At 39.6% G+C, this 144,179-nt stretch overlaps 4 protein-coding genes across 16 annotated transcripts; 2 read left to right on the forward strand and 2 right to left on the reverse strand.

Annotated features, from left to right (window-relative positions):
• Nucleotides 1-5,651: 5,651 nt before the first annotated feature.
• Nucleotides 5,652-17,420, forward strand: TSEN2 (tRNA splicing endonuclease subunit 2). 3 transcript variants are annotated; one of them, XM_042807024.1, is made up of 12 exons: nt 5,652-5,715; nt 6,633-6,828; nt 7,625-7,706; nt 8,371-8,407; nt 10,283-10,799; nt 10,915-10,992; nt 11,576-11,626; nt 12,290-12,428; nt 13,380-13,416; nt 14,069-14,180; nt 14,779-14,868; nt 15,324-17,420. In XM_042807024.1, the coding sequence occupies exons 2-12, from the start codon at nt 6,655-6,657 to the stop codon at nt 15,381-15,383; spliced, it is 1,377 nt and encodes a 458-aa protein (XP_042662958.1). In that variant the 5' UTR covers nt 5,652-5,715; nt 6,633-6,654; the 3' UTR covers nt 15,384-17,420. The 3 variants fall into 3 exon arrangements, with proteins under 3 accessions (XP_042662958.1, XP_042662959.1, XP_032851722.2); XM_042807025.1 differs by lacking the exon at nt 5,652-5,715 and adding an exon at nt 5,765-5,880; XM_032995831.2 differs by lacking the exon at nt 5,652-5,715 and adding an exon at nt 5,924-6,228.
• A 761-nt stretch (nt 17,421-18,181) lies between these two features.
• Nucleotides 18,182-23,493, reverse strand: MKRN2OS (MKRN2 opposite strand). 5 transcript variants are annotated; one of them, XM_042807027.1, is made up of 4 exons: nt 23,244-23,493; nt 22,959-23,008; nt 21,825-21,987; nt 18,182-18,936 (listed from the first exon to the last, which is right to left on the reverse strand). In XM_042807027.1, exons 1-4 carry the CDS (start codon nt 23,447-23,449, stop codon nt 18,717-18,719), a joined length of 639 nt encoding a protein of 212 aa, XP_042662961.1. In that variant the 5' UTR covers nt 23,450-23,493; the 3' UTR covers nt 18,182-18,716. The 5 variants fall into 5 exon arrangements, with proteins under 5 accessions (XP_042662961.1, XP_032851724.1, XP_032851723.1 ...); XM_032995833.2 differs by having other exon boundaries at nt 23,160-23,254; XM_032995832.2 differs by having other exon boundaries at nt 22,875-23,008; nt 23,160-23,254.
• Nucleotides 23,494-23,565: 72 nt separating this feature from the next.
• Nucleotides 23,566-33,499, forward strand: MKRN2 (makorin ring finger protein 2). Its single transcript, XM_042807026.1, has 8 exons — nt 23,566-23,685; nt 24,017-24,145; nt 25,743-25,921; nt 26,667-26,971; nt 28,463-28,677; nt 30,268-30,378; nt 32,603-32,747; nt 33,329-33,499. Exons 1-8 carry the CDS (start codon nt 23,660-23,662, stop codon nt 33,470-33,472), a joined length of 1,254 nt encoding a protein of 417 aa, XP_042662960.1. The 5' UTR covers nt 23,566-23,659; the 3' UTR covers nt 33,473-33,499.
• Nucleotides 33,500-35,773: 2,274 nt separating this feature from the next.
• On the reverse strand, nt 35,774-118,153 carry RAF1 (Raf-1 proto-oncogene, serine/threonine kinase). Of its 7 annotated transcripts, none has more exons than XM_032995847.2 (18): nt 118,065-118,153; nt 71,456-71,511; nt 62,690-62,905; nt 61,660-61,772; nt 60,504-60,606; nt 58,888-59,045; nt 57,823-57,921; nt 56,204-56,357; nt 52,744-52,771; nt 52,516-52,652; nt 51,356-51,473; nt 47,311-47,395; nt 46,230-46,406; nt 45,177-45,223; nt 43,569-43,687; nt 41,133-41,264; nt 39,174-39,308; nt 35,774-38,208 (listed from the first exon to the last, which is right to left on the reverse strand). In XM_032995847.2, the coding sequence occupies exons 3-18, from the start codon at nt 62,894-62,896 to the stop codon at nt 38,068-38,070; spliced, it is 1,953 nt and encodes a 650-aa protein (XP_032851738.1). In that variant the 5' UTR covers nt 62,897-62,905; nt 71,456-71,511; nt 118,065-118,153; the 3' UTR covers nt 35,774-38,067. The 7 variants fall into 7 exon arrangements, with proteins under 7 accessions (XP_032851738.1, XP_032851739.1, XP_042662955.1 ...); XM_032995848.2 differs by lacking the exon at nt 118,065-118,153 and adding an exon at nt 82,916-82,949; XM_042807021.1 differs by lacking the exon at nt 118,065-118,153 and adding an exon at nt 82,269-82,427 and having other exon boundaries at nt 52,525-52,652.
• Nucleotides 118,154-144,179: the final 26,026 nt, after the last annotated feature.

The following is a 144,179-nucleotide window of genomic DNA, read 5'->3' on the forward strand; positions in this document are numbered from 1 at the left end:
TCTGTTAGAAGTATTACAGGTAATGAAGAAAGTGAGTGAGGATGTCACCGATGTGGCAATATAAAGGTGACTCTCTAGATTTGCTGAGGCAAATGAGCAGTGACGACAGAGATCCTCTTCTGCCAGTGCATGCAAATAGATGTTCGGAGTTGTAGCCTGGCACCTTCCATGCCTCAACACTCACCACTTTGGCAGAAGATGAGCACACACTTAAAATGGAGTGCAAACCTTCATCTTCGCAGTTGTCATAAGGTTCCCTTGCCCAGCCAAAGCAGTGAAAAGCATCTTTAGTAAGTGAATACCGAGGTCAAAAGGCTGTCTACATACAGTTTGTTTAAAACTGTGAGCATAAAAAGGAACATGTGCTCAGTTATTGTACTTGCATGCACGTGAGCATAACTATGCTTCCCATCACCCATTAGATACCCAGAAAAAGTAGGCAAATATTAGACATCAATATTTGAACAGAAATGTAATGAGTACAGCAATGATTTTACAATTATGCAAGCATATCTAAAAATCTGAGCCAATGGTTTTGGAATCTGTATACATCTGAACACAAAAAAGAACTCTGTGTGGAAAAACTAGAAGCCAAAATGAAAGAAACCCAAACCCCTAAAATTCTTGAAATCTTTTTCCAAATACTTATTCCTACAAATTAATACAAAGCACATAATAATCTGAAAAATAATGAGACAGGCAAGGTTGTAAACAACCAGAGAGATAATATCCAATATCAGAAAAGTCTGACAGACTTGAAGGACCTTTTTCTGAGAGTATAAGATGTACGAAGTGAAAGGTGGTTTTGAGAGTTTTGCACTAGATTTGGTGCCTTTTTAGACAAAGATCAGGTGCATAACTTCACTGATATGAAAATCTATCTTGTATTTACATCTTTCAGTGGAGCGTAGCAATTTTATGAGTTTTGCACAAAGCAGCTACCTTCATTGAATTTATAATTGAAAATTGCCGAAATATGGACATCTAGTGGAGACATCTATTTATTACAGTTTTCTTTCCAATGGAAATACAAAAAAAAAAAAAAAAAGAAATGGGCTTTTACCGGCTATGTTGCTGGCGCCTGGAGTTTTGTCCTTGCTTTTCACTGCCCAGCCCATTGCTTAGTTGCAGGAGGTGAAGGTGATAGAGTCAGAATTTGGCAAAACAGAAGCTGTGCATCATTTAACAGCTTACCTAGGTGATTGATGAAGCAGAAAAACTAATGACCCAAGAAACATTTGTTCCTTCATCAAAAGGTAAATAAAGCTGATATGGGAGCTCAAGGAATTGGCAAAAATCAGAGGCTGCAAGTGCCCCTAATTTCCCCTGAAACTGCAAGCTCAGAACTTTTGCATTCGTTTCCATGGGGAGAAGTAAAGTGATAATTTCAGGGGTGTTGAAAGCCTCAATGCAGTGAAAATTAAGGTTTATGTTTTCAAGCACATATAGTTTGTAATACAAATTGAAAGCCAGCTATGAGGACAAAAAAAGTGACACTGTGCACTGCGATGTCTGCAGAGAGACCCTGATAAGATGGGATGTCAGCTGGATCACATGGTTCTGTAAGAATTCCTCATCAAAGTATGTTTAATCTCCAAGAACACAAAAAAATTTTCCATATCTGAAGTATGGTAACTACATACTCATTTTTAATGTTCGCTTTTCTCATGCTATTCCCTTTATTGCCATCCACCTCGGGATTTCTGCTATTATGGGATTTCTTACTGGGTTGATGCTTGGCCAATATTTGTCTGACTTCTCTTTTTTTGTCTCCTGTGAAAACCATCTGAAACTAAGCAGAAACTAACCTTGATTTATTTCTTTAATAAACAAAATGAAGATACTGCATATTAATAAAAATGAAAACTATTCCCCAGTTGTTTTGTTGTTTTTTTTTTTTTTTTTAAAGTTTCCAAAAACAGTCCTGTATCTCTGTCAAAGTTAATGTAACCAGAATTTCCATGGGAATTTCGGTCAGTCTGGGGAAACTAGAACTGGCTAATGTAAATAACTACAGCCCATCCTCCAATTACTGTTCAAAACACCTTGTGAGAAAGGAACGAGCTTTATTGAAAAGATAGTGTCATAGTGTTTCTTTTGAGGATGATAACTAGTATGGGATAACTTTACAGACACATTCTCTGGAAACAAGAGGCAGAAATAAACCTAGTGAAAAATCATGCCTTGAATTTCATGGGATTCTATGCAAAAAAAAAAAAATCTTTTTTTTTGGTATGCAATCCAAAATTACCTAAAGACACTACAAGAATAGGTCATTCTTTTATGATTTTATGACTATTTCCTTGAGAGTGCTACATAGGCAAATAGTTTTATAGGTTGACATTTCTGTTGCTTTTAATAAGCCTAAGAATGTAAAATATGTATTTAAAGAGTACCTGGCCTGTATGTTTTGTCTGAGATAGGACTGGGAATTAACTTCCCAACTCCCTGTAAAAATCCCCAAACATCCAGAAAACAACCACCTTGGATAACAAAGCTCCTTAGCAATTTCCTGCGTGTGGCAACTTAATTTTACTGGCAGTAGAATCTTCTCAGCATGAAAATTAGTTATTATTAGCTGTTAAATATTAATTAATATAATATTAAATGAGATCTTATTGTATAAAGGGAATGTTTCATGTAAATGATTCCAGATGAACTTTGTAATACAACAGCTGTAGTGGAAGGACACAATAAACCGCAGAAAGGGTGAGAGTACGTGATTGCAAATGCTTATGCAGATTTTAAAGTATATTACCATGTATGTGGCCACAGAAAGAGTTGAATAAGCCTGATGGTGAGAGCATCTTTCCACTGGAACTATTTTTCAGCTCTACTCCTCTACCACTGACTGAGAAACCCTGTAACAACACTGAGCAGAAGCTAGCAACTTCCCCCCTGGAAAGACACACTGCTAGTTCAGAGGGTCTACTGTGCCTGCACTGGTGTCCCCAAACGGGACAGTGCTATAGGAAATCCTGGGTATGGCAATGTAAACACCGGGACATCGAGAGTCCGGCAACGGACAGCTGAAAATTATGCAGCAAAGGCAACTGTGACAAAGTTTAAGGCAATGCATTTCTAGAACTGAAGGGTTACAACCAAGCTGTTCTCATCATGATTTGGAAAAGAGGGTCATACGAGTCTTTTCAGAAAGCTGACATTGGTTTGGACCTTAATTTAATAAAGAACAATGGAATAATCCGGCTGAGTATCAAGAAATAGTAAGAGATCAAGTACTCTGCATTAGAAGCAGTGAATCAGCCAGAGACAACATGAAGTAGTCTGTTCTCATAGTGACATTCCTGAACCAAAAGACAGTAAAACAGAAACGGAAAGCTGAAAGATGATTTAACAAAAGCTGCAGGCTTTCGGCCTCTGTAGGGCAGTACGGAGTATTGCATTTTCTGCCGCACTGCAGAGAGATCAGAAAAGCCTCTGGAAGGATAAATCCAGGGAAGTCCCATGAAAGGGATCTTCAGTGCTTTTAGTGCAGTCCCTTGTCTGAAGACACGATTAACTTTATTTGAACTGTTCCTGGAAGGTGTTTGTCTAACCTGCTCTTAAAACTTCCAGTGATGGACATAATACAACTCCCCTAGATAATGACAGTGTGGCCCCACCTCACAGGTATCATATTATTTTGCAATATAATCTCCTTGATCCTCCTATTATTTTCCAGTGGTCATGAAGAACAGTGTATGTCTCCCTCTTTGCAATGGTCTACTTTGCCCATTTTACATATTCTAGATTGAGTTATTTCAGTTTTTTCTCATAGGTCACTCGTCACTCTCTTCCTGACTCTTGGAAGCAGTATGACATTTCTGATTCATCCCCCGTGTGTGATTCACTATAATCTTGAGGGTTTGCTTTTCAGAGCTGCAGCCTAGTCATTTAGCTGCCGCCTTGTCATTTGCTGTCTCATCATAAAATGGGAGATCCAGATATCTGTGAAAGTGTCTGTACAGTTATTGATATTCTAAAAAAAAATGGGCATGACTCATCTTAAAGACAGCTTGTCCTTCAGATAGCAAAACTTCTGGCTGAAGCAGAATCTGGGTCTATAATCAGAAATTGGATCAGATATTTGGTTGAAGAAATATGAGTGTAATTCGGTTAATGGACTGAATGGCGTAGGCTGCGGTTTCCCTCTCAAGGCTGTACAAAGATAATGAGATGTGAAGGAAAGCAACTGATCTATAGCTTTTTTATGTTTTGTCTGCTTCTCCCTGTACTGTACGTCTCATAGTAATGCGTCTGCACAATGAGAAAATACAGATATATCAAACACAGATAAACTCCACTTACATTTAACTGAGACTTGATCTGACTAATTTAGAAGAAATTTTGAAATGAAGTGATATCTTTGATACTGGTTTACTTTCACGTTGTTACCTGAATACTTTAACTCACGGGTGCTTTAATGGTAGAGCTCCAAGAATGAACCTGAAGTTATCAGAACATTGCTGTGTACACTGGTGACAGGAATACCACAGGGTTCTCTGTGGTTTACCTTCAACACTGTGTGTGTGAATCAACATTAAAAATAAATTAACACTCATAAGCCGGTATATAAAGTAGACCTCAGTAGGAAATAACTGTAAGAACACTAGCTTAGTATTCTAATGTTTGCGCTAGATTTCCTGTGTGGCCTTATAAGCATTACTGCCCCCCTGTGCCTCTTGAGTCTGTCTGGAAAATCAGAGTAAGAGATAAAATACCTCATAATTATGATGTATTTTTACAGCTTTTCATCAGGGAACTCACTGATCTCTCTACTGAAAATCAGACACACTTCTCTACTGTCTGTCTGTCCCCCTGGAGCTAAAACATCTTGATCCTCTTTGACAGTGGCACCTCACAATATAATTTCAAAAGAAGAAAAGATAGTTGCGTCGTAGTTGCATGTATGATTATGAATTTGATGAGCAAGGCTCAAACTGGTAACAAGCTCACTGTTCATCAAAACAGAAGAGGTGTTTGCTCCTCGTTAACTAGTGAAAATGCTTCGCATTTTATTCGGGTACTTTTTTTTAAGTTGCACCGCCACATCCTCCTGAATTCAGCTCTGGTAAGAAGCTGCACAATCACAACTACCTCTGTTAACAAGCTGTGGAAGTAGCACTGCATTATCCCAGGCAGTTTTATGAGTCAAGGCCATGTCAAGCGTTTGTCACAGAGCCAAAACGAATTGCTTCAAGCTGAAAATTTTATCTCTGCTTCACCTCCCACAGCTATAAATTTCCATCCACCCATATATCTTAAATGCCCCTCATTATGAAACTCATCATTCATTTCAGGATGGGTGTTCCACACAAAATGTCATTTTCCTCGCACTTTATTATTTTTAAATCGCCAGCAGAGGCAGGCTCACCACCGGCGGACGCGACTGAAGTATCAAGCCCGGCAGCGCGGAGCCGTGCCGCCGGGCTCCGCCTCGCTCACTCGCGGCCCGTCCCGCAGCCGGGGCCCGGGGCGGCGCGGCCCCCCCTCCTCCCCACCCTGCCTGCTGCCCCGGCGGGACCAGACCCGAAGCGCGGCGGGACGCCCAGCCCCGCCATGGCCGCCATGGCCGCGCGCCTCCCTCAGGGGCCGCCGGGGGGGCGGGGCCACCCGCCAGGCGCTCCCGCCCCGTGCGCACGCGCGGCTGGCGGCGGGGGCGGGGTCTCGCGGCGCTGCCTGCAGGCGCGCGGCCTCCTCGTGCGGCGGTGACGGGTGCGTGGCGGTGGAGGGGGAATGGGGCGTGCGGTTGCTATGGCGACGGGCGAGCGGTGGTTCCCGGCCTGGGGCCGCCCGGTAGCCGCGGTGCCGGGGCGGGGGCTCCGCGCCGCTCCGCTCCCCGCCCGGCTCCTCAGCGCCTCGCCCCAGGCGGGGCTGCCGGTGCGTGGGTGGCTGCCCGGGCGTGCGGCGCCGCGCTGCCGGCCCCGGCCTCAGCCCCGGCGGCGGGCGTCCTGCCGGGGGCCCGGGGGCCGGGCGGGCGGAGCTGCGGGTTTCGGTGATCCCGCCGGGGACAGGCCCGGCCCTGTGTGAGGGCGGTTCCTGTGCCAGGGCACCGGCAGGGCTCATGCCCCGCTCTGCGGCCCGGCTGAAGCCTGCGGGCAGGGCCCTTCCTCGCTGGTGCTGCCTGGCCGGGAGGGTGGCCTGTCCCCGCCGCCTCATCTCTCCGGTTTCCCTGTTTAAAAGAGAGAAACCTGCCAAGCCACGGCTCTTTCTTCAAAACTTATTCCCGTAATTATTCAAAATAGTTTATATTTGGACACTTGTCTGCTGTGGTTTCTGCTTATTCTAATTATTCGTCTGTTTTATTCTTGAAACATTTTCAGTAGCTTATGTACTTGCCTTTCATCTTAAGTTTATTTTATAAACTCTTGACCGAGAACAATCCCTACCTGGTCTGCAGGGGAAACTGCAGTGCCCCAGAGAAAAAGATTAACAGATAACACCAGCAGATTGCTGCTTACGTTTGTCTGGCATAATAGGTACAGAATTGGCATAATAGTTACAGAATTAAACTTGGGTTATACTGTAGGATTTGTTGCTAATTTGCTGTTGGGAAGGGAATATTGCTGAAGCATGTAAAAATGGGTGAACTTTAACTCCTGAATGTTAAATGTTTTGTTTCTACTTTTTAGGAGGAGACATTCATATTAGGAAATGGCAGAAGCAGTTTTTCATCCCCCAAGAAGGAAAAGAAGAGTTTTTGAGTCATATCAGGCTCCCTTTCCTGTGGATGTAGGTGGAAAGGATTTCAGAATATGCCAGGCTGAAATCATTAACAACAATGTTATTGTGACGAACCCTGAAGATATTGAACAGCTTTATAACAAGGTGCTGTACCCTGTCTGCACAGTATTTTTAGTGCTTTAGACATAGGTTGAGCATAATACTTGTTAAAATCTGCCTGCCTTTATGTTTTCCTTCCCCTTTAGCCTCCAGTGATTCTCCATATCTCCTCCTTCCCCTGAAATCAGTACAAGACATATATTCTGTATCAAATGTGAAAAGTATTTCATCCTTATACCAGCAAATAAATTTTGGAATTAAGTGATGTTGTGCGCTAAAAAAACAGCTTCGAGACTTTGTTTGTTATGTTTATTTCACCTTTCAACATTTTATGCAACCTTGCAAAAGCATTTTCTTGATTTTAAAGTTCAGGAGGTTGGACTATTAACATTTTATAAATGCTTGTGTAATGCTTTTAACTTCAGAGCAATTTCTTCCTGAGTAAAATAAGCTACATTAAGCCTCTTATGTCCAAGTATCATTTCACCACCATTCTTATGCAGTACTTTATCCTTTTCTTTGTTTTCTATTATGCATTGTGACAGCATTGATACACAGGTGTTTTCTTCTGCATCTGCTTTCAGAAGTTTACTTGGAGAAGCTGACTGACGTGGAATTGAGGAAAAAGCCCCAATACTCTCCCCTGGTTAAGTCTTTGAGTGCAGGTGTTTAACGCTGAACTAGTTATCAGAAGCTAAGCAACAGGATTTAAGCGAAGCTCAAATGCTGCAGAATTTCAGTTATCTTTTTTTCAGCTGGTCTTGGCAGTAAATATTTTATAGTTGGAAAGAAGTTATTTTTTGTCCGATGATATAATAAGGATTTTTCCTTTTCTTTGAAGGGCTATTTTGGAAAAGGTATCCTTTCAAGAAGTCGACCGGTGTACAGCATTTCAGATCCTTTACTGGTTACTAAGTGGCAAGGTAAATAGTGCACATGTGTACTTTCATCACTATTGGTACTTTTCACTTTGCTTCACTCATTGAAGATACATGTTTATAAATCACACGCAGAAAAATGATCTCTCTACTGGGTCACATCAAGGATCTCTCTCTCTCTGCAGTAACATTGCCTTTAATGATGGGCAGTACAAGATCCCTAGGAAAAATAAAAGAACAGGAAACACACATCAATAGCTCCTTAGTGTTTCCTCCTGACCTTAATTGATTTGTTGCCTAGGAAGTCTGGAAGTAAGGGTATCGTCCTTGAACTTTCCGTTCAGTTTTTCTTGGTTTTAATCTGTAGATTTTTAGTGTCCATGAAATCATGAGGCAAGGATATGTGAAATTTTAAATTTGTTTATAGCCAATTACACTTGATTTGCTCTTGGTTGTTTATACAAAGACTGTCCTCTTACAGGCTGGAGAAAAATAGCATGTTTAGTTCTGCTTGTACAGGGTGTTCAATCTTTTTATCTCTGTACCTTTTCTAGTTCTGCTATTGTCCTTCTTGAATAAAAGTTGGACCAAAATGGCAGAGGGGATTGAAAATGTGAGTAAACCTTAGGCCACAGATTACCTCAAGGCTCAAAATAATGTGAAAACATCTTTGTATCGATGAAACAACGTATGATTTTTCTTTATACAGGTGCTAACATAAACATGCCTATAATTGGATCAAAAAAGTAAGTTAATTTACGTTACTTTATTCTTGCTTTTTTTTAGAAAGATGATTCTATGTTATGTTTTATCTTACTGCTTTTCAGGTAGTTGGCTGCAAACATGCTGATGACTTGCTTCTATTTCTTTTCTTTATATTTCATTTATAAATCACATTAGAAAACAGAAATAGAGTAGGTGATATTCAGCATGATTTTTCGTATAAGCTTGCATGTATTAATTGCTGACTAGAAGCCAAGATTGAGTGCATGCATAGTATATGGGTAATTAATTCATAATATTATCAACCATAATAAACTTGTTCTTCAGCTGAGGAGGAAAAAGAGAAGTTTCTGAGGCAGGCTATTTGAAATAATTTTCCCAATTCCTTACTGAATTAATATAGTGTGGGTTGAAGCAGCTCTTGAACTTTTATAATATATAAACGTTTTACTTTTTTTTTTTTTTTTTTACGTCTCTATTAACACTGCTAGTTTGTACATTTAAGAAAACGGTGTTGGACCACATATTTATTTTGTTCTGCTGAAGCAGTATATGAGCTAACTGTAAGAGTGTGCAAGATAGTTACTCTGTTTGCTTTAATCCTATGATAACTCTAAAAAACTTTACTTAAATTTAAAAGTTATACTCCTTCAGTCCTCAACTTTAGGTAAGGCAAACAGTAGGAATATTACTACTACTACTACCACAGTTATTACTGCTTGCAGAGACACTTGTCATTCGTGTTCGACTTTGGCTGCTTTATGTGTCAGCAAATACAGCTGAACATCAATGAAAGTGTCATTACATTGGTGCAGAAGGTGCATCGTTATCTGTCTCAGCAGAGATCTGTAAGTGCAAATTACATGGTAATTAAATCATAGGACAAACAGGAGTCTATTTTTTAATAGCAAAAAGTACAGCACTGAATTATATAGCTTTATTATGAGATGTCAGAGGGACTTACGTTTTGTGTCAACACATGCAATTTGCATTTAATTGTCTTTGCAGTTCTTCATTGCCTGGTCTGTAATTGTGTGTTAGGTTTTTGTTTGGGGAAATAAAGAATATTGTACTAGAGTTGTCCAGGTTTTTATAAGGACAGCTGCACTCAGCTACCTGTAACTTTCACAGAATGAAGATTAACATCTTCAACTGGACATTAATGTTATCTTCCAAGGAGAAAGAATTAAAGGGGCCCTAAAAACTCTTATGGTAATTGAAAAATATTATAAATATTTACAGCTTTCCTATCAGTGAGATAGCAGCTGATTATTGTTATTTCTCAGGGATGTGGGGTTTTTGGTTAAAACCAAAGGTAGTTTCTACTTAAGATTTTTATGCTGGTGTTTTTGCTATGCCATTGCTTCTTCAGAGACAGCTAAAACAGAGTCTGAAGATACTGTCCTCAGTAGTTAGCTGTATACAGCTGAAGTGTGTGAGAGATCTGTATGCAAAGTCTTGCTGAATATTTTAATCATGCAAGCCCCGATACCAAGATGTTTTTGCAGGGAATTCGGTCTTAAGGCTTCCATGGGAGAAGGGATCTTTTGGCTGGTGAACTCCTTGCTGCTTGAAACTATATAGCAGTAGTCCTCAATGCATGGTTCTTGTGCAACATTAGGTAACGGTGCTTGTTGCCACAGAAATTTAGAAGGCAAAAAAAAACCAAAGAAGGTAGCAGAACCTTGATGTTCAGTAATGTCCTGAAGACTGGAGTCCTATTACTTTGTGTATGTTGTATTTTGTATAGCAGTTATTCAGGTGTGTGTTCAGATTTGTTTTGTGAACGGTGATGAGTCTTCTTTTTTTTAAGATGCTCGTTTTTAAGATTAATTAAACTAAGACTAATTAAAGGATGCAATGCCCTAGAACTTCTCTTTATTTTACTTGTTTGCTAGGTACCAGTGTCATGTTCAGTGGGCTAAAAGTGTTTTGCAACAGCAAGGATTGGATGACTGCTCAATTACCAAAATTATTGAAAATTACACTAAGCCTCTTGAGCTGCCATTTTTGGAAGAGGATGAAGCTGAGCAAACCAGAACAGGCCCAAATACCGAAAATACAGAAGTTTCCAGACAGTGTTCTACAGCTACTGGAAATGTAGTAGCCCTAAGTCCTGAGAACCAGAATGAAGGCTACAAGAAAGCCTGTTTGGAAGCAGATGCAGCATTTGAACCTGCGGCCGCACGTAGCTCTGAAGAACAGGAACAGGGTGACTTGAAAGAGATAGCTGAAGCGTCTTGCCAGAAGCATGGCTTTCTCGTGCATTGCGGCTGCAAGGCTAAGGAGAGCACTGAGCACAGATCTTGTGAGATGATCAAGTCAAAAGAATGTGCTCCAGAGTATGTATTGGTGCAAGAGGAAGAGGAAGGTAGCTTATGTCCTGCAGATGACTCTGCTCATGCGCAAGAAGATGTAAGGATAAAAAGTATCCTTATCTTTTAGAAAAATTATATCGTTAGTGCTGTTTTCAGAATTCAGTATATTTTCCAGTTTAAAGTTTTTGTAATATAGTAAATTTGTCTTATAGCTTTTCAAGAAGGAAAAACTAGTATGCAGAAGAAATCCATTTAGGATTTTTGAATATTTACAACTCAGCTTGGAAGAGGTATGTTTCAAGTGCAGTACAAGTTGTTTTAATCTGAAAAGCAAATATTAGTCTATGTTACAACATAATTTAATTCATTTTTGAAGTACGTGGTTCTCCGGTGTCTCCTAAGTATTTGGATTGGTTTAGTCATTAAACTTATTTTTAATAACCTGTAATACTTATATGATATGGTGAAAAAAAATATGTAGGGTCCAATCCCATTCACTTTGGATGAGTAATCCCACTGATAAAAAGACCAGTGATAGGATTTAAGTATAGAAATACCAGAAATAAACATTTATATAAATCCTGCTTTGATTGTGCTGCTTCTAAACATATTCACGTGTGTTAGTTTTAACACTGTGCCTTCAGGAACCTATAGCACGTGCATAGATTTTTATTTTTTTTTTTGGTAGTGTTGTGTCTGTTGAAGTGTAACGGTCATGAAGACAAATCTCAAAGGAAACTTTCAGGCAAATTGTTTGTCTTGATGATGCTAGGATTCTTGTATAAAATTAATTTGAACCTTTTTTCTCGCATGGAATATAAACCACCGGAAGAGTCTAGCTATCAGTTAAATTTATTCTGTTTATTTTTTCAGGCTTTTTTCTTGGTGTATGCTCTGGGATGTTTAAGTATTTATTATGGTGAGGTAAGTGTTTGGATTAATTTTGGATTACTGAGGATGCCATTAGTTTGGATATGTTTTGGTCTGAAATTTTTACCTTCTGTGGCAGTATTTTTATGCTGAAGGAGGGAATACCAAACAGAATAATTAGGAAGTTTTTCATATAAGTAATGGTATTTCTGTTTATAAAATACTGGTCTGAAAATTTTATGTGTACCAAGGCAAATGCAGTTAAGCACAGCCTTTCTCTAGAGAAAGGTTTTTCTTGTAACTTCAGCAGGAAATAATGGGGAAAGCAAGTATGGGATATATAATATGATGAATAGTCTCTCTCTCTTCAAACAGGAAAATTCCTTGGAGTTTTAAGCGTCAATCTATAAGTATATCAAGCTACTGTTAATGTAACGACAAAGTAATTGAAACTTAGGCTTCTAGTTTAAGACTTATCAGATTTTCATTTAGACAAGGGCATTATGGGACTGATTGCAAAATGCTAAAAATAACACCCTGCTAAATGGAGCAACAGGTTTCCGCCTGATATTTAGAGATTCCATATTTTATTGCCCTTTGCAATTTGCCCTTCATGCTCTTTGCAGTAGACTCTGATAGTTGATATTTGGCTGTTATAGCATACTGTGTATAGTATCTGCTTCATATAGTCACATTAATGCCTTTGGTGATTTTTAGGAGCCCCTAACTATTCTGAAGCTCTGGGAAGTTTTCAGCGAAGTGAAGCCCAATTTTAAAACTACCTACATGGCGTATCACTACTTCCGCAGTAAGGGTTGGGTTCCCAAAGTTGGACTGAAGTACGGAACTGATCTCTGTGAGTAGCTTCCTTAAAAAAATGGAATAATTTGCATCTGACTTCTTTTTAAGCAATGCAAGACTCCAGTGCCAAAGATGAACTCAACAATGAGATGCTGTGTGACTGGAGCAGGCTTTGCTCCTTGCAGTTTTGGCTAGACTGTGGGTTTGCAGTAGGGTTAGGATGTGAGTGGTGAATAACATCACATATCCAGTAGCTGAAGAGATAGTTCAAAAGGCCTGTTGTTTTACTTCATGATGTTGTTAGTAAATACAGGATTGCACTGAAATTCCCTTCCCAAGTTTACACCCTTCTAAACACATCTTCTGCAGTGTTACGTGACGGTCTCTGAAATAGCAGGTTTGCATCTAGATCCCAATTCACATCAAAGTCCATATGGCTCATTATTCATCTCATTTGATGGAAGCTGGACTTCTGCTGAACTTACTGCTAAGGCTATTTCTCTGGGGTTTTTTGAGGGGAGGATATGCAAGGTGAAAGGACTTGCTTGTTAATCATAGCAGTTTTAATCTTACAGAAATCATTAGTAGTGTTAAGTAACTCAAGAACTACATTCAGCTGAGATCAACATAAACAGTACAGTAATGCCTGTTGTTACAGGAAAATGTGCATAAAGGGGGGTATTTTTTAACATGTGCATGCAAACCAGCAAGTGTTTTAATACTGTTGATGCAGTTATAGAATTAGGCAGTTTGTACATTTGAGCATGTCGAGGATGTGCTGAGTTAGTCCTTTAGATCAGTGTGTAGGTTTGGCTGCTGCTCCCATGGCTTTTTTGTCTCTTTCCTCTCTTTTCATTTGTTGGGACAACTTAGTGCTAAGCAGAATTCAAAAGTGTTGCATTTTTGTCTTTTTTAGTAAAACAAAACATTTGAAAATAGTTATGGACCGAAGTATTAAACTCGGATGGAAACTGTGATTATCTAAGGTGTTTCTCTTTCATTTCAGTGCTGTATCGAAAAGGTCCCCCCTTCTATCATGCAAGGTTTGAAGCTCTTCTTTCTGTCTAATTCCTTAGTTTCAAATTAGTAAATTTCTCTTGCACAAATTTAGTATCTTCACTGATTAAGCACATATTCTTTTCTCAAAATACTTTGCCAGATGCAGTCATACTGAGAATGCAAAAGTCCTTTTAGTAGAGGTACTAAATAAAACAGTTTAATTTAAATAACAGTAGTAAGACATTAAAAATTAAAAGTTGCAATGAGCATATTTAGAACTCGTATGATTAATGCACTCAGGAAAGTAACTTAATTTAGTAATACTGACTTTAAAATATATATGATATGGATAATTTATGTAACTTGGGAGAAAAAACTTTGAAGGTATTACAACTGTCTTTATTCGTTAGCTAGTCAGGTTGAACTCCTAGATAATAAATTGGTTATAAATGTCAGATTGGCATTCATAAGAGAATGCTACAAACATCAGCAGAAGGGCAGGGAGGGAAAGTGCCACTAAGCATATTCACAACTTCATCTTTTTTCCTAGTAGAAAAAGAGTTAAGTTTCACAACTTGCTTACTGCATGCTGGCATGTTGTTTAATGCCAGTTTTTAGGCACTAATTCTTGTTTCATGGTCTTCCTAAAATGGTAATTTTCCTTCTGTGAATTGCCCTATCTGCTTTGTTTTCCAGTTACTCTGTCATTGCCGAATTAGTTGATGATAATTTTGAAGGTTCTCTTCGCAGACCACTCAGCTGGAAGTCCTTGTCTGGGTTGAACAGAACAACTGTTAATGCTTCTAAGGTAAGTGTAAGATGCTAGTTTTAAAATGATACAGGTGCCGTTTAGTTCCAAAGAACAGGGAGTTGGAGTGAGGCTGGAAAGAGAGTCTTTCTGTTTCTGGTCTGCTGAAGAACATGTTGAGTTGCCAGTAGGCAAATAAGTCTCCTTTGTTGATATCCAGATGAATTCTGGAAGAAGCTTATTAAAGTTCTGTTGCCTGTAGGAACATTAAAAGTTGTGTGAGGAACAGAAGAAAGACCCGACTTCTTTCCTGCTTGCTACTTCTGTTTTTAAAACCCTCTCCATCTACCAGGATTTTCTTTTGAACAGTGAAATGGCAAGTTTCCAAAACATTTTCTCTGTGATAGAGCCTCAAACATAGTGCTTCCATACTCGTAGCCATGGTGCTCAGGTGTTGTGTTATAATTCTAGTTTATCTTATAGTAGTGTTATGCTTTGATATGGAAAATGGGATAGGCCTGTTACACAGCTCTCCCCAACTTGATTTGCAGAAGACATCTTGTAGGAAACTCGGTATCTGCATTTCTAATTAATCTAAAACTTGTATAGAAAGAAATCAGTTGAAAATCTTGTATTCATGTGTTTTGTTTACCAACAGGAACTTATGTTATGCTATTTGATTAGACCATCTGACATGACTGAAGAAGAGATGTCAACACCCGAATGTATGAAAAGAATTAAGGTTCAGGTGAGTAATTACTTCTCTCCTTCACCTGCGTAGCGTTGCCTTGGGGCAGCTGGCCAGCTAACTGTAAGAGCCCCCTTGAACTGTTCCCTGCTCTTTAGCATGCTTTGGTTTTTGCACTCATAACTGCAATAAAATAACTAGATTCCTTTGTGCCCCAAGGCATGAGAAGTGCATTGCAGGCTCTTTAAAGACTTAAGATCTCTTAAATTTTAATGTTGCTGCTACTGTGAATGTAAACATTTGCATGGGGAAACAGGGATGCCTATGGAGAACATAAGGTTGATGTATGTTTAAAAAGGGAGAAAAATGTGAGAAACCAGCTCACATTCATAGTCATCTACTAAAGTTTCTCAATGGTCACATAATATACGTAAATTTGCTAAAGGCTTAATCCCCGTCCCTCACTGATTATCTGTAGCTCCCCCCACCCCTAATAATTGCTGTTTTTATTTCAGGAACTGATTGTATCTCGTTGGGTTTCTTCCCGTGAGCGCAATGAGCAAGATGAACTTTAACTGACTGTATAGGAAAAAAACTTACTTTTTTTATTACTAGTTCTTCCTGGTTTTTCACCTGATCCTTCTCATGGTGAACCATTGTCTCCGAACAGTTTCTATCGACATACTCAGTTGGTATTTAAAATGAGGTATATATCCCGTTTACTGGAGAGAATATTGTATTGAAAAACGTAACTGAACTATAGTAATGCATATGAAGAGGAAAAAAAAAAATGAAAGCTGTGTCCCAACTCAAAATACTTGTTTCCTTAAAAGCTTACAAGCCTGTATGTTTGAATGGTGGCTAGTCTGCAGTGACGTGATGGTATTTTTAATGTTCTGACAGATCCAGGCATTAGTGCTGAACAGACAGTACAGCCTGCAGGCCACTGAAGTCCCAAAAACCTGAATGTCTGCCTGAAATCCCAAGCGATGAGGGATCTAACAGTTTTCTGGGAATACCTCACAGATTCTTCAGAGTTGAACTTGGGAATTGTAAGGCTAATTTCGTTTTGTACCTCAGCACAGGGTCCTACATTTCTTCAGAAGTGAGGACTTAAACTTGACAGTCCTCAAGTTTATTACAGTGAGTCAGATAACCTTTTGGCATACCTATGGCACCGTTCTTCTACAGACAAAACCTGACTTTATAACCTTAATGAAGTTGCAGGAGCTTAGATTTGGGGAGAGATTTGGTTGTTGCAATACTGAGCATTGCTGTTGGGTGCCTAGACCATCGGATTCAGTAGCTTATTTTCACAAGCACTGCTCAGAAATGAGGAACTCTTCCCAGAACGTGCAAGGATTTAAATTAATTCTGGGGTCTAAGCACATAGCAGCCAAGTTAGGTGTTAGGCACCTTTCCCCAGTTGAGTAAGATGTCTTTATTCCTTTGGGATTTGCAGCATAGGATTCCTCCTTGACAGTAAGGACCTCATCTTGCCCCCTGACAGCAAGATGCCCCGGCCACAGGTTGATGACCTTTACTTTTGTTGAAGATGAGTTACTGTGAAGAAAATAATGAAGATTTGCTGAACTAGCGAGAGGAAATCATCCTCTCTAGCTTGGCAAGTGTAAGTCTATTTCATCACTGCTTTTTTCGCTTTTATCCAGCAACTACAACAGTCTATATTTTTTTTTTTTTCATACTGCACTCTTAGCTCTCTTTGCCCTGGCCTATCACGGGTTGCAAAACAGACTGGGAGACACCGCTGCATTTTGTATAGAGGTATGGGACAGTGCTGAGCAGTTTTGTCTTGGTACACTAGGTGCCTGCAATTTTTAATTTTTTGATAAGATTTAATCATCTAGATTGCAGTTTCTTAAATAGGATGTTTACTATTGCTAAACCGCATTTGGAAAACAAACCAACCCACCCAGCAGGTATTCAGCTGTCTTTCAGGTAGAGCCAGGATGTTTAAGTATCAGCTACTCTGCATCTTAAGTATCACTACTTCAGATTCAGGTTTGAATTCCATCTTAGTGTTTGAACAACAGGCTTCCTTGCCTCACTGCGCTGCTAAGATTTTTATTTTTCTTTTCCCCTGTGTTGTGAGAGAACACATTTGCTACAGCAGTAAGGATACATTATAGCTGGGGACAGTTACACTGCTCTGGACTTTCTTCCTGCTGTTTTCATTCACGAGAAAAGGGGGCTTGCCTCCTGGGCACAGGAAATTTTTCAGAGCTGGTAAAATTGTGTCAACACAGATTATTCCCACCAAACACAAACCCACACTCTTGTTTACTTAGTTTAGATTGTAAAGCCACGTCATGAATGTAAGAAACTACATACAACTCAAAGTGGAAGATCTTCTAGCGTTTGCTTTCATTTAATACAACTTCTACCGGAAAGATGTAAAATGATAATGTTGATTGCATCATAGCTTTTTCAAGCTGAACAGGCATGATTGTGTTGACTGTATGGGGCAAGGTGTCCTGGCTGCAGATGACTGTACTTCATGTTTCAGTACCGTTGTATCAAATAACTTACACTAGAGCACTGATACTTGCCATTGTATTATTTTCCCAATTAAAATACGGTACTTACAAGAAGTATGTATTTTGATTCACTCCAAAACAGCATACCATGATTTCTTTTTGTAAGCCAAATCCTAGCTGAAGAATTCTGCCTTGCACTAGGAGTGGGTGGATAGGAGGTCTCCGACAGCAGCCGAATTGAGCATTTCAAGCTGGTTGTCTTTATTGCGTTGTGATTCTTGAACACACTTTTAAAGGAGCTGCTATAATTTAGAATTTAGCAAGAAGTGGAAGAAGGTGGGGGTGGGAGAGGAGTGTGGAAAGTGTGGCGCGTGCAGCTGGAGAGTGTTGGGGGGAAGCAGGGCTCATGCCGTTTGTATATACAAAAGTATAAAATAGATGTGGACATAACCCTCATCGTTTCCGATTACTTCTCCATCTTTGAGAAAATGGGACTTACAGCTAGACTAAAACCTGTTTACTTTGCAGAAAGTAGGAGGAAAAAGAGCTGAAATTGTTTTTTTTAAACTAGATTGTAAGTAAAAAAAAATTGAAATTGCACAAAATTATGGATTGCACAATTTTGACCCCAGCATAGACTTCCATGTAATTTACAATAGGTAAAAGTGCTGTTGGAGGATCTTTATTTAACTTAAATTTCATTAAGTTTTCAAGTTTTAACTCAGAGAAATGCTGAGGAGTCTGCTTATTACCAATACAAACAGATACAGACACTAAATTATTATCTTTTAGTACTAAGCATTGGTCTTGGTTTGAAGAATAAATGTGCAAAGTGCAAAGAAGAATTAGAAAATAAATATATCTGACAAAAAGGGTGGATTTATTTGTTTTTATATTTATTAGTAATTAAAATAAAGGAAAATAATTTTGCATGTAGTGAATCCGCATTGTCATGGACTTTGAACTTCAGCATCATGGAAGCACAAATTCCCCTTTTTTCACCCAAGCGTAAACAAATGTGACAGGAAAAAAAACATTTTGGTTTGCTACATCTTAAGTTACCCCAGTTCATTTGTTAAAAAAGGGTTAATTACACAGCATTTACAATTTCTGGTATTAAGTGTCTCGGCAGAACAGAGCATATAGTGAATGCAAACAGGAAAACATTTTTCCATGTGAACTGTTCCCACAGAAATTTTACATAGAAATGTAGTGTATGTTTGCTATTTCACTCCAATGCACAACTTCCATTTCCCAATCCTTCCATGATGTGCAGGTTAACATATAGCATGAATTGTGTTTTTCAAGACCCGAAGTAGATCGTGCATCTTAAACCCTGAGATTTGAAGTCTTAAGCCTTCCTTCTCCTCTTGCATTTTGTAGACGTTTTAATACAGCAACTTGTCATTTTCAGCACTGTTTTTCTTGATCGGACAGGGGTACAATGTAGAAATCATTAGCTGTTAGCTCCTGATGCAGAGTGATGTATTTGGAAGCCTTCTTTGTCTGTGGGATCACAAACTTCTCTGTAAATTCACTTTTACTCATTTGCCGTTTTCCTTGTGCGGTCAGTACACTGTTAATGAACGCCAGTGCGTATGTGTAGCAGTTGTGGTCATGTTCTTCATACCTAGGAGAACCATCTCGTTAATAAGAGTTAGCACCAATCCATTACTGTGCATGGAGGAATATTTTACTGAGTGAAATAAGGAAGCGAATGCTCTCCAAGAATTATTGCCACCTTCCTTTAATGCTGGTGCTATAGAACATGAATATATTCTAGAATATGAATATTCTATTCATTGTAAGTTGGACTTTACAGCCAGGGATACTAGAAACCATTAGCATGGAAAAAAAAAAAAAAAGGCGGCTGCAGACTTCACAATAATGAGTTCTTTTTTTTATATTCTTATTTGGCTTTTACCTTCTTAACCTTTGGTCTTCCATGTATTATTAATCTGTAATGTTAATTGCGTGCTGTCATATGCACTTCTTTCAGTATGGCATTAACTTGGAAGCTTGAAATCAAGTGAATTCTATCGCTAACGGGTTGCTATACCGTGTGCCAGTCAAACTCCTATTGGCAGTAATTTGTTGCAGTTCTGCAAGGATGGAAATATTAACTGAATAGGAGGCACAGACATTTAAAATATTCTTGCCTTTTATTCCCCCTCCTCTACCCTGACCTAGGAGCATAGGGCACCCACCCATTCTTTTCTCTGTCAGAATGTTTCTCAGATTCTCCCAAATGCTTCATGCTGACCACTAACAACTTCAGTAATTTACACCATTCCCTCACCACACCATGCTGCTTTTTCCACTGGCCCTGTACAACCACGTGTGGTGCAGACCTGCTCAGACTCCTGTTTGCCATCTGCCTAATTCTCAAGTTTCTTCTGCAGTTGCCTCATCCTCTGCCGTTTTTCCCTTGTTCTTCCTGGCCCGGTGACTCATTCCTTGCCTTGTACTGTCAGTGGCTCCATGGTCTGTGTTGCCACAGGGGATCTTCTCTGTGGCTTGCCTGTCAGCCCCGGGGAATTTACAGGGTGTTTTTGCAAGATCTGAGGACTCTGGCTGTCAAAAGCAACCCTGCGACCCTGAGCCCTGTTCACTGTTTTTTTCAAAGCAGTGCTTTGTTTGTTAAGGGTATCTGAAGGGACCTACAAGCTCCCATTTAGGAAGCAAGTGAATTGCTATGGTGTACTTACTTTACCAAAACAATTGTTAAATAATTATGAGTAACTTTCAAGAGTGGCCATTATCACTGTACAGTGCAAAACATCTGGAAATGACTCTGGGGAAAAAAAAAAAAAAATGTTGGGTTCACTAGCTCAGGGCTGCGTCTGCGGAGTGCTGCAGCATGTCTGGAAAACTTATGAGTATACAAGTGCTTTCCTGAATGAGCTCCATGATGAAGAGGAGCACGTAGCTTCTCGGTTTTGTTTCCAGACTATCTTTGTATTTACAATGTAAGAGTCTGTAATACGCTTCTCATTACCATTTGTGTTTTCCACTTAGCTTCTCCTTTTTGGGAAGCACGTCTTTATATCGTGACAAGCAAACCCAGTATCTCTCGGCAATTTAAGGTACTGTTGGGCATGGCTGTAGCTGCTGTTATATACCATCCTTCCAGCAAGTGAAAAGCAATCAAAAAAAAATTAGCATCAGGCTTGGCCTGAACCCAAAGGAGTTACAGGATTAGTTTAGCGCAGTTCCTGTCCATTGGGAAAATAAACCGAGTTAAATTAACATTGTTTTTCAAAAAAAAAAAAAAAGAAAAAAAAAAAAGTTCAGTTTTCAGCAGTTTAGTGATCACTGTTCTATTTGTGGAAAAAGTAGGTCATTCTGTCAGGAGGTGGCAGATGGAGGAAAAACAAACAAAAGCTTGTAGAAGAGATGTACACATCTATCTACCTCCTACCAGTGCTTTTTTGACATCAAGTTAATTGTAGTAATAATGTTAAGGTACTAGGAACTGTAGAATTATCAGACACCCACAAATTCTGTTGGCTTTACTAGTTCCGTAAACATTTAAACATTCTATTCTAGGTCAAGTTCTTTCATCTGGTACCGGGGAGATAATACATTCTCTGAAACTTTATAGTTGAGCACATACAGAATTGCTAAAAAATGCTTCTGACTTGATGGTGGGGTTTCTTTTATTTATATAAGATGATGTCTATGTTCATTAACTTGGACAGCTCACAGAACTATGCTCAGACAGGCTGTTTGCTACACATACTGTTAGTGACGGCCAGTTCAAGGACTGGTATTTTCTTGGAGAGCAGGCTGCTTCGTCATCAGCCGGCTTGATGACGTGGCAGTGCATGTGTTAGCTGGGCTGCGTGCCCTGTAACACTGTCATCAGGCATTCACTTCAAGGAGAGCTATGAACTGAATGTTCTCATTGGAACATACTGGTTTAATTCAAAAGATATAGAGGTCTTCCTCTATTTAACTATCCAAAGCAATGTTACCAACCAGCTGGAAGAGCTGGAAATTAACCTGACTGTATTTCCCATTTCTGATCATTGACAACACAGAAATCATCTGGATGCAAGATCTGGGCAAGAATCCCATCGGTGCGGTCAGCCTTTAAACACAAATAAACCTACAGCTGTTGAAACTTAGGAGAAATAATTGTAGAATTGAGCCTGGACTTTTCTACTTTTGTACTCAGCAGCATACCCTTAAAAGATGTTTCACTGAGCTGGTTTTTTTTTTTCATGCAAAATTATTTTGTTGCTGAAGAAAACTTCCCTAAAATGATCTCTTATTGTAGAGCTTTTACATTCCAGCAGATGAGTTTGTTACTTACAGCTTTAAAACTGTGTTTAGCAAGGCCAGTAAGTCTCAAGACAACCCGACAGTAGTGTTTAGACTGGTTTGTTAGTAACGTCTGTCCTAAAGGAGCAAGGTCTGAATGAACCACAACCCTTGCAGGGTCTAAAAAGGAACAGCCCAATTTATCATCCCAGACTAAAAACTCTTATTGCATCTAGCTTTTCAACTACATACCTGTGAGGAAGCCAGGCCTCTCCCACAGAAAAGTCCTCTAGGAGCTTATCCCACTGCTGAAGCAGCCCAAACATGTCTGGCTGTACTAGTGGGATACTAAGGCACTGTTCCCATCCACTTTCAGATCTGTGAATGCCCTCTTCATTGTAATTATACACCACACCTGAAAATAAAGAGCAACAGATTGTCAGGTGGCACTGGAGGATCAGATCCATAACTTTTTTTTTTAAACTCCTACTACTAGTTCTCCCTGCTGCCATCCTTTCTTAGACTAGCTATACCCCAGCTTCCAATCAGTGGCCTTCTGTGGCTATTGAGTAGAAAATGCAGTCCCTCCTATCAAAAACCTGTTCTCACTTTTACAATATAATTTCAGCTGTCTGTTAATAATGAAAGCAACTTAAGGACAACCAGGCTTCTTTTTTAAACCCCCAGATTTGACAATCTTTATACTAAATAAACATCTGAAGTGAAATTTTGAACGGTAGGCTGACTCTGGAGAACCTGATATGATTTTTTAATGTGGCTTTTTAAAATTTTGTTTGCTTTTTAATTAGGGGTAGCAAATTAGCAAAAACTGTGTTTAGGTCAAAATTTCCTGTAACTTCTTAAAAGAAGAAGGAGGCTGCCTAGCTTTTTATTTCTGTGTGTCGGGAACAGAAGTCACCTGTTAATTCTGTTCTGTGCAATGTGAAGAGTGGAGTATGGCTTTGATTTGAAGCTCTGTGTGCTCACTGCTGCAAGGTGAGATAAATTCTTGGACTTGAGACTTTTTTTTGTTTGGTTTGGGTTTTTTGTTTTTTTTTTTTGTTTGGTTTTTTTTTGTTTGTTTGTTTGTTTGTTTTTTGTTTTTTTTTCCGATCTTTACACGATACTCTTTTTGTAGTGAACAGCTAAGCTCCCGGTTCTGATACCTGCAGCAGAGAGAGGAAGCACGCATTCTTCAACAGCAAAGCATCAGACGTTTGGATGTTGCAGCCTGCATTTTTTAACAGGTAGCAGACATTACCACAACAGTAGAGGTGGCTCTGAAGTAACACTCTGGGTTACCTTAGGTGGAGGAGGCAAAGCTGAACCGGGCATGGGAGAGGGGCGGTAGTTTGTAAAGCAAAGCAACCACGAAGTACTTTTTACCATTCGTATTGGTTATTCCAACGTGAAGGTCGGATTTCCCGTCGTATCCTCTGAAAGAGAAAGAGGGGTGTCGGGGATGGACGGGAGCGCTGCCTGTCCCCTCCCGGGGTCGGTGCCACTTTTCAGGGCACGAACTGCGAGGCAAAGCTCTACTGCCAAGGGGGAAAAAAGGGACTTTCACTTCCAGGAAAGGGGACTGACCGGGGCTTACACAGCGGCCGCTGCCGCCCCTGTGGGGAGCGGGACGGCGGGGCCTACAGGGGCCGCTCCCCCGCGGGCTCCTACCCGAGGAAGGTGCCGGCGGAGGGCCGGAGGAGGAAGGCGCAGGGCTGACGGTGTCCCCGGCGGAAGGGGCTGGGGACGCGGACGGGGGCGGCGGGCAGCCCGGCGCCGCGCAGAGGGCAGCCGCAGGCGGGGCAGCGCGGCGGCGCCCGGCGGCAGAAGATGGCGGCGCCGCAGTGCCGCACCCGCAGGATGGCGGCCTCCGCCATGACGCCGCTCCGTTCCGTCCCGCCCCGCCGCTCTGTGGCCCGGGCCGAGCGGCGCTCTAGCCCGCCCCGCCGCCGCCGCCTCTATGGCGTGGCGCGCCGCTGAACAGCGCCGGGGGGGGCGGGGCGGGGCGGCCCCGCCTGGCTCCGCCCCTTCCTGCCCGCGAGCTCCGCGCTCCCCGGCGCGCGGGGCCGGGCGGGCGCGCGGCGACCATGAGCACGAAGCAGGTGACCTGCAGGTGAGCCCGGGCCCCGCATCGCCCAGCGCCTCCCGGGGCCGCCGCGGCCTGCTCACGCCGCGGGCAAGGTCGCGGAGGCCGCCCCCGGCCCGGCCCGCGGCGCGTCCCCCCCTCGCCGGGGAGGGCCGGGCCCGGCCGCCCGGTGAGGCCGGAGGTGCCTCAGACGGGGCGCGGCGGGCTGTCGCACACACCCCCCACGCCCCCCCCCACGGCGGGTCCTCGGTCCGCGAAAGACGGGAATGCTTTTCCAAGTTTCCTCTGGGCGGTAAACCCCTTCTTAGGCTCGTCTTTACAAAATCGACTACTCTGACCAGAACTGCTTCTCCCCCAGGTACTACATGCAAGGAGTGTGTCGGGAGGGAAGTAAGTGTCTGTTCTCACACGATTTATCTACAAGCAAGTCCTCTACTATCTGCAAGTACTACCAGAAGGGACAGTGTGCCTATGGAGCTCGCTGCAGGTAAAGACCTGGGTCTTTCGAGAACAGTGAGTTCAGCAGAACTGGGCATAATAACCTGCAGTCAGCTTTAAACTCCAGGGAATCAAAGATCAAGAAATGATAAGATGACAAGGGAAATATTGCATTAAATATGAGCTTTCTCTCCCAGTACCAAAACCAGCTTATGGATCCATTATCACTGTTTTACACTGTCTTGGCTTCTGCAATTATTTTCCTCTGTAGAAATTAAACTTTAGGTTTCACGTATGTTTTTCGTCAGGTTCTTACTGCAGTGGGACCTTTTAAACGCAAAAACCAGCCTGCAGCTTCACATGAAGTAGCATTTGGCGGCACGGTGTGCTTTCCATATGACTGAAGTGGCTGGAAGCGGGCAGCATGCTGGCAGCACTTCGCGCAGCTCTCCTGGTGCAGCTCGTAGCCTCCATGCAGTCTAATGCACAATTTTGAGGACTTTCAGTTCTGTCTTAGGGTGAAATGGTTTCCAGGAAAAGCACCACAGCTTTTCCTGAAGTCTTCTGGTCAAAACGCCTTGAGAAACACTCTGATAAATACTACGTGTTAGTTAATGTTACGTTTCACCAGGGATGTGCCACAGGGCAGCCTGCGGCTCCTTGGTGGAAAAATTGTGGTCATGGACGAGAAGCCTGAGTCTGTACCTTCGCCTGACAGCAACGGGGGGCGTCTCACGGCGTTGCTGTGGTTGCAACAGCTGAGTTGTATTTCCTTTCCTTTGCTTAGTTCATAGTACCAAACTCTGATCGGGAGATGGAACATTAGTGATTCCTGCAGCTCCCATTAGCTGCTGACATTGAATTAGTCATGTGTAACGTTGCTGACGGGTGTGTTATTCATGGGGGCCGTGTCATATGCTGGCTGGACCATAATGATGGCTGCAAAGTGCATTGCTGGTTTGCTCCAGCTCTTCTGCTGGAGTTCAGGGTGCTTGATGCACCTATTCCATGCCTGTGGGCATGTACAGGTCCTAAGTACAGGACCAGAAACAGGTATGGAGAATATTTTTGTCACATCAAAAATGTTCTAGCGTTCAGGTGTGTCCATGGCTTTACAGGACCAGCCTCTTTACTGCACTGTTGCTTCTGCTCTGCTGCTGGAGCATGTCTCCATAGTATTTGCTGGACGTCACCTCTCCTTTCCTGTATGCAAATACTGCATCTTCTCCTGCAGTGTGAGAGCTAAAGTCTAAGTTTTGCTGCTTGCAGGGGGAAACCAAGATTATGAAATGCCACTCCTTCCTGCACAGCGTTCTGATGTTGCTTCTCTGAGAAATGCCAGCAAACCTGTTTGTGTGAGGGGATGACGAAGATCTAATTTAATAAGCACATGAATAATGTTCTTTCGGCTATGCTGGGCATCTCTGGAGAAGAAAATATAGGCGTGTTTTCAGAGGCATCTTTTTGAGACTGAGAAACCTTTTTGCCTGGCTTTGAAAGAGACGGAGCAGTTCAACTTGTCAGAACGATCCTTAAAAAAAAAAACAAACCAAGGCAGCTATTCAGTTTTATTTTGTTTAAATATTCCTTGCTGCCGTGCCAAGTTTAGGCTTTGTAACACTTGTTGTGTCTCTTTCCTTCCGCAGGTATGATCACACCAGGCTCCCTGCGCCGGGGGGTGCAGCGGCCCCTGTGCCACCCCCCCTCTCCTCGGCAGCGCTGCACAACCCTCGGCACCCCCCCGAGCACAGCGCTGGTGTTATCAGGAGCAAACCGCCCGAGGCTGCCAAGCGGGAGAAGAAAACACTGGTGCTCAGGGACAGAAGTGAGTGGGAGTGGTGCTGTGCTCGTCCTCCTCGATGCTTGCTGGGAGTTGGTAGTTTTCCTCCTTTTTTCACTTGAGTTTTGTGGAGAGCTGGAGAGGCACGGTCAGATTTCTGACCAGCTGAGGCTTCTAATACCGCTTAATGGCCCTGCCAAGCTGGCTGGCTTTCAGCCAAATGTTCCCTGAAGGATGGGTTTTGTTTGGGGGGTGGGTTTGAGGGTGTTTTTTTTAATTTTGATTTGTGTTTTGGGGTTAAAATAGCTCTGCCCCTCAGATCTTTTTGTGCCCGATGCGAGGGCATTTGAAACATAAGCGGCTGCTTTGTGCCAGGGTATCTGGCATGTGCTCTGAGGAGGATTGTGCCAGCCCTTAGGGACACGAGGACGGAGATGTCTGACCACGCCTGACAGGCAGAGCCCTGCTGCCTCCTGCACACCCTTCCCACCTGCACCCGCTGGCACACTGAATGGGCCCGTTGCCCTAATCTGAAATTAGATGGGTTTTTTAGCTTATTTGTATATAGAAAACAGCTGGAGACATCTTGAAATCAAACTTTTCAGTAAGTAGGTTGTGAAAATTCTTGTGATTTGTGAGCAAAAGGGGCTTAGAGATGAGATTTCCTTGAGAAGAAAACTTTTTTTAAATTAAAAAAAACGGGAATCATTGGAAATAAAGCATACGGAGCTTCTTGTGTGGGTTTTGTGCAGTGTCTTGGATGGCTCATGTTATGTTTCTGTTTCCTAAGATCTGTGTGGCTTGAATGAAGAAAAGCAGAAACCCAGCGCCGCGAGCGACGTGGTGTGTTGCAGCGACCAAAACGATAACCTGGAAGTGAAGCCCCATTCGTACCTGGAAGCTATTTGCAGCGGACTGGAAGATCCGGTCGCTGGCAGCTCCTGTGCCAGTGGGGAGCAGCTGTGTCCCTACGCCGCGGCGGGAGCGTGCCACTTTGGAGATCGCTGCCTTTACCTCCACGGGGATGTGTGTGAGATATGTGGGCTGCAAGTACTTCACCCTCTCGACCAAGAACAGAGGAAGGCTCACGAGATGGTAATGCTAGCATGAAATCGGCGTGAGATTTGCTTTGCTCAGGGCAAGATTCGGTTGGTTTGCTCTAAAATCCAGAGATGCGTTTTGTAGAAGAGCCCGTTGTCCCAAAGAGCTTTTGTTTTGTTGTTTACTTAGCTACAAAATGACTGCAGGAGTGGTCTGTTCAAGCATCTGGGGCTTAACTGGTAATGATGAGGCAGATAGCCTTTTACAGCAACTTCTTTCTGTCCCGTTTTATCCTTATCGGAAACTTGCCTGCAGTCTTCTCCCAGAACATTCTCAAACTCTAGCAGGAAAATGTCTTTGATGGCTTGCACGGTGTCTCAGTGGTACGTTATGTACAGTGGGGGAGAGGAGTTGTGGGCTGCTGGTGAGCTCCTCGGACGTCTCCTCTTGGTTGTGGCTGATTTCAGGGCAGGGTCAAGTAGGGACAGACTGAACGGAGTACAAAGGTTTTGGAGCTGAACCTGAGGTGGGGCGGCTGGAGGGAGTGGATGAGGAATTGGTTGGGTAAAGATGGGCTTAAGGGGCTGCTCTTTTCTCTGCCTGGCTACCAGATTGAGATCGGGGCTGGGGAAGAACAGGAGTTCTCGATGCTGAAGAGGGGAGGAAAGACCAGCAGCATTAGTGGTCACTGAACCGCTGCGGTCTGGAGTAGAATCCAAGGGGTTAAAAACCTGGGGGTTTGTGCAGTCAGCAGGTACTTGCAAAGTGAGCTGGTGTACGAGTTCTTGCTTCTCCCGGGAGCTTGCTGATGGCTGGCACAGGGTCCGTCACCGCCGCTCTCAGGTGCTCAGCTCCGGAAGCAGGAGCGGGTGTTGGATGAGAGGGCGACTAGGCAAAATGCTGCTACCAACGTGGAATTATTTTGTGTCCTTTTAAAGTGATTATTGTAATTTAAAGTCTTTAAGGTTTCTTTTACTTGTCAAGTCTTGAGAACTTTGAAAAGAGGTAAAATTATGCGGGTATAACCACCAGCTCACCGTGTAGTGCTGTGAGAGCCTAAACTGGTTATTGATTGTCACTGCTGGGATGCTGTGATGGGAGGTGCTGTAGGAAAGCCTGTGGTAAGAGACTGATTCCATAGCTAGGGTAAAGCTTAGTATCTGATGAATGAATGCGGCCTTAATGATAAGCAGAGTAACATCTTGAGTGTGGCACCCATTCTGGACCCTGAATTAGATGGTTTTTTAGGGGTGTTTACAGCATCTCCTCGTGCAATACCTCTTCTGTGACAGAGATACAGAAAGGTGTAAAATAAGTGTTGGGGCAGCCTTACCCCTGAAGCTGCAGAGAACACTGACGGGCTGAAATATGCGATTGAATTTAATGTTCTTAAAATTAAATTATGGTGACAAAGGGTAGGAATGATGCTCTTGATCAGCGTAGCTTGTTTCTCCTGTAGTAGGTCCCTTCCATAAACACTTTTGTTTTACAAGGAACAGGCTGATACATGGCCTGCAATAACCGATGACGTCTCTCCTGTGACAGATGTGCATGGCAACATTTGAGCACGACATGGAGAAGGCCTTTGCCTTTCAGGCCAGTCAGGACAAAGTGTGCAGTATCTGCATGGAAGTGGTGTACGAGAAACCATCAGCCTCCGAGAGGAGGTTTGGGATCCTTTCCAACTGCAATCACACGTACTGCTTGTCTTGCATCCGGCAGTGGAGGTGTGCCAAGCAGTTCGAGAATCCAATCATAAAGTAAGTTGATGTTAAGCAGAGTCTCTTCTCTGTGGCCTGCCTCACCTGTGAGGTGGGCGCTCTGGTGTGACTGGATACAGAAATAAAAAAAAAAAAAAAAAACACCCAAAAAAAACCAGAAACACAAAAAAAAAGGCATTCCGAAGCTGTAAATATTAACACAGCCGTCAGCAAGATCTGAGCTCAGAAACTCCTGGTCCAAGTGCTGGCAAATTCCAGGACGTTGGAGCGTGGCTGTGGGAGCCACCTTCAAGACCAGCAGGACGCCGTGTGTGTCCTTTGGGAACAGTTTACTTCCGTGCCGCGGTCCCGCGTGGGAAGAGCCTGGCCCTTTGTAACTCACCCCTCTCATCGCGTTGATGGTGGGGCAGAGTGCGCACGTGGGGACTTTGGGAACAGCTGAGACCTTGTTAACCTGTGCCCTTCACAGTAACCTGTGTGCAAAAACAGTTAGCTCTTTTTTTTTTTTAATGTATGTACTCAATTATTGGATTTTTCTCTAAATCGCAGTTTACTCAAGCTAAATTTCCCACTAATCACACATTTATCTGTGAGTAAATGCCTTAATCTTCTAGCTCTATAAAAATGTATTCCAAACGTGCTCCTCCTCAGACAAATTTAAAACACTCAATTAGAGCAATTTCCTTTTTTTGAGCGTATCTTTGAAAAAACTCTCTCAAGTTACAAGCATGCTGAAGAAAATGCGGTTCAATATTTTTAGTCTTCTGCGGCAATAGAATTTTCTGCAGAACTTTCATTATAAATGTCACTGAAGTGAACATTAGCTCCTTGGGATGTAACGTGTATTGGAGCTGGTATTGAGACATTCTGCCTACAGTAGGGACTTTGAGGTGTTTTTCAGAAACAGTGCCCTGGCATTAATTTTGAGTATGGATTAAATACTAACGCAGATTCTTCAAGCATGTTTTTTACATCTCTCTGTAACGGTGAACATAGCGGTCGTTGCAAAGTTAATCTGAAGCAGGGGCTTGGCTTAGTTCTAAAAGCTGTGCCTGGGGGGAGACGAGGTGTTTTATGGGACTCATGGGGAGGGGGTAATAAAGCCTCCCCTGGGCTTGTTGAGGTACCTGAAGTCACGTATTTGATTCTTGATCTTAGTTTTTCCCATAGAAACCTATCTCATAAACCCACTAAGTAAACAACTCGCCACTGCTGGTAGAAGTCGGATCCCACTTCAGAAGGCTTCGAGACCTTCCTTTGCCTTTTCTCAGCTGCTCTGGCTCTCTGCTGCGTGGTGGCTGCAGTACTCGCGTGACAGTTACGGTTTCCTTCTGCGTATTGAGATTAGCCAGCGCAGTTTATTTCTGCATATTGAGGAGGTACCTGTTACGTTGGTTCCAGTCTAGAAATGGACACAAGGCAGCGCGAGCCCTGAGTGTGCTGAATTGGGTTATTTCAATTGAAACTAAACCTGAATGTGCTGGACTGACGTGTGAGGAGGTGTCCGCTGCTTCAGCGTGAACAACCCTCTCCCTCCCCCTCCGGAGACCGCTGCTTCTGGCAAATTCATTGAGGGGGATCACTCTTGGAAAGTAACAGAGCGTTGCTGTTTTGTCTTGCTCCATTAAGGTCTTGCCCGGAGTGCCGCGTGATATCAGAGTTTGTCATTCCCAGTGCGTACTGGGTAGAAGACCAGGAGAAGAAAAACGAGCTGATTGAAGCTTTTAAGCAGGGAGTGGGGTAAGTTCAGTAACCACAAATGCTGTTTGCATTGTCCTTAAAATAGATACACTAAGACTCGGTCCATCAAAGTGCCTCTATTTTTAAACTTTATGTAATTAAGCCGTTCTGCAGGGAACTCTTAATCTCTGTTAATGCTTTTATTTAACTTTGTGACTGCCATGAAAGGGTCTGTTGTGTAATTATGGATTGGAAATTATTCAAACTCACTGTGCTCTGAAATGTTGAAGCTGTTTCAGTTCACTTGCCAGAATTGGCTTCATGCATTTTCCTGTTGATCCCTTAGACCTAATTGCCTGGATGGCTGTCAGCTACTGAGGAAAACAAATAGGGAAGGAAAACGTAATAGCCTCTTGAAATATAGGATAAAAATCCACAGGGCTTTTGTAATGTCTCCTGGAAATGGAAAATACTACATGACTGCATTCCTTTTATTGTCTAGTAACAGTGTGCCCAGTGCTTGGAGGGATCTGCTGACAGGTAGCTCTACAGTGGCTTTGCAAAGCTGTGCTGGCCTGGAACGCGCAAGGGTTCTGCGCTTCGCAGAGCAGTGAGACACCAGCACTCATCTCCTTCCTCGCTCTTGTTAAGCTAAACGAGCAGCCCTGCGCTCGACCCGCGTGAGCGATGCCGGTTTTGCTGCAGGTGGCGCAGCTTTATGCTGTGATGTGCACCAACTTTTAAATGTGCCCTCTGGCGTACAGGCAACAAACAGGCCTGACTTAAACCTGTGTACGGCTGTAGCTACCAGCTTTTCAGCTGCTTGGGAAGCTTTAGCTCTCCAAAGTCTCGTTGTGACACAACAGAGGAATTGTTGAAAGCAGTACTGCTCTGACCGCTGTTTGATCCAGCACCTTGTCTTGTTTTATCTTATTGTCAGGCAAAATATTTGAATAAAATGAATCCCTTGAAACCGAGGTTCTTCAGATACGGTTTGTTTTCAGTAACCTCTTGCTGTTTTGGTTTTTCATTTAATTCATAAGGACTTTGAACTGAGGGTAGTTAAGCTGCACTTGAAAACCTCAGTTTAGTGCAGTTTCTGAACAGCCGCGCTCTCTGTAAGGTGAGCTCTTGTGCTGCTGGCAGTGAGCTGTCAGGGAGTGTTGGAAGTTGGGTTCGGCTCTTGTCAACCCCTTGTGTAGAAGACAATACAAAAAGGGGGTTTGCTTAAGCGCTCAGCTAAGACTGATACACTGTGTTGTAGATAAAAACATCTTTGGTACAGAAATTCTGTGGATCTCTTGGCTGTCGGTTTAACTCGAGGAGTTAATATTGCATGGAATGAAAAAATGCTAATAAAATGCTAATAAGGTGGAGACTAAGCTGAGAGCAGGTGTCATGCCAGCACAAATCATTCTGATTTATATGCCAGCGCAGGACAAAAAAAGTCAGACCTAGAAACCTGAAGTGACAGACCACTGGAGTTCCAAACCAAGACGAAGTTATTCTGCTTTTAATGCCCTGCCTGGTTTGGGGAGCTTTGGTTGTTTGACTATATATACTTATTTTTTATTTTTCTTTTTTGGTCATCACTGAGCTTTCGTCTCCATTTAGTTGTTATGTGATAGACTGTATCTGTGTCTTGGGAACAATTTTCATCACTTATCTGCATATAAAGTTTACAAGTTCAATTGCATTTTCACTGTAGTTTCCTCTTCAGCTGTTTTTCACTGTAGAACAATCCACCCATCCCACCCCGCCCAGTACTGTTGTACACCTTTATAAAAGCTTGCTACACAGCTAGAACAGCTTGGCTGAACACCTAAACTGATGGAAACTTAAATTAACCAAGTATTGTCATAGAACTTCCAGGGGAAATGATGAGAGGAACTGGTTGATAAAAATGCAGGGGTAGAAAATACAGGAGAGGAATGTTGCTAGAAAAACAGGAACAGATTTGTGCATTATGATGAAAATGAATCTGCGCAGGATCAAGGACGTTCTCTGAACATCCTTCACTTTCCCTGTATTAAGGTAGTTTAATTTTTTTGGTGACTTATGATGCTGTTCTTTTATGTATTTCTTGGTCTGCTTTTAATAACCTTTCCCATCTATTTTGACTGCTATCTCTTAGGGAGGGGGAGATCAAAGCTCTGGGTGTGTTAACAGGAGCTGCACTTTGCAGCACTGGCTAAGGGTGCGATAAGCAGACGTGGAGGGGGAGTGAACCCTGTCTAAGTCCTTACTAGCTGAAGGCAGTAACTCTCTCTTCTCATTACATCAGGAAAAAACCCTGCAAGTACTTTGAACAAGGGAAAGGAACTTGCCCGTTTGGAGGGAAGTGTCTTTACCTTCACGCTTATCCAGATGGGACGAGAGCTGAACCTGAAAAACCAAGGAAACAGCTCAGCTCTGAGGGGACTGTGCGGGTAAGGGAATGTTCCAGTCAAGTGTAGCCAAAACCACATTTTGAATGTAACGTGCACTACTAAAATATGGGTCATACTGTGCAGGGCCTTGAAAAAGTGAAGCAAGCCCCCCTCAGTTTTCCTCAAGACAAAAGTTAAATGAAAGGTGCCTTCTCCTCTCCCTAGTCATTAAGAGGAAAAATTTTTTTTTTTTCAACCAATCCTTACCATGGCAAACCTTTCATGTACAGTATTAAAAACTCATCTCCTCATCTCATGCACCTGCAGGGAGGTGGCAGTAGGACCAGCTCAGAAGGGTAAAGCCTTCTCAAAAACTGGTTAGGGCTTGGCCACCCCCGGCAGCCCCACCACCCTTGGGTGGAGCGAGCTCACCCTGGTGGTGCTCTAACGCTGAAGGGAGGGGCGGGCGCTGGGAATTCAACAGCAAACCGGGCTGACCATCTTAGTACAAACCCAGCGTTTGGATTTCTGCCTTTTTTTTTTTTTTTTTTCCAATGAAGATGACCGATAAGGGAAAATATTTTGATGGAACTGTGTGACAAGTACTGGTTCGTGCTCAGTCAGATTTTCTTCTGTTCCAGTTCTTCAATTCTGTTCGTCTGTGGGACTTTATTGAAGACAGAGAAAGCAGGACTGTGACCAGCACGGACGATGACGTAACAGAACTTGGAGATCTTTTCATGCACCTCTCCGGGGCTGAGGAGGATTCTGCTACTTCTCAATAAAGAGAACCGAAGGTGTTTTTGTCTGTAGCAATCTAGCTATTTATTTAGCAATGCTTTTACTTTCTACAGCACAGTTAGAATGAATGTGCCCTGTGGTTTACTTGTGCAGTCCTGGTAAAGTTTTCAGATTGTTTTTGTATGGCAACAGCAATGCTCAAATATATTTTAGAAGTTAAATTGATTGCATGGAAAAAACCCCTTCATCCCAAGAGGGTTTTCTCCCTCTTTGGCCTAACATCTGCTGACTTGTGAGCTGAGTGGTAGTGTAAATACAGCTCCTCTCTTACCATTTAAAGCTTAAGCCGTTAAAAACTGTTGCTAGATCTATTTTGGGTGGGGGGTTTTGTTTGTTTTTTTTTTCTCCACTAAATCAACTACATGTACATCTACAAAAGCCCCCTGGGAATAATGGTCAGTGTAGCTGCTTCTCCCTTAAAAAGGAGATTTAAGAACTAATCCGTTATACCTCAAAGTAGTACCCCGAGTTCAGAATAAAGTTTACTGTGTTCTTACAGTGAGTGTTTCAGTAGTGGGGCCTGCACAGTACCTGGCTCTCAGACTGTGCAAGTTCCTACCTTTGTTTTAAAATAATTAAAGTGTAGAGTGGCAGAAGTGTCTCTTACAGCAAGCGCTCTAAAGCAAATGCAACTGCATTGATTCATATATTCAGGCAGAGCAACACTGGAGTCACAGCATCCAGCTAAATTCAACTTGCAGCACAAATTGAATTTTGGATACTGTATGAAAGTAAGTAGTTACTTTCAGTAGTCTCTGCGGTAGTCGTAGTTACATTATGGTTCAATTTAATTAGTTCCTATGTAGTTAACCAGAAGGGAAACCTTGATTCAGTTCAATGAAGGAGCCAAAATTAAATGAAGTAACTACATAATTTTCTCATCTCACGTCAGTGATCTTACAGCTTGCACCTATACAACAAATAATTTGAGTTACTTACAAAACAAACTCATGGTTTCAGCTGCTGCTTTTCTTAACCCAACTGGGTGGCCAGTAGCTCCTGGGGCTTTTTCCAGCTCCGTGTACCTCTCCCATAGCGAGAGCTCCCTTTCTGAAGCCAGCCCTGCCCCTGTACTGGCACCCCCACTCCAGGGGCCTGGTCGCTGCCTCCAGATGAAGGCCAGCAGTGTTCAAAGGCCCAGGAGGTGTGAGGTAGTAAGGCACACCTCCCAGTTAACGGGATTGCTACAGAAGTTTTTGTTAAAAATTTAATACGCGTTTGCCTTGCAAAAGCATTTTGCAATTTGTGAAATCTGATACAGGAAGTTAATTCTGTGAAGTCATTTGTATTAACTTGGCAGTTAAACTAAAAATTCAGTCTGGACACAACTGAAATGGCTACGCAGTAATACAGCATTAAACCACTTGAGTACAAGCAGAGTTTTCTCAAGCACATTCATCACACGATCTTAAAATAAGCAGAGGGCCCATTTAAGCGACGGCTTGAGGGTAAGACCGCATACCCTTGAAAGGTGCTTGTCTGCTTAAAGCCTCGAGTATTTCAGAAAGCTTCATTGTTGAGAAGACAAATTATTTGTATTGTGAAGCAAAGTATATTTAGAGACACTCGTGCAAAACCCCTTCTGTCAGCACAGCAAGTAGGGCGCTCCTTTGACAATTAAAAACTAGGAGCTGGGTCACTGTCGTAAAACGAACAGCAGGAACCTTAATCTGGGATTCAGGCATTTTCAAGTGGCACTTTCAAATCAGCAACTCCAGGATGAACTGCTTCAACTGTTGCGTGGCATTTCTGGGTCAAAACTGAAGCCCAGAACTATTCCGGATGGAAATCCTGCATTTCTGGCAGGGTTCCACCAGGAGAAGGAGAACTCCTCCCCTCGCTGCTGGCCAACAGTTCCCTCCAACTGAACATGCCAATTTTGTTCTCTGTTCTGACCGAGGAAACGTAACTTTTCCACAATTATTCCCCACCCCACCCCCCAAAGTTATTTTTTAACCATGCTTACTGCGAAGTCAGGCCTTAGGCTGTCAGCTTCTGACAACTGGCAGATGAAGGCAACAGGGAAGGTCCTAAGTCATGTGAGCGTAATTCTTCATCACTAATCACAAAGGTAAAGGAAAATAAAGTATCACTAAGAGAGGTGTAGTGCTCTAAGGTAAATGTTCCAGAGCACATGCCCAGGCATACTTTCTACCCCAAAATACTTACACAGCCCACAGCCTCTCCCCTGAAACTTGGTTCCAGCTGGTCTTACACATAGTTTTGTTGATTTTTTTTTTTTCCAGAGAGAAATATTTTCAGTAGTAAAATACACCAAAACAGTGTCAATGGAGAAGATGTTCTTTACCTTAAACAAGACATTCCTGATTTACTTTGCCCCAAGATGACATAAACCAGGTAACAGTAGTCTGAAATTAAAAAGATAACTTGTTTTTTAAAGCTGCCTAGGGACAACATAAACAGAAGTTTTCATTTAAGAGCAGTAAGAAACTCAGGCCTTTTAAATTCTTCACTTAGTAGATTTCATCTAATTTGAAATCAAGTGCTGGTCAAAATAAGCCAATTAAAGTTATTTTAATTTTTCAAGAGACACATAACCCGTTTTAAAGATTAGGACTCAATGGTTTCTTTTTGGAAATCAGAGCTAAAGTAAAAACAGCTTACCTTTCTTCCCCCCCCTCCCTTTCTTACGAGGTAAAATGATAAATGATGTTTAGAGAAGGTTGCAGTTAAAATACCAAGAATATTATTAAAAATCATACAGAACTACATGGAAGTGTCCTTCAACCCTGACTTTTCAGCAAGCAGATTTTATGGTCACACTCTAGTATCACCCAAGGATTAATATTCTACCCTTCTTGTATGATATTCTGAGGAAAACCAGTCCAGATATTTTTCAAGTATGTGTCTGGCTTACGTACTTCAAGTTCTTCTCTTCCCTTCCATAAGCACTTTTTGTGGGGTTCTTGCTTGCTGCAAATCAGAAGCCGAAATGGCTATTTGGACATGACAGGCAGCATATTTAAGCTGTCAAAATTCACAGCAACAGTATTCTGCCTAACAAATTTTAGGCAGCTGTTTAGATTGAGGTAACAGTGGTTACAGACACCTTGCCTGCTCACTCACTAGACAGGAGCCCTCCACTTATCTGTTTGCACAGAGAAAGACACAAAATCCCAAGCTTCCGTTCAAGAATGGAAACTTGGCTTCCATTCTTTTCCTGATAGACACATTTAAACAGAATTTAAAAAATTTAAAAAATAAATTTTTAGATTACACCACCTCTTTCTTGTCGTCTGTGGAGTTCAGCCAAGACAAAACACTTCTACCTAAGTAAACAACAGATTCACAGGAGATAAAACGTAGAGCAAAAATGGTGCAGTTAAAGAGCTTGATAGTACCTCAGTGTAGGTATCTTAATAAGTAAATGCTGCTGAAAGATTATTACAGGAGAATAAAGACCATCGTAATATCAAGTGTGTTTTTACTTGACTAGGAACTTTTAAAATGTTATTCCAAATGTCGTTTTCTGCATTTTTCAAATCGAGACGTACATGTCAGAACTACGGATTACTACATTAAATGATGACATCGAATCTTAAACCTAAAATTTAATTTATTTTATTAAAATAAGATAATCAGAGGAACCTTGGCTTACAATAAATGCATTTTCTCAGGAGCAATAAAAACAAAATTAAAACCCAAATCAGCAAGATAAAACTGTATATGCTCAGTTTCCTCTTGATAGTGCATCTCTTGGACGACAGCTTCAGATGGGATGAAGACTATGCTCATTCTGCAGAAGTATACGGATAATGTTAAGTAGCCTTTTCTCAGCCACAAAAGCCTGTCTTTCTGCACTTACCACCTCATTGGGCTGCAAGAAACAAGTCAATAGTACCAGAGTAAGCTGCTTAAGTTACTGAAGATGACCGTAGCAAGACTGGCTAGCTTCCTTCTCTGAGCAGTACAATTCAGAATATATTCCATTCTTTTGCAAGAGTTTTTCTTCTATGTGCAAAACTATTGCAAAACTATTCCGTGTTGAATTAGCATTTTAACTTATTTCATTGGCTTGATGAAAGCTCTTAGGCAGGAGCTGATTTCCAGAAAGTTTTTTCCTCTTCCCTCAGTCTTGTTTGCAGATACCCATTTCAGGCAAAACTCCCCCAGCCTGAGGTGGCATATGGCATGGGGCAATCAAGGAGCACCATAATGCATCATCTTTCCTCAAACGCCGAGGCAAGCCATCCTTGCTGTAAAAAATACCAATTTAGCAACAGATTCAAATCAATCCAGAAACACTGCCAAAGAAACATCCATCGCTTCCGTGTATGGGAAAAATAAGGCTCAAGTGCATCTATTAAAAAAATAGTAATAGATCTCTTGATTTACAGTCTGTTAACTATCCCAGTAAAAGAAACTGTAGAAAAAGGCAAGGTGGAGCTGTGTCCCTGCAGGATAAAACTGCAGAAATCCTTAGCAGCTTGTTCTTAAAACTGGGATGCAGATAATCCTGCTGGCACTGATCCTGTACACTGAGGCATTAAAAGCACAACTTCTGTTACTTCTGTTCCTTTCCCATCACTGGAGAGAACAAGGGAAGGGGAGCATGATCCTAGAACACGGGCAGTCTCGTGGATGTTAATGTGCATGAATTTATGTCCTCTGTGTGGGCAGCACGATGCAGAGATGGTTCAGAAGCGCTCCGGTTGATTTTGGGTAGAGAATGTTGCAACAATTCAATGGATGACAGTATCTGAAGAAAACACATAAAATTAAAAGAAGGCCTGTTAGACAAGCAGCTCTTTCTATTTAAGTCTTAAACTTTCATTTATTATGGCTTTAAGCCTATCTTTAAGAGCAACAATACACTATGTGGAGGCACTGAAAACAACTCTTTAGGAATACCCCCATTTGAATCATCAAATTCTGCGTTACAGTTTCATCGCAGTGAGGAGTCTCACTGCCTTTCAGAGGATGGGACCCTAATTTTCATTAGTTCCCAGACAGTGATCAATTAACAAGCAGCTACGCAATCCTCCAGAGGGGAAAGAATCGCATCTTCTGCCTAACAGTCTGTTTACAAATCAACATTTAGAGAGAACTTTTTAAACCACAAAAGTTATACTTCATTGTAACAGCAAACAGTTATTTTTCCAAAATCTGCTGATATTTAATGCCAGCTATTTAATAAGAACGTACCTTCATCATCCTCACAGTGATAGGAAAAGGTAAAGTATCCTTTGAAAAAATACCAAAAATTGCTACATGAATTTACATCCCCCAGTGGATTTTGTTTGCTTATTCATAGTGGTGGGGGAGGAAAGGAGGAATGGTCTCCCATTTCCCTTAGACCTACACTAAAATAAAACGTAAATACAAAGATAGATTTGATTTTTGTTAGGGTTGGTTGGGGGTTTTTTTTGCTTATCTCTAAAATGGGCCAGCTGTTGAAAGCTAATTGCTCTACTGTTAGTCTAACACTGCTTCAATCTGCATGCATAATATTCTTTAATGACCTTTACAAGAACTGTGTACAATCAGAAGTACAAACTGCCTAAAGGAGCTGGGTTATGAAAAACGCACATATGAATAAAGAAAAAAATAGGAAGCAGGCTACATGTTATATAAACCAAAACTTGTATCCATGTAGAATATTTTGTGTGCTAATGGCTCTTTATAAAATACTCTCAAACACTCTGATGCAGAAAGCACACTTACTTGTGGAAACAGAGGTCGTTCTTCCCTAACTTTCTTCAGACAGTCTGCTACAAGCCTCTTCATTGCTTTGGGGCAGTTCTTGTACAGTTTACTGAGGTCTGGAGAAGCATACCCTCGGCCAACCATGAAAATAATCTGAAAAAGAACAAGCAAGTAGCAGAAAACCAAAGTTGTCGAAATTGTTTCGCTGGTTGATAGCTTTAGTGTCCCAGAATGATTCAACACGAGTACCAACGGCACACACACCGGCAGAGCCTTGCAGATTTGTCCAATGGTCCTGCTTTTGTGTAGTGTAGGACGTGATTAAATCAGAGCAGCACTGGGGTCTGCAATGCTCAACAAGTGAAGGGATTACTGTATTCCCAACGACACTATATGACATGGACATGGCACAGCAGTCTTCTTCAACTGAAGGCTACGGTGACAAATGATCCTCAATCTGAGCAGTTATAAGTGGCCAGCCAATCTGGCACAACAGCTTAATCTGTCATAAAACTGTATTTGCAGGTATCTCTGTAAAACATGTTGCAAAAAGAGATGTACAGCTAGCAAGCTGAAAGAGATCATCGGAACTAATCATAACTAATGCTGCAAAAAAGGAAATGGGGTTGGTTTTGTTTCGAGACAAACAATAAAAGATGGTATCAGTGTTGGGAAATATGTTTTCTGTTTTAGTCCAAGTTAATCTGATCATCGTTTACGATTTTCATGAGACTTACAGTAACCTTAATAGTTGACTATAGAGTATTGATAAGACTTGTCTGGTAAAATGGTGGTAGGGTGGGTTGGTTGGTTGGCTGGAGTGAGTCTGAGTGTTTTATTGGGGGGAGGAAGAGGGGTAAACAGAACTAACTGTGCTCTTGTTTCTTTTTCAACTAATGTTGTCTCAGGAAGAAAAAAAAAAAAAAGGTCAATATAAACGTTGCTAAAATAAGGTTTCAGTGTTGTTCTCCACAAAATATTTGATCCCTCCCCAGAAAACTTAACTTGAAGGTCAAGTGTCACACGCTTTGTGGCAGTAATGATTATTAAAACTTGCATAGAATTTCAATATTATGAATTAAAACACATTCAAATATCCCAATTTGTAGACAACCTTAAAAATAGGAAAAGTCTTCCTTAACTTAAAACAACTGGCCATTTCTACTTGGAATATAGACTATATAACACAGTAGGGACTAAAATCTAGTAGTTCGCCCCTATATGCACATACTACTTATTACAAGATCTTAATTGGAAAAAAAAAACCAAACCAAAAAAAAACAAACACCAAACAAAAAAAACACAAAACACAACCAACCAAAGAAACCCACACTGCAAAAAACACAAACCACAACTGAGGATCAGCAAAACAGAAATCAAAAAGATCTAAGAGTCCTAAATTCATGCCCTACAGAATGAGTTAGCTCTACACTTGCTAAGCCAGAAAAAGTGTTCATGTAAAGAGAACAGTTGAGGTTTCTGTCTTTAATGTGCTTCTTTATAATTACTGGTTAACTGCCTAGTAAGAGGACCGTTTATTGAGGACTAAATCATACAAACTAACATTCAATACTAAAAGGTTCAACAACAGCTACTATTTTTTTTTTTTTTTTACTTAGCAAAAAGCACAGAATGCAATCTTGCTGATATAAGAACAGCATATTTAACATCTAAAGGGAACTTTCACATAACCACAAATACATAAACCAAGATTTTACTGATGTAGCCAAAGCTTTATTCCATGAATAAATTAACAGGGCACTTAACATATTTATAGAAAAGAGTATTTTTTTCCCTTTGAGTAACTGTCAGTGCCAATATTTAAGCAAACATTCAATTACACAGATTTACTGCCGAAACAAATCGTGTTGTAAACAACATTTCAAGTCTTGTTTTGCATTTTTCTTCATCTTACATTTCTCAACCAAATGTATTATGCCCAGAAATAAAACGCAGTGGTCAAAGAATGTTTCTTACCTGATCTCGGTTGTTTATGTGGGAGTATGGCAACTCTCCGGTCATTAGTTCGTATAATACTATTCCATAGGAGTAGACATCTGACTGAAAACTAAACGGGTTACTATCCTGCATCCGTATCACTTCTGGTGCCTGTAGGAAGAGGAAAAAAGAAACATGTTACGAGCGATATTAACAGAATTTAGAAATGGGAAGGACAAGAGAAGGGGAAAATATCTGGAAAGCAGAGAGAGTGAGCTTGATCAACAATTAGTGAATAAAGGATACCTCAAAACCTGTGATGAGTCTTATCCAAGACTCTTGAAAAGTTCAAACAGTGCTCCTACACCTTATTAAAACAATCACTACAACTGAGAATAAACAAAAAAGCAACGCTTTAATTCAATGAGCATTTTACCATTAGAAAAGTTATTGTTGTATTTGTTGAATTCTGTTGCATCTCACATACAACTGAGTCTGAGTCTCACCATCAGTTCTTAAACAGGAATCAATGTTAAAAGGGGAAAAATGTAAGATTCTAATACAGACTTAATCTCTTGTAAAATTGATACCAAAACATATATATGAGATGTGAAAGCCAAATAGGAAATAGCATATATTGAAGATCAGGGAAGAAATGCAAGAGCATTCTCACATCTTTGCAAAACAAAGCAAAATTATGAACCTAAAGTACTTAAAAGAAACAGCACTGAGTAAGTCAAAGAACAAGATAGAAACCATAAAAACATCTTTCCTGTTGACTAAGACTGTTTTCCCCTAAAGTCCCTCAGAACTGCTGAGCAAAGTACTAGTTAAAGTACAACAGCAAAAACCCAGTAAGAGATTATATCAACTTTCAAGAAAACAGAATTATCCTCCCCTTCTATGCAATGACAACTCAGCAAAGATGGTCTATAAATGATTAACATGAAAAAAGCCCTGCAAACAGCAAAAATGCTGGTGTTTTTTTCCAAGATCTGGTTCATGTATACAGTCATACCATTAGGTGTATTAGTTTTAAAACCTTTTACGGAAAGCGATAAAAAGTGTTGGCTTTTTGTGGTTCTGTTTTGTTTTGGTTTATTTTCAAGAAAAAAACCTGTTTCTGCTTTTGTAACTGTGTTTCAGGTGATTTGTGCATTTTATAGGTTGCAGACAAATCTCGGCCAAGCATCCTGATGTTCCTAATGAACACTTCCTGGCTTTTCTCACTGAACGATGAAGGCTGCAAGCCTAGTAACAAAGAATAATTTTTAAAAAGGAAAACCTGTTTCAAGTCAGCTCATTCAGTGTTAAATATCAAAAGATTTAAAGTGTACTAATATGCAGCATTCAGCAAGTCATTTTTATTTGGTTACACTTCCCTGAAACACAGGCCACAAATGTTGCTGCATGCCCTATCCTGGGAGCTAGAAAATATTGCCAACCAGTCTACATGCTGAATTTAAGTAAACTGCATAGTATTAATAAAAATGGGTCAACAAAATAGAAGACATTCTTGCATAATTTTAATCATGCTTTTTAACCTGCTAACAGGCACTGTTTCACTTTTTCCACTTAGTTTACCCAAGTCCCACATTTGAAAAGTTACTAAATAGATTTTCTCCAGGTGATTGTTGGAAGGAAAATTGCAGAACTGCCTTTTAAACTCCAGCAGAAGTTTAACATAAAGACAATTGTTGGGAATGTCCTCTCAGACAAGGACTTTGCACTACCAAAGAAACTCTGCAAGCTTTCCTGTGGAACTTGAGAACCTGAACTGATATTCATCTGCTACGGCTCTGAGCTGCCTCCAGGCCTACAGCAACCCTCTGGTGCAGGGTACGGCGCAGGAGTGGGGCAGTATCTTGGTTTATATGAAACATCTCACCACTGTCCCAAAGATGAATTGGGCTCACTCCCATACTTCAAGAAGCACTCCCTACCCCCTCCCCAGTCCCCCGCCAGAGCTGCCCAGTGGGTGATCAGCAAGTGTGAGAAGAGATGTTGCCAAGTCCCGAGCAGGGGAAGAAGAGGCCACGATGAGAAACAGAGAAAGAGACAGGGTCTCACCGATCCCCCAAAGCCACCACTAAGCAGATTAAAGCCGACTCTCCCATGAGACAAGCCCATCTGGGGAAGGGCAGGATGGCAGCAGGAGAGAGACTCTCCTCTCCCCGCAGAACAGCTCCCTGCAGCTCCACAGACAGCCCCGTCCCTGCCCTAAGTGTCTGAACTCACTCCAAAAACCAAAGGGAGAATCCTTAGGTCAGTGGTGTCTACTTTGGAGGATTAAGCACTCCAGCACTGCATTCTCCAATTTTAACTTGTCCTACAACTACAACAGAAGTCTACACAGTACTAACAGCGTATGTCGATTCATTTAGATCGAAAGCTTTAAAATAGCGTTCAACTGGCAAAACATGTATTAACAGAATGAAAGCCAGCTATTTAAAAGCAACAAAATGTTTTGCTCACCATCCACAAGATTGAACCAGTAGGCTGTTCCACCTGTTGAGATCCACTCCACCTGGATTTTACAGTTGCCAGACCAAAGTCTCCTATTTTCACTGTGAGGCCTTCATGAAGAAATATATCTAAACATTTGTTAAAGAAATTCCTTAGAAAACACGAGTAAGCAATTCTGAATTTTCTGACATGATTACAAAGTGTCTGGTTAGGTTATCACAAATGCAAGCTAACTATCCAAGAATATTGCTGATTATGTTTTTAAACCTGCTACAAGTCCTATCTTAAACAGAGAAAAAGTAATTTTATGACATCCATATCTACGGAGTTAACATTTAAGATTAAACAAGACCAGATGTTTCAGAATTATTTGTACATGTATCTTTACAGTGAGTTAGGATAGAAATCAACTGTGCTAATTAACATCAATGACTGCAGGTACTTAAATAACCGGTGTCAAGAGACACACAGGGAAACAACACAGAAGTCATCGCAACTCAAAAAAAGAAAACTAAGAAAAAACAATTACAAGTAGAAATAAATATCAAAATAAAACTCTATTTACATAAAGTTCTCTGGCAGATCTCCTGAGATTTAATTAAGATTTAACCATTTCAACTGGAAATACACACATCTGTACTATCTGTAACCTATCAATGTAAAGGATTTGTCTATTAAGATTGATAGCTAGTCCCTTCTTTGTTGGGGCTATTTTAGGAAGATATCATTTTACAATTTCATTTAAGAATGTTTTAAAGTTCAAAAAGATGATTTAGAAATATAAACACGACAGACTCCTAGTTCTCATTGCCATATCAGGAGAAAAGTTAATTTATTTCACAAAAAGGTCATTGTTATCAGGAATCACAAACCCCTGATCTCCTATGTATGAAGATGATTTCTGGCTTAACTGAAAATGGGAATCCCCTTACATTATGGAACTACTGAATGCAGCATATCTTTTTATGATGACATCTGTAAAACGTTCTGTTCCATTTTATGAAAGAAAGTTACAGTATATGCTGCTAGCTCAATGGATGCTGCTCTTGGCCATTTCAAAAGCAGGCATTTTCAAAGGCAAAAGACATCATCACATTTTTACTCCATACACATTACTAAATCTGCATTTATGCAAGAAATATAGTGGTAAAAGGTTGCCTTTTCTTAAGTTTCAAGTAAGGTTTTTGGCTTCGTTTCTGCTAGTCATGTGAAGGTGTTTTAAATTTGTTAAAAATATGTGAGAAACAGTAACAAAACTGACATCTGCACACGTATTTCAGCATGCACACACACACATATCTCCTGTCAAGTCAAGCACGCAGCTTCCCTCCAATACGGCACGTGGATAACATTGCATAAACACCATTTAAGTAAAATAAGACATTTCTGAAGCACAACCTTTGTGCATCTTTTCTCATCTTTATCACAAGTTTGGTAAGTAAGCACGTATGTCCTATGAAAGTCCTTGCTAGAAAGCAACTTCTTAGTCATCAATAGGAATCACTCAGTAGTAGTTATATACATTTGAAACAGCTATTTCAACCCCTCAGAAAGCTCCGTATTAACAACAGATCACTATCACATTAAAGGAAATATGATTAAGTTAGGAAAGGATACTATTGGATTTCATGTCTCTGTGGATAATATTCTTTGCATGTAAATAGCTGTGAAAGAAAAAGCATAAAAATACCATTATGAGGGCTGTTGACATAAACTTAGCCTTTCCATTTACTGATAGACACTGTGACAGTTTATTACATACTCAACCATTTCACAGACCTCTCGCCTTAGTCAATTTACAGGATGCATCTACATTAGAAAAAGAGAAATAGAGCAAGCGCTAGCTGACGACAGCTGCCTTATGCATTACAGAAAGCAATGCAGCAAGTAAATCCCAGGAAGAGAAAGAGTGGCACCATTGTTATGGAACTATATAATGCACTAGAAAACCAGGTGCTGTCCTCATCTGTATGAAATTTGTATGCAATCCTAAGGTTTACTTGTTACAAACTGTTTTAATTTGCAGTCACAATACACTGGGTGTCTGACTGGAAACCTGGGTCCTGACCTACAAAATGGATGAGCACTGACAGGGTCAGCCAGGATCAGCATCTTCTACACTACAAACATTAACATGTCCCGGGAGCAGTGAGGTGCTCACTGCATCCACCCAGGCATCTGCAGAATGCTTCCAAAATGTATTTGCATGTGTGAGTCCTGTAGCTGTGGAATTGGAACAGCCATTCCCTTGTCTCACAGACGTACCATGAGTATAAATCAGTGTTTGCCAAACACTGCAATATCATATTAAGTAACAAGGGGAAGGAAAAAAAAAAAAACAAACAACAACTAGTTCATTCTATGTTTAAAATAGGATCTTATCTAGTGCATTACAGTAATACCTCAAGCTACAAAGGAAGAAAAAAATACAGAAAAGCTGACTGTTAAGTGACTGGTGGTCTAACATGAACTAAAGCAAGAATCCACGGGTTAAAAAAAAAAGTACCAAATGAAAGTAAGAAAGCATACAACAGTGCTGAATTCAGGCTGCACAAAATCTTTACTTGGTATGCTATTTTAGCACAATAACTCCACATATTAGGGTTTGGGGAAGAGAAGGGAAACACCATTCCAAGAACAAAAATAACCAGCATTGTTTATCCTACTCACTCCATTCCCTGTGCTGTCTGCCGAGCAATATCAATGAGCTGGAACATTTGGAACTTGGTCTCTTGAACGTGCAGGTGTTTATACAGACTGCTTCCTTCACACCACTGTGTAACAATGGCCAGATTATCTTTAGTCATGTAGCCCATAAAGAGCAAAATATTAACATGCCGAGTCTTCCTAATAGAAAGTAGCAGAAAGAGAAATTAGTATCTTTCCAAAAAATGCTTTCAAATTCTTTTAAAAACGCACTGCTGGCTGAGGGAACGTATTTCAGCTTTTGAGTCTAAAAACACAAGTTTCCTGCAAAATTTTTGCTAGGTGGTTTTGTAAAGTTCATTTTTAAAGATAATACAAATATGCCACAGTTGCCAAGTCTTAATTTTTGAATAAAATCAGATGATTTTCTGCTTTTAGTTAAAATACCTCCTTTAGTTCCAAGGCAGTTATTTAAAATAATCCTTTAGGAAAAAGATGTCATGAAAATTCAAAGGGTTTGAATTTAGTAACCAACATGCATACTTGCAAAGTGGTATTAGAAAAAGTTAATGGAACAACAGTGACAACTTTAGATAGAAGACTGAATCCCAATAGGAAACTAAAGGGTCATTATAAACTGTGAAGGAATTAAAAGATGAGAAGATAGTTCTTAGGTACTCTAACTGGTTCACTTTCAGGATTAACATTACAGATAGGTAACTGGACACCACAAAACAGTTACGGAGATCAGAGTATACATTTAAAAAAAGGGGGGTATGTGTGGAATTATGCTGCAATTCAAGTATTCTGTCAGGTGATGAGAATTACGGCAACATTTATTAATCTTCAGATTTTACTACATGCCAAATGTGACCTGAACAGTTATGGATGTTTGTATTATTTACTCGAAAATATGACTTTCAGAAACAGTGAAGAACCACTGAAATACTCTGAATTATGACTGCTGTCTCACAGCTCCACAACAATATTCAGAAGTATCACTACACGCTCTCTTTTTTATTCTTCTCAGGAGATGTGCTTTTGTGCATCAAATGTAGAATATGGGGCAAAATGGCAGAATTTAGCAATGAAACTCTCAACTCACCTTAATACAGCCACTTCATTTCTGAAAGCCTGGAACTGTTCTGGGGTTGGATCTACAACCTTTAGTATCTTCACTGCTACATCCCCTGAAAATACATTTACCATAAATATTACTAAAAATGCACCTTTTTTTTGGGGCCAAAATAACATTAATATACAGTATACTTAAAACTCTTAATTTGTGCACAGTATACCTATGCTAATTTGTCCATAGGTCAAGATTTTCCTGCAGACATATAAACTTCCACAGTTTCAAGCAACTCATTTACCTGAATTTCAGTCTAATGGAAAAAGTCATTAACTGGTCACGTGCTTCCCTTCTGTTTTTTAACAGCTATGGCTGGCTAGAACTGCACACATGCTTTTTGCAGGGTATGAAGCTACTGAAGTCTCAAATAGTTGTTGAAAAGGGAAGTATTCTAGTATAGATGCATTCTCAGCACATTATTTCAAGCACAGTCACATCAGAGTCTCTCAGCTTCCACACAGTATGCAGTTTCATCACTTTCCCTTTTCTACCCAGCTTTAGCACGCATAAATATACACCTCTGTATTTTTATATAATTAAGCTTATATATTAAAGTTTATATATATATATAAACTATATATACGTATATAGACACACATCCTTTTTTTTATACAAACTTTATTTAAAAAACAAACTTTCTAGATTTAAATATTGCTAAATTTCAGGAATGGGAGGGATAAATCTTCTATCTAGGAATAGCAGAAATATCATGAATGATACAACTGATTTTACTATTTCAGTAACATATTTGGGGACTACAGAAAGCAAAATATCTTGCTGTTCTTTAAACGGATACATTATAAAATTTTACTTAAAAGTTTCAATTGAATTGCTTTCAGTGTCAGTGCTTGCTTTAAATTTCAGTATCTGTCACAGGGCAATACAGAGAGGAATATAGAAGATCCAGGGCTATCTGTTTAGAGACTGTTTCCAGAGAATGAAGTTGTAAAAACCTTTACACAGCGTACATCCAGAAAACAGCAGAATTGAACTGATTCCAAAAAGGTACCAAAGTGGAACGAAGCTGAGTGTTCTACCAAAAGTAAAAGCACTAACAGCAAGACCCAACGACTCCTCAGTGATAGAAGCAAGCAAGCATCACGTTCATTTTAGCTGTGGATGGACAGCATTTTAGAATTCAAGAGGGGGATAAACTTGCCTTGACACTGTCACAGGAAGGTGAAAGCAGCTTGGGAGAACTGAAACTTCAATCTTAGTCCCTATGCAGTACAACAATCTGAGAGGTGTTATACTTCAACATTGGCTTATCCCAGAGTTTAAAGGCTGCTGCCACATTGCAGAATCATCACCTACATTCAAAAACTCCCTAGAGGAACAGATTTCTCTGCTACACGGTAACTAATTTTCTTCTTCTTAATATGGTCTCTCTTCAAAGATATATATGAAAAATATGTTAGTATGTCTCTAGAATATAATGATCAACTGTATAATTAAGAATACTAACTGCTCAGTTAAAAAAAAAAGTCAACAAAGTATAAGAAGGATATGCAAACTGGCACTTGAAAGTTTCAGAGGAGCCTGAGTGAACTGCAGTATCTTCCCCTATAGTTACCAGTTGCGTAATCCGCTGTAGAATTTGAAGTCAAGGATGCACAAATACTGAACACATTATTATTATTACGTATTTCTATCTTCTTGCTTTAACTTCAGCAAATGCAATATACTTCCCATTTCATCCTCTAGCATCTCGCAGTTGCAGTCTGCATCATGTTTTATAACTTACAGATCTCTCTGCTTACAGAGCAGACCCGGTGAATGTAACTGGTAGAAAGACTGCACTTTCCTGTGACTACCAAAATCACAGCCTTCCAAGTAGCCAGTTCCTACTGCAACTCCTCTTGACACACCATGCGAGACCAACAGATGGCCTACCAATACTTGAAGTATATTGCTATGAGCTATGCCCAGACAAGGTGAGGATGCAGCATCCACTGATCACCGGCCAAATGTTTTCAGATCAATTTTCAATATATCCTCCATTATGATCCTTGCTCCACAGATGAAAAGTTTGTAACCTTACACTGTTCTTACTGAATCAGGGGCCACACTTTTTTTAGGCTTGATGGCATTTCCCAAGCAGTTTTCTCTAAAGAAATAAATACACAATAGAACTTGTTTTGTTTAGCAACAATCTGAAGACAAATCAGCTTCCGCCACCCCCCAACCACCAAAACCCTAGAACTGATTACCAGGGTCAAAGGGGAAATGTGAGTGTTTATGATAGGTAGTCTTCCAACCCATTTAAACTGCCTTGGTTCTCTTTCCGCCTTTTTAATTTAGAAGCATGCTACAGGACACTACAGGATCCAAATGGGGTCTGTAACAGAAGTGGTGCAAATAGGAAAAATTAGTACTTAACCATCAGAACAATCTGGAAAAATATGGAAGTGCAAGATACCTGTTCACCAAGACACGCACTCCAGAGAAAGACTGTCCTTGACACTTCATTTTTGGTTTGGAAGACTAAGTCAGGGAAGGTTACTGGAAACCTAATATGGTTTGCACACAGTGGTACACAACCCTCCACTCGTGCTCTCCAAAGGTTCGCTGCCAACAGCCCTTCGTAGTTGGGCACGTTAGGAAACACAACACCTCTAACAATCTAGAATTTCTACTTAAGTTTGCAGCAGTCTGCTCACTTCAGTTAATTTCATTTAGCTTCACCAAGACGTTTTTATTGCTGCATTTGTACTATTAGAATAGATTTCTACAAAAAAAGTCTCCCTAATTTGCACAGTGAACTCCCAGTTTCTTCAATTCAAGACAGAAAAGACTCACAAGAAATATAAACTTTTAAACCTTTTAAGACCACATCGCAAACGATGGTTACCAAAAAAACATTTTAGTAATTTAACTTCAAATTTCCTGAGAAATCAGGCAAACTATAAACAGTTACCAAAAGGAAGATATTGAATCTTATCGATGCCAAACTAGGAGACAGCTATACAGCCATCTTGTGCACACAACAGAGTTGTGTTTAACACAAAGTTCTTGCTATGGCAAATTTTTCATTAAAATAAATATTAACAGTATTTTATACTAAAATATAAATTTAAAATATCTTTTATAAATTTTATTTTTAAATTTATGTTTAATTAAAATAAATACAAAAAATAAAATAAATGAGAATTCTCATTTATCGCCCCGTTTAGTGAAATCTTACTTAACCTAGTTTTCCTCTTGATTTCTGTGTTCCATTTCACTTACATAATGAAAATCAATTTAACTGTTCACAAATATTACTTTTAGCATAAGAATAAGCCATCCATTGATGTTGACAATATTTGGGCTTTAAGACATGCAAATATTTACTCTTTAAAAATAGAAGGTTGAAGATAAGCTTCCAGAATTTTTTGGTCAGCTTATGTTATCACAGTAATTTTATTTAAATTAGCGCCTGGAGGGGCTTGCGTGTTAGTTCTTTTTAAATCACAAGCCTGACTTTGGAAACTAATTCTGTAGTTCTACAGTGTGCCTCTTTTCAAAGTATTCCAAATAACTTTATATCATAAACTCTCACATCAACCATTTTTTCCTAAGAAAAACTCCACAGTAAAAGCAATTTATGCTTATTTCCTTTCCCTGTTACCTTGAGTATAAGTATGCTAATTAAACCACAGTGGTATTGCAAAGAAGAAGGAAAAAAAAAAAAAAAGGTAAATATGATTTAACATCAGGCTGTGAAATTTCCCAGCTAATTCTGCTAAAGGAAAGCAAAATCTTTTCAGAAAACAAGCTATTGTAGAACATGGTAATAAAGAAAACTGTTGGCTCCAATAGAGAGAACACGTAGATGGCAGCTGTGAGATTCAGGTTTTGATGTCTGTTCTTTGCCTTAACTTCCCCACTTCTAATATTAGGAAATTAGTATTTCTCAACTAGTACCTTTGGTGGTAGATAAGCACACATCACCATTAAAACAATTTTACCTTTTTCAGGATTGCTGTCCTACCATATCAACATTCTGAGAAGACAGTAACATTTGTCAAGAACTTACCATGCCATTTGCCTTTGTAAACTGTTCCAAAAGAACCTGACCCTATTCTGGTAGAAAGCATGACTTCACTTGCTTCTATTTCCCAGTAGTAACTGGAATCTCTCTGTCCACGAGGCCTCTGTAACAGAAGTTGACATGGTTTTTACTCTAAGTATTTAATCAAATATATTATATACACACACACACACCAAGAATGAAATTATTTCCTTCGTACAAGTTTAAGATGCACTGAAACCTTGAGGTTTGGACTTTCATTGTTCTCCTGAATTTGTGAAGGGTGGTGGGTTTGTTTACAACTGAAAAAAAAAACCAAAAATATTTTCTTGGATGGCTTCAACTGATTAAGAAGCTCTCATTAAGTTCTGCACTAGAAACTTAAACCCTGACCTTAGATCTTCAGAGAGTTTATAATCAACTATTTAAAGACTTCCGAAATTCTTAATAAACTTACTGACTTTTTCAAATTTACAATACTAAAATTCAGGAATCATTTACACTTTTAAAAGGAATAAACCAAAGAGATAAGAGCAGAATTCTCAAGCGTCTAAGTGATTAGCAACTGTGAGTCCCACTAACCAACTGTACTTCCATATTTGAATTTTTTAAGCCTTCAAAAAAATTTGAGACATTATTCATTATTATTCTAACTTTTCTTTCTTTTTCCCCCACGCCTAAGCTTAAATCAGGCCTCTGAGGGAAAACTTGTTTTTTGTTAAATCTATTTTTCCCTGAGACACTTCGACTAACTTTACTATGAAAATGATGGCCTTATCAATATCCAACTTCTATGGAAGCTATAGCAATCCAGTTCAAATAGAGACAATAAAGCTAACTTTAAGCATATAAAAAAGAATAAAAAAGACGCAGCCTCCAAAGATTTAGAAAGGTAATCCTTGAATCTGTACTGAAAAATAATTTCACAATACTGTCAGAAATTAATTTTCAATTCAGAACACTTTGTTCTGGGTATTTATAACCCAAGGCAGCAGTGCCGTCTTTCCCAAATTAGTTAAAACTATATTGCTACTATATACACACAGTGCAGAGCAATCCAGGATTGCCAGCAGTTTTCATTGCCTTTTAAGTACAGAAGTTTATCCCAACACATCACTACTCCCAGCCTAGTTTGACATATTAAAAACAACAACAAAATAACCTACCGTACTTACAATTTTGTTTTTTTCTTGGGTATTAGATCCAGGGGCTCTCTCTCTTTGGGCTGGGACTGGGGTTTTGGGCTGAGACCAGCCAGTTGGGCTCATATTGTTAGGACTTCCAGACAGAGCAGAAGGTGAGGCTGAAATATAAAAATAGAAGAAAAACTATTTATGAAGCAGAAAATAAACAAAAAATAATATTATAAATTATTGTATTTTTTTAAATCATACCTGATTCACTATGGCTTCGAATTGCATCCTAAAACAGAGAAGACAGATAATAAGCTTAATAAATATATGACAGCATACAAAGGAACAAACAGGAATAGTGTCGAAATCACTCCTGACATTTTTGGTCAAGTGCGATACAGTACTGACCAACACCCTCCAAAAGATGACAGCTTGGTTATTTTCTAGTTACAAGAATCCTATATGCTAAAAAACATGCAATTTGTGAATTCTTACAAAACATTAAAAATATTCACAGCATATTAAAAGGTATTACTACCAAAACAAGTTTAAAAAAAAAAAGAAAAGAAAAGATGACACAGAACAAAAAAAAACCACCAGAAATACTGTCTGCATTCCCACCACTGGATTTTTGTACATGCTTCTATTTCAGATCTGAACATAGCTCCTGTGATGGTCCTGTATCTCTAGGGGACAAGTTCTCAAGGAGATTTTGGGTTACAAGTGGGAAAACTTCTAAAAGCCCATAAAATATTCCAAGTCAATATACAGTTTGAAATATCTCTACCGTACTATTTCAACCCAAAAAAGACTACCTCTAGTTCCCTAATACAAAACATCTAGTTTCCAAAACATTTTCCCACAGATTAAAATTTGATGATATTTGAAAAGCATGTTCTGACACAGTTCACTAGTTGGTACAGTACAACAACTCTCATCTCATGCCACAGGCACTTTACAACACAATTCTACAGCCATGCACAAGATAAACTAAGCTCTGACAAACATGACTTTACAACTTTTCTCACCTGCTATGTATTATCCCAAAGTACATACAGGAAAGGTAAAATATCCAGGTACTGTATAAGTACAAAGCAAGAACATGCACTACAGAAATGTTAAATACTGTCAAGGTTAATAGAAGTCAATTCAAACTTTCTAACTAATTAGTAGAATAATAAATGTAAAATTTCATAGGACGACAGAACGAGCCTACATACCACCACACAGTTTTCAAATTAACTCAGATTATCCTTAGTAAAGATTCATTCATGAAAAACATCATTTTTGTTAGTTGCATTCTCCCAGGCTTGACTCGATATACAGTATTCTTGCAGGGTACCTCTACTCTACACCCGAGTGGACTAAGATCTGCATAAACTATCAATTAAGAACTCTTGCGAGTTACTGCTTTTGTCCATTTTGAGGACAACAGAAATCTTTAAGAACCTGAATTAATAACAAGTGATGGTTTTTGTATATCGGCATGAGAATGTAACTGCTTTCAAGTAAGCTGGCAAAGGATAACTAATTTAAAATTCTTCTCATACTTATGTGTATGCAATTCTTATTTAAGAAAAAAGTATTTTTGAACTTCAATCCTGATGTGTTTTCTTCTTATGAATCCTGCAGCAAGTGAACCATACAACACGAATACCACACACAGTGCTGTCGTCTGTCAACTTTACTTTGATGTGCAATAAAAATAGTACATCATGTTCTTAATCTAAGGGGCTTATACAGTTATATTCTACAAAATAGCTTCCAGAAGGAAAAAGTCACACCACAGATGTGTTTGAGAAGGTTTCGCTTTAAAAACTGTGTGACCAAATGCATCTCTAACTCAAGCCTATTCAAATTCACACCAAATTTCATAGCAGTATGGATTCATCCAGCTAAACTACAAATGAAGCTCTCCTATCAATTTGCCTCTTCCAGTTAGCGTCCTCAATATTTCAGTATAAACATGCTATAAAGATTTATACCAAATCAACTTGAGATTAAACATTTCATTTGGACACTGCCATGGCTTACAAGTTATAGCAATTCTGTTAATCACAAGAAAGCAAAAGGCACCAAGAAAATACCTACTCTTCCCCTCAAACAAAATCGTCTGCACCAGGAACTGGGAGAAGCATTCAGGCTGTTATTCTAGGCCAACACGGTAAGAGATAAAAGAAAAGAACAGAGGAAGTATAAAAAAAAAATTAAAAAATTAAATGTTAGGATAAATGAAAGAAAAAGCAAACCTGATTTGTTTGATAGATGATAATTAAGTGCAGTAAAACTTTAAAGTAAGTATTCCTGTCCAAACCCAGAAGTTCACTAGTATCTGTCCTTTGGTAAAGCCCTTTATTAAGGTGGCCTTTCTCATGTCATACTAGAAGGTCTCTACTACCTTTTTTTGTGGTGTGGGTTTTGGGGTTTTTTTTTAAGACTTCTGCAAAAGCAGATATTGCCTTTAAGACATGACAGCTATTTTTATTCAGTCCCTATGATATTACAAAGAGCCAGAATAGAAAGCATTTCTGTCTTTACTGCTATGCGTAAAGGATAAAGAAAGCAGTGTCTCCTTAAAGGCTCATCACATTATGAAGTTTGATAATTTGTATTCTGAGTGCTTCATTATTTTTCGTGCCATAAAAGATGGTCAGCCAGGCTTCTGAAGTAGAAATAAAAGCTGTAAGCTTAAGAAAACCAAGAGAAAGGGAGGGTACCTTTCCCCATAAAACCCAGCTGACACAAAGCTTCTAACCCAAAGGGCTTCACGGGGCTGCAGTGCACTCTTCTTCAGTTCCAAAGGTCCAGAGAACTTCTCTAGCACCTTTCAGAGAGTGTTCACGTTTCATAGAAGCCTGCAAACTACAAGCTGACAATGGAAGTTAACTCGGCCATCAAAGGCTTTTGCTTGGCCTAAAGGGTTTTAAACTATTCCAGCGCAAAAACACAAACAGCGCTCTCTGCAAAGTCCTACAGTTCAGCACTTTCTTTCTGCAAGCCTTTCCTGCACACCACTCCCTTTGTTAAGGTTACCACAAAACAAAACAAAACAACCCAACCTAACACTTCAGGCCTGAGTTCAACAAGCTGTCTCTCACTACTGTCAGTCTAAGGTAGGTGGGGGGGGGGGGGGCAGGGGAAACAAACAAACAAACAAAAAAAAAAAACAAAAAAAACAAAACAGTGCTTGAAAGTAACAGTAGAAATATTCTCAGATACAGATAGCTCTACCACACAAGCCTACAATTGCTGTTAAATCCATACTGGTATAACACAAAACATACTGCCATTAAGCTTTGACTTAAGTATTCCAACTTGGAGAAGTACCTCCAGACTTACAGTACCTGTAGTCTGATTTAAAATAAACACCAGCCACCCCCCCCCCAAACCCAGATCTTTAGACACGTCTAACAATTACTTACTTCTTCAGCAAAACAGCTTATTTTCTTTACAGATCTGTGAAACTTGATTGTTAAGCTTCCCCACATCTTTACAGACACCAAAAATCTACCTAGAACTTCAGCATAGTTGATAAAGACTGCAAGAATGAACTATTAACTTTCTATGAAAATGTGTCACCTATATTCTTCATCTCTCAGCCAGCTAAGGCAAACAGTAAGCAAGTGACAGAAGGCAAAGAACCACCACCAACCAGTGACTATTAGATGGCCAGTCATGATTTTAGTTTAAATTTATGCTATTCCCTCCCTACCAATATTACCTCAATTATCCGGCTGTCTACAGGCATTGTAGTGCTAACCATATGGACATTTGGTGTGGATGTAGATCGCTGTCTTTGGGAAAGAGAGCCCTCAGAGGAAGGGTTTGATGTGTTGAATGTGAAGGCATGAGGTGTAGAATACCTGTGCTGGGAACTGAGAAGGAAAGAGAGAGAAAAAGAAAGTTGTGGTTATTTTTTCCCCTCTAGCGATTGAAAAACACTGTTTAATGTAACCTGTCCAAAAGCAATATACACAGAATTCCAAACAGAGAAAAACTTGGGACTTACATGCTAGCTAAATTATTTGGTCAGATGAATCATTCCCAGTTTAACTCAGGAAATAAATTTAAAAACTTGACAGCTCGCTCACTTATCTAGTGTGTTTAAAGGAAGCCTGGTTTTGCCATTATAAATTTTGCCACAGTTCACCTCACTCCCCATCAAATCACATTTAATATACTGATAAAATACTGGCTCTGCTGGATTAATTCAGGTCTGTGAAATTTAAACAAACTGTTCATTTTAAGCCTGTTAAATGCATAGCTTAAGGGCTGCTTTTACTGTTACGCCTTGAATTTGTAAAGGTTTGCAAGACTGTTCAATGGTTCGCACAGAACAGCCAGCAAGAAAGTCATGAAATCCAATACCAGTTAAAAGGAGGCCAACAATAAAATCCAGTTCAACAAAGAGTTGTAAATCACAGCTAAGGTCATTCTAACCTTATTTATCCCAAATCACACAAGTATCTTAACTGAAATTATCCAGCCTTCACAAAAAGCTTAAAAAAAGCTATCAAGTTAATGAGTCATTGTTCAGCAACACTAGAAATAGAATAAGATGGCAAAGAGAATGTAAGATCAATTCCTGATGCAGTTCCCACTAAAGAAAATAAATAAATACATAGAACCATTTGCAAGTCAGCTACGTGATCTGTGCCTCATTCCTGAATAGGCCAAGATTTTTCAAAGGGATGTAGAAAAAACAAAAGATGGCCTGCCCTCTTCAGCCTCTAGAATTTCAAGGAAAAAAACACAGGCACAAATTAGGATCAGAAGACAGGCCCCTTTGAAAGGAAAGCAATTTTTATTTTAGCATTTAAAACTACAGGACCATTCTCTTTAGGTCCCAGAATTTTCTTTTAAGAGTAGTGTATTTTCAGTTTCCACTGTCCTCTCTTTAAACTTATCTGTCATCATAACATTATAAAGTCATTGCTGTTTATGTATGCGAGTAATGAAAAACAAGTCACAAACCCTTACGTGTATGCTACCTGGTCAGATAAAATAAAATTTATTCATGAAAATACCAAAGGGAGCCCTGAATCTTCTTAGGCAGAAAAACAAAGGTCTCCAGAAAAACCTTTAATACCCTCCCTTAAAATTCCTTCACTTAAGACTGAAAATTAAAAATGTAAAATCCCAAATCAATGTTTTGCTTGAATCTAAGATCAAGAAAGAACACTACATATTATCTATGATGAAGTGGTGTTGCCTTCTTGCACATTTACCCCAACCTTCTGTAAGATTGTTCTATTTCTGAGGAGTTGGGGGTGTTTTGGTTTTTCTGTTTTTAAACAACTGTATTTCCCAAAACAGAAATGACAGGAAATACTAGCTTACCTAACAGGTATCCGGGAGACAGACTCCCGCATCCGTCTCATTGTCAAGGGAGGTAGTGCAGGGACACCACTGTCACTGATATTTGAATTTGGGAACAATCTGAAATATCAACAAAAACAATTACAATTTCAACTGCTACACTACCTCCTGTACAATGCTCTTTAAAGCTGAAAATTTCAAGGGCTGTTTCTTTCCAGCATAATTAACTTCATGAACACATTCCTACCTCTACATAGTATTTTTCCTCTATGTATGGTATGACTAAAAACTACGTCTTCACACCCCCGAAGAAAATTTCCATGTGTTCTTTCTAAACCTAAGAAACCAATCTTTTCACATGAGACTTCAGATTTTCCTCAAAGGCTATTCAACACCAATTTTTTTAAGTTCTATTAAACCCAGGTGACACCAAATGGCACAAGTCATCCTACAATCTAACGACTAGTCGGTGTAAGAAAATGCATAGCTGTATGACCAAGATTAGTTATAAAAAAGACAATCACTAAGTAAGACATAAAATCAATTACAGGTTTTAATACTTTTGCATAAAAGGACTACTTCTAACATAATGATTTTCAACTTTTTCTAATCAATATTAGGAAAGTATTATCCTTCATCATTTTTCTGACTATTCCATGCATTTTAAACAGGGTGTCTAAAGTTGTGGGTGTTCTAAACACTCCTGCTTCCAACAGCTAAAAAACAACTGAACCATGACCTTTTTGTCTTCTAGCGAAAGTGTTATGTGAGAGGAATTACTATTACTCTGTTGAAACAGAGGGCGTTACAGCAACTGCCTAGTCCCTCAAGATCTTTGTTTGCTTCTTCCAGAATATTAAAATTCACAGCAAGAACAAAACGCATTTAATGTAAACGGCCTTCTTCACCTGGCAACAGACAATCATTGCTGGCTGTTTTATGAAATCAATACACAAGTTCTGTATATTGATGAAAGGGACTACACTTCCCAACAATCCAAATTTAGCTCTATGATAAGAGATTGGAAAAAAACGATGCTTGTCTGTCAGAGAACTACCATTGCTATTAAAAAGGAACTGTCCTTACAAGAGTTGCCTGATATTGCTCCAGTCAACACACATGGTTGGAACTTTAGTGCTGCAGTGTTCGTGGAATTTATAACCACATGTCTGACACCGAAAGCCATTGAGCAGGAACTTCTGGCAGATGTCACAGAAAGCAAGCTTTAGAAACGTCTTCCGAGCCTAGAAAACACATTAAATGATTAATCCAAGCTACCAGCTTCTCTTCATTAGCTTTGATGAACATCTTCAGAGCTTAACATAAATAAATATCATGTTAAAATGTTATCAGTGACCCCAAAGTGCTAACGAATTTAAAACCACACTTGAGTATTCTTGCATATATTTCCACTTTGGTTGAAAACCTGGAAGGTTTACAAACGTTTAGGGCTTTGTTTACCCAATTATTTATAAAAGTGTTCTCTCAAATTCAAAAGCACTGTTTTGTGCTCCATAAGGTGACAGAGTTGCGTGGGCCAAGAATTGTGGGTTCTGTTTGTTTCTAGCATCACCAAGGAGGTGAAGGAAGATCAGATTGTAAGAACCGCCTCATTATTTTATTAGTCAAAATGTTTGTTGTGTGTTTATGACTAACCTATACCCCTTGCATAAGAAATACATCCATTAGTAAATAAAACAGACTAAGGAAATTCTACATTTTTTTAAAGCTTCTGAAAGACAAGAAAAAAAGATTAAAATGAACCAAAAGGTTTCTTCCTCTGGAGCATACTGTGGAAGAAGGCTCAAAGTTTGAGCTTCTTCCAGATCCGGAAAAAATATTAGTTTTCTGGTGAGCAACTGAAGACAACTTTGTTTCTAGTTTTCTAAAAATGTAAAGTAGAAGCAAAGCTACTTTCAGTTTCTGTAAATCAATCCTAACCCTTCTAATGGATGAAAATGATAATCCTTTAGTTTTGCCACTTTGCTCAACATATTTCTGGGACAAAACAACAAAAGGGCTAGAATATAGGAATCGAGTTCCTTCCCAGGGAGAACAAAATAATACAAGGTAAAACTGTTAGAGGTAGGCATTATCTCTTTGTACAAAAAAAAAAAAAAAAAAAAAAAAAAAAAAGCAGCTCTGTATTTGCTCTCTACTGAGCAAATAATCCATTTTTGAGAAGAAACTACAAATCTTAAGTCTTTCATCCCCCCTGCCAAAAACACTGTCAAATTACAAAGCAGTATTAACAGCACTCCTGTACATTCAGTACAATTACCAACAGTCCAATAAAGCTGCCAAACTTATCCGGTCTTTTTTGACTGATGAGCCAGAGACTGAAACACAAGTTATCTCCCAGTTCTGGATTTTGAATACAACAGTTACAGAAATATATATTTATATAAAATAAAAATGGCAATCATTGGGCTGTTGAAGAATATGTAGAATGTGAACTTTTAAAGCCTCTGACACCTAGGAATCACTAAATGTAACTAGAATTCTGACATTTTATTACAAAATTGATATTTAGCCAATCTAATTTGTGGGGAGTAGGGGTGAAGGACTCGAATCATCACTTCTGAAATGCCCCCCCGGTGTTTAGAAAGCCAAAAGGTACCTAATGCCTAAAACATTCTTTGACTGAATATGTGGTTCAATTGATACAATTTACATCAAAATACAGATGACAAAAAGCTTACAAAATTGTGTGTAGTGAGTGGAACATGATCAAGAAAGTCCACTTGCAGTTCCTCTCCAATCAAGGAGGCAGCATCTGTATTCCAATCCAAACGCACTTTTTTTCTGAAAGAAAGAAAATGGGGACAACAAAATTACTTAGGAGATAAGAAGCCTGGCCTAATCAATGATCTATGTTTTGTGAGTTTTCTTGAGTAAACTGAAAACAAATACAAAAATGCGTGGCTAACCTTATTGTGAGCTATATTTCAGTGTCTTTCACTTAAAAAATTAGAAGCAACTTTAAAAACAGAGCAATTCACCTCTTCTTCTGTTTATTTTTTAAAGTGTAAGTCATTTAGATATACAGATTATTTTAAATAAGACACCTAGAAGCTGTAATAGAGTCACAGAAATACTCTTATAAACAAAACATAAGAAATTATGAATGGCACTTAGTGACATGAAAGCCGTATTATATGCTTCAGCACTAAAGTTACTGGTGACCCCAGAATGGACTCAGTTACAGAGAGATGTAAACCCACAAATGACTGCCTCATAATTGAGGCTTAAAAGAGCATTAAGCCCAAGCCTTACGAGGTGTGAAGTTAAATGTATTAACTCCATGAGATACCTTCACTCCCTCAGCTTGTAAAAGAATCATTTGGTATTTAATAGCAGCATCCCCGGTCCTACAAAAAATAAGGAATATCTGAAGTGAGATTTAAATCCAAACATTGAAAAGTTGTAGAGGAATGTAGAGCCTTAAAACTGAGCACACAGAGGAGACGTTCATTTAAGTTGGCTAAGAACCACTAGCACTGAGGTTTACCAAGTACAAATGCAGAGGAGAAATGCACCTCAAACATGAAGGCATCATTTCATCTAAGTATGACAAAAGCCTCTGGAAGATGCTACAAGCACCTGAGTGTACCCGTCGACTTTTAACATTTTTAATATTTAGCTTTAAAACAAAAATAAAATTTTTAATACCCAGGAAGCTGAAGGAGCTGCCCCAGAGGAGGGTAAAGAAAGCAACATGGAAGTGTTCACAACCAGATTGGGCTTTTAAAAGAAACTAGCAAGAGAGAGGAAGCAAGCATCATTGCTGCTATTCTAAAAACAAGATTTTTACATTCTCTAGTTGAAAGTTTCACATATAACATTCCAGACTCTTACCCTTTTGGTTCAGTAAGAAGTCGAAAAACTGCACAGCATTCTGGCTGCAGACCTCTGACTTTAAGTGCCTTCATAAGACAGTCATGTAAGGTCATTCCATTTCGCACATTTACCTGTGACCAAATGAAAAAAAAAAAAAAAAAAAAATGTAGGCAGTGATTGCAGACTTTCTTTTAGCTTTTTTTGGGGGGGTGAGGGGGTGTTGATGGTGGTGGTGGTAGGAAGTAATTTTTTTCCCTTTTGCTTAGAAGTTCCAATAAAACTGCACAGCTGTTCACTTTTGAAGTTAATAGAAAGATAAATAAAAATTACTCGTATGATGTAACACCAGTCTGCTATGCTTTCCGATTTAACTCGCTGCACGTTAAACCAACCCATCAGGCAGACATGTTTCCTGCCATATGCATAACTATTGTGTACTTATGCAAAGGAAGTTTTGAAGCTATACTTTTATAACTTTTTGATTTCTTACAACTACTAAGTTTGTGTGAAACAGGATTTTATACATCCCTCATACAAGTAAGTAGCCTATAAAAGTAACAGAAATGCAGACAAATGGAGTTACCTCAAGTATAGAAAAAGGCTTAATTTAGATTTCAGGGGACTTTGAGTAAGACTATTATTAGTACACTCAGCTCCAAGAAATCTAATAGAAAAGTTCCCCCAAGAAGTTTCACTTCAGCTTTAACTACCATACTTCACTGTGGGCACCCAAGTGAAGAAAATGGTGACAGAGATGACTACATGTTTTACTTCATACAGGCATCGTTGTTTAGGGCAACCAACTACTGCCTTTGAATGTTAAACATGTGAGCGAAGTATCTTGCTCACATATACTGGAAAAATACAGGTTCTCAAAATACAGATACACTGCTTTCAAAACACGTCCTCTAGAATTAACAAACTGACGACAACACATTTAATTAGAGTAAGACCTTTTGTGAAGCCTGGCATTTCCCTTGCCAGAGATACGTCATAGTGTTAGCAATGGGAACAGTACATTTCTAACATAAAGGTAATGTAGACTTACCACTGTGCGCTGCTTGTTGGGCAAGAAAACACGAATAGTATTACTCGTTTTGGATGTATCTGATATTTTGCCATCATCAGATGCTCGGCGTTGATAACCAAACTGCTGGACGATAGTAGGTGAAATACAGTTTGGGCCATCAAAGACAGAATCCTTGAGTCCAAAGCCGTTACTGATAGTCTTCCAAGCTCCCTGAATGTGCTCCATTGATACGGTCTAAAAAACAAAAATGGACAGTCAGGGAAAATTATTATATCCTTCGCTATGAAGTGGTGCGCTCTCTTCCTGAGACAACAAACCTCACAGCATCTTTTGAAAGCATTTGAAAACTGCACTGCCTTCTCCCTTGTGACATGATCAACCTACACATATAGCATACAGTTCATCCACACATGCAAAATTAGCCTCAGTCTTGAAAGCACTTGACTTCCTGACATACAGATCATCAGTAATATATGTGTAACTCCTCTCACTGCACCTCTGGTGTCACAGGAACAGTTTACCATCATGTTAATTTACATAGTCAATGCCCGAAGGGCCTTCAGAAAGGTGGCTAGATGCTAGCTGCAGGCCAAAAGAATAGTCCTGTAAGCTAGATATGGCATGCAAGCATTAGCACAGACTGCACTGTTAACAAAAAGGCCCAACCAGAATACAATAAAAGACATTCATTGAAGAAATTCCATTTTTATCACTGATTTTGAGGCTTTTGTTTGGGGTTTGTGGGGGGTTGGTTGTTGGTTTCTTTTTGTTTCTTAGAAAAGGGTAGCAAGTTTAATACTGTTAGTGTGCAACAAAACACATAACATTTTAATAGTATCACAATTCACATAGTGTGAAACAGCAAAAAAAAAAAAAATTCAGAAACCCCATACACACTGTGCTCAGTTACATTTCACCATAAACCTCTCACAGTGCAGGGATGTGACCAACCCTCTGCATACTTCCAAATCAACACACAGTACTATTTTTGCACACTCGGGGACAAAGATAAAGGTATCAGTGTATTTTTTTCCCCAGCTATCACAACTTCAATGCAGCTTGAACTCCAAATTATACTCCAAATGCATTTTATACAAAAATAAGCAAAAACAAAGTCTGAAACACTTCTGAACAGTGAAATGTACTCCTTGCTAAATTTCCAAGTAGCCAGATTAATTACCAAGCTTTCAAAAAGAATAATAAAAAAGTGAAAATAAGCAAATAAGAAAATAGTTCTAATTTCCTAACTAATTTCCTTCATAAAACATCTGAGAAACTGCTGTGAAGAACTACACAGTGCAAGTGCTTATCTTTTGCCATGTTAGGAGATTGTTTCCAAATTAATCTTCAGGGGTTGTGCACACCACATATATCCCTGATCACCTCTATGAAAGGTAAAGAAAGTCATATTAAAGCTGCAAAGTCAAAAAGCAAAACAGTTGGGAAATGCCAAAATCAAGGTCTTCCAGGCAATCCTTATTCCACTCCTTTATGATACAGGAAAGACTTGCACTGAAAGACCTACACTGTTTCCCTGAAATCACTAATAATTTAATTCAGTACATAATACAAAACACTCTCTTACTGAACACGTATCGCTATCTAATAAAGTCTCGTTTCATGTGTGGTCCTGCATCTCCTTTGCTGCAAATTATTTGAACCTTTCAATTCATTTCCTCATGTCCCTTTGTGTAGCACCCATGCCAAATTAAAACAAAAACCAAAAAACAAAACACAAAAAAATCAACAACAAAAAACCCACAACCCAAGGAGCTCCTCTTATCTCACACTTTCATATGCTTATGTCAGAGAAAAGACAACAGTGTTTGTTACAGCTGAAGAGCTAAAGTATTGGAATTCATCAAAAAAAAAAAATCTCTACTAGTACTAAGAGGCCATTTTGGGATGCCTTGAAAGATAAACTTTGAATGTCAGACCATTTTCACTCACAGCACAACTCCAAGAAGCCTTTGCTAGATTCCTAAGTACTGAACATTGTTACAGACCAAAACCTAGATATGCCTGGTAACTAGAAAGGAAATATGTAACACCAAACTTAAAGAAGGTTTGGCTTATATGAAGCATCTACCATCGCATGCAAACTCTGCAGCAGAAGAACTCTAAGCCTCTTATATTCTCTGCTACAAAGCGATCTTTTCGTCCTTTCATGAACATTTCTTTCACTGACAACATATACAGTGAGAACACACATATCCTCTCCTCCCCTCCTGCCAATCGCTGTCATTCCTGCACCAATGCTGTCAGTTGTGCAGGTCTAGTTGTTCAAATGTTAAAGTTTAAAAGTTTAACATTTATTTAAACGTCAGAAGATTTAAAACTCAACACCCAATCAAAATCTATTAGGATTTAGATACTTGGATCTTATTATTATTTTTTTAAAAATCTATTGCACATAAATGACAACGGTCTTGCATTTGATGTAGAAAGGGAACAAGGAATGAGAAGACAGAGACATTCTGAAAAAAGGAGGGAGGAGAGGAGATGAAATTGAGGAATACAACTGAGTTCAGCATGCAAAAGCAACTACAACAATCTCACAATTCACTTATTGCTCTACTGTCACAAATCAGAAAGGTGAAAAAAGTTACTACAGTTCTAACAACCATATTATGCATATGAACAGCTAAGAGAGTAACTTGCTAAACAGTAACAATAAAAACAGAGTGGAGATAAACTGTTAGATAAGAGGGGTAGAACGAAACCCAGACAGCTTGTTCTCTTTCCTCTTAACTTACCCACTATGGGGAACCCTACTTTATTTCTCCCTTCTTGGTAACACATGAGACAAAACAAGAAGAGGCGCTCAACTAGATTGCTCTACTGTGTAAGCTGAGACAAGGAATAGTGGGGCAACCATCAAAACCTCCTTGCTGTCTCTCTGCTCACGTAAGTTGACAACACCCTAATGTTACAGCCTTTAAATTTAATACTTTGACATGCTGCCAACATTTCCTGAAAAATTCAAGAGAAAACAGGAAATGACAAAAAAATTCAAACTTGCACCTTGAGGAAAGCAAAGTTTCATACCAAAAAAGGTACTTCCCTGCTCTAATGGTGTTCTCTCGTCTGAATATGAAAGGCCTATCGCATGCTGTAGAACAGCCTTCTAGGAAAGATCACAGAAACACACTCTGAAGTTGTTGTACACAGTCAGAAAAACAGAGAGAGCAACTGTGATCAGCCCTCCGTACAATACAAATGTCAATTGTATCTTTGATTACACACTTGCATCCTTCTCCTTCCTAGGATCTTTGTCTCATGCTGGATATTCTCAGGACTTTGTATGTTTGGTACAATCCTCTCCTCCAGCAATGCCCTCTCTCTCTTACCACCGTGCTTCAGCAGTGCACTTTTGCCATCTTTTTGGCTGCTTGGGTTCGCTCACAGATGTTAAATATTCTTTCTCTAGAAAATGAAATCACCTCCTCAACTCAGCAGGCAAATTTAAACCATGCCATCCTTAGCTCTCCATAATGCTTAAACTGAAGGCTATGGGTTCTACTGACACACTTCAAGAAGGAGCCACCACTGATGGGAGAAGATGAGAACTGGGCTCAGACCTGGCCTGGAGTGGACAAAATACTGCAGGCGGCTTGAGGGAAGAGGGGTAAGAGAGAAGAAAGGGAAGTTTAAAAGATATTAGCAGTGTTCTGGGAAGAGACGGGAGAGCCGTGATGAAAAGTTGCTAACGCTGCTCTTGGCATCCATGGTACAAGGGCATGCAGTTGGTGGGATGGAGCTTGTGGAAGAAACAGCAGTAATCAATTGTCTTGCTGCTGACTTTTGCAACTATTCAGAGGCAACTCTCATGTGGGATGAGAGGAGGCTCCAGGTCCTCAGAAATACCTCTTCACTCAGACCAAGAGGAGTCTAGTCAATTCTGAAACCGCATGGGCAGCCACTGGACATGTCCACTTCTCAAACCTAGTCACTGCTCTCATTCCTAATTATTATCATGGAAGAACAGAGACAGTCATAAAAGCTGCTTCTTAAGAAGTAATTTACAAATTAATTCCATCTTTCCCCTGCCCTCTAGTGTAAAGAAAGCTAGCTTAAAAAAATTATATGAATATATCAAAAAACATCCACTTTGAAGTCAAACAGGTCACTACATACATGAGACAAGAGAATTAGCATGGCAACTACTTGACCAGCTTTGAACTGACAAAAAAAACCCAAAACAAATATAAAATCACGTATTTTCTCCAACTCTCTCGAGATCCACACCAATTCACTCCAGTGAAAAGATATTTGATGTATTCTAAAGAGAAATTTAATTTAAAATAAAGGAGGAAAGATTTTACAATGATACCTTCATAAATACATAATTCTTAGTTCGTCTATTCCAGAAGAACTAGCTTTTCTATGTTTAAATGAGCTACAAGCATGTTTCTGAAAAATTATCATTACCAGATACAAGATTTATGTTTATGCAATGCTCAAATAATCCACAGACAGCTGAATGTTTTCATGTACCTTTCTGACATTTTTCTTCCTTCAACTCTTCACTTTCATGAATATGACTTCAAGCAGCCTGTCTACAATTGAAAAACTGCAACAGCAGCATTCGAATAATATTTTAAGATTGATATTAAAGTACCGCAGTCCCCCTGTAGACCAAGTACTGCTAGAAAACTGATACTGATTCATTTAATATTAAAGATTAAATCTAAGCAGAAGAAAAATCTCACACTATTCCCCCACCTCCCACAGGTACACTGCACACTGTGACCAGGACTGCACTTTTCAATAGTACTTTTTGCATAGGTTACACATTTCAAGAATTAGTCATTTGAACAAGCATTAAAATCAAATGCACAAACCAGCTATGCCATGGGCACATCTGACAAGAACAAATTCCTAGAGACCATTCACTTGTACCTTTTGGATATGAACGAATGATACTTTAAGTTACTTTAACTTTTTCCATGACCAGCAAAAGTGTTTAGTCTGTTAAAAATTTCTGTCTGTGTCCCTAACGAATGATGAAACTGTTAATGAAGAAGCTGGAAAGTTCACAGGATACAAAACTACACTCCTCTCACTATAGAGCTTAGGTGCCTTGCCCTTCCTTTATTTCTGAAACAAACACCAAAAACTTTTAAAGAAAATGTAAATGTAGTTCCACTTCCCAACACACACACATTCTGTCATTTTTATCCACACAACCAATTAATAGTCATACTTACGTCTAAGGAACTACATATGCAAAGGCAAATCACCACAGAACAAAACCCAGAATCCATTTAAAAATTAAAACTTTTGTTAGAAAATGTAAGCTTTAGAATTTGCTTGCAAGAAAAGTTCTCATCTCTGACACAAAAAGATGAATAATACATTCAACTGTAGTCTTTTCTCAATTCCCCTCCCTATCTGTAGTTCTCAAGTTCTTTAATATTGAACGGGTGATCAGTTGTTTGGGGGAAAAACAGAAAGAAACCCCCAGCAAACAAGTATCTATTGTGATATATAGCAGTATTTTTAAAAGTAGCTTTTCATAGCAGTAGAACATAAATAAGGACCCATTCCTATATTAAAATAAAGCTGTGATACATGTGTACTAAACATAAATGCAGGGCATGAGTTAGGATCAGTCTAACAACCCAAGATCTCTCATATGTCTACCAGGTTGGTGTTCTACCTTTGAATGTCCTTCATTTTACAATATCGACACCAAAAAGCAAGCTCCTCCTAGGAGAACTGACATTAAAAAAAAAAAAAAAAAAAAAAAAACCACAGGAGGAAATGTTACTGTTCAGGGAAAAAGAAAAAACAAAACCAAACCAAAAAAACTAACCAACTAATACTGAAAGATTACACATATAACTACTGCTTCAGTTCTTCTGGTCTTGGAGGTATCTTTTCTCATCTTTATTTCTCTGAACCACTCCTTTCTTAGTCACTACTGCATGCTGCTAATGTAACTTTGAAGCACTTAAGGAAAAAACATTGGTTTTGCAACAGTTGGGCTCTACAGCAAGGAGGGCACAAGTAATACAACTCTCAGTCTGACATGCCTTCAGGTTGATTAATTCTTTGCAAGATTAACACCTTTTTTTATTTAAGAGTAAAGCTTTTGTTAGTAATCATGCATCAAGTCATACTACTCAGCTGTAGCAGGCTGTACTTTGGGCTCTGGTTAGTAGGTATCTGTCACCAAAACTATCTGCACACCTTTGTCTGCTCTGTGCCTGCTCTCCTTTGGGGATGGGAACAGCTCCAGGCTACTTTTCATAACCAATTTTTAGAAGATCTGTTTGTCCTTTCCACACAGATCATTCCCATCTCACTCACTCATTTCTTTCTACATGAAATTTCTCTCAAGTTCACATGCAGAGCTCTACAGTTTCCCTACAGAACCTAATTCCTTAATTAGAGAAACAGAAGCACTGAACACTGCTTGTCTCTAGAAGAGCACAAAGGAATATAGAATCCAAATCCTTCCCTTTCCCAAAGCAAAAACTAATTCCAGGTAAAAAGAAAAATGCAGCAGGTGTTTCCAAGCATTCTATCAAGACTTTTAAAAATTTTCCTTAAGTATTGTTGCTGAGTTTATATAGCTTCACCAAAATAAGTTTATAAAATTGCTATTAAAACAGCTATGAACGGAAAAGGCAAGCCAGGAAAGTACATACATTTTGCACATACATTTTGTACAAGCTTTGCTAACAAAGCTCCACAACTCCATGACATAAAGTACAATCTCCACTCTTTTTACTATAATAATTTATATTTTTTATCTTATAATCAAAACTGATAAATCTTTATAGGTCATCACTCAATGTTTTAAATGTGTTCTCGTATGAAGGCTATTAAAGCTGAAGTGATATTTAAGACATTCTCATTTTTTAATTTGGTAAATTCAAATGTGTTACTAGAAATAAAAAGCATACTGAACGCTGCTTTCTTATATCTGATTGTATCACAATCATATGACATTCTTGTCATGCTTTGACTTCTTGTTTCTTCACAATAATTCTACATTCTTCACAGCAGAATCCTCCAAAGAAAGATACAGAAAGATAAATCTGTAAAGCAGACCTTGCACTGCAGAAATGGGCTGTGAGTCTACCTGTGCAATGACATTACACAGACAAGACACTCTGGACAAGCACTTTTTTCCCCCCAAGTCTTTCAATCAACTGTGCATGCATTCCCAGACACGTGCCTATTTGCATTCTGAACTTGCTCATGCTTGAATTGTTTCAAGTGCGGATGAAAGCCCCAAACTGTGTTTACAGTTGCCTGGAACTCATCCACTTTACATCAAGGATAAAAAAGTTACTCAAATGTCAGCAATCCACCAAATGCCCTTCCCACACAAGTTCTCAAGGATTAAACAAAAGTGACTGAGAATCTCGGCACAAAGGATTACTGGCTCTGTCCTCCCTCAGTTGCATGTAGTAAATGAAGTAACACTGAGGACACACCAGTCTTTAAATCAACCTCAGTTCTGCTGAAAAGGAACACAGTCTGAGATTAGGTTATTCAAGTAACTAACTGCTGGGAGCTGCCAGTTATGCAGGCGAGCTGTACAGTTCAGACATACCACAGTTACTGTTAAAATACCATTGCAAAATACCAGACAATGCTAGATTATCTGTAGTTAGACAGAACAGGATGCAGCAATCCAGCTAATTCAAGAGTTAGGTGTTCTCTGCATTCACTCAGGGTAGCTTTAACCTAATAAATTGAATTTATTAAATGTGGGCTCTGTGCCAGAACCAGCAGTGCCACTGTGAGGTCAATACTCCAATTCTAAGAGCCTGGACATGGAAACAACCTACAGACCAGGGGAGGGAGGGCAGGGAACAGGGGCAACAGCACCAAGAAAAGTTTGGAAGGGGCCTTGAGATACTTTTGTGAGAAGATAGAACAAATGATTCTCCCTTATATTTTACAAAAAAGTGCACCTGGGAACAGCTCAACATATGTTTCTGCAATATGAACTAAATCTAACATGATACTACTTGAGTATTTTAGTTACAAAAAGCCTGGACAGCTCTACCAACTTTATTTTATTGTTTTCTATGCACTCGTCTTTGCAAAGAAGCCTGCATAAAATGGCAAATAAAAATGAATGCAATTAGAAATTACAGATTGTATACACACAAAATTACTTAGACTATGTCAAATATTTACTGTCTCGAGTGTCTCCAAAAAGAAATTATGCTCTATGTTAACTCTAGTTGACATTATCTTACTAAATACATCCATGAAATTACAGATCTGGTTTGGGTGGGGTTTTATTTATTTAACAAGGTGCCATAACAGACTTTTTGTTTCAGAGGTACAATCTGAGAAAAAAAACAAACAAACAAACAAAAAACCCAACACCAGTTGTAAGATACTGTCACAGACACGATCTACATTTGGTCTGGATTATTCACAACAGATCTGTAGTTGTGTGGAAAGGCAGATGCTATTTGGAGAAGACAGGCAAATATCAAGATCTAAAGTTCTACACTGAGGAGGGGCTTTCTCCCTGCAAAGTAAATATACATGGAGTCTGACTAAAGTAATAGCTTAAGTTAAACATACACTTCTGATAAAGCAAACACTTAAACAACCGTACGTATCATTCCAATTTTGTGGATTTTTTCAAAAAACAAAAAGCAAATTTTAGTAGCAGTGAAGGAATACAAGCACAAAGCTCAGTTGTGGTAAGTCTCCTTTTCTCCAGGACAGACCCAGAGACCTCAGAAGAAAGAATGGGGCAGGGTAAGGAGGAAGGGAAAGATAGCCAGAGAATGTTATTTATACCTTTAGTTTTCCTTTAAACAAATGAAGTCCTATAATAAAAGGATGAAGCACATCATCTGTGGGAACACAAAAAGAGAAGATATTTACTATTTTAACAGACAAACTTATACGCATGCACAACATACCAAATTAATAGCAATAAAAATTATTTTGTGAATTACATCAATAGTACCTTTAACTTACAATCCTTCTACTGCTAAGAGCTTTCAGGGCCTTCAAGCCTTTAATTCTTTTATGCAACATTTCAGTGTAGTGAGATGCACTATGTAAGGACAGACTGCATGACAACTAAATGCTACCCCAGCTCAATGTAATCTCATTCAATAACATCATAAAAATCTTCTACAGCTAAAAACCCACTAAAGTAAAAATTAAGTATGAGTTGAATACCTTCTTCTCAGACATCAGTTCCTCACTTATACACAGAAACACCTTGCTGACTCACAAATGTTATGACAAATCTTGGGTCCAAAACAAACAAACAACAAAATGTAATAAGAAGCTCAGCCTCTGAAGGCTATCTGTATCTTGCATACAAGCATTAACTGTAAGAGGAAGAATTTCTAGGGAAGCTGAAGAAATCTTGATTACAAGACTGGAAATTCAGATTAGTTAAAGAAAGAAGTGTAAACCAAATATACAAAAATACTCATTAGATATGGTAAAATGCTTTCTTACCCAAAGTTCCCATCTTAATTAGCAATTGCTAAATCAATCCCATGCAGGGATGATTAAAGAAGGCAAAGATTCAACACAGTCACAGAATCACTGAGGCTGGAAGGGACCTTCTGAGGCCATTCAGTTCAACCTCCCTGCTCAGGTAGGGTCAGGTACAGCAGGCTGCCCAGGATCACAGCAGCTGGGTTTTGAGCATCTCCACAAATACGCACTCTACATGCAACCCATTCCAGTGTCCAACCACTCTCACAGTAAAAAAAAAAAAAAAAAAAAAAAAAAAAAAGTGTCTTTTCATGTTCAGATGCAGATTGCTGTGTTTTAATTTGTGTTCATTGTTCCTTGTGCTGTCACTGGGCACTAGTGAGAAGAGTCCGGTGTCTCCTTCACTCCCTCCCATCAGTGTATTTATATGCACTAATAGGATCTCCCTCAAAGATTTCTCTTCTCCAGGCTGAGCAGTCCCAGCTTCCTCACATCTTTTTTTCATATGAAATACAAGAAAGAACACATTCAAAAATTCAAGAAGAGATCTTATACTGCTAGCTCATTTTTGGTTAGAAGTATCCTCTCTCCTGGATAGACCAGTTGGGGGAGGGGGGAGCTGCCATGATTTTACCCAAGACAAACTCCTAAAGACTAACAAGAAACCAGAAGAACGTTTTGGGCTCTCCACCTTGAGACACCCAGTAATTTTTAAATTAAAATTTACTTACAGTCTGAACTGTACATTTAACCTGCTCACTACCTTGTGTGCCTCTCTGCAAGCAAACATTTAGGAATGTGACACACAAAATACTGTGAATATGGTTTCCATCCCAGGAAAAGATAAACAGGGAGACTGAGGAGAAGGGAGGAAGGAATTCTGGTTTTCTCACACCAGAGGAAAAGGTAAGATCTTTAGTTCTAACAGAAGACAACCAGTCAGCAATAGACATACTTTAGAAATAACCCACACTGAGTCAAGGGGGAGGAGGTGTTGTTTGTTTGTTATTTTTTAACAGATGACATTACTGAGGAATAAGGTGTGGAAAGTGATGCGACCAGAAAGAAGGTGGGGGTGAGAAGCAAAGAAAACCAGGGAAGATCAAAACCACCATAAGAACCATCAGAATAAGCAGAGGACCAAAGACATCCTCCTAGGAACCAATATAGGCATGTGGGGGTGAGGGGGAAGTGTTGGTTTGTGGTTTTTTTTAAAGTAGCTAGGTTGAGAATTAGAAAACTGATAAAAACAAGAATACAGTTATGATCCTCACATTAAGCTAAGAGGTCAGGAGATTTGTAAAGAGTGGTTCCTGAGGAAAACAAGAGTTAAAAACTGATCTGGAAAGAGTCTGGGACAAACTTTGGGAAGATTAATCCAGTCAGTATGACAGATAACGTTAGATGAAAAAGAGGACAGAAAACTGATGGGGAGTGGCAGATGTTTTACAGACTGAAAACTCAAAGCATTTTTATTTTAAAACCAGCCAGAAGAAAAAGGAATTTCATATACAAATCAAGGAGAGAAAGCATAGCATAAAACAAGTTTGATGGGTTAAAGAAGAAGCAGGTATGATATTTCTCCCTGCAACCAAACTAATAGCTGTAAGGGAGTAAAAATCACATATTTTTTCTTGACAGGCAAGAGATCCACGAAAAACAAAAATCAGTAAGAACATTTGGTAACAGAATTGGCAACAAGGAACATTTAAGAAGCAAAGGAGTTGACAAAAATACCAGCTGTTATTGCAGATGTGGGATTCAATTAAACCCAAGAAATAGAATTGTTCAGCTAACACAATGGCAAAGCCAAGGGAGAAGAAAACTACTCTGTACCGGAGGAAGTCTGCCTACTTGCAGGATTTCCACCTGAGATACTCCACAGTGCAAGAGAAGGAGCAAGGGAAGCAGGTGTTTAATAAGAGGAATGCTAAACTCAAACAAGTTGGTTACTGATCATGCTTCGGTGTCACACCATTGCTTTTGAAAGCTTAAAAATTCTGCTATGAATATTCTCCTAATTGCACAAATAGCCAGAACAAGAGTTTAAAACTAAAAGAGTTGGTGTTTCAGTGTTGGCATGCCACTTTTGACCGAGATGCTGCCAGTTTTAGAAAATAAACCTGGACAACATTGTATGTAAGATTAGGTAATCACAAACATTAGACATTTCAGTGCTGTGATTCAGACAGTCATACATCTGCATCTGTGATCTCCTGTATGCGACACCTCTGCAGCTGAACCACAGGGTTATACTGCTATGGCATTCCTGCTGTTCCCTCCCATTTTCACTACAATCAGTTTGGTAGATACAGCACTTTGTCACTGGCAGCACTGAAAATCTATTCCCAGAAAATAGTATTAAATTCATTTTCTATTGTGTGAAGGAACCATCAACTATAAAAACTGAATCTAAAGCAGCTAGGCTTTTTCAGAAGTTATGACAAAAACCTCCAACTACACTTCTTCCTGGGCTATGCTATTAATTCCCTGCCTTTAAAATCACATTGCCTATTTAAAGTCTCCACATGAAAAACTGGGAAAGACAAAACACTCAACATACAAAGCAAGCCAACATTAAAAAAAAAAAAAAACACCTCTGCCAGACATAAAATATGCAAACAAAAGTGAAAGAATCTCTTACAGTTACAGCAGCGGTATTATTTGTGGCAACAGAAGAAAAAGTATTTTCAGATGGAAGACAATTTTAGTCTTAATCTGCCTGACAATTTTGTAAATTTTCTTCAGAGCATACAGCACTTCTGTAAAACAAAATAATTCCAGGTACTGTCCTGTAATTTAACATCACAAGGGCAGATCTTACTGGAATAGGTAAAAATAGCACTAGTGAACATGCCAAAGGAGAGTCTTTCCACTATATGGCCAGTGCTTAGATTGCAACATCAGCTGGCTCTCTTTTTATAACCTCTTGATTGCCAGTGAACAAGTTACACAGTCAACTTAAAAGGTTTGAGAAATCTAGGAGTAAGCTCTGGAACTCACTTTCAGCTGAAATCAATCCACTGTATCACTCTGACATGAACACTTTGTTTCAGCATGCTATTATTGCCTGTGTAAGCTTTATACTTGCTTCTAAAGCATTTAACGCAGATGAATGATGTAATTCAGAATACGGTTTATTTTTTGTTAAATGTCAGCATAAAATTAGAGGCTTGCACACTTTGCTGTTTCTTTTGGCTGCAACACACTTTGGAAGCCAGTTAACTTACTTCATTCTTTCAGAGCCATGCATGTGCCATCCTCCAATAAACCCATTTTGGCCCATTTTTTTGCAAACACACCCCCTCAACTCCAACCACCCTGGAACAACCACTCCCTAGCACCTGAAATCTAGATGGGTTTTTCCCCATGTTTCCACACAGCAACCACCACAATATGAACATTTAAAACTGTTAGACCAGTGATCAAACTGAGACAGAAACATTGTTTTGTCAAAGAAATTCATGCTCCTTAGCCAGCAGCTTGATTTCCAGATGACTGAAATTGCTTAGCTTTCTAATTAGGTACAAGGGAAACCAGTATCCTCCCAGCTTCAACACCACAAACAGGTTTCTGCCTGCTTATGCTTATAGATCAGTATTGATTGGACATGGCTTTCAAAAGTTACTGGAGAGGGATATAGGGAGGGAAAAGAAAGCTATAAAAAAGCAGGAGCAGGACATCACTTAGCTTCCACAATTACTATTACATTTTTTCCCCTCAGTCTAAGAAAAACTACACAATCATCAACATATTTAACTCTCCTTAAGTTTGAAAGTGCTGGCATAAGCAAAAATATGTTTCTTATTTGCACACAGTGGCCCCAGGACTGTGTGACATATGAAGACATATACCTAGGTCTCATGCAAATTCAAAAGTAGAGAGAGTTTAGACACACCTGCCATACATAATGCATGAGTTTTACAATACACATTTTACAAAAAAAAAAAAAAAAAAACAAACATAAAATTATAACAAGAACTGATAAAAATTATTTTAATGGGCTTACAAAATAGATTAGACCTGAAAGGATTCAAATTCTACCAGAAATTAGCAAAGTAAGGAAAATATTAACCTGACTGTAAGCTTGGAATTAACATTCGCTAAGTAAATTCTGAACTTCTGGAATTCTAAAAAAAGGTTTTATAGGATCTGTAGCTGGAGTTACATCCTATGTCATAAATATGATCAACTTTCAGTGAAACTTAGAACAAAGTTTCTAAAACAAAGTTAAAAAACAAAAACTAGCTGTTACTGTATACCAAAATACACCTTTCCAACTGGAAGATGGAGAGGTAATTACAGGCCCTTTCATCTCCACATTAAGGGGAATGAAAATGCACCTTCCTTTTTCTTTTACAAGAAATTTATAAAGATACTGTACATTCTATGATAATCAATTGGGAATAATGTAACTAGCATTTTTTGGGTAGCAATAAATCAGAAATTTTTAAAAATGTTAAAATATGATTGACTAGTATTTTTTCTTCGCAGCAACACTGCCACCATTGAAGCTTCTTCCTAGATTATTTTGCAGGACTATCCCTCCATGTTCCTACATTTCTGTAACAATTCCATGCAAACAAAAGGGAATACACATATCTTCACCTGTTTTGCTATGCTTCCTTCAGTCTCACCAAGAAACTTATGTAAAATCTCACACATAGCTTCTTCTACACAAAGAAATTTATAAAGAAAAAAAAAAAAGATAATTTACTTGTCTGTCCAACAAGCAGTCACAGTGAGGGAGACATCTCTTCCACAGGTTGAGAGTAAAGAGAGAGCACTGCCTTTTGTGGCACACTAATATACTGAAAAGACCACTCCAGAAAATGTTGAAAGCATGACCAGACTTTGAGCAAAATCTGTTAAATGACTCAGAATAAAACAAGAAAGTGGAATATGCAAAAACTAGCACAAATTACTGACAGAGCTGACAGGGACATATACAGGAAGCAAGTAACTAGCAAAATAACAGACACTGCAGAAAAAGAAAAAAAAAAAAGATTAGTTATATATTACAGTTTCTCAATATATACTTAAATGTTAGCCCTACAAAGGTACAAAGGCATTAAAGACATCTTTCTTCTAGTTGTGTGCTACCATGCATCCCTCCCTTGCTAGTGTCTCCAGCTAGGTGTTCCTAAAACACTCATTTTCAAAACTCTAGCGTGTTCCATAATGAAAAAAATTATATAACAGAAGACTATAATGGGGGCTCTGAGCCATTTTTTCAAGTCTAAAAGCACTGAGCCAGCTTTAATTAATATGGTTAACCCCACGCCACACCCAGCTGCAAGTTAGTGAAGCAACCTCCCTCTGGCTTAGTGAACTAAAAATACACAAGATGTCTCAACTGCTCTTAACCGATACTGCATATTTCAATTGGAATGCAATATTAATTAACACCCTTTTGTCAGCTGTTTGTCAGAAATTATATATTTTAGGGTCAAGCCAATATCAAGTATGCAACATAAGCTGAAAGCTGAAATGAAGCAACGTAACACAGTAGTAAGAGAAAACAGGCAGCCCTACCATAATCAACCCAACATCTGCAGAGAGCCACAACACAGCAAGTGAAATGATTCCACAGAGCAATGAAACCGAGAACAACAACATAAAAAGGGGCTTATATCAGAAGAGCTGGAGATACAGGTCCCATTTGCAGATTTTCAGATAGTGCAACAAAAACAAGGCAGAGTCACTTACACACTCACCACACGCACAGATTATTTGCAAGGCAATTCTAAAACTCTTTTGCCTGAAGTTAAAACCAATCAGCTTTGATTTAACTGTGCTACTGTTCTGCTTCATTTATGCAAGCATGCAGGGTACGTTTGGAACACATATAGGAGAAATGGCAGAACACAGACACACCTGCAGCTGCAAACAAATCCAACGACCTGCATTTGCCACCGTATTGTTCTACACCAGAGTTTTCCTACACTAAAATCTTAGCTCTAAAATGCTTGTCATTTCCTATAAGTAAACAAAAACCTCTGGAAAATATATAATTCAAATCACATTGACTATGTCACTTAAAATGCTGAAAAAAGGATACTCATGTAAACATTCTGTTTATTAATTATCAGTTGTAAATCTTAGCTCTGAAGTCTACCAAGAAAATGCTTTACTCATTTACAAATGACTCAAGAACAGCGCTTTGTTTATCCTCGTCTACTGTATGCATTGCAGCATTTCAGTACACAAGATGACCATATTCTATTAAACTGTAAAAGGTCAGTACACTCTGCTGCAATAAAATCAACTTCGTGCAAAACAAACGACATTTATAATACAAACACAATATTCAAGTCACTAAAGGCATAAACGTGCGCCAGCTGCTTTTCAAAGCAAAATCGTTGTTTACAAAAAAATAGCGTATGCAGCAAGAGCCAAGAGCACTGAGAATTATTCACAGAACTTTGTCCAAAACAGACTTTCTTTTCAGAAAAACTAGGAACATCACTAAATACATATCTGGATTACCCCTACAGAGTAAGCTGTATCTATTTCACACAGTCTCCAAACCCATGAGCTAATCCATGCTAATTGCTAAAATGCCTTGTTAATTTGTTATAAATCTACCATTTTTACCTGATTTCCTAGTGTTATAACAACTTCTCTTAATTTCTAGAACTGACAAAACGTTTCCACAACCTTATTCAATACACAATAGATATATTTAATACCAGAAAATACTGAAGGATTTTGCATAAGCAACTACACAAAATCAATCAAAATCAGTACAATGCAGATGTAAACACATCTGCTTGTTTACAAATCACACTTACATGAAATTTACTGAAACCATGATTACATTACCATACTTGAAATTTTACTTAAATCACAAGTTTTAATCTTGCTTTGACTGTTTTTGTTACTTCCCCAAATAGATAAATTTGACTTATGCAACGTGATGTTTTTACGAGAAAGAGAACACTGACTTCTATTTCTCTTCACACTGTTACAGTCTTCAGATTTCTGCATTTTTAGGTTAGAAGATGGTCCAGGAACTTAATTTCTTACAAAGCAATCATCCTTTTCAATTATTCATTTGTTGCAAGCTGAATTTGCATGGAAGTTTCGGAAATTCAACTGCACAAAACCCATGTTACCCTTGGTTCCTTGGCAACTGGTCTTACATGATCATGCCACCCAGCTGTCCTCCAGCCTCCATTCCAGCAACTCTTGGACACATCAGCTTATTCAACTAAACAGTTAAGTAGAAGCATCAGGAATACAAAATTCCCACAAGCTATGGAAATAGGAAGCCAAAGGATGGGAGAACCCTTCATTCTCCCAGCCTCTCCATCAGCCGGGGCACCACAGCCCAAACCTTTGGCGTGCCAGCTGCAGCAGCACATCACTCCATGACAAAACCAAACCAAGAAAAAACCCTCCCTCTTGCCTGGCTGGCAGGCCAAGAAGGTAGACAAGCAACATCAGACTAGGGGTAGAGGAAGGGGAGAAAAAATCTGGAGGGTGTTTAAGTAAGGCAATGGCAAATATGGGGAAACAAGGGGTGATAGGGGTATTACAAAGGTGTGGCAAAGGGAATGACTGACGGCGTCGTGAAAGCCAGCATGCTTTCAGCAGAGATGATCAAGAGACCCAAATACAATCTGTACTGAACTACACTTTGTTAGTTCACTTGCTCTCAACCTTCTTAGGAATACAAAAATAATTTAAACATTCTGTATCCGTAACACAAAAGTGAATTTAGCAGCACAACTCCTGCTTTTGAAACTGATTGAAGACTTATTTATAGCTAGTAACTTAAACTAACAGCTTCTGCTTCCCATCTCCTGCAGAAGTTTTAGAACTAACAGCTCTCACCATCTCAATTTAATTTGTTTTCAAAAGACAGAAAACAAGGAAAACTTGTTTTTTCCTCAGCTCCCAGTTTCCCAACAGTGAAGGAGCCAAATAAATAAACTGGGGGGAGGAGAGGAGTATATGTCCCACAAGAAACTACTGCTGATTTAGCATACCAAGAAGTGCTGACCAATTATTTCCGTGGGTCATGTTTGTGGTTTATAAAATATGAGTTATTTTAATAAGTTGTAGTAAGTTCAGGCCCTGAGACAGCAGTAACTTCATATGTAATTTGAATCGACTTTGTTGTTGTTAAAGAATAAAAAATGGAAAATTATAGGTAAACAACAATGGCATTCAACTGGAAAAAAAAAAATAAAGTCTTATATCTTCTTTGGAAAAAGATAGATATTTTCTCTGCTACTTCCAGATTTTCTTTCAAAGCAGGTTAGTCAGCAGTGTTGCACAATAAGTTGTCCAGTCCTGAAGATATTAAGTATGACAACAAATCATATGAAAAACACATTCCAGATTTCTGAAAGTACCACTGCTCCAACCCAAGTAAGCTAGTTCACTTCTGATTTAACAATCTAAGATTAACTTGCTTACCATATTAATCAACCATCCATTTCATGAACATATATGCAGATCCATACCTTTTTTATGATTAATTATAGCCTTAGGGTTTACCTATAGAAAATTTTCATTAAGACAAACTAAATTAAAGCCACTTCCATTCTGAATGGGTGGTCACAAAAGAGATTTAATTGAACTGCCTGCAATTAACTCTCACATTCACCAACTCAATCTTTTCTTCTGCACCAACCCTGCAGACATGTCCTAAAGGATAAGCATGTCCATTCAAATTTTATCTTAGTTTTGCACAATGTAGTGATCCTTTAGGCAATATTTGAAGCTGAGTTTTTCAGAAGCATTAAAATAAAAGACATTTTTAAAGTCTTTTGTATATAACTATTTTCAGATTTCTTAAGCTGGCTTCAGTTCTGGAAGAATCTTAGTTTTACACCATTACAGATCCTTCTTGTTTCGCACACCTACAACAACCTACAATTGCATCTGGAATGCACACTGTGCTGTAGCAATTCCACTACAACTGGTTTTGAGGTCTCATTGTCCTGGGTAAGGTCCCTATATTTATGGATGTTACTTAAAGGCTAAGAAAGAAAAAAAAAAAAAAAAAAACAGAAAAAAAAAAACGTACTACACAAGTTATTTAGCCTAACATAGGTGAAACAAACAATAGACAAGAGATGCGCTGCTGTTTGCACGGGCAGGTTATTTGTGTGTACATTTAGACTGTAGATAAAAGAGTCCAGAAAGAGCACAATCCTTGGGCCCTGGCTCCAGAGTAACACCATTTCTACATAGCATAGTTGTAACAGTTTAAAAGAAACTAGGAAACTAATGAATCTTACTCTAGTTTTCAAGTATTTTTTTTTAAACTGAAGCTAAAAAAAAAAAATCAAGCAAGCAGTTCAAGCTGAAGAATGCCTAAGCAGAATGCATTCAGTTATGCTAATAAAACTTAAACGCATTTTCCGTTCTCGGTTCAGAAGACAGTAGATCAAAGTAAGAGAAAGGTTAGGGAGTCCCCGCTGGAAGCGCAGGAGAGACAAAGCTGCCGGCAGCGAAGTGGAGACCCGAGGAGGCCGGGCAAGCGGAGCCGCCGCTGGGCACGGCCGCCTCCCCCCGACCAGGGCACCGTTCCAGGTGCCGGTGGGTGCCCGTCGCTCATCCCGCCCGCCGGCTGCCCAGGCACCAGGCCGGGCCGGGCGCTGCGGGGCCCCAGCCCCGGGGCACAGCCCCCCCTCCGGCCGCGCAGCCCCCCCACCGCCAGCCCCGGGGTTCCGCGCTGGCACTGACAGGTGGCGGCCACGACACACCTCCCCTCCCACCCGACCCTCCGCAGCCGCGACGGGCCTCAGACCCCAACGCCACCTCTCCCACCCCGGGCTTTTCGGCACCCTCCCCGCTGCCGCGCCGGGGCCGCCGCGCAACCCCTCCTCCCGCAGCGGGCAGGGCGGCCTCCCGGCGGGGACGCGGCGCGCACCACACGATCCGACCGCAAAGGGCTCCGCGGTACGGGTACGGCCCATTCCCGGTCCCTGCCGGGGCGGGCGAGCAGCCGCCCTACCTCTCCCCGCTTCCCCCACGGCCGGGCCAGCGCGCCCGGGGCTGAGCCGCCGCTGGGAGCAGCCGGCGCCGCTCCAGGCGCCAGCACCGAGAAAGGGAGAGCCGAAGGGGAAGGGGAGCCCTTCTCTCCCTCGTTCCCTGCCGTGCCACCTGCCGCTCGCCGGCCCCACGCCGCCCCTACCTATGTCACTGCCCCTCGGCCGCTCCCCCCAGGCTCTCGTCCCGCTCGGCGCCGTCCGTTTCGTTCCTCATCTAAAATGGCGGCCTCACACTCATCGAGACATTTATGCTCGGCCCATCGACCTCTCGGCACTCAGCTCCCTCCCTTTCGCCTGTCTCTCCTTCTTTTCCCGTTCTCCTTCTCCCCGCCCCTCGGCCCGACGGCGGAGCGCCGAGCTGCCGATAGAGCCCGCTCCTCCCCGCGCCCCCACCCCCTTCGCGGGCCGCCATTTGGGAGCGAGGGCAGCGGCGGGGGAGCCGCTCCCGCCGCCTTTCTTCTCCCCCCCCCCATCCTTCTCGGGAACCGGCCTGGGGGGTGGGGGGACGAGCTCTGCCGCCGCGCCGGGGGAGCTGGAGCGGGCCTGGCCGGGGCGAGCGAGCGAGCTGCTTCCCCTCAGCCCTCCGGAGGCGCCCGCAGCGCTGCCGCCAGCCCGGCCTTACAGCCGCCTGCCCGCAGCCCCTCAGCCCCTCCGCTCCGCCCCGCCGGGGCTCAGTCTCCTGGTTGTTCGACACTTAACGAAACGGGGCGCATCGGCGGTGAGGGCGCTGACGGGGCAGGGCCGCCGCCAGCCTCGGCCGCGCTGCCGGGATAGAGCCCGTCAGTCTTACCTGTTCCAAAGCAAAGCCTGGTTCTGAAGGGAACGGGCAGAAATTCCCAAGGGGCGGTACGTGCTGAGAGGGGTGGGGTGTGAACTGCTGGGAAAGGTATCTGGGGAGAAATAGAAAAAAAAAAAAAAAAAAAAAAAAAAAAAGTGCAACCTCTTTTCCTGGAGGAGACCGGGAACAGCTGTTAGACAGCAATCCCCTGTGTGTAACTCGGCCCAGCCTCCATGTCAGAGTGGAGATACTGAAGGACTCTGCTGTGAAGTTGCTGCCAGAGCACCACAAACTAACCTAGTTTATGTCAGGCTTTGAAAATGTACAGCACTGCACTTTAAATGGTAAACAGTTAATTTATCATCTCCAAACAAAACTTCTAAGGATAGCCATTGAAAAGTAAAACATTTCTCCTAGAACTGTTTTTAAAGAGCATACACGTTTGCATTTACAGTCATCTAAGTTACATTAATTGTTAATTAAATAAGCACTTCTCTAAAAAGAGCCTCCAGCAAAAATTCTCCCAGCCTTATTTGGGATTTCTACAGTAGAAGGTTTATTCTGATATAAACCAAGGCTTGAGTTCAGCTAAAGTCACATCAACCTCACAGAGGCATAGCAAGGAAAAGGAGCAGCACTGGTGGGCTTGCCTCTCCTAAACACCAAATAAGAAAAAACAAAACAAAACAAAACAAAACAAAACAAAAAAAAAAAACAAAAAAAAAAAAACAAAACAACAAAAAAACCCCATACAGTCTTTAGCTGCTGGTGCCCTCCAGGAAGAGGTGTGGTTGCCAAGTAATAGGAGATTGAAATAGGGATGGCAACCAGCAGCTCTGCAAGACTGAGGCAGAAATTTCCATGTCTCTAGAATACTGTGATTCAGTACTTTATCCCCATATGTTCTAGAAATTATCCGCTTACTCCAGTGTAATAATGCCTCCAATTTAGAGGATACTGCTAAAAGAAAGATTTAAGCAAACTTTTCTAGCTCTCTTTTACAAGACAAACCACATGGACATTTCAACCTTTCTATTAGGAAAAGTGCTTGTTTTCTTCTTTTACCCATTTCCGTGGGCTCAGACCTACCAAAAAACCCCAGAAGAATAAATCCAGAGCAAGATGGTATTTGCCAAGGACAGAATTTTTAAATGTCACATTTAAACTGAAGGAGTCCTCTGGTGCACATACAGCTTACATGACTTTAACAGGAGTCATATCCATCTACCTGAATGTAGGAGTTTTCCCAGAGGAAGTAAATAAAGCAATGTGTACAGTAAATATTCACATGGCTTAAGACTAAGCATATGCATGTAATATGGTAGACAGTAGTACAGATTTTGGCAAAATATGCAAAAGGATCTTAAAATATTGTAATATATGAATAAGAAAAGAGGGATGACCACCTCAAGAAGAGGTGGTTTTGACAGAAGACCTTTCACAAAGTTTTAAACTTAAAGGAGTGGAAGGATCAAGGATCGTAGCCACGGAACAAACAAACACAGGTATCAAGGAAAGCAAGCCAAATTTCAGGTGGCTAAACAGAGTAGCACATGCAAAGGAATAGAATAATTGCCAGAAAGAAAAAGAAAAGCAAACAAGGAAACCAAGCAAAGATACTCAAACATTATGGCACTAAAGTAGAAGGGAAACAAAAATTTAGCAGACTTTCCAAAATAAACTGAAAATTATTAGCATTCTTCCTGAGGTTGATCTGGTTTATGTTTGTGTTCAATGCCTGGGTTTACAATATGTTTAACGTGTGATTGTCCAGGTATTAGACTTTCATTTGTCCAGGCATATAATCAAATCTTTTATTTTCACCATCTGAAGTGTTTCCTACCTCTACAAAAAGCAGCCTGAGGAGAACAAGAACCAGTGCCACTAGGGTTTAAAGCGGGCTGAGTTGGTGACAGTAACTCTTATCCTGAGATGTCAGGCAAATCTGTCTGGTAGTTGTAGACTTGGGAACTCTCTTTCCTCCAGTGGGTATGTCACACAAGCAAAGCCATCTCAGCTTCACAGACTTCAGGTTCCTCATTGTTAAAAATGGGATGGATGATTCTGAGTGACCATCTTTGAAAAGAGTTCTAGTATTGACTGCTGAAAAGAAGCATGTAAAAGTTAAACCTATTACTTATTTGTTGTGGCTTGGTTTGCTATGTGCGATATTCATGTATTTCCAGTCTACTTCACTGAGATTACTTGGGGAGTCTCAAAATACATAAAATGTTTTAAGCAGCACTGCATATCCTTAATTGCATCTTTAGCACATGAAGTACCTATAAGCCTCAGAAGAATCAAGTAGCAAGAATTAGCAGTGTAATTCTGTCTGGGGAAAAGAAGAAATATATACACACTTTATTATGGAATTTTGGGTATCAAACTTTACTCCCTTACTCCTCAAGCCAAGGACTGCTATAGACAATCTTTGACATTTTATCAAGGGTTATGCAATCTGAGCCATATTCAAAGCGTTGTACTTCTGCATGTTATTTTGATATATGCTATAAATTATTCTTTTATTCCCCATCAGAATTTTTTTTTTGAGTAAGAGAATATTGTTTAGGAAAAATTTCAGTCAAGTTAGATACAAAAGAAGTCCAACATACAGAGGCCATGAAGAAAGTGGCCTTGAACAAATCAAGCAATAGCAACTTAGAAGATAAGTACTCCAAATAAGGAATATCTTATGATGATGCATAAACTATTTATATTTTATAGTTCAGCTGAGAGACTTTTGTTATTTCCCTACGTCACTGAATTGATTGAAGAAGAGGGATGGAAATGTAATTTATCATTTGTTTGGGGTTTTTCATGCATTGTAGAATTAGAAGTGCACACATTACAACAATAGGACACCCTATACATGAAGTTGTTAAATCAGTAAAATTGTTTTGCTGGAATGGAAACCGTAGCACAGTCTGTTCACATTAATTGTTTTTGTTGTTCTATCCTGAACAAACTCTTTTTATTTTATCTATATCCAACTAAACGTGGTGGCTATTGGGCTGGCTGCAGTACATACCTTTCTCCACTCTGTTCAGCATCTCTTTGGCCAAACAGTGAAGCTAAATCTTGGGAGTCTTTCTCTTCCTTATGAAAATATCACCTGACTTCCCTTAGGCACAACACAAAAGCCACCTCCTTCCAAAAGTTTCAGTCTTCATCATCAGTTATGGATTAAGCATGTAGTGACTTCCATTACTTCCCTGGAAAGGCTGGATTCTGGAGGCAGATCTGCTTAAGCCGTTCCTGCACTCAGACAGCTCAGGGGAAGTCAGTCAGGCTCTGAGGCAGAGTTGCGTAGGCTTCTGCATCTGCAGGTCCTGAGCCCCAAGGATTCCCTTCGGTAGATCTTTGTCTCAGTGTAAAGTCAGGTCATGTACTTTATGATACAGAATGGACTGTCTGATACAAATCTCATAGATACTGAAGATTACATGAAGTAATAACAGTATATATTTTTAAATTCACTTTAGCTTATTTACTTTCAGGGTCAAGCCAATTTAAGTGCTTTAAGACAGTTACCAAGAGCTGTCATGCAAAGTTTCTTCTGTTATGTTTTACACACACACATGCCTTGTGAGACACTGCCTGCCTGAGGTAAATACTTTGTGCCATAGTTGCCTCCACAATACTGCAAACAAGTTTTGCCTTATCTGAGTTGCCTTATCTGTTGACCATTTAATTCTATATATAAATTTAAGTTAATATCTTTATTTTTTTTCCTTCTTCTTTTTTTTTTTTTTTTTACCACTTTAATTAAAGAAACCTGGTTATCTAAAAACCATATACAATTCCTTGTAGCATCAAGGACTATTATCCTATGCAGATTTGTATATTCTTCCAGAATCAAGTCCATCTCTAATACTATAATCCATCTATTAGGTATTCATACTCAAATGGGTCTTGGGTTGTCCTTATATGAACTTAACAATAAAAATATTTGATGAAAACGTCAATTGCAATAGATTTTCAGTACAAGTTTTTGTGGGAACACTTCAGAGTAAAACTGAAACAGTTTTTCATTAAGTCTTGCAGTAATAAATAAATTATTCCGAGAGAGCAGCTCTACAAGCAGTAAACAATAATCTCTTACTGAAGAAAGTTACATTAGCCTTTCTTCACTGATAACCTTACGTGAAACATTCTTGAAATTTTCAACAAACTCTCTACCAGTTTTCAGTCCTCCATATGCTCCTACTGTAATTTATGGTATTATAGATATCCAGTGTCTCTGGGCTTGTTATATGCAGTGCAGCAGAGAATTTCTGGTTCTCCAATTTCACTGCAATGCAATTTGCTTCTAGGAAAATTCAGAGGCACTGCACTACCCCATCCAGTTCTCTCAGACTCTTCTCCAGACAGAGTGAGTTAAGTTGCTTTCCTGAATTTTAGATACTCATTTGCAGTACTTATTACCGAGATTTAATTTTCTTCTAGCGTGAAAAGAAGTTGTGACACATAAGAATGCTGGTCATAACTTTGAAACCTGAGATGTAAAGTGCAGATCCTGCTTCCAGACAGTTGTCCCTGCTACATGACTCAGCCCCTGTCCATTGACTCATTTGCTGTTGTAGACTTGGCTACCCATTTGTTTGTAAATGCAGTACAAGCTGACTGAAGACAGGAAAAAAAAAATAAAAATAAAAAAAAATTACTAAAGTCAAGTGGTTTCAAAGTGATCTCTGTTAAATTGTATCTGACAGGTATAGTTGTATTTTATTAGGTAACCATAGATGTGGTTTTTCCCTGTAGCTGGAAATGTGCTGGAGGGGTAGCGCTTAGATTCCCAAGTAGAAGGCTCAGGAATGGGGGTAACATGCCTTTTGTCACAGGCAGAATTTAGGAAGCTTCAAAGACGAATGTAAGACAAACGTACTAAGTCAATTGGTACACCACCATATACTGAGAATATCAAAGCATGAAAATAATTTTAGAATAATGTTTTATAAATTTAATGTGGAGATGCCGAACCGATCTGCACAGTGAATAAATACTCAGTCTGAATAAGCATTATTGGAGCTCCAACAGGGAAAAAAAAAAATAATCTAGGCTTTAATTTGTGGCTGTTTGAACAGTCATTCCTACTTCATAGACAATAAATACAGCACTTTGATTTATACAGGTATTCTATTTTTGAAACCAACCAAACTGGTTTATTAGGTTTATTTTGACTTTCTGAAAAAGTCTAACCACAATAAAATCTATTCAGAGCTAGTTACTACAGTTTAAAAATAACAAAGCATAAATAGCTCTTTCCTGACAAACATTTGTAGGACCTACCCTAAATATATAATTGCTCAGCTGCAGAAGATTTTTATTATAGCTGATACAGAGCTCCATAAGGAGACTGATCATCTGATTTGGCATGACCTCAAGCTATGCATCATTTTTCCTATGCATGGACAATTTCTAATAACTCAACTGCATTCAACACTTAATTTCTCTAGAAGTTATTCACTGTAATAATGTACATTAGGATGGCAGCAAAATTTCAGTTTTCTATGAGGAATCGTGAATATTGAATCAATAGCGACAGGGTAAAATAGGAAGACATGTACATGCACATATATATACAACTGTGTCTGAGTGTGTATGTGTTCAAAATGTATGGAGGGATGATAGGCAACAAAAGAAAAAAATTAAGACTCCCCTTTATCTTTTCATAAATCCTATTTGCTGTGATTCTTCATAAAAAATCCGAATTATTTTATATAGTTTTGATGAAGAACCTATTCTTCTTGTCATGTGTTTGTACTGTGTAGAGAAACACTTCCCTAAGCTCTTTTTGATGTTACACTCAGCTTTTATCAAAAGGTAGAGTCTAAGAGACAAGGGAATCAAAAGCAGTCTAGCCAGCATATCTATCCGAGCTGCTCTCCAGCACTGCTATTCCCAGATAAAGCCAGACTAATTAGAATATAGGTATAAGGTTATAAATACCTGGCATCATTCAAAGGTTCAGTGTATCTAACAGGAGGACAAATTAAAAGTCCATTCGAGCCATGGGCACATATATTAATGTAATAAGAGAAATGGAACTCATTTACTGGATTCTGTTATCAAAAGCTATGCAAAGGAAGAGGAAAAAAAAAGAAAAGTAGTGTTTGGCTTTCAGCACTAGTCTATTTATCCATTGTCTTTCAAGTTCATCTCAAACACTCAGATAAACAAAGATAGGTGATCAAAGGCATACATTACCTTTGGCAATATACTCATGTTTTAGCTAGTCTTTGATACTCTGTACCTCAATGTCATATATAGCAAATTGTGCTTAGAAGGGTATGACAATTAAAAATTATGTTGTAAGCACATAACTTCAGGAACAGTATACTCATGGAAATATGACAACAGTGAAAGATTTTTATTATTAAGCTAGGTAGCTGTACAAGTATAAGTTCATAACTTATCTGTCTAAAGCATGCTGGTATGTAACATTTCAGAGCTAGACTAAGGTGCACTGGAGAAAATTTCAGTATAAGCTAGTGGACCACATCTCTCTTGCAGGTATCAGCATTATTCTTGTCAGCAGCAGAACACGAGTAGATTTCACCATGTGAAGCTCTAAGATGATACCCCACTGTAGGTATGCTACTTTTTAAAAAAACTGCATATGTATATGGCTAATTCAGTCTCTGATTTTAAAGGTAGGGGTTATTTTTGTCAGATGTTTCATGTCATTTGCTAAAGGCTTTTGTTGTTACAAACTCATTTCTCTTAGACTGGACAGTGGTAATCAAATTGATTATATGCATCAGGATATGCTTTTCCCCCAATGGAAAAGTCAATTCAATTATGTTTAAAGCTCCTAATACAAGATGATGTTAATTTTGATCTTATTTTTGTAAGAATTCTTTTAATTTCTTTTTGCAAGATAATAGAAACCCAAAACAATGCTATGAGCAAAACAACTAAGTTACTTGAACAGTAATTAGCAAAGACATCAGGTCAAAGGAATGCAAACATACAAGTCTATTGCTATACCTCACTGCAAAACTCTAGCATGCTGTGTTAGTAGATTTGTTAAATCTTTCAGCAATTGCAGAGAAATGAGTATCAACATGTCTGGTTGTACCTGAGTATTTTTAATACTTTCAAGATGTATATCTAATACTCAGATGTATTCAGATTAATTTATGCAGACATTCCTTAACTTCAGACTTAATTCTGCTGGAGACAGAAGCTTTCTATTAGTAATAAATTATGTAAGTCTTTCTCCTGCATTTCACCTAAATGGAACAGTGGCATAAGAGCTTAAGTAACTGCTAAAACATTGCTGAGACATCAGTTTTATTTGATAGTAAGGCCAAATTTAAAAAAAAGCAAAATCTTTTTTGGGGAACTAAAGCCCTGTTTTTCATAAAGTAAGCTTTGCTAACATCACTGTTCTCTGTTCACACACTAACTTTTGGACAGGAAATTTAAAAAAAGGTATTTTTTTCCCTAACACATATAAAGTTGAATGGAGGGAAAAGAATAGCAAATTCTTGTTGCCAGTATAGAATATATATTTACTTACAATTCCAGTTTGGGCTTTGATGACTTCAACATACCACTGCTTTAATTCCTTTACATATGCCATGCTATTACCTTAATCCCAAACAGAGTATTACTTGCAGTATTCTAGGGTCAGTGGTGCTTTATGATGTTTCTGTAATTGAAGTAAAGTTAAATCTGTCCTGAGGCAAGTAGGGTAAAACTCAAAAGCATTATTGCTATCTGAGGAGGATCAATTGCCAAGACATCTCCTCAGGACACACTTGACAGATACACCTCTTTTAAGATTATTTTTTGAAAATAAACTAAGGTGGATTTTTTTCCTCCTCTTGTGAATAAGAAACAGCATGACCAAAGATATCTTATGTTGGTGCATGCAGTCTTCATATGCTTTGACCCAGCACTCTCTGGGTAAATTATCTGACTTTTTGTAGCTTTCAGGATCAGGGACTCCAAAATTTTAACTAAATATTTGGGTGCAACATTCAGTACAAAGCCACAAAGTTATTCCCCTGAAGTATGGATTTTGATTTATGAAGTTTTCAAGTAGGGTCATGCTCTTAGCTGACAAGAATGCAAGCAAAATTGTTTCCCCTTTTCCCTCCCCCAACCTTCATTTAGCATTTGATAGCATGCAGTCAACTACACTTATTCTTAAATACATATTAGTGATTATAGACACAGTTTTGTTCAAAATAAATATTGCATATTTTTATAAGAAAGTTTCTGGAATATTTGAAATATAGGATACCTTACGTATGTATGATTATAAATTAAATATATTATAAATTAATATTTCACACATGCTTTGTTTATATCTAGGAGAGTTCAGGATATTTCCATTGAAACCAAAGGTCTAACCTCAGATTTGTAGCGCTATCATAGTAAAGTGTATTACTGAGATTGTTTACTTTAATAACCTTATATATAATCTCTACACTTTCACCCTTTAACTTATACAGTTGTGCTTTCCTACTCATCTTCATACAGGCTCAGATAAATGGGGGAAGTCCTGATTTAGCATAGAAATTTGAGATGGGGGATAAAAAAAGCCCCAAATCACACAACAAAAAAACCAAAAGCAAACCAAACACAACCTTAAAACACATAAGGCTTTTAAAAACAATATCATTACCTGTCACTATCAGAGGACAGGATTTACTAAATTTAGTAAACTCCTTACTAGTTAATAGACTATAAGAAAGAAAAAAGATGCACCTGGCATTCCACTTTGCTTCCAGGTTGTCTCCAAGGTGGGCCATTACTTTTAAATGCAAAAATATGTAACAGTATGTGCCAAGCCTTAGTGCAATTATGCTTTCATCTGAACACACCTCGGAGTAGTCTGGAATATTTAAACATTATCAATGCAAAGCTTTAGCATCGTGCACTACCATAAGTGTAACAGTTTGTCCTTGCAATATTCAAAGTGGTGAAATCTGATACTACAATATATCCCAACTCCTCTGCTATCTGGAGGAAAGTAGTGCGTGCTACCACTCTAAGTTAGACTTTGAGTTATTGTACACAGGTAATAGCCAGTATTTTATATTTAAAACATGGGATTTTAGAAGCTTCCATTTATCAGTACGAGTGATGGCAGCTAGTTCATACATATGAAAAAAACAATGAAATCTCACAACTAAGTGACCAAAGGATAAAAAAAGCCTATCAGGAAGAATTTTCATTTCTGTAGCAATCCATGGAAGTCTTTGAGTATGGGTAAGAAATAGAATCTGTTCTCATATTTGACACAATACAGTTGATATAAAATAACAGATTTATCTAGTTTAATACAGGCCATATAATTCACTTGAGTATTTAACTTAAACATACAGAAAATCCTAGTTTCTCTTAGGACTAGGAAATAGACTCAAGTGGTTAAAAATCATCTGCTTACTTTTCCTGGTAGCTTTTTGTTGCTTGTTTTTGTAGGAAGTTGAGAATTCTCTGAGGAAAGCTCCAAGATATTTGTGTGGCTTTGTGACTAATGGAAAGAATTTACAACAAAATATTTTACTGCTGCGTAGTGATATGGAACAATAAATAGCAAAATAGTCAAGAGGTAAGGCTTGCTAAGACTCCCTTTCTATAAAATAGTTTTTCCTAGAGGAAAGGGGAACTGCTGTAGAACAACTTATATGAAATGATGCTTGCCAAGGAAACCTACCTTGGAATTTGGAAAAAAGCCAATATGTTTTAATTACCTTTACTTTGTAGTTTGAGTTCCTGGTAAGAAAGTGCTACTTGGAAGTAGCTATTACTGTAGAATTTTATAATCCTGAGTAAATTCAATAGTACTGCTGGGCCAGAAACCTAAGCAGCCTTTCAAAAACCCAAGAACATACTGAAAATAATGTTTTATGAAAGAATATTTGACAAGAATATAAAATGCTAGGTAGCCAAGGTTGAGCAGTATTATAGTCATTTATGTAAGTTATTAAAAATAACAATCCTTTTCTTATTAATATAGGTAGCTTTCACATTAAATACTACATTCCTCCTTCAAGGAAAAGAAAGAATAATAGTTTCAAGAAAAATTTTATCATAGAAGGAGAGAATGCAGAATTATTCTGTCATGATAATTTAATGCCGTAGAAAACTTTCAAAGCAGTAAGCTGTATAAATACTATTCTTACCACAACATTTACTACAAGGCCTAACACCCTTGGTCTTCATTAGCATTTTAGAATAAATGAATGCCATTATGAATGTCTCTATGTCATACTGAAGCAGCTGTTGATAAGCTATACAGTTGCTTTCAGTTACATTAGCATCTATCTTCAAACAGTCTAAACTGCTTTATTTTTAAGCTTAACCTGAACTTGTTATTCTGATTTCCCATTGATGTTACAAGAGCAAACAAACACCAAAAAGGCTACTGTTATCAGGCAGCCTTAATCACTATCTGCCTTCACACATTTCTCTCTTATCCCGCCTTCACTACTGCCATCAGTTCCAAAGTTGTTGCATCACCTGCGCTACATTAGGTGTATGCCACCCAGTATGCTTTCCCACTGAGAATGCCAACTGCATTTATCTATTTATAATTAAGAGGTTGCAGGGGGCTTTTTGATTCATAGAAGTTATAGACTTAGGCTAAAAGTTTTGCAAGTTATTCTTGTAACTTCTTATAATTCTTGTAGACTCTTGTAACTTCTTATAATCGCAAGTTAGACACTACCAGACACATTTACCTGAGTCACTTTATAGTTCGTTAGAGAACTTTTCATTTTTTGGATTAATTTCTTGACACAAGCTTTCACTTCCACAATAAGCAGTGTAAGTGCTAACCTGCATAACAATCACAGATGATGTGCTCAAAGCAAGTCACAGGTCTGATCACGCAGACAAGCAGTTCACGGGTTTTGTCTCGGGTTAAAGCTTCACACTGCATCAGAGCATTTGGGCTACATTCCTGACTGTCACATGGCAAAAACCTGTGGATTTGGTTAAGTTCTCTGTACCACAGGCTTCACCTCTAAAGAAAAAGTAGGAGCACTGCTATGCATTAGGCCTTAGGTGCAATTTCACAATACACCTAACACAGTCTAATTATATACTGCTGCCGAAGGGACCGACCCTTTTTCCCCCTTCAGCCCCAGCTGCATGTTTCTGCCCCTTTTCTCACACTGGATCTAGCAGTCATGACACTGCGTGGTGAGTCAGATTTTTGTGTTTTCATGACTAATCTCACAACCCCAGCACTTCCTGATCAATGCAAGGGAAGGAGCAGGAAGGCCTTACTAGTGGATTAGATGTGCAGAGCCTGGAACCTCCCCATTTGGCAACAGCCTACAGATCCAGTTAATTGGTTTGTGAAACTGCAGCCAGAGTAGTTAGAACCTCTGTGATCCCAGAAAGAGTATCTTTTTGCATATGCAAAGTATATCTTAAAGGCTATACCTTCTTACTCATCTGTTTATCACACTGACATAAGCAGCAATATTATTATATGCAGTCAGAGCTGAAGTTGCTAAATTAGTTTTTGGCTATTATTCATAAATTCCACGTATGTTACAATTAATTTACCTCTTACACTATGGGTATCGTCTGGTTGAAAAAAGCCCAGGACCTCTTCAAAAGGTTATAAAAAAGGAACAATAAGAGTAAATAGGAAGGCAAGGAAGTTTGCTGGTAAACACAATTTTTCAAGATACTTGAGACTAAAACACGTACATTGAAAAAGCACAATATTAGATTATGAAATAGTAGATTAAATCTTATGCAAGTGAATGCAATGCAGCAGTCTAGGAAAAGACAGCCTACATCGTATGTAAACAGTAAAGGGTTCTGGTTTAGCTCTTGTCAACCAGATAGAGAGATGTGGGATTTACTGTGAATAGCTTCCTAAAAATGCTAGCTGAGTAGTCAGCAATGGTTAAGACAAGAAACACTGTTAGGAATTTGGGATGAGATCTGAGAACAACACAAAAGTGAGTACTTATTGCATTGTATAAATTAAGGATGTACCCACATTTTGAATACAGCATGCAGATCTGTTCCTGTGCCAGAAAATATGTTTAATAAAATTAAGAGGAAAAGAAAAGGGCACCAGGGATTTTTAGAGATACAAACCAGCTTCTACATGATAAGCAACTAACTAGATTTATTTTTTTGTCATCCTTTTATTTTCCCAGCAGAAGAGTCCTAAAGTTATTTTCCTAAGGCAAGTACCTCTCACATGCCTATATAGTCATCTCATGGGGACTAAAAGATAGATTTGAATAAGAATTAGGCAAACTCAGAGATCAGGTACTCTGGTGTGTATTTGTAGGCATTTCCTATCCTAGGTTCTCATCGCAGTTCACAAACCACAATGAATCCAGTGATAGATGATTAGGAAGAGTGCTGTAACCAAACAAAAAAGTGTTTTCCCCCCTACTGTGACCTCCCATGTTATAGAAATCAATGTAAGGTTTTCCCGAATTGGAGGCCGATTTTCTATTTCTGTGCATTTGAAAATCTTTTATAGGTTTATGCTTTCTGTAAGTTGCCTTTTGGGTTTTGTGTTCACCTTACTATGATTTTATATTTAAAATACCAGAGCCAAGGGCTTTTAAATTCTCATTTAGAAACAACTTACACTTTTTGACGAATGACTTCTTGCAGCTAATAGTGCTCTTTGTTCTGTGGTTTATCCTTCTTAGGTTTGGAGGGAAAGATCCTTTCAGCTTTTTTTTTTTTTTTTTTCCTAATTAAAGTCAGTAGATTATGTTGAGTCTCTAGAATAACATCATTAAACTCTAAATCACTTGCAAGCATTTTATCCTTTTAGCTGTTACTTCAAAATGAGAACAGAGGTTGATTTGCCTAAGGGCATATGGTGAATTAATGAGGGAGATGGTGGATCAAAACTGAGGAGCAAGGTCTGGCAATCTGTTTCAATATCCAACTGTACAACTCCCCCCCTTACAGTATAACAGTAATCTTCACTTCTTGGCAACAGTTATCCTGCAGTTTTACTACAGTGCCAAACACAGCTACAAGAGATATGCTAGAGATGAACAAGACTGAAATACTCTTACACATCAAGATTTCTGGTTTGTATTGTCTCAGTACAGACCACCATTAAAGCAGAACACGTACCCTATTGACAGGGTTCAACTGGAGAGTTTTAGAACTAATTTACAAAGCAGGTGCCTTCCACTTGTGTAATGGGACTTCTCACAATTTGACTACCACATTTAGAGACATCTGTGAACTGAATTACCAGATTTCAATTTACATGTATCTCTGAAATATTAAAATACAGATCTTAATGTTTTACTATGTGTAGGAAGTACATGAAGTATGATAGAATTACCCAGCAAATTCCCACCAAAAAGGTGTAGCTACAGTTGTTTTGAAATTAGTTTCTACTTTTACAAAATGCAGCCAGTATTACAAAAATATTATTACAATTTGTCACTTAAGTGGCAGCATCTCAGTTAAGTAATTTCAAGACATTTTCATCCCTTTCTTATTTCTGATCTGTGCTGATCTGATTTTGCTTGATTTCCATCCTGAATAGCTAGTCAATTATTTTCCTCTTAGTCCAATTGCTGAAAAACCAAATGGGCAAATTTGCTGTCTCCAAGGTGTGCCTAAAGTACAGGATTCTGACTAATTCCCGTTTGACCAAGAAGAATAAGTAATCTATCTGTTGATACACATTACTTACAGTTTAAATCATGTGCATTTCCTCATTTGAAAAGGATTTGGGACACAAGATTTAGATCCAGATCTATTCTCTGAATGCTCCATAGTTGTCAGATTTTTGATCTGCTAATCCAGGATTACCTAGATTTTTTAGAAAAACTATGGCTCAGATTTAGTGATGCTCCTGTTCCTTCACAAAATTCTGGGGAGTGCATGTTTTGCCTTGCTTGACCTTTGTTTAATTAAGTAGGATAAACACACAGTTGTTTCTCCAGCACCCAGAAACTGGAGGAAAAAAAAATATCAATATGACATAAAAATACTTAGGGAAGTCTTTACAGTGAAGCAGAAATACCATCTGGTTTGATTTGAAGGGTTAAAAAGCTGTTCTGTATTTACAAAAATTTTGAAAATAACCTGAAAATCCTTAATCCTTGACAGATATATCCTAAAGAAACATCTGGGGTGTTAATTTCTGGAATAGAAATACATAGAGTATATAAAAAGATGGTGGTCACAGTTTTTGTTTATGCATTGCACTTTTCTTGGCAACACAAAGCAGCATTAAAGTGTGCAACGTTTTCAAAAACCAAGTTTAAAGCACACAGGATTGTCACCCCAGACTGCTCACACACAAAGGGAAAAAAAAAAAAAAAAAAGAAAAAGAAAAAAGGGGGGGTTGGGAAGAAGAAAGAGAGATAACATGATAACATTTTCCCATGCAGGTGTTATGGAAAGTATAGCAGACTTCACCCAACATAGTAAACAGACAGTTTACAGAAAAGCCAGGCTCAAAAGATAAGTAAAAAGAGGAACTCTGCAGTCAAAAAATACAGAAGTTCACTAACTAAATAAATGTTCAGTGTTAAAATTTATCATCCTGATTCTAGGAACTAAGTGATATGACCACAGGCTACAAAAATAGCCACAGAAGGAGTCACATGGAGTGATGTAATGTGAACATGGAATAAATCCTTGCTTTTTTTAAACTAAAAAAATTATGTTTGGTGAAACTCTAGGAAAAACACAAACCAACAAAAAGGTTAGCCCTGGTGCACTGAACCAGGTCAAGTGCAGCATTCATCTGTATGCATTTGATGCTTACATCAGATTCCCATGGTAGAAAAATCTGATACTAACCTTGACATAACAGTGCAAAGCATGGCACAAAAGTAATAGATAAGATGGATAAGACCTTCATTTCTGGAAAAGTTACTCTGCATTAAATGTATCATCATATAGCCACTTAATTTCTGATGTTCAAGGACAGAATTAGATATGGAAGTGTTAACCAACCCCATTATGAGGTTTTGTCTTCATGGAGGAGGTTCATGACTTCTCAAATATGAAGGATTTTTGGTCTGTTGATTTTCTACCGTATATTCTTGTAAATAAAGGTACTCAGGATATCAGAGATGCAGCAAAGGGCAGTGGATTGCATTTCAGTTTTGCCAGCCTGCACTCCCACTCCTACAGTAACATGCTCCAGAATAAAGTTTTCCAAAGTCTGAAGCATTTTGAAGAGATCTTATTAAGAATGTAATCCTAAAACATTTCTAAAGAAGCCAGAAAGAAAATAAAACAACTTCCAAGATCTTCATTAGAATACATTGGAAAACACACACCACAGTGCTCAGCTGTGAATGCTTAAAGAAATACCTGTATGCAGTGTGCTAGTACTCCAATGCAAGCAAAGAGCATCATTCTGTATGCCTCAGTGTATGAGATCACTGGCCAAGTGGCTGGATATTTCAAACCACATGAGAAGAACATTGCTCTTTCCAGCATGGAATATGGCCAGAAAAGAAAAAAACAAAACAAAACAAAACAAACAACAACAACAAAAAACCCAACCAACCAAACAAAAAAACAACAACAAAAAAAACAAAACAAAAACAAAAACACAAAACCAAAACAGCTTTAGAATCTCCTTTAAGAAAAAACAATATGAAAAAGTGGCCCTGCTATGAGCTGCACATAACTTGCCAGATCCATCTTTTAGAACTGATCATGAATTTAAGTTAGCCCATAAATAGATTCTGTATTATCTTCTCTTTCTACTACATCATAACACCACTGAGTTCACCAACAGACTCATTTGGCTTTGGAGCCTGTCGTAGCTCCTGGTTGTTGAAGTTACTCTTATTATCCAGCTCCATTAATTCCAGTTTTCTTTTACTTTAGAGTAAGTCAGTATTCAAGTGTGATGCTTTATGCCATTTAATTCTCTTACAGAGCTAGGTGTTAATAAGGAGATAATGTGGTTTTAAGATAAAATGCACAATAAAAATATATACAACATTATAGCACATTTTCGATTATAATGAGTAACAGCTACAAAGGCATTGGATTTAAACCAGCAAAGGCCTCAAATTATGACTCTACCAGAAACTACTCAGTCAAGCCACTCAGGTGAGTAATTGAAATATACTTAAGCATATGTTGCAAACACAGACCCACCACCAGTGAAGGAAGAGTTGCTATGCGAACTATTATAGGAGCTTGGCCCCTACAAATTGATGAGCCCAGACATTATCCGCCTGAGGGTGTTAAGAGAGCTGGCTGTCATCATTGCAAGGCGGCTATCCATAATCTTTGAGGAGCCGTGGAGACTTGGGGATGTCCCAGAAGCCTGGAGGAAGGCTAATGTCACCCCCATCTACAAGAAGGGCGTAAAGAAGGATCAGGAAATTATAGGCCCACCAGTCTTACTTCAATCCCTGGGAAAGTTATGGAGCAAATCCTCCAAAGGGCTGTCACAAGTCAAATGAAGCATGTGATTGGGAAAAGCCAGCACAGATTCACCAAGGGCAAATAGTGCTTGACAAGCCTGATTGCCTTCTACGACAAAGTTACCTGCTTGGCTGATGTGGGATGAATGGTGGACGTTGTCTATCTGGATTTCCCCAAGGCGTTCAGTACAGTTCCCCACAGCTTTCTCCGAGAGAAACCGGTGCGTTACCGTCAGGACAAGTGGTCTGTGCGGTGGGTGGGAACTGGCTGACAGGCCACACCTAGAGGGTGGTGGGAAATAGCTCTTTTTCGAACTGTCAAGCTGTCACTAGGAAAGTCCCCCAGGGATTGATATTGGGCCCAACGCTGTTTAATATCTTCATAAATGATCTGGATGATGGGATCCAGTGTACTCTGATGAAGTCTGCTGACGATACCAAACTGAGTGGGGAAGTGGACACTTCAGAAGGGGGAGCCACCCTGCAGGAATACCTGGATTGGCTGGAAGAGTGGGCTAACAAGAACCTTATGGATTTCAACAAGGACAGGGGTAAGGTCTTGCACCTGAGAAAACATAATGCAGGAGTGCAGCACAGGCTGGGATCTACCCAGCTGGGGAACAGCTCTGTGGAAAGGGACCTGGGGGTCCTGGTAGTCGGCAAGCTCAGTGTGAGTGAACAGTGTGCTGCTGTGGCAAAGGGTGACAGCGTGCTGGGTTCCATCAGCAAGGGCATCACTGGTGGAGATAAAGGAGTCCTCATCATACTCTGATCAGCACTTGTCAGTCTTATTCCACACCCGGAATACTGTGTTCAGTTTTGGTCCCTGCTGTGCTAAAGAGATGTGGCCAGGCTGGAGAAGGTCCAGAGAAGGGCCGTAAAGATGGTCAAGAGACTGGGCAGCCTGCCAGGTGAGAAAAGGCTGAAAGAATTGGGTTTGTTCAGCCTTGAGAAGAGAAGGCTTGGGGGAGACCTTATCACCGTGTTCCAGTATTTAAAGGGTGGCTGCAAAGAAGATGGAGACTCCCTTTATACAAGGAGTCACATGGAGAAGATGAGGGGTGATGGGGACAAGTTACTCCTGGGGAGATTCCAGTTGGACACAAGAGGAAAATGTTTCACCATGAGAACAACCAGCTGCTGGAATAATCTCCCCAGGGAAGTGATGGATTCCCCAACATTGGACATGCTTGAGATTCAGCTGGGCCGTCTTGTCTAGACTGGGCTTTTGCCAAGAAAGGTTGGACCAGGTGATCCTTGAGGTTCCTTCCAACCTGGTATTTTATGATTCTCTGTTAAATGTTTACTGTCTCTGAGACTAAAATAAACCCGAGAGATTTTCAAGAATGCCAAAATTATTTTGTTAGTGAAAGTGCATCAGCTGGGAAAAATTGTGAAGTAGCAAGGCAGTAACAGGGAATATCCACTGTTAGCCACACCTGCAGCTTCCAAAGCATCGAATCAAAACTGTGAGATTACACCAAAATAATAATAATAAAAATCCTGTGTAAGGATTAAATCTGTCCCTTGGGGATGGTTGGTTGTTTCTACTTCCTCAGCTATACCCAAAAGATAAAGGGATAGCATATGTCATATTATCATCACCATTCTCAAGTTTACTTGACCTCAAATTCAAGAGCTCTTTCACACCCCCACATTATCCTCTTCTAACAGGGAGTTAGTTCTGCTTCCTGTCCTAGCCTTACTGTTGCTGCTGCTTCTAGCAGTACAGAAAGAAGAAAAGCAGTTTTTTAGAAGAGTTCTGCCCTATGAAGGGCCGAAATCCACAGTGGGGCTGAAACTTCTCTCATCCTCACAAGACCGATAGCAGTCCTCACCAGACTCGCATGATTCAAGGAAGTCACAGGACTTGGAGACACTGAACTAGACAAACTGCGGTGAAATCGTCAGCTCTGCTGTGAGTTTTGCACATGTCCATGTACCTGGGCTATGTCTAAAGGGCTCTGAAAGAGCCATCTCCAGAGCAGCTAAAAGCACAACACACCTGAGCACCCAAACCTACTGCCCCTCTGCAGGCTGCTAACCCACTCCATGTTTAACCACTATATGCTAAAAATTTTTGCTATGCCTGAAGCAGTACCAAGAGGTTTGAAGCCTCTGGAAGGTAGGTCATGCTGCAAAGGAAATCTCAGAGGCTGTCTCTGAAACATTAGATTTAGTCTCCAATTTTCAGTCTTGCTCTCTGTTCTTACTTCCATTCCTCAATGAGGAAGCATGAAGCAAAGATAAGCTAAATGTCACAAGACTCTCCTGGGTGTTAGTGTAATGAGGACTCAGTTCTAATATTTTGGAATGTATTTGGAAAATGTTTTGTTCAGTAAGGATCCATAGCATCCTGATACCTCAATTTTCCATCCTTCAAATGGAAACAGGCATGCTTCCGTTGTTCTTTGAACACTCTCAACTGTTTATGAGGCATCAACACTGGTTATATGAAGGACATATTCATAAGCCAGAACACCTGCTAGCATTAGACGTAACTGTAATATTGACAAGAGAAATATCTCTAATGCTTACTAACTCTGGAATTTACAAAAAAAACAAAAACAAAAACAAACAAACAAACAAAAACTAAAACCAAACTAACAAACTGTATTAATGAAGAGTGAGATACTGGAAAACAACAAAAAGCCCCTTTAACACTTTGAATGTGAAGAAGGATTAGAAAGCACACTAGAATAGAAAACAGAACTTTTTACTACGTATAGTTCCCACTTCAGCCATGAATCAGCTACGTAAATGTTATTTTACTTCTGGTGGATGAGAGGCAAAGTGTACGGGGGAATTCAGGCAGGAGTAAACCTCACTGATGTTCCTGGGCCAAGCAGGTGTAGGTGTCCATGCACAGGAAACTTCAAACCTGTAAGAGAAAGTCCTACCCACAAATAACATCTTCCTCCATCTGAGGCATTTGCCTCCCTCCTTTGCTATCAGGTGTGGGGAACAGAGGGAAAAAGACTCTCAGTAACCAGTGGAGAAACTCATCATAGAAGGACATGCTCTCCAAAAGCATATACATGCATATCCTTTCCCACTAGGAAAAACTGGTTCTGATTTAAGTTTAATGTTTTTTGGTTTGGTTTATTTTTGCATTTTTACCACTCATAGCATTTGTATATTTGTTCCAGACATCTGTAAAATCTCATATGTCTACCTAGGATGAGTTTCACTAGCATGCGTGCAGCATAAACAGTCTGCTTTTGCTGTCCAAAACATAAACACAATCAAAATTAAGAGTTACTCAGTTCTCAGTATACTGAGATGACATTATAATATTATGAACATTTCACTTTTCTGGCTAGCAGCCCTATTTTCCCCATGGCCTCTAAAAGAAGGAAGAAAATTAACACTCATCATGTTGCAGTAGTTATAGAAATCCTCAGTTGCTCCTCTGACATTATTTTAGAGAGGCTATTTTGTCCAAAATTGTAAGTGTCTGAGAAGTATCAAATGCAAACACCATCACAAATCAGCAAGTTCCCTAAAGAATAAAGGTGATGCCCACTTTGTTTCCAAGCTATGCCATGGCATGCAGTTTTCTTGTACTTTGACTCATCTAATCTTTAATGAGGAGGACAATTAAACACTGTTGGGATATAACATTCCAGCAGTTCTGGAGAATAGCAAGTAGTATTGCTTACAAATCTTTTTGAAAATGTATGAAGACTTCCAGTGGCAACTTTAACATAAAGTTGCATGACAACAACTTATCTTGAATTCTTTTGTTTGCATGAAGCTCTGATGTCCTGAAGCCAGTTGTATAACAACAACTGAGTGGTTAATCCCCAAAAGAGAAATTCTTCCCCGTATCATTAGTGGTATGGCTCATCCATGATACAATCTTGGTCTGGCTTGAGGAACAGACTATAGTCCCAGACCAATTCCTTTGAACTTTGCCAGTACAGTGTTGTTAATTCTCATGATTCTACGAAGTGTAGAATGATTCTGCCCTGTGATCCAGCCAGTCTTTTGGAAATCCAGCAGCTTCAGTTCTCACAGCATTTTCAGCCCTGTCTGTGGAAATGTCCTTTGACTATCTCCTGGCACAGAGCATCTAGGTCATTACTTCACAAGGCAGATGGACCTTTCTTTCTCTCCTTCAGAACAAAATATGGGGTTTTTTTTCAGCTGAGGTTAAATGGGAAACAGAATAACTTATGCAGCCCTCATAGGAAGAAAAGAAGCAGAAAGTGTCCAGAAGTCCAGGCCAGCCCTCGTCCCTTCTCCCTACTGTTCCTGCAGACAGTGGGTCAGTTGGGCTTTGCTCTCCCTCTCAGCGCGGAGGTGGACTGAAGAACACCTCGGGTTTCCTCTGTTTGACTGGAGGACTCCAGTCTAGAAGCCACCTCAAGCCTCTGGTAAAAGCAGGTGCACCCTGCAACCCACAAGGAACAGAAATGTAAATCAGGGCAACATGTAAAGAAGGGCATCAAAACCATGATTAAATGAAAGCTGGCTACCATAAGTATTGATGAGGGATGTTGTCATCAGGTGGATCACTAACTGATGGAAGCAGATAGGATGGTGGAACAGACTGTAAGGCATTACTAGAAGCCTTTATTATCAGGCAGTTTCAAAAGTTCCTGTACTCCAAAGGCAAATTGCAACCTATACATTTAGGAGAAGTGGCAACATTATAGACTCAAGTTCAGTGTGCTCAGGATAAATAAATAGTAACACGCACACACACACACACACTCTATCTGCTTTTATTGGTTTGTTGTTGCTGTTGTGGAAGTTTTCTTCCTCGGGATATTTTGGGATCCAGCCTGTGCTTTTTGAGGTTAATTCTGCAATACCAGCACCAGATTTATCATTGACAATATTCTCCGGCTATTCAATACTGAGGGCCTAGGCATAGCTAGTATAAAGAGTGCTAGCTGGATATTAATTGAAGTACAGAAAATGGCATGAAGTCATAGACATACAACTCAGTCATCAATATATAGGAAAAGAATTCAGGAAACAATATACAAGTCAGGTTTTTGTTTTCTTCGTTCTCTCTCCCTCCTTCTACTCCCCCGCAAAAAAAAAAAAAAAAAAAAAAAAAAAAAAAAAAAAAAAGGTTTAATCTCTAATCTCTCCTTTTTAGTGATGTCTCCAAGACTAGACCATGAGGGGAAAAGAGAAAATTAATCATGATCCATTTGTTTTCCCATCATAAAGCATACTAGAGAGAGGGAGGAATCCGGTCTTTTAGATTCTACTTAGTATGAAAGGGGATGGTGCTAGGGGAGAAAGAGCTAGTTGAAAGCCCTTGAAAAATGAGGATTGCTGTGGTGCTGCATACAAAAGGCATGTAGGATGCTTCTGCTTTAAAGAAAGTTAGCTTTACTTCTTTTACAACTTTTATCTGAAGGGAGGAATCCAGGTTTATTTAAGCTGTAATGATTGCACATCTCCTGTTTCCTAGCTTGAGTCCCATAACAGTGCAACTGTATTTGGAATCTGCAGAACAGTTCTTTCTAGATTAGAAATTACTTAATCACTGGGTGGAAGTGTTTCAGTAAGAGCCCCAAACATTAGGGGTAAAGTTTCTTATTTACATGTTAGCTCCTCAGGTTCTGCCATAACCCAGTTGGATACCCAAGCCCAGCTCTGGTGGCTGGTTTTCGGAAGGTCTTTCAGTCTCTCCTGATGGAACTGGTTTGCTTTGTTTAAATAAACATGAATAGGAGCAAAATTCTGGAACTTATTTTGTCCCAAGCAATTGGCCTATGTTATTTGATAATTTGGAATGAAGGGATGTCTCATTTAAACCAGAAACTTTGTCTTGGAACGCTGAAACCTTTGCTGACAAAAGCTTCACCAAAATAAATTAATTTCCATGTGAAACTTCTGGCTTTGAATCTCATTTTCCAGTGAAAAAGCATTTTGTTGAAAGGCTCTTGATGAGTTCTCTTTCTGAACAGCTACATTTTGAGTAATCACTGTGTAGGACAAGGAAATATTTGAAAATCATGAGCTTCATCAGTGTCACCCAACAGATGCATTTTTGCATAAGTAATTAGCTTGAAAGAAGTATACATAAGCATTCTCTACTGGTTTGCAGTTATTTTCAGGGCCTAGTGAGTAATCTAACACTGCATCTGAAAGCAGCTGCAATTTATAGATGAGTAATCTTTGCATATGAATAGATTTTGATCTGTGAATGACTATTTTCTACTTCTGAAAGATTAACCATCTTTTGCTTCCTGTTAGAAAGCAATTGCAATTTATGTGGATAATTCAGTATTGAACACTATAGTTAGATTGGAAGTTGTCATTCATTCTTAACTTGTTCTGTTGCTTTTGATACTACCCAACAAATTCCACTGAAGCAGAATCTTAAAGCCCATCAAGTGATAACTTTGTGGGACTCTAAGTGGTTAAATTATATGAACACAAGAGAATCTGAATGTTTTGAATTATCTTTGTGTTTACTTCAAACCAGATACACAAGTCTTTTTTCATTTGAGCACTTACATTGCTACATTGCAAGAGAAGCTGTGATCACAATATATCCATGCCAGTTTTACTATAGGTAGAACAAGGAAAAACAACACTTAATGTAAGTTATTATGGCTGTCAACCTAGAAAACAACTTTAGTATATACATATTCCCTGGGGCTACTGTAGGTATTTATGCTTAAGATGACTCCAGTCAGTTTTATTTACCTTTAGACACGTAACAATATTAAAGAAAGATATGCTTACTAATCCCCTAACACAACCTCCACCAGGAATGTTAATACGCTCTCCACAGGTAACTAGAGTTCTACATTTTAAGAGGTTTGATGTTTCTGATGTAGAAACTGTTCAAGAAGTTACTGCTAATAGAATTTATTGGCTGTTTCAATCTCTAGGCATAGTTACCAGCACGAAGATTTCTGAAATAAAATTTTCGTTAGTCTCTGGTCACCATTTGCACAAAGTTTACTATAAACAAGACAAGCATCACCCAGTTTCTCAACAATTTCTCCCTCCCCCAGTGAAAGACTAACTTGAATATTCTATATCTTATTACTACAATATAGAAGAGGGACCACCAAAGCTCTGTTAACATGGCCAGTATGCTTTTATTTCCCCATCTGGCCTTTTTTAAAATATAGCACAGCATAGATGTAAAAGCTACCAATAATGCATTAAGATTTCTGCAACTGTGTTGAAAAGAGCGGTGAAATGATGCATTTTGCTTGTTGAATAAGAAGAATAGTTTTAACCTGCTGGTAGTTGGAGACACTTAAACAATGAGCTCATATCATTTTATAATCTCAGAGTTTATTTAGTGTGTAATTGAAACCAGGATAATAAAACCCCTGTCTTTTGAAGACAAAATGTCTCTATTGAGTAGGCATTGACTCACATTTGGAGATGCAGGATACAGAAAGGTGGGACTTGGTGCAGTTTGTCATAATCAAAGGGGCAGTGTGCAGTAGCATAAGTGACATTTTTCATATAAATTGATAACTAAAAATATAAAGGTGTGGTGGGTGTGGAAAATAGGAAGCGAGGCAAACACTGCATAAGAAGCATTAGTTTAAAGGCTACACTGGTACTTCAGGCACAAAGCATTCCTTTCAGTAAACTCTGTATCAAAAAATGATGGTCCTACTGACTCCATGGTTCATCTCTAGTATCTTTGTCCATAAATAAACACTTTTGTCAGTAATCTCTTTCATTTAGAACAAACCTGATCAGAATATGAGTGCTTATTATGTACCATGGCAGATATTTAGACTTAAGAAACATGGTATAACAACCAAATTTTCATCTGAACAATTATATAAACAATATTGCACAAGTTTCTGATTAAGACCAAAATGTGTAAAACTTGGCTCTGGTTTATGTAAGAGTTCTTCTTCATTAGCCTGCACTCAAGAATTTGAGTAATTCTTTGGTGAAATAATAAATTTTCCACAAACCCTAGTTAGCAAATAAGCTTTGAATAGAAGTAGCATATGCTCATGCAAGCTAGAAATTCAGATTCATCAGCTCTTTAAACAATATTAATTGCTTGCATATTCCTGAAGGAAATTAGGCTGTCATGGCATTCTTTCAGCTTTGTGTCTGCAAGGAGAATGAGGTCAAGGAAAGAACCAGAAAAAGGTAGGAACAGCATTTATTTTGCGTTTTGAGACTTCGAGAAAAGGACTGTGAGCTTTTGGCAATATGTGAAGTAATCCAAATGCAAAGCTGTGAAAGAAAACAGATTCAGAAAGGTGCTGGAAAACACTTTGTGGGAGGCACTCACTCGCAAGACTGAGGAGAGCAATTAAATCCAGGAAGCTGGCGGGGAGACGGAGGTGGGTGGGTTAGGTAGAATGGAATCAGGTTTTCATTTGTTTTTCACAGCACTACACTAATCTAGTTCTTACAGCTTCATTCTGGCAAAGGGATATGTCATTAATCGGCAAGGCAGGATACTATAAACTTGATTTTTAAATTGAGGGCTGCCTGTCTGCAAAAGGGTAGCTATTACCTTCCCTTACTTACGTAGCCAGAGGAAACTGTTCCTTTACATTACAGCCACTTTCTACAATAGATGCTCAAGTCACATCTGGTTCAGTTGTGCTCTTACATCCCTTGGCTACTATTTCCTTCTGTACAGCAGAAAGCAGCAGCCATGTGAAAAACAACAGGATATTTTTAACTATCCTAATGTGCTCTCAGCGATCTGCGCATTGGAATATGCTCAAAGAAGGATTTTTATTGATAGAATAGAGAAGTGATAGGGAAGTGGTTTCCCTTGCGTTCACCCACGTACACAAAACTGCACTAATCTGGGTTATAGACAGATTTGAGCTCCTCTTAAAAAACTGCATCTTGTGTACATCGAAAAATAATACTTTAATAGTAATAATAATAAAGTAATATATCATTATTCTGAGCATTCCTACTAGTCTTTCAGATACAGGTTCCTTCCATTACATTAAGAGACAGGAATAATTATCAAATCTGCTCAATTTGGTTTGTGTTTTTTTGTTTTGTTGGGGTTTTTTGTTGTTGTTTTTTTTGTTTTGTTTTGTTTTTTAATCTCAGTACATAGGATCATTTACTTCTGTGATGAGATCTAGTAGAATTTTCTCACTAAAAAAAATTACTATGATAATTCCCTCTTCCGCGTGCCCATACACTCCCAAAGCATCAGTTACCATTCACAGTATAGGGGTGGAAGCTTTCATGGGAAAGAGTTAATCTGAGCAGAGGAAGATAAAATAGCCAATTAGGCTGCGTATCCACTAGTTTGTAAATTAACTGCAGGAATTGTGTAAATTCCTGAGTTCTGGTTGCTGAAGTCAGTGTTGCTGCATAGGCTTCAAGATCTGCACACCTATTAAGTATTTCTAAACAGTATTTATTTAATGTGTGAGTTGAATACATTAGAATGGGACACAAAACTCTCACAAGCATCTCTTATGTACCTTGTGGAAACAAAGCATCAGAGCTGTCTCCAGTCCACGTGTAAAGTTCTTTATGGTATTTAAATGCTTTTCACAACTAACACAGTACCCATTAATCAAACGTTAAATGCTTAGCTCTCTCAGTATAGTAACCATATATTTTTGTACTTAATAAGTAATATACGATATACTGTTCAAAGTAAAACCATATCCACAATTTGAAACCCTTGCTTATGACAAAACCAAGATTTAGAAGCGTATAGCCAGCTTTAATATGTAACCTGAAGAAGACCAGAGCTGCTTCTGCACCTTGGAAACATTATCTTTGGTTAAATAGTGATTACAATCTTCCCTCAGATTAAAAAAAAAATATATATATATGTATATATATTTATGTATATAATTTCAAAATCAAAGCCTTGTACTTACTGCATCTTCTTCTGCATGTCATCTGATGGCATTGGGAACAGATCCCAACATCCCAGAATGCAGCTTGGCAGGTATTAGTCTCCTGCTTATAATGGGCTCTCTAATTGCAATGCATTTTTTTCCCTTTTGAACTAGCTAACTAACCTGTAATTTTTTCTTGGTATCTGCCCAAAGGTAAATGAAGTATCTGATACACCCAAGGAATTCCTCATCTGCTACAGGTGACTTCAGATTGGGAGTTGCCATCACCAAATAAGAATGAACCTACATGTAACCAGGTTTCAATAATATCCCCAGGCAAGACAGATCGTTCATGGTTCCATTTTTATACTGTTTATTAGTTCTTATAAGAAGAACAGTGAAGCCTGCATACAAATCTCCTCCCCTGAGCTCCAACACAAGACTGAAGCTGAGAGAGATTCTGATCATTGAGCAAGTATTGACTTGATTTAATAAGGCAAGAAGAACCTCAACGAGCAATTGCAGTTGCTGCTGCTACTCACTAGCTTCAGGTGCTTAGCAATTCGGCAGATCAGCAATGAGCACCCATAAGCTTGACCCACTTTTTCTTCCCCATTTTGCAAAATCAGGGTTATTCTTGTCACTTCGCATTTGGCACTTTGGACTTGGGCATTACGATAAAGTATCTTCAACTGTCAAAATTTGAAAAGATTCTGCTGTTAAGAGTCAATGCATATGTAAAAGTGGGGAAGAGGCTGAAGTATTCAATGCAAATTAGCATGCAGTGATAATGGTTATATGGAGGGGAGAAAAAAAAAAAAAAAGGTGAGATGGGTTTGAACTAAAGTACTAACTCTTCTTCCCTTTTCCTCATTTTGAGAAACACTGAATTTGTCCTGCCTTCTGTTCCTTCGGCCATTCCTAAAGCCCCTTCTTCCTGCTGGCATCCTGAGTGGCAAATACAAGACTTACAGTCCTTACCAGCTGTCTCTTTTCTCCAGATTAAGATAGTGGTTGTTGGGCAGTCTACTTGTCTGTCAGTGGACAAAAGTCTGCCCTCTCCCTTAGAGAGTAAACGCGCAACTTCTCAAAGAGTGGAACCACTGTGACCTGTATAGTAGTTTTTCTTCAGCTGTTTCCTCTGTTAAGATCTATGTTCTGCAGTGCAGCAGCTTCATGGACTTCTCCTTTCTGCAAGAGCATAGAGGAGAGGCAAAGAGGTTGCTGTCTTTCTGTTTTTTATTATCGTACTCATTCTTTCATTGTGGCCTCTGCCTTGTTCCACATGTGGGAAAGTAGACAAGAATCCTGAGAATAGTATAGAATAAAGACAAACCAGGCTTTTCACTCAATATACATGAGCTTTGGGTAGAATGAAAGTGAAGGCTCTTGGGGGGAGATGAAATGTTTCCCTAAAATGTTACCCATCTGGTCTACCGGACAAGATAATACTGCACTAGCAATACATAGCCTTCCCCCAGTAAACCATTTCCTTTTATTTGCAGTCAGCCATTAGCTAGGCCCTGTGTATGCCATGATATGGCATCGTTCTGCTTCTGGACAATCCTTTTTTGGTACTAGTAGCAAGTGTCCACTTACCAATCCAGGTGTATATCCACGCAGATTCAAATTTAAAATGACACGCTGCAGGTAAGCCAAATGTCAAATCCTGTAGTGAACAGTACACAGTCTAGACAATGCAGAATGAATGTTGCAAAACTTGCTAAGACAATGTCTGCCAATATCATTGCCTTTCTCTGAAGCACAAAACCATTTCAGCACACAAGTAAACTTAATGAAATTTATCTTTTATATTTCTGGTAAAATATTCACCTTCCTAACTATGATTCTCATCAAGAGATCAACTACTTTTACTTATATCTTTAAGTATATATTTTTTTAAGAAAGTCTGAGCTACACAGCAGAAAAATAATCAATCCCAAGTACTTGAAGTTCAGCTTTGAGAATGAACAGATAGTACAGGATTTATAACAGGAAGTCTGGGATAGCCTTTACTCTAGATAGCAGCACTACTTTCTCTGCCTGAAGTTCCAAGCTTCTATATCCAAAACTGCTTCATGTAATTTAGTTCTCATAACTAAAAGGTCCATTTCAAATACACTACAGATTTCCTAACAAAAAAAGAGTGAATAATTTTTTCATATGAAAGTTGGGGGAAAATACTCAGATTAGCCAGATTTAAATACTCAAATTTAGCCAGATTTTTAGGCACCAGTGAATCGATAGATTAAATTCTAGTTTCCTAGTAAAAATAGTAAAATTATTCCTGGGCCTGTGGTAAGAAGTAAAGTAACTCAAGTAAAAATGAGAAAAAAATAAGCTGGTGGTTGAGAACACTTAATTTCAGTTTAGTTTAAGAAAATATTGTCCTGGTATCCATAAATTCATGGGTTTAGTTCAAGCAATTTTTCTCCATTTCAGTTCACAGTTGGATTATAAACGGATACCCTACACGTGAACAGGGGGGAAGCAGTCTCTGACATAACATGCCAGGCTTGGAAGAGCTTTCAACTAGTTGACATATTTGGGTCCTCTGCTTAGGGACAGCTAAATCCTGCATTGTCCACTTGCAGGTTCCCCGTTTTGAGAAGGAGAAAAGGACACTGTCAGTTTTGTGGCTACTATAAAGCAGAACCATCTGTTTCAGATAGTTTGTTGGCAAGGATCTCTATGAGATGATTCTTTATGTGTATGCTTTGAACAACACGTGGATACAGTGGGAAAGTTTAAAAGACTGTAGGTATGTGTGTAGACATTTTAAAACAGAAAAAACAACTTACAGGTGCAGCTAAAAGTGCCTGTGCATAAAATTCAGTCAGCTAGTTAAAAATGCTAGTAAAGTCCCAGTGCCAGAGACCGTGAATGACTGTCATCATTTAGCAAAAAAATTTATTCTGTTTTTTCCTTTAAAACAATTACTTTATCACTATTTCAGTAATGACATACTGTAAAAGATAGAGATTTGGGGCTTGGCTTCTACAGTGTGGTTCAGCTGTTAGGTTTTTTTTTCCAGGCTTCTGTGTACACAGTTGTATTTTTATGCAAACAGTATTTATTTGTGCAGGTGTCTACCTGGTGTTTGGGGCATGCAAACCAGGGCTTGCCAAAACTTTGATTTTTCCTCCCCCCCACCCCCCAAAGAAACAATCATTTCACATACCAGAGTGTTTAGGCACCACAGAGATGTGTTCTTCCATTTCAATAAAAGTCTACATTCTTTATGGAACTATTTAGGCTTTCTTCTTGTGCTGCAAATGAATAAGGGTACAAGATACAGTAGAATAAAACCTTGTGACAGAATTCTGGGATCTTTCTCTGTTGCCTCTGCTGCTAAAAAGATAGCATTTGGGCTTCAGAAATGAAGTAGGTAGCAACCACTTTAACTGCAACAACAGAATTCAGGCTAGCTAGCAGCTGAGGGAGTGCTGACTTAATTGTGGTATGCAGAGTAGATACCCAACAATATTAATCTAATTAATGTTATTATTATTAATACTATTATTATTACTATTATTAAATATCTATTAATACTATGAATGCCCAGAATACTCATCCCAATCTTTTTCTTCAGATTTTGAAGAAGTATGGGATATCTGCCAATGAAATGAAATACAGTGTAGCTTTGGAGCTTAGAAGGAAAAAGTACGGTAACCTAACATTCTGAGAAAAAAATCTTACTAATTTCCATTTTGGTATTCTTTCTCCTACAGCCTGATTAATGGTAATCTACTAACGATTTGGATTCAACTGAATTGATATTGGGAATATAATTGGACATTACTATTAACCTGTAAACTGCTTCTTCAAAACAGATGACAAACAATATGTGCTTCGTTGTCAAACAGAAGCGTGTATCGCTGCCAAGAAAAAGGACACTGGGCAAAGGGGTTCTGGTGGCTATTGTTTGGCACAGGTCTATGTTTGTGGAAAAAATGCATTTCCAGGCATTTGGGTGTGGGGCTTTTCATGGAACAATCTTGATTAGCTTGCTTTCCAAAGGAGAGGAAGCTTATGTAATGGTTCATTCTATCTCTTGCTCCAAATTTCAAACATATTTGACACATGAACCAAGGTCTCAGAAATAATTACATTTCTACAAGTTTCTTGGAAATCAGCAACTGAAAACAGAAAAAGGAACCATATTCATGCCACAGCTGAAGGAAAGAAAGGACTCAGAACCCAGCCATTGTACACTGTACTGTTTGCTGTTGCGGGCTGGCTAGTCACCATTTACCTAAAGCTGAATTAGCCACAGTGTGTGAGGTTTTTGACTTGTGGGGGTGACACTGAAATAAGAAACACAGTTAAGAAATCCTTATTTGTTACAGCGGGGAGCAAAGGTGATTTATGGATGTAAGTCTATAGTGAAGGTGCTTTAGTTGTGCTGCTGCAGAGCAATGGTGGTTTGCTTTTTTTTTTTTTAAATGTACTCCAACATTCAAAACACAGTAAGCATAGTCTTGTTCTTAAAGAAGCCTGGTACAATACTCAACAACTTGTACCGTAGCTGAAGCACCAAAGAGTTAAAATACTGGGTGGAAGCATACACAACATTTTGGTCCTTGGCTAGAGGGACCATAGTTTATTTCACACAGGAATGAGCAAGGGCGGGTAATAATTTTTGATCTGTCTCTCTAAGATCATTTTTATTTACCCAGGTTGCCAGAGAATAAGAATCTGAATGTAGCTGTTGAAGGGGCAGTGCTCAGGTTTTCCTGAGGAATAAAAGCAATGTAGTGATATAACTGCAGGAAACTTTGTCCAAAAGCATAAAATGCTTATTTATTTTTTTTTCCCTTATAGCACAGCCCTATCTGTGTCATTCCTTTTTCATTTGTTGTTCTCAGCCTGGATTCCTTAGATAACTTCGCTAGAGACTTGAGTTTTATTGTAGATATGGAAAACTGCCTAGAAGTTTTGCTCCTTGGTTGTTCTGGCTGCTTTCCAGCCTCAATAATACTCAAGATGCAACACATTCAACATGCTCCAGCAATCATTCTTTAAAATAATGCAAAAAATAAAGAACACCATACAAAATGAACTCTGCTTAATTAGTGACTTCAGAAACCAGAAAAAGTGAGTTGTGATCTGGATGTTTGGAGGGCTAGTCCTAACCGCTCTACTGGCTATGTGGGCCTAAAATATAGCAGCAGGTAAAGGTGGCAGGGTTAGTGTAGAGGTCAATAAACACTGCTCAGCACTTCAGGTCTTGAATTACTAATGTTTCTATGACCATCCAATAACCAAAGAACTTTGGTAGCACAGTGCAGTCTGGGCACACATTTAAATAGTTCCCAGTGCCAGGCTGGCTAGCACCTACTGCCGACAGCAGTGAAAATGCACGTGGAGACACCTGGGTTATATTAGACAACTCTGTTAACAAAACTTAGCTGACTTCTGTGAAACGCTTATGGCTACATACAACCAAAAGAAAAATACAGAATAATAGATGGAGTTACATGAAACATATAAAGAGAGTAAACTAGATTTTAAAGCTGTCTGAGAACATGACACACAATAGACACTATACATCCAAGTGGTTTAAGTAATCATGTCCACTTGACATTTCCAAACATAAAATACTGGTTTCTGTTGCTTGTTATTTTGCCAACAGATTGTTTGGGCTGTAAATTTTCATGCTGGGTCTCTGCCCTAAGGTGACTGTGTGTGCATGTGTGTGTGTCCATATGGATAAAATAGCAGCAATTAATTGCTCAAGAAGGAAAAATAGCAAATTTTACTCTGTTAAGCATTTTCCAACTATTTCTTTGAATATGTACTGTGCCCGGCCTTTCAAGCAAGTGCTTCAAATTTGGTGACCTGATTGCTTTGGGTAAGGATATGTGTCTAGTAACATCTTGTAGGCTAATAAAGTTACTCTTGCTGGACATCCACTGGTTTTATTTAGAGGCTGAATCATCTGTTCATTTACAGTCCTTATCAAACTGAAATAATTAACAGCATGGGCTTCTGCACAGGCTGCAAGGGGCCAAGACTGCGCCTGTTATCCTTTCTCATGGTGGAGAGAGAGTTTGAACACCTGCAACAAAGCATCTGCACCAAACCTCTCAAGAAACTTCTGCATGTTCCCCAAAGCATACCCCATGATCACTGTTTGTGCTTTCAAAGACATGTAAGAAAGGCAGAGCACAGTGTCCAGACTTTACATGAGACTTTTAATACATTTACTCTCTACTTACAAGGTACATCAGCAAGAATAAGATCAAGGAAGAAGATAAGCCATATTCCTGTCGCTTGGTTTCCTCACTACATTGAAACAGATCTGAGACTGTGCTAAATGTCTTTCAGGTTCCTACAATTCTGTTTTGCTGGCCTTGAACTCCTTTCAGAACTTCATCCTTCTGCTGCTCCTAAACGCCAGTTTATTTTGACATCATTCTGTCCTACAGTTACTCTGGCCCTTTCTGGTAGAACAGCCCACTTGTCTCTCCCTCTGTGCTACTCATGGCTTCCTGGGAGCTTCAGTCAGTGCGTTTGGGTTTCCTCACCACTCATGGAGACTCTGTGTCCTCCTTGAGGAACCTACTCAGCCTCTGCCTCCGTTCCCCATTTTGGAAAAGAGGAATCGGTATTTAATGTCCCCTACCTTTTGTCTTGACCTCTGTTTCAGTTATAAGAAAAGGCAGGGTAGGGTTTCATACGACACATGTAATCACTTATTTTTACTGTGTGTTGAGAGGAAGGATTTCACAAGAACATGGACACACAGAGGGGAGAACCTGGACACACACAAGTGAGGGAGTTAAGAGCAGTTACGATTCTGAGGCAGCCGATGAATTTAAGAGTCAGGCAGAAACTCCAGTTTCCTGCGTGCTGAATGCCCTGGCTGACATATGCTTTGATAAAGGAGGATATTATTGCTTTTCTTGCGACTTCTGACCTGCTGCCAGATATTGTCCAGCTATGGACAGTCATCAAAAAGCTTGGGACTTTTTTTTTTTTCTATCAGAGGATATGACTGACTCTTATTTCCTTAAAATGATTTCCAAATAAATAGCCGAAATGTATTAAACTTCAGAGTATCTAGGAAGAAAATGTAAAACCTAAATCCTTGGGGGGTGAGTTTGACAGATTTCTGTTCTAATGAGAAATTCAGCATATTCACTCATCTTTATTAAATAGAGGCTTCAAAGGATTTGTTCTATAGATGGAACAATAGCTAGATGAGGTCTCACGGGAGCCCAGCAGGGCTGAGCAGCAATAAGGTGAAGCTCTGCTCTGCGGGTGCAGTGCCTGGCTCAACGGGGCGCGGATCCGGCCTTCGCCTTCTGGCTGCTTCATCACGGCTGAGTCCTCACACAAACTCTGCCCCGAGTTACACTACATCAGACTCGCCGACCTGGGGAGTTGCTTAGGATAACAGAGCGATGTGTTTAGTTCCTTTCTACTCTCAGACTCTCTCACTGGAAGGTGCACTTAACCGGCTGTTAAGGCGCAAACCTCACGTGCTGCAAAACTACAGGAATCTGCAATGTGCAGACACATAAGTCACAGGCGTTTTTGCATATTTATGCCTGAATGGATTTTGTTTAGAACACACACAGCCTGAGACACAGCGAAACAGCTTCAAATGCCTGCCTGGTGGTTCCATTAGCTTCTCCTCTGCTGTAAATAAAAATGTATAGGGCCAAAATTGTTCTACAAAGTCAATGAGGGAAATTAAGACATGTAAAGTAGCAGTACAGTTTTTTAAATATTTGGATTGTGTCTTTTAAACTGTTATATGTTATAACGTTTCATTTTGGCTATACTATTAAAAAACAACTTGCATAAAATGGTGCATGTGAAGTACTTTCAAGGTCACACAGTTGGGACAGCAGAGGTTTTGTTTTAGAGTATTAGAAGAAACCCCAACAAAAATACCCATGCAGTTTTAAACATCCACTTAATATTGTCAGGAGTTCACTTCTAGGTTTCTTTGGAAAGCACAGTGTGAGCTACTGTACTTAAGATCAAGAACCAAAGCAAATCTAAAAATTGCATAACACACAAGGCCAAGGAAGTAAGGTACTGAGTCCTATTGCTTCATCCACTGCAATAGACTCTGTTGCAGCAATGCATTAAGAAACTGAAGTAAGAGGTAAGATGAGACATTGCAATATCTCAGCAACGTGAAACAGGGCTGGTTTGGGTACACCGAGCTGAACTTTCAGTTTAGTATGAAGGAGCAGAACTTCACAGCTCTCACGAATGCTAATGAATCCCAGGACTAAACTGCAGCATACTTGGAAAATGCAACCCATAATACATATAATCTCAATCGTCATTTGGAAACTTCTGACCTATATGCAAACTTCCAAGGAGCTACCACTGCAGATACACTATCACTGCAATTACAGGTAGCCATGGAGCTCTGGTAGTGTGTATATATAATACATTGTTATGCAAACACACATCTACTTTTAAACCTCAGTTTCACATTCATCGTGGTTTTAATTTCAAAGCATCAAAAAGGAGGCAGAAATAAAGTCTCCTGCAAATAGACCGCGATTAAATCTAGAAAGAATTTTTACAAACAATACAAGCACAGGCAGCCTGAAACCCTAAAATGGAACTGCGCTGGTCAGGAAAGGACCGTCACAACAAAAGTTGCACTTAAAAATGCAACTTTACTTGATAAAACTTAATTCTTGTGCTGGTTTAATATTTAAATTTGGTAAGACAATTTCAAAGATTACTAGATTTTTTCCCTCAGAAAATTAGGAAATTCCCACCAAATTCTTTATATGAGATGCATCAAATTCCCCTTAGAAATAGCACTTGGACTTTTCTATGTGATGTCAAACGAATTAATTTAACCTTGTGAATCAGGTCCAGTAAGTATTTCATCCTGACCCTTCAGACTGGATTCACAGATTCACTAATCTTCCATACGTCGCTATACAATTAAAGGTGCTGCAAAAGCTGTGAAAATCCTATTCCCCGCAGCTCATTCCCCCTGAGACTCACCAGAGCCTGAAACTCCTTCCCACACCCAGCGAGCCTGCTAGCTGGCACCATCCACAGGGATTTTGATCCGAAGGAGAAATCCAAAGGCTGAGACGGGACCCGGCTGGGAGGATGCGTGCAAACAGAAACCACCTGCACCTGAAGTTAACAGTTCTCAGGGAGAGCAAAGGCAAGAAGCTGAGACAGGTGGGATGACTTGCCTTTCCAAAAGGCTCTAACGCTTTCTCTGTGCTGGCAGAAATACCTGGACCCATGGGCTGAACTCCTGAGTGTCACATGGGTGACAGAGCTAAAAAAGGCAAACCCACAGGCTTAATTTAAACTCCCCCAATATGTTAGTGTTTTCCCCTGAGACGGTTTCTGTGCCTCTTCCAAACTTTTCTGAAGTTTTCCTGGAATTTTAGGATCTCGCTCTCTTTGGTTTCGTGCTTTTTCACTCTTTTATTTTTAGATTCAGTATTTCACAGTGGTCTGTAGAGTCTGCTTGACGCCAGCAAATGTAACTGGATCCCAAGTCCCTGCAAGCCAGGAATTGCAGCCATGATCAGCATGCTGCCGAGAGCTCAAACCTTGGCACTGGTCAAAACCAAATAGTCTGAATCCTCTATTTATCTTATGGCAGGGCTTGGGAAAGGAGGCAAGAAGAGTTCATCAAAATGTAAAGAATAGCCGGGAAAGGTTAGGGCTAAGTAAATAGAAATCAAAGATGCAAATAGGTCTGTTCTACAACAGATTTGTGTGACCAGACTTCCAAAAGCAAGAACAGGGATTTACAAAAAAAGAGAGATATTTCATTCTCTAGTAACCTAGTAACAGGGCAGGCATGCACAAAGCAGATTGCTTTTATAAAAGGCTTGTGTCAGCAAGGTTGACTTTAGTGGAATAAATAAGAATAGGCTGCTTGGCAGCAGGTCACTGCTGACAATAATCTCACAGGTCAGATTTTCCAAATTATGATGGCTCATTTGATACACACGTAACTGCAACTACCAGTTCTGTTTAGGATTAATAAGGGCCACCATCTTCCACCCAGCCTTTGGTGAGTAGGTGTCAGGTTTTCACCTCACTCCTTCACCTTATACAACTGAAATAAATCTGGTCTCTGACACTAAGGAGCTGAATTACCTTGCTTGAACTTACTTTTTAATTTTCTATCCCTTCTGGCCCTTTCTTCCCGTAGCACAGAACAAACTGAAGGATTGCCAGTTTATCTGATTGAGAAATTCTTCATCCTAACTATTCTAGGATCTGTAACTATGGTAACTAGTGTCTACAACAGTGTGTGACTGCTCCACAGAAGAAAAAACAAGTGTATGGAAGCGGTTATTTCCCAAAGGTGACATGATGAGTCAGCAGCAGAGCCCAGATTAGAATGCAGTGTGCAGACTGCCCGTCCCATATGCAGCTCACTAAACCACTGTTCCTCCTGCAGCCTTCAGGGAATAAAGTTCATTTAGCTGGGTGGTAAATGCTCAACTCCTGCCCTCGCACTTCACCTTGTTATTTTTCTAAGTTTTGGCAGGCTTAGTTGTTTGTTGCCAGGAAGGAGTGCAAATCAAGGAAAACAGAGAAGACATTGGTCTTACCATGGAACAAAGGACATCACAACAGCAAAACTCCACTTGTAGAGAACAAGATCACTGGTCTGCCAATACGCTGAATATATAGATTGTGTGTAACACTGAAATTGCTTGAAAATTGATTATTTACGGGCAGCTACTCTGTCTCTTCATAAGTAACAAATGCAGAGTAAAAGAACTGTAAAGCAGAGATCTGTCAGTTTTCTCCACTGCATGAAGAAGGTTCTGTGTTGTTTTTTTTATTCCTGGCACATTTAAAACTGGTTTTGGCAACTTATGTAACATGAGCAGGTTTCCTTGGCATGAATGGTATTCAGTATTTGTATTTGCTAAACTAATTTGAAACCTGGACAGCTAGTCTGAAGTAGTTCTGCCAGCGGTTGGTGATGCCACTGCACCTACACACGGGAAGTGTCTGCCTTCACTGGTCTGCTCTGGCATGAACTGGGAAGAGACTGTGAAAACGTGCCCCGTGTAATCTCCTGCTGTATTCTCATCCTCTCCTTTTTCAGTTACTTTTTGTATCACAGTTCCTCTTGGTTCTCCTTGATCCTCCTGGTTGATGGTTAACCCTTCATTTTCATTGTTCCAGTTAGCAAACTCTTAAAAGGAAACACAGGAAAACTGATACTATTCACCCCCGACACTGTTTTACACAGTTTAGGAACTGCTGTTGCCACTGTGATGCTTCAGTGTCTCACCATGTCAAGCATAGCTAAAGTGGAAATCTTGCTAGTGTCCCGTATTGATGCAACTTTCCCGCAGAGTTGTTTTTCTCATCAAGATTTTTCCTTAAATGATCCACAGCCTTAGCTTTCTCTTCCTGCTGCTGGCTAGCAGCATGATACACCTACTTGAAAATGCTTCAGATCATGGCTTAATGATGCATCAAAGATTCTTGCAATTTGCCCATTGGCAATTTGCTCATTGGCAATTTGCTCATTGACTTACTCTTTTTTTTTTTTTTTTTTTTAATTGAGAAAACAGTAATGGTGATTTGTTAAGGGAGTTTCTGATCTGCTACTTATTTTTTTTTTCTGTTTTCTAACATTCAGGATGTACACAGACTATGTCAGAGGGTGTGAGCTGACACAGCAGTTGTCAGAGAGCTCAGAAGCATTAAGACTGTCTCAGGAAGCTTTCTGCTTGGCCCACAGGGCTTGGAGAAGGTGCTCAAGGCAGAAAGTCCAGCGAATGCTGAGAGTGGGCTGGTCTCTGGGGAACTGGAAGCAGCTACGGACTACCTACGGACTCGAAGGAGCCTCCTGAGGTTAGCACAACCCGAGGTGTAATGAGCATTGACAAGCAGGTGTGGCCACCAGGACAGAAAATGTGTGGCACCACACTGGGCTGTCAGTGGGGCAGTGATTTTCCCTGCCCGGGAAGAATCCTCCGTGAGAAACCATGGCTGGCCACAGGGCAAGCCCTTATAACGTTGAGACCCAAGGTGTAATTTCAGGGTATATATTACATCCTATTTAATAAGTTTCCTCGCTAAAAGTGAGTTTAAGTGTGGTATGTGCTTGTATACAGCTTTGAACGTACATGACAGCGCTTCTTCTAGGATGGGTGGTGCAGAAATGTTTGTGCTGGGCAGGAAAGGTAGCCAGATATTCTAGGAAGCCTACATGGTAGCCTCAGGCAGTTGTAAAAAGAAAATGGGGTGCTGCTTAGATGACTTAGCAGTAAGAACTGAGTTACTACTACTGGTCATGATTCATTGACTTTTTGCATTTCTGTCACCAAGAAATATAGAGGAGCGAGTCCATGAGAGCAGGACACACAAGAAGCCTTAAGCTCTTAACATGTAAATATTTGTAAAGCAGACAGCGAGTCCTATGCATTAGGGTAAAAATAAATTCTTCTGTTTTATTCTCAAATGCAAGTGTATTTTATTCAAACCCTAATCTGTGTGCTGTGTAGCTGTCACCAATAAACAGTTTCTTTTCAACTAATCTCTAAAGAAAGATTGCTTCCTACCTACCCTGACATGTTTCTTGCAGGCCCATTTCTCTTTACTTCATTGACTTATTCTTTCTCTTTGTTTGGCCATAGTAAAAACTGTTTATCTAGGAATCTGTATTGTGCAGAAAGCAGATTTTAAAACCAATGATAGGGAGATAACTGTGGAAGGCATAGATAATTTTAATTAAAATCTGAAGGTTTTTATTCAGCCCTATGACTTCAAAGACAGCAAACTTAATTATGTTTTTTAGAGGGGATGAGAGCATCCATGCAGTCTCACTTGCAGTACCTAAATTTGGGGTCTCTGTGGAAAGAAGTGGACTCTCATTTTTTTTTATTTGAGTTACTTTCTGGAAGATCTTGTGTCTCTCTTTTGAGTACAGAGTGTGCCAGGATTAGCAGAGCCAAACCATTTAACATTAATTCCTTCAATGTGAAGATTTTGCTTTAGACTGAGAAGGATGGGATCTCCTCTCATTTCACAGGGAGTGAAAAATTACATGTCTGTCAAATGTTAACCAGATTCAGATCTCTGAGCTAGAGTGCTGTTTTGCTCAATACATGGTTTTCATTGATACATTTTTTAAATATAGTTCCAAATCATAGCTGACTGTGCCTGTTGTTTATGCCATCAGTCAAAAAGCTTAAATATCTACTTTTATAAGTACATCCTTCATAGAGGGAAATAAGTGTACCCCTCATTTCTTATGTATCATGATCTGAACTTATCAATAGACTGAACATTCATTTATAACATATACTTTGTACTTCCTTTGACCTAATTGTTCGTGTGCAGGGAAATTATCCGAATTAGCTGTAACAGGTTCGGTGATGAAAAAACATTACATATGCAAAGAATATATTCAAGGACCTCAGTTTCCCAGCAATACCATTGAGTTATTGACTTGGACTTGCTTCTTGAGTGTTGTTACAGTATTTTTACTTCGTTTCTTTCTCACTATTTTTGGCTATAACTTATGGTTGCTTATCTAGAATCCCAAGCCTGAAGGAGGCAAGTGCTTTCAAAATTGCAGATATACAGACTTGGGCAGGACAGAGAAGCAGAAGCCTGGATGTCTGTAGCAAATAAGAATCCTGGCTACAGTTAAATATGACACTACTAAAATGAGCAAATATGTTATTCAAAATAAATTAATTTTTAGATGATATAATTTTTTACAGTGCTTAAAGATATTTTTTTTTTTTTAATAATCAAAGTACCGTATCTGGTCTCTTTTTACATCATGCTTATCTTCTGAAAGACTTAACTAAATTCTCTATAATGACTAAAATATGCCCTGTGCCCTCATTCTTGTAGATTAATACTCAACAAAATGAAAAGCAAAATAACATTAACAAAATCCTGGATTTGCTAGAGAAATTACTGTACCTGGCCACTTCGATATTCTAAGATAATGTAATAGTTAATATTTTGCTTGCCTTAAACAAGCCCTGAAAGCCCTTGAAATCTCCATGTAATATATATTGCTTTATAGATGGAGACACTGAAAACCAGGAACCAAATCTGAGCAGGGGAGTGAACTCCCATATGACTATTACATCATTTAGAAGTATCACCAGTCTCTCTCTTTCTTAGAATAGAACAGTCACACCATATTACTAAATAGTAAACTAGAATTTTTGTATGTCTGGGACAGAGATGAATCTGAAAATGATAGCCTAAATCAATGCAGAAGTAATATAATTTTGGAGAAAAAGAACTCTTTCATTTTGTTTACTTCATAAAACTGATGACCAGAATAATTCGGATGATTCTGATAATTCTGGGTGAGCTAGGGTATCATGAGTTCATTCGTGAGTGTAGCAGGAAGCTGCACTAAATTGTTGGGCATCATAAACTGCCCTAATAGCAATTCAGCATCTCAGCAGAGGCAAAACCAGGGAGAGGATGCCAGAGTCCTCCGAGTCAGCAGTTACAACTGAGTTACGATAAGGACTTGTGGGAGAGAATTCTGGGTTTTAGTCTCAGACCTCCACCATTATGGAACCATGGATGAATTCTCCACAATGCCATTAATAACATAATCAAATACTATAGTACTGGATGTTATACTATCAACATGGTCAACATACCATCCAAACTGCATGGAGTAGCAGTAAAGATACATAGATAATTAGGATTTTGAAAAATATGTACTAGCTGTGTATGTACGGTAGAAGTAAAATATTACTATTATAGGTCTTTTTAAGTAAGCAGAAGTTTCACTAGACGGTGCTGCATAGAGTGGCATACATACTGTACTTGGGTCAGGCCAGGATTTCAACTGAAATTGTTGGAACAAGGTCTTTAGACTTTCACGGCTGTTCATTCTTGCTTATCCCGTGCAACAGACATATATAGGAAAAGCAACCATAAAGCATATTTACCTTCACAATACAGGTCAAGAGCCAGGATAAGAACAAAGGCACTCCTTGGTGCCGATAAGGACTGCTTTGTGGCTGAAACTGGATCCCCGATGCTCAGTGCCTCGTTTTATGTGGTCGGGTGGGAGGGGTGCCTGGGCTCCATGCTCCTCTGCTATCAGCTGGGAGCAAGCGCTTGAGTTTCTCTCCTAGTGGAGCCTGACTCCTGACGGGGCTCGTTCTAATTTGTACTGAGGGCTAAAAAGCTTCTGTAGTAAGTGTCCTTTGTGAAGGAGTTTGGATCCAGTGTCCTAATTTTAGGAAGAAGGAAAAACAACAATAAAAATCAAGCCAACGAAAACAGCTTGTTCATTCTTTATATATATATCTGTGTGTATATATATATACACACACACACACATATATGTACACACACACATATATAACCACATATATATATATTTATGTGTCCTACCTTATTTGCAAACTGAACAGAACTGTGCAAAGGTATTAGTAAATGAAACTCAGTAGATGTGAGTTCTGTTAATTGACCTACTTTCCCTCTCTAGAAAGAAAGTGAGATTACAGAAACTCTTGTCCAAATTAAAACAGCAGTTAGATTGCAGTTCTAATCATTTATCTACTTAGTAACAGTAAGAACTTTCTTTTTTGAAATCATATATTCTGTCTATACAACCGCAGACCCTCATTTGCATAACAAGACAACCAGGGCCACTGCTGACATCTCAGCACGGTGCTTCTTGCACAGATTTGTAGCCAGATAACTCGATATAAAGCCACAGCCCCTTTATTTTTTTTATTGGGACTTTAAGGAGCTTCTGTGTCTTGGCTGTACTTTCCTTAAAGACACCAGAAGGTGGGAAGTGAAGCCTTTCAGTGATGAAAAATTGCACGGAGGGTAGGTTGTGCAGCCAGTGCAAGAGTATTTTACAGATGAGAAAAGGAACCTTTTCCAGCTTTCAAGTTCAGCCTGAACTTTTTTTGGCCATCCCTTGCTATTTACCATACAAAAAGTAGAAGATCCTGGAAAATAATGGAAGAAATACTAATTAGAGTGAGATTTCCCTAAGCTTGAAGAAGAACAGAGCAGAAAACCAACTTGCGATATGAAAAGCCTCTGATCATTTTTGATGTTTAGATTATTTCATGCTCGTGACCACTTGATATTTCTAACAGTGACTGTAACTGTAAAGCACGTCTCCTGGTCTAATTGTGACGCCTTGAATCTCTCACAGGATTTCAGTTAAGGCACCTCAAACCTTTCCTGAAGTTCTTCAGAGAGATGAAGGGAACCTAGGAAACAGCTGCACGTGTGTTCAGCCGTGCGAGTTACTTTCTAGTAAGAAAAGTACCACTGAGCTAAGAGTTTCCATCACGTGTAGGGTTAAACGAGTTTCACTTACACATCTTCAGTTGCTGTCTATGAAGTGTGAGCCAGGAGGAACCCCGCTTGACTTTAGCCTCCCTGGGGAACAGGCAGGGTTGGCAGTTCAAGGAAAATGAACAAAAGACAGGCAGGTTGAAGCAATCCTCCACAATGTCACTTTTAGAGTCACTTTGGAGATTAGAAACGCACTTTAGCTGAGCCTGTCACCTGCTCTCAAGTCTGTTTACCGTACACATTACTAAGTGCAGTTATTATTGCTTGCTCTCTTTCTCAGATCCGGGTGTACCTTTTCAAAAGACCTTATGGAAAATGCCTAATGTAAACCTAGCTTGCTCCTCTGAAAGTCTGTCAGCTTTCTATCTATTGTTCAGCAGAGCACTGGTTATCTGACACTGCATACCAGGGAGGTTAAGTGAATGTCAGCTCCTTTAAAGGCGCACGTACCTGGAGCACTGAAGATTGAGCCTGCCCTTCACATGAGGTCTTTTTCAGCGCCATTACTCGTGACTCATTATATCGCCTAAACAGTTTTGGCTATTTCAGACTGGGTCTAAATTCCAAATGACACCTACCCTTAAGGCTTTTTATATAAAGGTAACTGGACTCTTGCTTATATGGTAAAAACAGCTGATCCACTCCGCGTATTTTTCTGCTCTTCAGCCAGCCTGTCTAACAAGGCCAAAGGCATGCTGCTGACTCAGGCCCAACATCTCTCACCATTTGTAGGAGTTCTGTGTCTTCAGCCAAGTATCCAGAAGAGACACGGGGTAATTCATTGGTGAAAGAGGCACTGCAAAGTGCTGAGGGCAACTACCAAACCAGAAGTGAAATTTTAACTTCAGTTCAGTATTAAATCGGAAAACTCTTTAACTTGGAGGTGTTTCTGCATCTCTGAATCTTCCATGTTTCATATCCTGTATACTTTATGGTATATGCAAAGAGCAAATAACAGCGACAGCTGAGGTTTACCTTGCGAAGGGAAATGCATAGCCAGAGCCAAGTTAGCATGAGAACAATGTGACCTTTAGAAATTCAGCAATTTTTGAGGTCAGTCTGTTTGGTTTAGGGGGTATTCATATTTCTCCCATACCACCTTTTTCACGCATCTGTAGAGACACTCAGATGGGAGAGCTTTTGCACCATCTTGAGGAAGGAGCTATTTGGTTTCTGTATCCAGATTCTCTTTTGTGCAGATAAGCTCAGCGCAGGAGTGCTGACTGTGTGAAATCTGATCCCCCATTCTTCATGGCACAGTTGCACCGACCCCAATAAGGCTACGAGAATCTCTGAAGAAAACATCTCCCAAAGCCACCTTAACCAGTCAGGGTGAGTCGAAAGTCACTAACAGCTGATTCTCCTTAGTCCAACCAAACTTTTGAAAAGATGGTTGAAGTTGATTAGAAATTTTTAGTTACCAAAAGGCAACATTTTTTATCACAACATTAAAGTCTCTTTCTTTCCTGCTCCCACTTTGGAATAATTCACAGCTGAAAACTCAATTCACTTGGTCTTTCAAACATGAAAGTTGGCCTTTGATCTAGAATGGAGCATGGAGAGCTTTGACCCAAGAGGAATGTATTTGTTAAAGCTAGAAACAATAGATGCACAGGTGTTAAACTGACTACCAACACCGTTTTTAAAGGAGGCTACTGCCTGAGTTTGCTAAGGTTGTGTCAAAAGCTTTAACTTATGGATAAAGCATGAAATATCATATTTACTGGAGCTATTTCTTCTGTGCAGTTCTTCTCAAAACCAGGAGTTAGGTATTCTAATAATTTTAATTTATTAACAGCTTTTGATCCCGTTTGCGCCCCTTGCCAGTGGGAGTTCTGTAGCTGACTAAGAAGTGTCCTGGGACATAGGCAGCCAAGGTCTGAAACTGAGGAAGCTTCCAGCCCCTGCGTTGTGTTAGTTGCCTTTGAACTCCTTCCCAGAAGACAGGGGTTCCTGTACAGGGGGAGATGCTGAAAAGCTTCAAGGGAACAGCCTGAGATACAAATCTGCAGATAACTATTCCAGCCTCACTAAACTCCACTGAAGATTCAGTGATGTGAATGTACAAATTCCATGTGGCTCAACCGCTGTTTCATCCTAGGGCCCCAGTCAGGTTAATTTACTTCTGGATTTCCTTCTAGAATTGAAAGGAAACCAGGGGGCATTTTCAATCTTGAGAGATGGACACGAACTGTACCGTTTGTTCCTATGTCCTCAGATGCCTACAGGCAGCAGAGCTATACCTATAAAGGTGTCATCCTATAAAGACACAACTGTGGTAGGCTGCAACACAGCCAACTATACTTTCATACATTTCCAGCTGAGGGGAAAAAAAAAAAAGAAACAAGAATCACAATAATCTTGAGACAACCACACAGGGCCCAGAGCTATGCAATGCAGGCTTGAGCCAGCCTGCACCAGCTGGTCAAAGAACTTGGATCCTTTCCTGGTGCGGTACATGAAGGCAACATCTCCACCGGATGGAAACACTCTGGCACAATGCGGCCAAGTTTCTGTGCTACCATCACAGCCACTCCCATCCTTCTGCTGAGAATGCAGAGCAGCACAGTACACACTACTGTACTCAGCAGGAATCGCGTCCAGAGAGGTTTTGTGTTGCTCAGTTTTACAAACTGGTGTCTTGGTATTAGTCCATTTTTTATTGATTGGCTGGTCTAATGGGATTTATGTCCTTCACCCATGCTGCCTGAATGTACAGAGAAGTAGGAAAATCAGTAACAGACTCCCTGAAACAACAGACTCCCTGAAGTTGTAGTCACCATTCTCCAAATCGAGTCTGCTGTCCCTCTTATTCCTAATGGTTATGTAGAACATCATAAACAGTCACCAAGTGTAGGACAGTACTTCACAGAACAAGATAAAATTAAACTGTCTGACTTGTACTAGTTTAGCCTTAGAATATCAGTGGAAATATTTTTTGGCTGAGGGCTTTATTTCTGGTCTTGAAAAAGCTTCCAGTTCCCTGACTGTGAAGCCTGACCCATGGCCAAACTCAGAGCCCCAAACACCCAGCTGCTTAACTTTTAAGTCAAAGAATCATTCTGTGTATGCATCACTGTGACAAAGCAGTACAATGAAAAACACTGAAAACACTGCTTTTCCAAAGTGTTGCAAGGAAGGTTATGGAGGAGATGATTGCTTGTGGTGAGGACAGAACACTAACAAAACAAGCCTGCTGAGTCCCTCGTGCTTACCTCCAGTTACCCCCTTGCAAAACTCCCACTGCTGGCCACTAGTCAGGGCATTTCCTAACCACCACCAAGTGACTCTGGGCGTAGGATGGCAGCTCCGCTGAACATACTTTCCCTCATGAAGCAGGGTGAGTGACGTGAGCCTACAAACACAGCATATGGGGCATGAGAATCCTGCACAGCCAGATGTGACTCATGGGGGATCCCAAGAAACTGGAAGGAGCCTCTCTGAAATAGGTTGTAGGGCATATACTGAAGGACAGTAATATGGGTGGCTACCCACACTGTCTTCAGCTTCATTCTTACTTTGCCTGTTAGCTGTAATAAAACAATCAAATGTCTTTAACAGATACATTATGCCTTTGGGGACACTGGCCTACTTGGATTTACACAGAATTGGGAGTAACAGCTTTGTATTATTCTTTGGTGTTAAGGTTTGAAGCCTATCTATGGTAAAGCGCTTAGCAGTGAATGAGTACTTTTAATACTCACAATAAGCACTGGAAATCAGAAACAGTAACTGAAAAAGACATTCCAGTCACAAGGTTCCAGTATGGATAAACCTGAGATTCTTTTAGAGAGTCATTGCTGAGACAAAGAAACATACATCTGTGTAAGCGCAGATGACTCTAATGAGGCCGTACAGCTAATAATAGATTGCCTTCTACTAATTGCAAGGCTATAATAAAGCTAAAATACAAAGGTGCCTATCTTCTTGCCCAACAAAAGATATAAGATGCTGTAGTGATATGTTAGTACCATCCAGTACACTCCAACTTCTTCCAGATTTATTTTTATTGATGTTTCTATAACTCCCTGGTGAACAGACTCTTGAAGTTTTTTGCCCTTGGGAAATCTGAACAAGGCTTTAATTTCTGTCGAAACAGAACAAGTCAGTCTGGGATCTTGCATCATATTCACATTGTTGCCATATTTCCTTTCCTATGCACATCGGTAGCAATTTGAAAATATCAGTTAAAGTGTCCGCAGCTTGTATGGGGGAAGCTGCGTTGCACATCCAGGTTCATAGGAGTTTGACTGGACTCTGATCCCTTAAGGCAGTTTGCTACAGTAACGGTGCAGTCTGCTGAACCCAGCCCCAGCGCATCAGATCTGGGATGCAGCAGAGGCTGGTGATCAAATGAACAGGGACTACGTGCTTTCCTGAGCATATGCTGTATCATTTTGGAGATCGTATTCATTGTCTGACTTAAAACAGGCATTCTGCATGGATTTACATTTTTTTCCAGTGGCATAATTTTAGAGCTCAACAAGAGGACCAGCGAGAGTAAATCTTGCCCTCTCTCTTCATGACTCAAAGCAAGTGGCAACTTCCCCTGTATTCTTACACTGAACATTCAGAATGCCAACAGCCTTGTTTGATGCTGTAGGCCAACAATGTGATTTTGGTTGCCAGGAGCTCCTAAACAAAACACTGACATTCTTGTATTAATTCAAGATTTCTGGCTTGCTTTTAGATTACAGACTGGTCTGGAATGAGTTAACAGTAATTTCCCTGCTGCCCTGCAGCAAATTATCCTGCAAAATATCTGCAGGTAGCTAGAAATAAATACCTACTTCAGTATATGAGCATGGGGGCACCTGAAAACCTCTTCCGCAGTTATCAGACAAGCAATAACAAGTGTCTCTTCTGATGGCTACACTTAAAGTTACTAATGGTTGTGGCAGTGTCGGATGGAGGAACGAGGTTAAGGGGTTGAATGTCTGAAGCCAGTCTTTCAGATTACTTTATTCAAATCTGTAATCACAAAGGTTCGTTAATGCTTAAGTCTTTCTCAGAACATTAAAAAAAAAAAAAAGGCAAACTAATACTAGAGTCTCAGTGCTGTGTTCACTGGTAGTATGGGAGTGCTGGAGCTGGCATGTCATGGCTCTAGACTGAAAAACTCCAACTACAAGGACATAAAGAGCATGTGGAAGCTCCTGCAGCCAAGTGCTTGCAATCCATAAACCACAAACTGTATCTGGACTTGTGCAGATGAGAAGCACTGCAATTCATTAGTGAGCACATATGCACATGTAGGTAGAGGACTCTATTTTATAAGATATTTTTGGAGCCTGTGTAACTGTATTGTGTGTGCCCCATTGCCATGGTACTACTGGCTGAGCTGTTCTTAGAGACATAGATGCTGTTCAAGATGTTGTCATAGCTGTGCTTACTGAGCTGTAGAATCCGTGACGCAAAGTATGCGTATGTGTAACGAACTGTGAAATGAGGCCTGGGAAACAAGCACAAAGATTTAAGCATTTATACCTATACCTCAGCTGGTGTAAAAAAAAAAAAAAAAAAAAAAAAGTCACTATGAAAAATTGAGCCGCATTTCATACTTTGCTTCTGAGCTACAGGGAGTCAAGCCTGACAGAACAGCTGGCTGCCAAACAAATGGACAAAATATATACCTGGTCAAAACAAAAGTACTACCAGTAAGCAGTTAACATTCAATTCTAAATTAGAGCTTCACTTCTTGGAAGTTATCTGTGAACTGTCCCCTCAAACAGAAGGCTACAGTGTGCCCGTATATGATGTAATTGTTCTGGCACTAACAACCTGCTGTGATGTCCTGGTTGGGGCTGGCCTAGAGCTCCCGTGGGTCTGGCAGCGGGAGGAGCTGCAGCACCCTGAGACCCCAGGGGCTCCCCGGGTCCCAGTGCCCTCACCTGTGTGCGGGGGCGGGGGGAGCACAGCTGGAGGGCTGGGCCCCGATTGGCCGATAGTCCATGTCATGTGACCTTATGCTCACTATATAAAGGCAGGAGAGGGCTGGGAGGGGCTGCCACTTCTGGGAGTGGGGCTGTCATGGCTTTGTGTTTGGGATCACCGGCTGGGAGCAGGCAGGTGGTGAGCAGCTGTATTGTACATTACCTGCTGATATTGCTGTCAGTGTGTTATTCTGTTACTATTATTAAACTGTTTTTATCTCAACCTGCGAGTCTCCCTTTGCCCCTCTGATTCCCTCCCCATTCCCAAGTGGGGGAAGGGTGGGTGGGTGACTGTGTGGCATTTAGCTGCTGAGTAGGCTCAAACCACAACATGTGAACTAACTCTGCTGGGATTATTTCATTCCCAATAATTGAGTTACTGAGTTAATCTATAGTGTTGTCCAAATTAGGGCATAGAACTGGAAAGAAATTCCTTGGACGTCAGGTCCAGTCCTCCTCCTATCACAAAAAAATTGCTCGTTATCAACTGGGTGATGACCTGCCATCTCAAATTAATTCTTTTTTGAATCCTGCCTGACTTGGTGGGGAAGCCTGGAGGATAACCCAGGACTAGTTGTATGAACAAGGCTATCACCTTTTTTCACTGTGTCACCTGTTAAAAGATTTGTTTGTTTCTGAATATCACCCAGTTGAAAATATAAAATTTGACTCATTCATTTTTTTGCTTTTTAGGCTGTCCTCTTTAATATTCAGATGGGAACATGTTCATTCAACTGGTGATGTGTAAAACAGGGAATATGCAGAGTACAACCACGTTGCAGTGACTTTACTTTGAATTGCACAAATAGTGGTGAGTATTTGAAAACAAAATTTTAACATATTTTTGTAATGGAAGCCTCCATGAAGTATATGCTGAATGGAATAATTCTAATACCTACATCTCTAAGTTTTGTCAGTTCACATTTTCTGTCATTTGGTCCGTTCCAATGAGTCACACAGCATAATCATATTTAGAATTATAATAAACTTGAAAGGCCAGCAATCATGAACACTTGGTATTTATAGAATGGAGAAGTGACAACTAGTACTTTCAGTGTAACAATTCAAGCTTGCTTAAACTTTTCCAGCTAGGACAGTTTTCCATCAGAAAATGTTGATTCAGTGAAAAATTATTGGGCTATTTCTGGTTGATCCTTAATCTTAGCACCTCTCTTTATGCTGATGTTGAAATGTTTAACTGACACTGTGGATGACTCCTTCTTGCTCATTTTCCCATTCAGCTCAGACCCAGTAAAACTGTAGGTCCATCTTTGGCCCTCTAGTGCTGTGCTGGTAAACATGTAGGTACAAGTGTTTTTTCAACAGTAGTTTAAACTGCTGAAGTTCTTTTTTTACCCAAAAGAAACCTACAGATACGAACACGTGGTTGTCACTGCTACATCCCTTCTCAGTCTGGATTATTTTCCTCCATTTACTGTCAGCTGACATGACCCATGGTGTACAAATTGGATTATCACCACTTATATCACTAGAGTCTCCTACTGTCAAGTGGCTCCTGTCAATTCTGGCAACACCACTATCCATCCTTTCGCTTCCAGGGCAACCTCTGTGTTTTGCATTGCTCAGAGTAACTCCTAAACATGAGGAATGCTGCTGCCTGACTTCTTGTGAATCTGAGCAAGGTCATGTCACTCTGTTTTTCAGACTTTGCTAGCTTCTATGTCTGCTTAATGTTGTGGCCAAAACTTCCCTTCTCATTACTCATCTTTAATCTTGCTTCACTCTGTCTCAGGTTTTAGTTTGCCCAGCTACTTACTTCTGCTGCTGTGCTAGTTGCTTTTGTGTCTTTATAATCACATCACATTGGATACAATAGCTGCCTCCTGTGCAGCTTTCCTGGGCCTCATTAACTCATGCTGAAGTTTCATATTTCAGATGCCAGTTTAAGGCTTTGGTCATAATCTTCAAAGTAGTTAATGGATCAAGCCTTAACTACATTAAAGGCTGAATTTTGATCTGCGAACCATCATGACAGCTGCATTTCCTTGGGGCAATGTAGATTACAAAGCCTAGGAGGAAGTGTATAAAAAGGGAGGAACGAGGCAATCATAACTGAGAGAAGCAAGTGATGGAAAAAATATTCAGAAGATATTCTACAGATCCAGACCTTTCAAAGTTGAATTGCCCTGAACATTGATTCCTCTCTCTATCCTAGCAAACAAACAAGCCAGCAACACCATCATTAAATCAAATTCCCAGTAACGTTTTTCTTGAGAGCTACCAGAAAGTCTGCTACAAATTGTGCTTTAAATTCAAAGTTCTCAAATAGCCAACTGCTAGAACATCTTTTCTCCCTTGTCTTCAGCTCTGTTGCTACAGTCACAGAATGCCCGTGTTAAGAGATTGTTTGTATGAAGCAGCATCAACAAGAAAAATGAATGCAAAATATTCAAATAGAAACAATCAAGTACAGATGAGTAGTCTCTTCTTCAAGAGGGACTTTCTGTGAAGCTGATGATGAATATAGTACACAGTTTATTTTTGAAGATAAACCAGACTTTATAATTCCTATTCTGAGCTAAATTAGTGTATTTCAGGCTTAGTGCTTATCCAAACACAGAAGTCCCACTGGTTAATCTTCCATGGAGGTTTCAACCAACTCAGTTAAACCGGTATAAACACTTCTGTAAAGACTCTTAGTTTAGTTTATGTCCATCTGTAATCTGTTTATGGCAACCCAAAATTAGATATTCCTATACTTGGCTACAAATGTCAGCTAACTTCTTGCACCGATTTTGACTAAACTGATTTAAAATAGACTCTTAACGTAAACTAGTGTAACTTCCCTGTAAACTGGAAACTTTGGTAAACTGGAATCTTCAGTCTACTGCATGTCACGTCCTCCCTCTTGTGGCTGGTGTGAAGATTCACAGTGTTGGGGAATGCACAGTAAAGCCCCAAAATGGATTGGGCTGTCCTTAGCCATGATCTGGCAACAGGGACAATAAACTGACAGTTATTTTGGCATTCAAAAATACATAAACATAGCTTTATGAAAAGAGAATAACAAAATACCTGAAGCTGTTAATTTGAAAATCGGAATTCATAATTCTTTTAGAATAAAATGAGTACTAAATTATCACTAAACTCTTCCATTAAAATTACTGTACTAGTAGTAATGTACTATACTATTAGTATAGTATCATACTACAGTATATTACTATTAGTATACTACTAAGGCTAGTATAACCTGTGCTCTGGGGGAGTACTAGAGAAGGGAAGGTGGCAAGGATGGATAACCAGGAATTGGGGGTGGCTTGTTCGAGGTAGGGACAAAGAGAGAAGCTCCAGAGGAAAAAGGCTTGCAGATTTGCAAGATGGTCTGGAAACTACATTTCTGAACTGTGCGGCCCTTTGAATCCTCTGGTGGTAGGCAAGTGGCAGAAAAGCTGGCACCGAGCATCCGTGTCTTCGCCCCACTGCGGTGGCACGGCATGGGTCCGTAGCAGCGGGCCATGCCAGCCCTCCTACCCCACTCTGCCCCTGTGACGGTGAGTGAGGTAAGCTGTGCTTCTCACAAGTGAGAAACAGCTGCCTCAGGCTTCAACAGAAGCATAGCAAAATTGTATAAAATAGATTCCTGCCTTTATTTGGTCCTTGCCTGATTGATTACCAGACATAACTGAGCAACCATTAGATGATTTTCAGCATGCTTAGGGGAGGTTTGAAGTTGCCAGAAGGATCTCAGTCCTGCATTCAAAGACTAATGTAATTGTTCTGATTACTTTACTGACACTATGACAAGGTTTTATCATTTGAAATTTTGCCTTAAACGTCTTGGTGCCAGATGAGTCCTCTATTCTCTTGCTCCACTCTGCCAGGGTAAAGCTGTCTCTTACATTCAGGCACGCAGCATTCGCCTATTGCATATTGTACACATTTTGAAGTGCAAGCTGAAAGCTGGCACTTCTCAATTTCTTCTCATTAGAGACTCAACAATCCTGTCTTGTTAGGATCCACCTCTTCTATGAGGGCACCAGGACTGAGGAATGTGATAAAGTTTATCTAGAGGCAGGGAGGTTCAGGACTTGGGAAGGGAAGAGGAAGAGCACCACGTAACACTTGTCCAGTGGAGAGGAACTCCTCCTGTGCCCCTAAGTCTGGGGTTAGCACCTCCGGTCACCCACAAAAAGGTATTTGGGGAAAAGACAAAGGTGGTGGCACGAGTGGCAGTTCTCAAGGAGAGGATGGGACTAACCTATAAAATTCCCCTGTTTGATACACCAGCGGTACGCACTAGCAACTCATCTACCTTGCCTTATGGTAGTGAGGCAGCTTCTGGCAGAAACTGTGTGACCAGGAGGGCACCTGCGGCAGCTGAGAGCCCCTGTACCAAACAGGAGACATCCCACACCCATGAGCAACCACGGGGCAACATGGGCATTGATGGGAGGGGCTACATTATGAGCTATGCTAATAAGTCAGCAGTTAGCTGTAGCTTATTTCATATGCTGCTAAAATCTAATGTAAATTAGAAGCGAACACTCAGTGAAGAATAGCCTGGATTTTCTTCAGTTGCTTGGTTCTCAAAATTCTGAGCAGCCAGCATAGGCCAGTATTAAGGATTTTCAAGGTCACTGATGCTCTTTAGAAACATCACCAGATCAGGCTGAACAGTGTGCTGCGCAGGTCAGGAGTAGAGCAGAGTCGTCTTCCAGCAGCCCAAGCAATCAAGAGAATTCACTGCACCAATCCAGCTGGGCATTGCATGGCTTAATGTAAAGTAATCAACACAGGATAAAGTGTTTCTGTTTTGCAGCAGGGTTGCTGGAATAATCAGAGTTCTGAAATCATTATTACTCAAGATTTCTTCCAAGTCTATTTTCAGTTATATTGTCACCAAGTTTTGGATTTTCTGGACTTTGGGGGATTTGTAAACAATTTCAGCCTAACAAGGCTGTGCCCACGGTTGGGGAGCAGCAAGCGCCAGCAGCTCCCTAAGGGGCAGGGAGCCAGAAGCCGAGCGCAGTAACACAGCCAAGGTCCATGCTAACCAACCAGGGCGAGCAGGCCAGACCCAAAGATAGTAGCGAGGCTCAACCATGAGTCTAGCTCATCCCACAAACGCACAGCGATGAGACAGGGCCAACAGGTCAGTCCACAAACCAGGGCCAGGATCAGGTCTCCTAAGAGTTTAGTCCAGCGGTTGGTGGGCAGGTCCGTAGCGAAGAGCCAGATCCAAGGTCAAGCTGGGAGGTCAATCCGGAGGTCAGGCCCAGTGAGGTCCATGGCCAGGGACAGCTGTGGCTGAGCACTACTCCTGCGGCATAGCTGGGGCCAGGACTGAAGGCCCAGGGCTGTACTTCAGTGGAGCTCCTGGGCCCGGGTGCAGGACTGTGGGTGGAGGAACCAGGCGAGGCTGGCCAAGGCCAGCAAAGCCTGTTAGTGTCCTCAGCGCCCCAAGCCCCAGTGTGAAGACTGCAGGTGACTTCTAGCAATGCCCCCAAAGAAAACGGGCAGAGAAGAATAAAGAATCCACGTGGGGAAGATAACTGGCTGGGACCTCAAGGAGTCTGGAAAGATAAAAGTGTGTATTGGCAAAACTTTTCATAGCACATTTTGGAGAGGCTTGGTCAGGAGAGGGAGAGTTTATGCTTGTTAAATGTTCAAGCAGTCAGTTTGGCTGCAGTCCACTCAGGTTTCTGAAAACACTGGGCTTCCATCACACAGAGCCAGTATTTGCCTGGTCACCCAGTGGTGACTCATTGTAAGATTCAGTGCCAAGAGGAGGAGAGAGGGACATGGAATTCAAAGAGATCCTGAGTTCCCTTTCTCACAGTTATTCCCATCGCCTATTAAATTGAAATGTAAGGTGGGAAAGCACTTCAAGAGAAAAGCTAGGCAAAGGATGAAGCACCTCTTCCATACTGAAGGCTAAATAGGTCTTTGATGACCAATAGTAACAAACTCTTACTGTCATTCAGTAACAAGATGCAAAAAAAATCACGTGGCTATTTAGCTTTATACTGGAGTTGTACATCTGGCTTTATAGTTCAGGCGCCTCCTCTCTGAACTTGGTTATTCCTCTGAGTTCAGGAACAGTGACGTGACAAGTGTCAGGCAAAGGAAGGTAACAGTGCAGAAGTTATCCTTGCTGAACAGCAGTGGTATAAGGTATTGGTTGACTGGACATAATGAAAACTGGACAAAACTACTGCAAAGTTCATCTTTTTTACATGTACTAATTCAACCCACTGACACAGACATTTTGGACGTCCTGCTCACATGGTTTGCATTAAAGCATTATGAAATCCCAAATTCTGGTGCCAGATGGTTTTGGATTACTTTGCTTGTATAAAGGGTTTAATTTAGGTGCATGGAAAATGTAAAATATTCTGGTAATAACTTTAGCAGGACTACAGAGTCTGCATTTGCTTTATTCATCAACTGTGCTATCTGCCTTCTGCACATTATATTCTGAGCCATGATAAAACTTCAAAACATGAATTCAAATTTACTAACTTCCCAGAACGGACTATGCTCTGTAAAATGCTTAAAGGGATTGATGTGAAAGGAAATATTCCTAAAGACCCACTATGCTGAGAAACCACACGGTGAATAAAAATAGCCCTCTCTTTCCGAATACATGCCTCCTAAGAATGCATTGAGCCTGGTCCTGAATGTGAAATAAGAAAAGAGAGAATGGGTAAAGGTCAAGCATACAGCTGTTGTTCCTGCCAGGAAGCATTTTGCTTGCTTTACTTGATGAGTTGAACGAGCCTTTTAGCTACTACTAACAGGGATCACATTTTTCAGATGATCTTTTCTCAGTGCAACAGATGAGCACCAGGAGTATAAATATGGAGTAAACTTGAAATTAGATCTGTTGGAATTCACACATCCTGTTCTACACGGTATGAACAGGGTGAAATGGCCCTTGCGCTTTCTGAATTTCATCCTGCATGGACCACTGTCACATCACGTACTGTGTGGCTTCTGCCTTGTCATTATTCAAATATAGAAATACTTCCCTGATCCAGTCACACTCCCAAGTGCAAGTGCAAAATGTTGACCTGGTTAAACCAGTAGCTTTCTAGGATATAGGAATAAAAATAAGCTGGATTGTATTTTAGGAGAACACTTTAAAGTTATTTCTTTAACTGAATGTGATTTTAGTTTGTTTGTTTAAACTCACTCTAGATGGGGAAGCCAGTGACTAGCTACAGGCAGTCTTTCTCTGAGTATCCTCTTTCCTAGTTGTTCAGAAATAAAGTGCTTATTTTCAGGGGCAGCACAAAGTAAGGGCATGACATATGAACAGTGATCTTGTTCTCAGAGACATAAAGGGAGGTAGGCTGGCTTGTAGGGATTCCCCTGGCTCTGCTCAACCACTTCTAGTAGGCTTCACTCCCCCATTTTCCACAAGCATCATCTTCCTGAGTTCCAGTGTAAAGCCCAGAAAGAGAGGGATCAAATAGAAAAACAAAGCAGAAGTTTCAGATTTGATTTTGACAAGTTAAGTATCGCCAAGGAGTCTGTGTTTCCAGTTGTACTGCAATTAAGAGACAGAAAATCATCGACTTTCATTCCATTTGATCAGTCTCCAAGTACTCTTGAACAATTACTTGGGAGTCATTTTTCTATCAAGTTATTCTCTAAAAAGAAAGTGAAACAAAGCAAAACCTAGGAGTCTTGCAAGCTGTCATCAAAACCTGTGAGCTCCACGCGAGATCTACACAGAACAGTGGACAATTACAAGATTATAGAGAAATCATGACTGTGAACACCGACCTCTTATTACATAGCCTCAGGTGAGTTTCCTCAGCTGTATCGCCCCGACAATGCAACTGAAAGTAGCTGCTGATGTCAGCTAAGACTGTACTAAGACCTAGAATTTTTTAGAGAGGTGGAGGTGGGGAGGAGTAAGAATAATATCAAGTACGTCAGGCAATAATGAGGTACCATGATCTTGCTGAGGTCAGCATCACGCCCAAGCCGCCGAAAGGCTGACTGCAATGGATTAAGTCATAACCTTAGAGCTGAGTATGTGTTGATTGGTTTGCACAACTCCTCTCTAAGTTATGGGGTGGGGTAAATTTCAGAAAGGACTTTGGAAAATTAAAAGAATCAGTAGGCTTAGATATAACAGTAGGATGGGGAAGTATGTGAAGCAGATAAAAAGCTTAACATTGCCTTTAGATGCAGGCAGTGCACCTAAATGTTTTTTTAGGATCATATTTGTAGAAAGTGTACTTGAGCAACCTCTGTTTCAAATGAACGATTAGCATGGAGACACTTGTGTAAGCAGTTTGTTACATTCTAAAACCCTGTTGTTTAGCTTAAGCTGTATCAGTGATACACTTTTTAAAACTGAAAAGGCAGAAATTTCCCTGCCTTCCTCACTTTGTCATCTCTCCCACTGGCTCCTCTATCTATTTAGAGGTAGTCAAAAGAGGGATATATAATACCATATATTACTTACCAGTGTTTTCTCATGGAAGACTGTGGTGAGTTGCTTGTGACTCTACCAAATTTTAATAATTTTCAGACATTTTTCAAGATGAATGTCTTTCCCCACCTGGTTAGACACACAGTCAGTTTACATTGGGACAACTTAATAAAACTGATTCAACAATTTCCAAGGATGACCCATGGCTTAGAAGAAGTTCCTATGACCTGTCTTCTCATAACTCCGGTGCTCCCAAGGTGTCAGAGTTAAGACTTGCCTACAGCTGTGGTCATTCCTCACTTCTGAGTGCCTCAAATACAGAGCCTTTGAAAATGAAGCATATACACTTAGCCACCACCTGTGAAAAGTTTAGTTTATGTGACCTGTCTAGTACCACACAGGTGATCTGTGACACAAACATGGACAGAATTCAGTTACCCAGGACAATGCTCAGTTCTCTGAGCTGTGAAATTGTCCTTTCCTTCTCCTGTAGTCTCCTGCCTGGTGCATCTCCCAGCTTTTCCAATAAGGTAAATGTTCCATTAGCGTGCAACATGGATTCACTCCACGGAGGCTGGGAAAAAATAGCATTGGATTATTTCACTAAAGGCTATTGTAATTCTGTCCACAAAATTCCTAAATTAAGGTTGTACCAAGCAAACTTAACTCTAGTATGTCCCAATTTTGGAGTGCCTGGTCTGCAACCTTTTGCCCATAGTCTAATAACTGCATTTGTTTTCTGGGTGAATTTTGTCTAGAAATTCACATGCATCATCAACATTCTGCAGTTACTGTTTCTAGCCATCTCAGTGCTCTGATATGCAGGCCTGAAGAATTAAGAGTTATATTCACCAATACTAACAGACTGGCCAAAAGGCACTTTCCTGTCTTAGTAGAGAGAGTTTTCATTTGATTAAATTAAAATTTAATAGAAGAGCCCACTCAGACCTTCCCTTTATAGATGTACAAGGTGAAGAGGTTTCTGTGTCCACCAGATGAGGAATGATGAGCTGTTTGAATAACGCCTCTCTGTTCTTCCTTCAAATTGAAAATCTGTCCAGACTTGCCGGAATCATTGCCTTTAGGGAACACAGATTCTCAACTCCATGCAGAAGCAGTCTGGCTATCAGTCGTGGTATTGCTAAGAGATTTCAGTAATCAGGACCATCTACAACACAACTTCCAGATGTACAGAGTTAAGTTACAGTCAGCAATAAGATGGAGGTCCTGCATTTCAGGTCTCTACTTCCAACCAAATGCACGGAGCTTTTAATTACTCATGTAGGCTGGCAGGAGTTTCATGACCACAAACCTGTTCATCAAGTTGACTAATTAACCTATTTGTTTCTGAATGTTCCAGTGTCAACGTTAGTCACTGTATGAATGTTTGTAACAATAGAGGGATCAGGCAACACCCAAGGTCATTCCCAACTCAAAATATGAAAATACATTCTTGATATACTTTCCATTTGCTATCACTTTTATCACTTTTCCCACTTTGAAGCTGACTTAGAGATGCTTCCAGGAAAATTATCATGACCCTAGCAGATAATGTGTTTCACCCTGGTACACACTAAAGAGAAAAACATGCGATAATTTTTGAAAAATAAAGCCTCCTTTCTTCAAAGGCAGAAATCAGTTAATTCTATTTATTCTTCAGTTTTCAGGCGTATCTGATTTTTCTCTTAATTTCACATGCAACCTCCTTTTTCTTGTGTTTTCCTAAATACCAGTATTGTGCCATTTACAGCCTCACATGGATAAAACATCCTTCTAGATGACTTGTTTTATTAGTACGACCAACCTTGGAGATGGATGTTTATGATATAATTATGCCTAGACTTTCAGTTGACTGAATCTTAAAGGAAGAAATTTTTAAAAGAAGACCTTAATGTGAGGTGTACCTATTAAAGCTGGTGATAATACTAATAATGTGAGGTTAATATGAGTTCTTGCATATTTAATTGCTATAATATGATAGTATCAAGTAGGATGCCAGTGAGGAAAAACAAACCATACTTTTGATCAAAGAGATGCTTTTTTACTCTATTTTGCTGAATAAGGAATGCTGTAAACAAATACAATTTCTGCATCATTTTCTTAGGTGACTTTTATAGAATTTCTATAAATTATGAGACAGTCATCATATAGAGTATATATTGTACCATCAACTTGGAATTAGAGATGTCTTGAAAACCGAGTGTCTCCAGTTCTGAAATCCACATGCACAGTTTGATATAATTTGCCAAATGGACTGGTAATGCTTAAATCACTCAGGCAGTTGATTTGAAATCCCCTTTAGGAGTATAAACACTTTATTTTACCCATCTGTATCTGATACTGAAAATGGAACTTTGTTGACAGCTCTCTTAAAAATGACATTATATATGGTATATTCCCACATTTTACTATTCTTGTAAACTCTTCCTAAAAGGACTAGAATCAAAATACTGGCCAAATCTAATTAACAGAGCTTTTAAGCAGATCCTGTTTTCTACCCAAGAGACTATAATTCAGCAGTGATCCTGTTTATCTTCTTCTATTCCCAAGATGTTATAAAGTTGGGCTAATAGTCGTGAACTACTGGGAAAAAAAAAATGCCTTAAAAGTGTGAAGTCTCATTGCTCAGGTGGTGGGATAAGAAATTCAAACAGCATTGCCACATGCTCTGAAAGACCTGGATTTATTCTGACTCCTCCATTAGTGTTAAGACTAAGATCTTTAAGAAGTCACTATTTTGTATTAAAAAGTCATCTAGTATTTAACCTGTGCTTCAGGCAGACTTATTCCTGCTCTTTTCCACATGGGTATCCCCTTTTTTTGGGCACTCCTTTCCCTTGCTATGAATGAGCTCTCCTCCAGCAGCAGATTGTATAATGACTCTTCACTTCTGTTCCTTATAATGCAGCTTGGCCAAGCTACAGAACATGAAAGAAGGAACATCTTTCTTTTTAATTGTTTGTTTCTGCCAGTTGGGGATATAACAGTGCTTAATCATGTCATTTTAATAATAGTATTTTTCCATTATAAGCCATGTAAGACACTTTTCTGGAGTAAAGACTAGAGATACATTGTCCTGTTGTGGCATTGACAAAAGCAAGATAGGAATTTAGTTACAGATCACAACCTATGTGCAATACTTGGGACAAGAACCTTTTGCACTGTGTAATTCTGACGTCATACAAAACATGGAAGTGGGTTTTCCAGCCACTCCAGAGAGATTACGTGGGAAGAAAAAACATCAGGGGAAACAAAATCTCACTGCATACAACATTACAAAACAGAAATAACCAGCTTCTCTATAGGCCTGATGCTTGGAAACCTGCCCCAGTTTCCACTGAATACAGGTTTAAGGAATTCCAGTGTTAGGTGTGCATGTAATGGAGGCTGATGAGGTAAACCTATGAAAATCCAGGACTGTCCTTCTTCATGTGCTATGTTGACGCAGTGCCTGGTCTCAAGCCCTCCATGCCGGCTGCACCAAGAGCCTCTGAGCTTTCACACATGCAGATACCCGTTCTGCAGAGCAGAACCGAAGTTCTTAACTGTGTCATCACATTTCATTTAATCCCACGGGAGCCCTGCCTCTCCCCAGGCAATGTCTAGACTTCATCTGCTATACATTAGCGCATCTCCACTGACCCTCAGCCCCCATGTCCCTACGCACACAACCGACGCTGAACTGTGACTCCGAACAGTTTTCAAGTTAGGTGGCAGAACTGAATATACTTAGTGTGAGAAGGGAGGTCTTTTAAGAAGGATGTGCACTGGCAAACTTAGTTTGAAAAGTCAAATGTTAAATGGAAGCCCTTTCTGCATTCATACTACAGATGAATTTACATAAAGCTGTTAGGGTGAACTGTATGTTCCAGAGACAGCTATTACTAGATTCTCTAAGACTAATGCACAAGATTTTATGAATAATCAGTTCAAAAGCTGGAAAACAGAAGTATTTATTCATACAGAGCTAATCACACCTATTGTGAATTGCAAGCTATCAATTTATATAGCAGATCGTATGTGCTCACAAGTAAATCCTTTTCTGAAACTCAAGACTTAGGTAGCTATCCACTAAGTTAAAATTGACACATTAATAAGAAGCAGCCTAGGAAATGAAGACAGTTCCTTCCTAAGTAAAAGTCTTACTTAACAGTGAAATGCACTCCCAGGAAATGAAAACAGCACTGACCACAGTGCAAGAGCAGCGCAGAGCACATCCTGAGCTGAGCCTTTCTGAGTAGCTTCCACAGGGGCTGGCTTACAGAGGTGGCTTTAAGTCAGCATTACACTCTGAATTTAGGGATGCAAGGCCATGTGCCTGCATTCTAACACCCCGCAAAACGCAGGACCACTGTATGTTTTTGCAATGACCATTTACATTTCCAGGACTAAAACCTTAAAACAATTTGAGAATATCCCAACAGAAAAGCAGAACCTGGCTGTAGGTGTTAAGAAGAAAAA

Source organism: Tyto alba, unplaced genomic scaffold, assembly GCF_018691265.1.
Source record: "Tyto alba isolate M040663 unplaced genomic scaffold, T.alba_DEE_v4.0 Super-Scaffold_49, whole genome shotgun sequence".
NCBI classification, from domain to species: Eukaryota; Metazoa; Chordata; class Aves; order Strigiformes; family Tytonidae; genus Tyto; species Tyto alba.

Bases quoted from the DNA above. Each gene is read 5' to 3' on its own strand.
- TSEN2 (XM_042807024.1), top strand. From the start codon at position 6,655: ATGGCAGAAGCAGTTTTTCATCCCCCAAGAAGGAAAAGAAGAGTTTTT. The intron at 6,829-7,624 runs GTGCTGTACCCT...TTTTCTTTGAAG, and splicing joins TTGAACAGCTTTATAACAAG to GGCTATTTTGGAAAAGGTAT. The intron at 13,417-14,068 runs GTTTGAAGCTCT...TTTGTTTTCCAG, and splicing joins CCCCCCTTCTATCATGCAAG to TTACTCTGTCATTGCCGAAT.
- RAF1 (XM_032995847.2), bottom strand. From the start codon at position 62,896: ATGGAGCACATTCAGGGAGCTTGGAAGACTATCAGTAACGGCTTTGGA. The intron at 61,773-62,689 runs GTAAGTCTACAT...ATTTGGTCACAG, and splicing joins CCAACAAGCAGCGCACAGTG to GTAAATGTGCGAAATGGAAT. The intron at 41,265-43,568 runs GTGAGCAAAACA...CTCTTCCTACAG, and splicing joins CTGGTTCAATCTTGTGGATG to GCACCAGAAGTGATACGGAT.
- MKRN2OS (XM_042807027.1), bottom strand. From the start codon at position 23,449: ATGGCGGAGGCCGCCATCCTGCGGGTGCGGCACTGCGGCGCCGCCATC. The intron at 23,009-23,243 runs GTAGGAGCCCGC...TTTCTCTTTCAG, and splicing joins TCCGCCGGCACCTTCCTCGG to AGGATACGACGGGAAATCCG. The intron at 21,988-22,958 runs GTAAAAAGTACT...CTTTATTTTCAG, and splicing joins TGGAATAACCAATACGAATG to GTGTGGTGTATAATTACAAT.
- MKRN2 (XM_042807026.1), top strand. From the start codon at position 23,660: ATGAGCACGAAGCAGGTGACCTGCAG. The intron at 26,972-28,462 runs GTAATGCTAGCA...CTCCTGTGACAG, and splicing joins AGAGGAAGGCTCACGAGATG to ATGTGCATGGCAACATTTGA. The intron at 32,748-33,328 runs GTAAGGGAATGT...CTTCTGTTCCAG, and splicing joins GCTCTGAGGGGACTGTGCGG to TTCTTCAATTCTGTTCGTCT.